Source organism: Nelusetta ayraudi, unplaced genomic scaffold (assembly GCF_046127955.1).
Source record: "Nelusetta ayraudi isolate G7.1 ecotype Tasmania unplaced genomic scaffold, CSIRO-AGI_Nayr_v1 ptg000004l, whole genome shotgun sequence".
Classification (NCBI taxonomy): Eukaryota; Metazoa; Chordata; class Actinopteri; order Tetraodontiformes; family Monacanthidae; genus Nelusetta; species Nelusetta ayraudi.
The window spans coordinates 10,199,251-10,343,429 of NW_027466054.1; the positions used below are offsets into that span (position 1 = coordinate 10,199,251).

The following is a 144,179-nucleotide window of genomic DNA, read 5'->3' on the forward strand; positions in this document are numbered from 1 at the left end:
CTTTTCCATAACTTAAGTTGAAGCGGTGTTCTTATTTTCTGTAGACAATGTTAATTTGTGGAATGCATCTAGTTAGGCATCACAATAAAAGTAGGTAATGTGTTAATTCCACAACAAGAGATATGACATAAAATTAGTTTTGGGGGAAAACGCCTGCATTTATCGTTGTCGGTTGTTATCGGCAGGGCCGGCCCAAGCCTCCATGGGGCCCTCAGCAAGATTTGATTTTGGGGCCCTCTATTTCAGCCAATATTGATTGTTGATCATTCACACACCTACAAAGAGTTCAATGCAGCTCTGGCAGTGGTGTTTACATCCTATTGACGGCCTGACATGTCTTTACACATGTATGTATTGCACGTTGTAATTATGCTGTTGCTGTATCTCCAAAGGTAAAATAATCAGAAACATAAGTAATACCGATGCAAACTTAATACGAATAATTTCAATTAATGCATCATGGATCACGTCCAGGGTGCCACATATGGTTTTCAATCTCAAAGGGTAGCACATCCAGCTACAACAGTGTCCTGGGGTTGATTTACACAACATTCCAAGTGATAAAGCACAAAGTGAGGTATATCATCTAGTCTTACTGAAAGTAACAAAAATAAACAGGTAGACAATGTTCTTACCGTAAATGTGTCATCTGGTTTATTATTTTTGGTTTCAAAAAAGTGCAACAGCAAGGTGCAACAATAAGTTGTAGTGCAAGAACAACAAATGACACTTATATAAAAATAATGAATTAAATTGTACAAAAACAGACAGAATAAAATAAAACAATAAATACCACGCAAATACTTAATGATATAAATAGACTTAGACTTAGACTTTCTTTATTGTCATCATGAAGAAAAACACAGCAGTGGTTCAATTCACAACGAAATGTCGTTGCTCAGTTCCAGAAATGAACAGTTACCTGAAACAAGGTAACACAAATGGTCTTAAAAAACAAATATAAAGTTGAATAATTATCTTAAAACCACCCACTCCTAAAACCTGTGCTTCCTGGCTTTTCTAGAGGCAAAGTCACTTATGACATCACTGTATGAAATCTGATGGCCAACTGCTCGTCCACTCAGTCTTTCTTGTGCCTTCCTCTTCCTTCCATTTTCTTTGCTCTGCTCCTGAGGGATATGTCCTTTTTTGTGACATTGTTTCGCCTAACCACCTGTGTTTGGATGCGCAGTGTGTACTGCATGTCGGGAGCCGGCGTTACACTTTTTCTTTTTTTTTTTTTTCTTGGCAGGAGGCACCAGTGCAGCGAAGCTTTAGCTACAGAGGCATTAAGAATCACTAGGTCTACATCAGCAGCTGCACTCTGTTGAAAGTCTGTTTTTGTACAATAATATATATTTGATCATATAGAAATCATCATTTATACATGGATTCTTTTTTTGATTGCTCTTGGGGGCCCCCTAGTGGCCTTGGGGCCCTAAGCCGTCGCTTACTTCGCTAATGCCTTGCGCGGGATCTGGTTATCGGCATCAGAAATTAAACATTTGGACAATATCGGCTTATCAGATATCGGCAAAAAGTCAACATCGGACATCCCTAATGTTTGGCCGTTTGGCTCGACTTCCAGCTACAACTGATAGCGCATCAGTTGTTGGACTTCCCATGTGTTTGGAAAGGGAGTTGGAGTCTTACTTCCTCCAACCTCTCAATTGGAGGGAGTAAGACCTAGCCGTGCGCGTTATCAACAACCTGTGAAAAGTGTCAGTGCCATTTGTGACGTCACATGCGGCATGCTTCAGCACACGCTTTCTGGGAAGTGGAAGGAGGATGGACTTTTGTCATTTCTAGGTGTCACTGATGGGACAGAGACACAGTAGCCACAGATATAAAGAATACAAGTGCACACGATGGGACCTTTAAATTAGCTGTGGAAATCTAGGACATGCATAAACAATGAGTTAAGTCTCTCTCTCTCTCTCTCTCTCTCTCTCTCTCTCTCTCCCTCTCTCTCTCTCTGTACTCCACCAGCGAGCAAGCAGGCACAGCCGTCCCTCACCAGCTACAAGTTACAGATCATTGTGTGACTTGCTTCTTCCAACGCCTTTGCAGCCTTCACTGCATCCCCTACTGATAGGCGGAGACTGATGCCACCTGTCAATCCTGCACAGACCGAGGGGTACGGGATGGAGGCACGCTGGGACCAGCTGTGAGGAGGCTGCCGGTTGAGGGCGTTTGCCTTTTTATCCCCACCGAACAACACCACAGTGCTGAGCGAACGTCGCCACTCCGCACCACAGAGTCTCCCTGGTAAGCTCGTGCGCCCGGATAGTAGCGCGTAACGGACCGCAGTGCGCACCGGAGAGTGTTGCGCACAGGATGGTCGTGCGGTCCGGTGACGCTACTGGTTGTTTTTGCTCGGCGTCCATGTGGAAACATGCCGGAACTTCTCCCTAACCTGAAGGCGGAGGCAGACACAGCGAGAGGAGCGTGAGAAGGTTCGCAGTCAAGAGGTACGTAGACCGGAACCTTCTGGCCGGACCGGTCGGTGGTGTTGGAGGTCTGATCTCCTGAAATGCGCGTAACGATATTAACGCTGTTCACCCCATTTACTAAATCAACTCACAGGTTTGATTTTATGGAGGAGAAAAGTACCTATATGGATACGTAAGTGATTTATTAATTAAAATTAGTAAATGAAGTACATGTGTTCGAAATAATTCAGATTATTCAAAATACCAATTCATTTTATTTTATTATTATTATTATTATTATTATTAATAATAATAATAATAATAATAATAATAATAATAATAATAATAATAGTAATAAACATAAATATGATTATTTAACTTTTTTCATTCATTCATTCATTTTCCATACCCGCTTAGTCCCGAGCTCAGGGTCACGGGGGTCTGCTGGAGCCTATCCCAGCTGTCTTAGGGCGAAGGCAGGGGACACCCTGGACAAGCCGCCAGTTCATCGCAGGGCCACATAGAAACAGACAACCATTCAAACTCACATGCACACCTACGGAGTGTTCAACTGACCTCACATGCATGTTTTTGGAGTGTGGGAGGAAGCCGGAGAACCCGGAGAGAACCCACGCAGACAGAGGGAGAACATGCAAACTCCACACAGAAAGGTCCCAGGCCCGGAATCGAACCCACAACCTTCTTGCTGTGAGGCGGCAGCGCTAACCACTGCGCCACCGTGTCGCCTAACTTTTTTCAAAAATTGACAATTGACATTTTGATAGTGAATTTATTCTGACAAACTCGCCCATCAAAGTCAGCGGGGGGGCTAACGCTTCGGTCGGAAGTCTTTTGAAACTTCAGCGTTGAATACGAAAAAAAAAAAAAGATATTTTAAAACATTTCGACTCGTCTGATTTCTGTTGGCTTCACCCTTATACAGCGCAAAGAGACTCGCTACCTCGACTGCAGCGCAAAGGAATGTCTCAGCCCGGTGGCTCAGTCTGCTAAAACTGCCTCAGCTTCTATGAAGAGATGCTAATGCCACTTCCACATTGTTGTCGATTAGTTAACGACTAGTTTTATGCTCAAAAGCTCCTGGAAAGTTCATGAAAAGTTGTCCATCGGGGTTGGCGGGACTGATCTTCTTCTCTTTTAATTGAAAATTGAAACCAATCTAGAGGTTTATAGCGCCACCCAGCGTATCGTTACATGCTTCTTATCTCGGGCATCAAGCCGTTATCTTTAATCGATGTGCCCTGATCCTGATGTGCAGGCCGGGTGTCCAGGTAACCAATCAGGTGTTAGAATGCGCCCACTGACTTTAATGGACGAGGTTGACTTTGACGCACTGTAACCATGAAAGCATTAATTGAATAGCGTTTTTTTTTTTGTTTGTTTTTTTTTCAACATAAAATTGTAATTTTTTTAATGGATTGAGAACACATTTATGGAGTTAATTACAATTTAAATCAATTAGACATTTAACTAATAATTTTATGGTGCATATTTATTTAATGTTGCCACTTTCAGCCCTCCAAAAATCTTCTTTCTATTAAGAAAAAAAAAAAAAAAAAAAAAAAGATAGAATAGAACATTCAATTGACCTCACATGCATGTTTTTGGACTGTGGGAGGAAGCCGGAGTACCTGGAGAGAACCCATGCAGACAGGGGGAGAACATGCAAACTCCACACAGAAAGGTCCCAGACTCGGGCCCCGGAATCGAACCCACGACAGTCTTGCTGTGAGGCAGCAGCGCTAACCACTGCGCCACCGTGTCACCCATATTCAAGTCGACAATCTTTAATATTAACATTTCCTTTGGTGCACAAATTGACCCAGTAGGTGCTATTGGAATCATGCCATTCAGAGTCTTGCCTGCTACCTAATAGTACACTATACAGAGACTTCCCTCAATAAAGTGTCTGCTGTTATTAGGGCAGCAAATTTATTTACCATAAGAACATTAACTGTTCTTTCTAGATGCCCATTTTTCCTCTGTGAGGGAAAGCATTTTTAACCATTGTTGTGTGACAACTTATTATTTATTATTCATGTCTGGTGATACTGTGTCTCCGCTTTAAAAAAAAAAAGTATTTATTGAATTTTCAAAAACCACCCTCAAAATTTGGCAGCCTGTTAAAACAGTCTAATCCCTCAGCTTTCCCACTGCCTGTCAAGGTGTGTTGCCCTGCATGAGCACTGTACCTGTTATTTCAGCCCCACCTCCACCCCAGCAACCACCGGTACCTGTTAGCTAATCAGGTGGTTCGCTATGTATGCTTTCTCTTCACATTCAACAATGTCAGAGCTAACCTGCTGTAGGGGGTGATAAGATCAGAGCTTGACAGCGTAAACATGTATATTGCATTTGCTGCTGCCATAAAAATCTGAATCGTGAGTTGTCTGAACTTTATTTTATATTTTATGTTTTTCCCCCTTTCTACGTTTTTCTTTATACCACCCCTGGCTGTATTGTCACTGGTGTACAGCCACGTTCACGGTGCCTTTTCAAATGAGTGGAGTTGTAAAAATGGCTAATGGTCGAACCCTGCTGCATTTATACACTATAGCCATGGGCTGAATTATTTCCCAAAAGTCAGCGGGGTGTGGCTTGATGTTATAATACGTAATTATCAAACTATGACAATCAATTCTAAAATGCACATGATCAGTATCGTTTGAATCTTGATTCACACACCACCACCTGTGTGTGTTACTGCAGACTTCCTTATGGTGACTGCCGGGCCATGGCTGCAGAAGACAAGGTCAACAGAACTCAAACTGAAGATTCCCAGTTTGATCAGAAACCTTTCAACTGCTGCATGGCTGATTACGGAAACTACCTGGGCATGGACAACAGCATGGAGCTGTTGGGCGTTCAGGTCATCCTCGTCCTGGCCTACAGCCTGATCATACTCTTCGGGGTGACGGGAAACTCCCTGGTGATTTATGTTGTTTACAAGTTCAAAAACCTGCGGACCGTCACCAACTTCTTCATCATCAACCTGGCGGTGGCGGACCTGCTCGTGAACGTGCTGTGTTTGCCTCTCACGCTGGTCCAGAACTTCTACATCGAGTGGAAGTTCGGTAAGGTGATGTGCTTCTTGGTTCCCTTCGCTCAGGGTATGGTGGTGCACGTGTCCACCATCACCATGATCGTCATTGCCCTGGACCGCCACAGGAGCATTGTGTACCACATGGAGTCCCAGATGTCCAAGGAAATGTGCGCCGGGGTCATCGTGGTCACCTGGGTGCTCAGCGCCGTGCTGGCTACCCCACTCGCTGTCTTCAGGGAGTACCAGCCATTCGACCTGGCGTACGATGAGCATGCCTGGGTGTGCTCGGAGGCGTGGGCGGAGGGCAACATGAGCGGAAGCATCTACAGCATATCTGCACTGCTAGTGCAGTATGTAGTACCCCTGGCCGTCATCTCTGTCGCCTACGCCCACATCTGGAACAAGCTGAAGAAGACGGGCTTGGGTCGCAGCGACCGTCAGCGGCGCAGGAGGAAGACCACCAAGATGCTGTTGACCATGGTGGCGGTCTTCGCCATCAGCTGGCTGCCTTTCTACGCCTTCCAGCTGGCCGCCGACATTGACATGGCGGTGCTGGCCCTGAAGGACTACAAGCTGCTCTTCACCGTGGTCCACATCGCAGCCATGTGCTCCACGTTCGTCAACCCCATCCTGTACGGCTGGATGAACAACAACTACAAGGCGGCTTTCCTGTCCGTGTGCAAGTGCTACCAGCCCATGAGTCTGCGGGCGGCTGGCCCCAAAGGCAGACAGATGTATCGGGATGAGGGCAGGGTTTGTACAGAGAGTAAATCGACCAACGTCTAAGTCTCACTGTCAGGTTATCAGTCATTTGCGGGAATGTTGTATTTTGTTTAAACTGTGTGGGTGTCTGAAAAGAAAGAGCTTCAGATTGAACTCTCTTACCATTCAACACTGCTTCAGATGTTTTGGTAGGACTGCCAAAATGAATGCTTTAATCCATCATCATAATTTCTAATTAAAATAAAGATTTTAATGCAATGTAGCCATTGGCCAAAAACTAAAAGTCTCCGGCAAATAGTGCTTTGCAGCCATTTGTTTTTTGTTTTGTTATATGAAAAAAAAAACAATGACAAAAAGACAGTGGAAAACTGGTTGTGTCCAGTTACTCCTTTGGTAAAAATCCAAAACATTAAATACAACCATTATGCTTTAAATCAATCTTGCTATGCCTTTAACCGAAAAAAAAAAAAAAAAATCTTCCTCCTCTTCACTTCAGCTGGTACTCTAGACTACAGCACGTTGCTGCTCTCTGGTTGACCCCCATAATGATTCAATTTTGAGTGTAACACGATGTTATTTCATGTCTACCGACCTACACCTTCTCCATCATCCAGTCATCTTCACAAAGACTTAGATGTCTCCCACTATGAAATAAAATAAATGTCAATAAAAAAAAAATCCATCATACAAATTCACAGACAGACAGGACAGACGAATAAGAGGACCGCATTATTGTGGATATTTGTTTGCTCACAAGAAAGGCTTGTAAAAATGATGCAGTTAAATTAGTTTAAATAAACATATCTTTATTTATTGCTTCTTATGTGAGTCTTTTTGCGTCTACCAATGTGACCTGATTAATCTAAATTAATCTACAAAATTAATTCCTGTTATTAATCACATCCATATTTTCCAATTTTTAAACACACTAGTTTTCAGCCAAACTATTGTAGGGATTCCTCAGTTAAGAGTGATTTTCAATATCCGACCACAATTTCTCTTGTCGTAATTGACTGTTGTGTAACAAGGGACGTGGGGATAATTCACACAAGGAATGGTTGACTTGGAATTAAAATTTCACCCATTTACCCATCATACTGATGCTGATTGGTTTTCATTTTTTAAACTATAAAATTTGTCAGCTCACAAAGACAAAACTTAGTGGAAGAAGTGGAAGCCTGTTGGTGGCTAGCACATCATGAGGAAAAAAAACAACTCATTGCCTTGGAGTCCATGGCCACGTTAGGCATACAATTGGACTCATTTCCCTCTATGGAACTTGTTTGGGTGAACACTGTACTTGTTGATTGTTTTAAATGTTTACTCTCCTTGTAAAGACTCTGAACAAAACCATCTGTTACGACAATCTTACAAGTTACTTTTATATAAATACTTGGTTTTGATTGTGTTTACACCCTCTCCGGGGGCTCGTCTTACACCATGTAAGACGACTTCTCTGATTTTATCGCTTTAAGTGACTTTGGCAAAGTGTTTATCTTTGTCTATTCCTCCTCTCATCACAAATGTGTCAAGCTATCAGATATGATTAATTGTACTGCTGCAGAAGAAATACTACATGGAAACAAGGTCACGTTAACTCACGCATCAGCTTATATTTGGAATAAAAAAACAGTGCTTGTTTCATTTGGACAACAGATGTACGGTCAAATTAATTTACAGATTGTTGCAAGAATTCTTTTTGAATGATGTCAATGTCCAACGGGTTTGGATTCTCTGATGCTCTATTGAGCAAAGCGTGATCATCACATTTCTGTTCTTCATGTACAGAACAAGTATCATCACGACAGGTAGAGTAAAAAGTTCCATCACAGCGCCCTCTGTGAGTGTTGCTCTCATACTTCTTGACTATATGATCACCCAAGTGCATCTCCTCTTCCTAACTGCCTTCGAGACCATCGGCCACCACCTGCTTCCATTAATAAACAATGAATAATAAAACAGATACTGCCTGATGCTATCAATAGTATAGGCTGCCAAAATGGTTCCCTAGCCTGTAATTTACATGAAAACAAAATGCAGAAGAAATAAGGGGCATCTCAAGAGTTTGCAATATTACATACTCATCAATGGGCACAAACTAATTCATTTTATATCCTTGATCAAGCTTTGGTTAAGCTTGGACAAGGGAAAGAAACCGACTGGGAAATTTATAAAACAAAACATACAATACACAATGAACTGAGTTCAGCCTGAGTTCACATGCAGAATAAAGAGGTTCAGACCTTTGAAAAAAAATGTGGAACACGCATTTATCTTTTTATATACAAAAGTCAATAAATTTGTGAAATTATAATGCAAGAAATTATAATGTAAGAAATAAATAATAAAAGAAGACACTGGATGTTCACAAACAGACACTTTATGTTTGTGAAGGCTTGTATAACTAGACAAATTCATTAAAAAGGCACGGCACCTGTGCGATTATTACACTCAATATCATGAGTCTTTGTATAAGAGTCTGAGTTTCATTATGTTGTCAGATACATGGCAGCCAGAGCTAAGCCTGTTTAGCTGCAGAAGTCAAAATGTCGGGAAGGAGTTGGACAGAACTCAGGCTGAACACCCATATGATTATAAATGAACAATAATTTCCTGTCTTTCCTCTGTTGGAAAAGGCGGGATAATGATGTATCACAAGGGCATCATGTTCCTTTCTCAACTATTACAAATGTACTATCACAACCAAACTGTGAATGGAAGATGAATAAAGACAGAATAAAGTCCATCATTTAAAAGGGTGTGTCTTGGCTTTGTATTTACTTAGATTTGATTTGAAAGGTCCGCTTTTGTTTAAGGTCCTATATTATATCCAATATTTTGTACTTTTCATCACTTTTCATAGTAGCCCTGCATGATGAAATGACACCAACGAGAGACAAATAAGAATGTTAAAGATCATTTTTAAAAGGAATTTAGTCCTATAATAAAAACGACATATTGAATGGTTACTCAATAAATTATTTTCTTGCATTTCAAACTTTAATTGGAAATTCCAAAAGAATTCTCAGGACTCCCAAAGAGAGGTGCGTCGGAGAAGAACAATCTTATAGATTGCCATTGGACAAACCAGTATCACTTCTTTCAGATTTTCACTGCATGTTTCCCTTTGGAGTCGAAGTGTCTGCTACTCAGGTGAACAATGAGCTCATTATCAGGTTCTTGCGTTTAATGCAAGCGACTAAATATTGATGGAACCCAGATAATCTTATTTACAAAGGAGGTCATTTTCACAAACAATGAGGAAAACCTGCATGTGTGTGGCTACCTGGCAAATGGTTGAGTGTTGAGACTTGTGTAGAAGGTGATTAGAAGAGAAATCCTCGATCTGTGGAACACTGAGGAGGAGCAGACCACATCCCATATTTCGCTGGAGTGTACATACATACATATTTTATAAATTGTTTCCAAAACTTGAAGTAATGACGTGTTTTGCTAATTTTTTCAATTACTTTTTTTTTTTTTTTTTATTGTAAAACAGCAAGTTTTGAAATTCATGGATGTCAATGATAATTGTATTTCAGAATTAATAATATAATTTCAGGAAAAGGGCTTCAACATACTGGTACATTAACCATTATGAGAAAACAAAAAAATAATTTTGGCAATTATCAATGCTGTTCATTTAGGACAGCTGTTGTACAAACCCCACACTGGGTGGTGGTCTCATAAATATGTTAGGCACTTGAGTTAAGTTCCACCCTGTTACTACATCCTCTTTGTTTGTCTCCTAATTACTCCGATTTCCTCTTGCAGTGATTATGTCGCCGTTCGGCTATTGAAGAACATTTCCTGTTTTCCAGGCCCTCGCTGATTTGCTTTGTTTGTGCGTGAGGCACCGATTGACCGGAGCATTAGCTCTACGTACTCTCTCCTTTTTTTAGTGGCCTGTTTGTAGCATATGTGGAGAACTAAATCAATGGCTGCCTCTCTCTGCTGCCTGCAGTATCGAGCAGCTGCCACAAACGTGCCCCCGAGAGAAGCGGCAACGTACTTGGCTGTCCGGTGCAGGAACAATAGCTTTGAGACGAATTGAATTTCTCTTTTTTTATCTTGGCTTTCTGATTTCATAAGAGACGGCACCTTCATTGTTCCCTCTGTCATTTCATATCTGGCCTCCATCTCGGTGTATTAATAGCAGGTTAATGGTATTGTCAAGGACTGACAATCGACCCCCCCCCCCCCGCCAAACTTATTGTACTTCTGTTCTGTGGTGAATTCAATAAGCGCAGCATTTTGTGAATCACAGTGTGAAATGCATATTTATTGGGGGTGGTGCACTTCAGGTCCTTCTCTTAGTTATAAACCGAGTACACAGCCAAAAAAAACATTTAGCTTCCTTGTATGTTGCCAACATTTGGCAACATACAAAATGCATACAAAATATCTTGCCTGTCTGTTTAGATGTTAAGGAAATGTGCATGAAATCAGTCACTTACATGACAGCAATTCTGTGTGGAGACAAACAGGCAGTGGCGGGCGGTGCATCTCACACCTAGGCCTTGAGTAGTGCTTCGTCTGAATCAAGCAAAAACCCTCAAAAAACGAATGTCAGAGCCATTTTCTGCCAACGTGTTTGGCCACGAGGTGGCACTCCTACGGACTTGGTTAGAGGTTATCTGACGGGAGGAGCGCATAGTTTCTGATCGCATTGCGACTCGCACGTTGCGTGTTGCCTTATCGAGTTATGCCGAACGACTTGTTTTGTGCACATTGGGCCACGGTGAGCTGCAAATAAACGACTTTTGCAATGCATGAAAGTCTCGTCACCTTTTTGTGGATACGAACAACGTGGATTCCATGAAGTGCGTCAAGCAGGTGCTCATCAAGCAATTCTCTTAGAGGCTTCAAGCAGTTGGCTTAGCCTCTACAAATAATTTATGGCTATAAAAACTATCTTAATATCCAGAAATACAGTATAAAGACCCATTGCATCGCAGATACATATCTCCTGTAGTCACAATAAATGTCTTTATTGAATAAACAAACCAGGGGTGAACAAGTCTAATTCTACTGCAGCTACAGCCGCGACACAAAAAAAACCCCATCAATAACAACCTCATAAACTTGCAATATTATTTTAGAAAATAGCTGCATTTTACTCACCAAACACTTGTCCAGTAAACTGCATATTGTTGCCGATTCGTATGAGACCAACGAGACGATAACGAAACAAACTATTGAACGGTTAAGTTATTAAACAATTGAACATGTTGGCGCACCTGCTGCACCAATGCGCCACGATAATTACATTTTAATTTGTTGATACTTCTGCAACTAAAACTTCATATTCTTCAGCTGTCGCGGGTTCACCGTGGTGGCCATAGATATGGTGTTGGCAACCGGATCCCCGAGTTGAGTTCAGTCTGCAAGGTTCTCAGGTTCTTATCCAATCACAGGACATTTGTGACGTTCACGTTCAGCGTAAGGCCTTCTAGAAGGCCTTTCTCCGCACCTGGCAACCCAAGCTAGCTGAAATATAATTGGATAAAAATTCTACCGTAATATTTGACAATGGGAGCAACGCACTCATGTGGATATGATACGACTTCAAAAGAACAGACAAATGTAGAATAACATTATTAACATATTTACGGGAAAATGTACTTTTTTCCAAGTATGGTTAGGCCCTCAGAGAAGGCCTTGCAGGTAAGGTAAGGTTGGGACGACCTGCTGGAGTTTATGGTCAGTTATGGGGGACAAAAGGGGTTTAAGTGCCCTTGAATGTGACATGGTTGGGCTGGTCTAAGCTTTTCTTTGTTTGTTTGTTTGTTTGTTTGTTTCTCCCCAGAAATTGCCGTTTAGGATGACAGAGAGGAAGCAGGAACTCACTAGTGGTGCACTTGGTATACATGGGACCATCATCGCCACAATACATCTGAGGAAAAGGGAGCTTGAATTAGACAATAACAAATTAGAGAAATGAAGCTTTGCCTGATGAGTCTTGATACAGATGCACGGTCAGAAAATCACAAAAACCTGGATCCATTCTGCCTTGTATTGACGGTTCGGCTTTTCTTTCTTTCTCCACTTTGGCAAAATGTCTGATTCCTCAAGTTCCGTGAGTAAAAATGGCATTCTAAAAAAAGACTGGCTTGAAATTCTCACTGCGATAATTTATCTGAATGACAGCAGATTCAGTTTTTCTTTTTCTCCGTTTTCCCAGTCCCTACACATACAGCCACACATTAAAAAAAAAAATCATCACAGAGGTAAAACCAATAATTAACCGCAATATAAACAGTATGTTTCCCAAAGATCTTTAGTCACGAGTAATGAGAAATGCAGCTGTGAGTTCCCGTTAAGCATTTCTGTGGCCAAATAAATTTGGCTCAGTCTTAAAATGATCTCATGGTCTGTGAGAATCTCTCTCTCTCTCTCTCTCTCTCTCTCTCTGAGTCAAAAAGGCACTCAGAGTTCTACATATAAATAGTTGCTGAGTAAATCATAGAAGCGGTCAGTATAATTGATTGTGTGCATAAAGTCATGCACAGCTCCTTAAGATCTGTCACAGCACAGGAATTACAGCGCAATATCATCTTTATTGGCTAATAATATCAAGGAAGTTGTACAGCCTCTGTTTGTGCATTATTTGCTGCAATAAGGGAATCGATTATTAATTATAGAGTTGCTTATATAAAAGATTTTTTACACAAAAGCATCTTTTATGCATTATTTTTTTTAATTTTACTTTTATTTAACCAGCTGTAATCTCATAGTTGTAGACATGGCCAGATGTAAAAATCTGAATTTTTTAAACTCATAATTCTAAAAAGTGTTAATGCATTTTTAATCTGCTCTGCTCACTAATTTGAGAATTTTTTAGAATTCTGTAATCTACTGTGCATGTTCATTACTGTAACAATGTTGAAAAGTTTAATGATAAAGTCTGAGGAGTTGGACCGAGATCCTGCCTGGAAGAAGAAAGAACAACTTCTGTTTGAGGTTAAGAGGCATGTTTGTTTGAATTTACTCCTTCTGTGAACGCGTTGTCTTTGTGTGAATCCCCTCTGTGTTACAGCAGCCCACTAGATGGCCTCACAAACCTTCTCCGCAAGCACTTTGGCCTTTTGAGATCTCTTTTAGATGAAACGGAACTCTGTTTAGAAGCGAAAATTGTTCGCATTCCGACACAACTCCATGAAGTCCTTCGTGGAGAGGGGAGCCGTACGTCAGTAGCCTCTTGTAAGTGGATGACAAAGGCTGCGCCAATGGGGACTATTGATCCAGGTGCGACAATAAGAAATTGAGAAATACAGCAATGAAGGTGGACTGAGGAAAGAGAGAGAGCAGCATGACTCATAACTAGTGCGTGTGCCACGGCAACTTTCTTTCCTTTTGTGGTAGAGACACAATGTTGTTGGGAAATAAAATGTGGTTTTGCACAGTAGGGGATTTTTTTTTAATTTTTAAAAAAGGAATGCGAGGCTTGACGCTGGATGTGAGGCAAGTTGCTTAAAAACTAGAAAGCTTTTCGAACAGTCATTACAAAGTAGACGGAGATTCATTTTGATTATTCGCAGCTCACTACTTGACTCCTGGAAGCCCTGCAGCTTCAAATGACCTGCTGTGACATAAAAACTCCAATGACAGTTAACATATCTGCTTCCACATCTCTGCTATTTCCTGTTTGTCCTTCCGCGTGTGTGTCATTCGTCTTGTCGGCGCCAAAGCGTTTTTATTGCACATTTTCGCAAAACAGACCTTTTTGGAATCGCCTCAAACACTACCACGTGCAGTGTATACATTTTCTTTTTTGCAATATATGGCAGGTTTTGCAGGGTTAGTTGTCGTTGACCTCCAGCAGCTTTCCTGTGGAGACCCAAACTTTTGGTAAACTTTGCCAAAACACATTTGAAAAGCGGAAAATAATCCCCGTCAAGAGGATGACTACAAACTTTATGTGTGATACGCAACTCAGCACTGACCTTGAGGTCTTCTTCCGCCGTATATTGTGCATGTCTGAATGTTTCTTATTGATGTGATTCTGTTTGACGTTTCAGCACTGTCTTATCCAGAGACTTGAGAGCTTTTAACCTTCGTTGAAGTCCATTTAATCGTCAGAGAGGCTTTTCAATGCAGGCCATTGTGTGATGCTTGTAAAGATTTTATCTTTGACTGAGTGCAGCACTGATGCATTTATTCATATACAATGTAGAGTGAAACAGACGGAACAAAGGTGGCAAACTTCAGTGTTTTTCGCAGCCGAACACCTTCACACACACTCACAAAAAGTCACGCCTATGACTATGACAGTGTGATGAAAAGGACTGTTTGAATAAAAACTGTTATTGGAGCTGAACACTCAAGGGTCTATTCGTGGATTGTGTTTGTGACTTTTGCAATCAATCAGCTTGTTACACAACAGCATGTCGTGCATAAAGAAACATAACTGAGCTCAAAAGTTTAGAGAAGGTCAAACTGAGGTCACCTCCAGAGGTCACTGTGTATTTTAGGTGCACTCTGAGGTTTCATTCTAAAGCCGAATATCTTCCATGCTTTTCTGAGTGCTGTGTCCCCTGCCAAGTGTTTTTTTCTCACGCAGCAGATCAACACACTGACTATTTGGAGGCGAGAGAGAGAGGCAACGGAATCAAACCACACACAGACACACAAACACACACAGGTGCAGATAAAGACAAAACAGAAGTATACAGGGTTTTTTTTGTTTTTTTTTTTGCACTGAAGTGTGTCTGCTGTGTGTTTGAAGGTCTTGGCGGCCTATGCAGAGTGGAAGGTCGTGATGAGGTCGTGTCCCTCCAGCGTTCTCATCCGAGCGCGAGCGTGCGCCTCGCAGTACAGCTGGCCCTCCACAAAGAAGTAACCCCTCTGCTTGAGGTTGATGTCGCAGTCGGAGCACACGAAGCAGCCGGGGTGGCAGTACTTGTCCCGCGCCTTCACCACCGTCCCGCTGCAGGACACACACACACACACACACACACACACACACACACACACACACACACACACACACACACACACACACAGGAAGTGTCACACTGCTCAGAGAGAAATCCTTGATCACACGTACTGCATCTTTAATGGAAATTGCATAAAAGCAAAAGCCTGACGGACTGGCTAAATATGTAATATATATCTTTTTGTACAATAAATTAAATAAAGTGTTCTGATTGTGAACACTGTTGTGTCATTTGACTGCATCCACACAGTGGCAAAATATGTAATATATATCTTTTTGTATTTGTTTGTGTGTGCTAAGTATCATCTGAGAATCAGGTGATACTTCCTGGCATCGGCATGTCAACTTAACAAAAAAGTCCAATCGCCAAAAAAACAAATGGACAAACAAAAACTTTTTTTCTTCTCCAAGTTAAGAAAATAAATCCACGAGTATTGACCAAGGAAAGAAATAAAAAAGTGAGGGTTGGATCCACAGAGAGGTTTTACACAAATAACTCTTTCATTGTAGCCACAGAACACATGTAAAGGTAGAACGCCTTAGCGGTGATTGTGCAAAAACCTCTGCGGATACGTCCTCGCAAAACAGCGCCATCAAGGGGACGTCAGCTGACTGCAGCGGTAAACATTGTCCATCAGACTATCGAGCGGCTGCACACACACATCTTCAGCCACTCAGCCTTCATCAGTGTTTGTGTACTACCACCGACACCACTATTACAGCTAATTGTAATACTGAATGTACTGTTCTGCACATAGCTGTGCAAATGCAGTCGGTCTCTTTAAGAATCAGGTTTATCACCGTCATAAAACACCTCAAACACATAGTTGGCAACAAGCTTCAGAATCTGGATGGAGGGTTGCTGTAACATCAGGACTGTATCATCGGCAAAGTAAGACAGCTGAAGCATTCAAATACATATCTGGCTTTTTCTCTCTTTTCAAATGTGCTGCAATAACTTGCAAACGCGATCAGAAACGTCCCAGAGATGGTTTGAGCATATGAGGAGCGTTCAGAAAAAAAAAAATAAATAAAATAAAAAACATCGATAACTAAACAGGAAGTGACTCGAAATAAAACATTGAAATGTATTTGCTGTACCATTTATAACCAAAAGCCTCTTTTACAACAGGACAATTTTGCACCATGACGCCACTAAATTTCAACTTCGTCAATATGTAAATTCAACGTTTTCAGCCCACAATGATTTTGCTGTATTTTTACTCACACAATCCCGTTGCCGCACTTGTCACAGACAGGAAGCTTCTGCAGGTTTCCTGTGGGCGGAGCTTGTTTGACAGTAGGAGCTTTTACCGTTCTGGTCACAATAGGACGAGTGCCTGTCAACACGGCAGAGAGACACCACTCAGCATGACGGCTCTGTAAGTGGCTGCCGAGGTCGCAGGAGGCGAGTTGCACTTTTCTCCTGCTGAGCAGCGAAATGACCCTCCAGGGCTTCGGTTATTACAGAAAAACAATATCATTCATGTGGTGCTGGACACTGGTGCTGCCAGCTACAGTTGCTCCCGACCTTTATTGTGTTTCCTCACACTATTTTACTTTGCTTATACTTACACTCACCCACATTTACACTGACATTAACCACAGAAACTAATATTCTGCTTCTGGGAAAAAACGACGGAAAATATGAAAACTTTATGTCACAGTCTGTAGTTTAGTAACCTGAAATGTATCATTGTTTTCTTTAAAATACAACTGTGACAAACCTAATATCCACAAACTAAATTAATAAAGTGTTCTGATTGTGAACACACTGTGTCATTTGACTGCATCCACACAGTTTACTGCACTAAACATTGCAGCTATACTGCCCCATGTTAATAATAATGAATAATAATAATAATACATTTTATTTATATTGCTGAGCACCTAAGGACACTTAACAGGAAAGAAATACAATAAGACAACAGTTAGTGATGTTCCAAAAGAAACTTTTTCTCATTTCAAAATATTTGTGCTGTATTTTTTTTTGTTCATGCTGTGGCTCTGACCTGAACTGTGCACTCTATTACTTTTCATTATCTCCAAAGTGTGATGTGACAAACGCTGTGCAGAACCATTTAACGTGGCAGCGCCTTAGTGACGGACACAAACTGGGAAAACAAATCAAAGTAAAACAACCGGCACAAAGGTTCCGCAAACCAAATGAGGGAAGCAGGCTAAATGTGAACCCGATGAGCAACACACACCCCCAAAAAGCAGCAGACCCACTGAGCCTCGTCCAGTCAAACTGTTTGCTTTTAAGTCCGATGAGGAGGATTTCTCTGTGCTCAGGCTTTGGCTTCCCTAATATTGGCATCAATGTCTCAGCGACGCAGCCCTCAGTTGCAGGTAAAGCTCTCTTGTTCAACGTGGGTTTTATTCTCCCGCATGAGTCGATTTCCAAAAGATTTCTTTTACTTTTTTCTTTGGACTAAAAGAAGAACAAATTAGCTATTATGTTGAATATCAAAGCAAAGTGCTGCACACGGTGTTTCTGATTCACGAGTTTGGAAAGTAAAGGTCAGCTGAGGCGACTTCATTAGAACTCTGTGACTGTTGCCAGTAATTTCTAAGGTAATTGTGCAGAGCAGTGCATAAATGAGCCTTACTCCGAGCTGACCTCTGACCTTCGGTCGCTGCAAACAGTCTGAGTTCAGGCCAAAGAGAAGAAACCTGAACCTCCTCCATGTGGAGTGAGCCAGAGGATTTTCTCTTTTATGGCTTGGCAATTGGCTCCATGCGCGGCGTCATATTTAAAAGGAAACGGCTGCAAGGTGTTTGCTGAAAGGCGTTGTGTCATTGTTGGCCGGCTACACCTCAGCATCTTGATCATTGCAACCTGGAGGAAGAAATTTATTCGGAGTTTGCTCACCGTCGCTGTCTATAAAATCCTGGAGAGCCTTGAAGGAGCCGGACTGTCGGGGAGCGTGCGTCTCCTCCTGGTCTCTCTGTAGCATCTGGTACACGTCAGAATCCTCGATGCTGCTCAACGTCCTGGGGCTGAGACACATGCACACACACACAAACACACGCATCACCATGACTGGGCCAGTGACAGTGATGAACGACCCTGCTGCGAACTGATGGAGTCCTTCCCATTTCCAGGGGCTCCATCATGTTGGCGGCAGCGGTGATGTATGGCCCTCTCACCGAGCTGCTGCGACTTTTTAATTGAATAGTTAGTCAGCAGACCAGGGGCGGAGGATCGGACAGATACGGACAACCTGACATGAAGAAGAATGGAAGTGGGCCCGGGAACGTGAGAGGCGCCCATGACGTGCGATGGGAAGTCGCAGGCTCAGCTGCACATCAGCGTTTTCTCCTCATGAGATACAAAATGTCATTCCACCATTATACAATCACTCCAGTCCGCTCGCACCGCCCGCTATCTGCCTACTGAATCCACTACACATTATCCTGCGGCTCGGCGGACATGACTTGGGTTTGATGTGATGTATAGGTCTGGTGGTTAAGCTGCGGAGAGATTCACTCCTGGAGAGATTCATATGTTCCCATATATTTATATTGAATTTCTGAATGAAAGCCACAAGCGCGTGCACACACACACACACGCGCTCACACACGCGCACACATACGCACGGTAGAGGAGTAGGGTGGTCGATAACACACTGGTCATACGTGACCAAGCTTCTGAGAGGTGATTTGTATATATGAGGATCAGGGGTTGCACTTATAAATGTCCTGAATAAACCATATAGGAAACTCTATTTCCAATATAGCCTAATGCTATAAGAGCACTGACTGGCACACCGGCTGGAACATGCTCTATACAGAAAGCGTTTGGAAAAGAGAGGCCGATTCAAGGATGGACCATCGATCGGTGGTTCACGAAGGCGGGCGAAGACATCGACCTTTGGTTTGGAAATACCCGTTGCAAAGCTGAGTGACATCTTGAGTTCCAGGTTCGCTTTAAATCCAGCAGATTCCATATTTGGCGTGGTGGGTGGTACTAAAGGTGAAACCATTTTTTAGTGGCCCCTGCTGGCAAAACAACAGAATGCAGGTTTTTGGCACTTCCCAGTTGGCCCCTTTTTTGCCACCGGAAGCTACAATCAACTCTCTCCATAAGGTCAATGGTTGAACCACATATCTAACCTCATAACAAGCTGTCATGCTGAACTACATTTAGCTGAGCTGGCAACGCTGAAGTTGTCAAGACTTTTGTGAGAGGAATTCGGAACAACTTCCTTAGACAATTAGGGCAGTACTGCAGCTTCTGCCTCTTGAGCAACAATTAGGCTAAAAGTCTCATTGTCTTCCACTAGGGCTTCAAAAAGTCACTTCCTGGTTTTGGGAGAATTAAAGGAACAACAAGGCAGACTGAAAATAATACTAATAATAATCACGAAGATAAAAATAATAATGATAATGAAAGTCAGAAATGTTTAAATTTAGCAGTATGTGGTTGCTCAAAGCAGCTAATCTCACTATGTTGATAACCCTTTCATTACGACAATGACAATAAAAGGTTGATTCAATTGAACCTCCTCCTTAGATGTTTGCTTTGCATGGTTTCACTTCAGAACTGGTCCATTGAGTTGTGACTAATGCACCAAATGTGCGATTCGGGCAGTTTCTGACACATTTGAATCGTTGAACACAGAGTGAAGTTTGAACCATCACCTATGGGACTTCTGGGGAACCAGGCCTCGGATCTGGCCCTCCATGGCGTCCTGGATGTTTCCGGAGGAATAAAGGCCTATGGGAGTGTTGTAGGACGCGCTAACCACCTGACGCTTGTCATCGATGTTTGCCGCCGCGATGAAAGGCTGCGCTCTGCGGTTGTGAGCCACGCCGATAGGTTTGTATTCCTGTGAGGAGCAGAGTTAGTGTGATAATTAGGGGCCGTCACACTGTTAAATGGAATTTATACATATATATATATATATATATAAATATATATATGTATATATATATGTACATATATATATATATATATACACATATATATATATATGTATAAATCCATTTACCATTCCATTTAATAGTATATGTATGTATATGTATACATATGTATATATATATATATATATATGTATATACATATATATATATATATATATATATATATATATATATATATATATATATATATATATATATATATATATATATATATATACATACATATATATATACATATATTTATATATATATATATATATATACATATACATATATTAAACGTGAAAATATCTCTTTGGTAGCAAACCTGCTGTTCCGCTTCCAGGTTGATTTTATACGGATGCGCTCGACCTCCGTCTGTAACGTGTGGCGACCACAGTCTGGATTCATTCCTGGAGATTAAACAAAACAACATTCCTAGTTAGATAATAGTTCATGGGACTGCTCATCGACTTCAAGCTAAACTCCGGCTACAATGACGGCCTGTACATACACAGCGTGTATCTCCTGGCCTGTGACTGAAATGCACACCAAGAAGTAAATTCCACCCTAAATATGATATTTTCTGCCGATCTATGGGGTTGTTTTGATACTGCTAGAATTTTGGAGTGAATAAATAAATAATCACTTGAAATTACTGTTTGCTGTACAGTTGCATAGATGTTTGATATAGATGTGTACGAATGTATGTAAATACATGTAATGTAACATGTATGTATATGTGTGCACACGTATAAATCACATTTATAAAGATATTCTATGTTGTATATACATATTAAGTCTATGTTGATACTGATGTTTTACGTATATGTATATATACAGTTTTTTTCTTCTTCATTATATATTCTATATTTTGTAAAGTGTATGTGAATAAACATATTGATATGGATTATGTTTTGTAGAGTACACATGTATAATGTTTTTTTGCATTTGCATAGATGTTAAAGCAGAATATATTTTGTACGACGCATAAGGAACAGTAACAACATTTGGCAAATGGCATTCAGTTTTTTTTTCTTTCAATACATGTACAACACACTGCAAGGACATGACAAGGACAGAGCATGTTAGATGTTTATGTGATGTGAAGATAAAGACTGTGCATCAACAGCAAAGACGTGTCCTCCAAATTTAAACTTAGGACTGAATCAGCAGCTGTCTGATGTATTGTATTTCATGACACTGTGCGCAGGCTTCCGGTGTGTGTGTGTGTGTGTGTGTGTGTGTGTGTGCTTTTGTTTTGTGAACTTGACCTGTCAATGGTGAGACAGAGCCTGCTGGTGCACTCTTTGATCCTGTTCTGGGCTTCGCAGTGAAGCAGCTCTTTGGCCGGGAATCCCTCGATGGCCAGGATGACGTCACCCACACACAGGTTGGCGCTGGACGCCTTGCTACCTGGAGTCACCTGGAAGAAGATGCTGAGTGAGTGTCACACCACGTGTTAACAGGTAATCACAAAATATTTGGATCTGAAGCTTCCTCACAGGGCAGTTTTGCAGAGAAAAATATTGTATATACACACACACACACACACACACACACACACACACACACACACACACACACACCAGCCACTTTATTAGGTATCTGGTACTAGCAAGGTGTACCGAATAAAGCGGCCATTGAGTGTCTATCAAAAGTAGAATTGTCATTTTAATACAGCAAAGAAAGGCAAAGAGGAACAAGTGAAATCTAATCCAAGTACATTGTTGAAAATGGAACACTGCTTTTTGTCCTTTCTGGACTTCTGTAGCAACATGGCCGTCCCCGGGAGAGGAAATGTCCATTTAGCTTCATGTAGTTGGTTTATTTTAGGCAAACAAAAAAAATGATGGCAATGTGAATGTGATTTTACACAGTAATAATTACAGCTGTGTGTATTCCCCACACTTTCCCAATCTCACTCACTTTAAATTCTACCTTTATGCGTTTTTGGGAGAAAATACACTATTGACTTGTTGCAAATGGACAAAAAAAAAAACCAACCCAAAAATATAATAGAAATGGTTCCTTGCACACATCACATTCGTGTGAACACCACTTCAGTGTTGTAGTGTTCAAGACTGATGTCGTCTCACAATTAGCAATTTTATGGTCCTGGTCTCACACCTTAATGTTCTCAAACAGATCTCAAAAACATGGAGGCTGATCCTACTATGCAGTGTTCATCAAATGCAACCAAAAAAAGATGTAATAATGAAAATTTCGATTGTTTTACATCTTCTTTTCTTTTTGTCTCAGCTACGGTGGTCTTGACTTCACCACTATACCAGTGGCATTGGCAGGCATGCCCCTATGTGTCCTGCAGCTCAAACAGTTGCCGAGTGCTCGCAGGTGGGTCCTTCTGATGAAAACTCTGGGTCTGCTCTCCATCACCACCACTTCATTCCTCATTGAATCACACAGCTGCAAAATGCAGAACCTCATTGAAAAATCTTCCTAACGTGTGTGATCCCAAATAACTAAAACCACAGAGTCACAGTGGAAGCCTGCACTGGTTGGTATATGGACACACAATGCAACTGTTAGACTGTGCCATGGAGAAAAAAAACCCAAACAAACACAGATTGTCCCTGTGTGACAGCATCCAGATGTTAGCCAGTAAACTCTAGAGATTTATAAGGTGCTATCAAACTTTGAGTCACAGAGAGAAAAAACCTCCGGAGGGAACTTCAAACCGGGCTCAGTGTATCCACGGGCCTTCTGTGACCTTCCGTCCAGCCGTATTGCATTACGAGTCAGGGGAAACTAAACCTACACTGGGATGTTACATTAAACAGGAATTAGCTCATCTGCCTATAAATAACTGTGGATGAAAGCCGCTCATGGTGCCAGACAGGGAGCGGTGATTCACACACTCTAGTGTGTGTGTGTGTGTGTGTGTGTGTGTGTGCATGCGTGCTGCTACTCTGACATTGCGTGAACCTTTGTGATTTTCTCTCCAAGAAGCTCTGAAGTTTTATTGAAACAGTCTGTCCATCCGCCTCCGTTTCCTTTCGACATCTTCTTTTTGCAGGCCCGGCCTCTCAAACAAACTGAACAGAATCCATCAGAATTTTGAAAACAACCCTCCATCCATCCATTTTCCATCAGAACATCTCCTGTAGGGCTACTCAGTTTGAAGGATTTTCCACCAAAGGTGAAATGGAGGTACACAATGTGCAAGGTAAATCTATTTCTGTATGTTTTTTTCAGGCGACCCCATTTGACCCCAGCCTTGCACGACAGCTGGGTTGCCAAGACTTCAAACCTGTCCTCGTCAGCTCTCCCATCCGGCCGAGCTCCGGAGGAAAAGTCTTGTCACTCACAGTGAATCAGTGATGGGCGGGGCCGGACGCTGGGAGCTAATTTCAGCCCGAAAACCGATACACGTTTAAGAGAAGCTGCTGTGTATTATTATCGCCGCTGCATCGCTCGCAAAGAATTTTATACAAGTATTATTACACCAAGTATCTGTCTCCTTATAACTTGTGGACAGATGCTTGGCACATTTCGTTCGGATGATGCCAGCGGCCTGGAAGCTGATTGGGGAGGAGGATCGAATTCCAAGGACTGTCCCTTTAAGGCTGCTGCCTGCGAGGGGAAGATGGGAGGAAAGAAAAAAAAAAGATAATCGCTCGTGCTTACTTTTCCTGGGAGCACCGGCGGGACATAAAGAGGAGGACGTTCCTGACCAAAAATGGCAGTGCAGCAGAGAGACGAGCGGAATCCATCCTGAGACTTCGCGACAACCTTTCCCTCCTACGCAGGTCTTACCAGACCCGACTCCCACCATTTCCTTCCCACATGTTTTGCAGTTAATCTGGTCACGTATCGTTTACCCTCCCTAATCCCTCCCTGCCGCTGGACAATCCCGGTCCTCTCTCATCGCTGCCCCCGTAAAGGCCTGTGAGTCACCGGCAGCGCAGCAGGTGTCGGGTTATTGGACGCAGACGCTCGTTTGGAGACCCAACTATGCTTTCAGACGCCACGTCTCGAAAGCGTATCTTAAATATAGAGACACGCCGTCCCACGAGAGCGAGCGGTAATTGGTTTTTCCGATCCCGTGTGATATAGTCATTTTTTATTTTTACCAACTTTTAGCAGCATGTGATGCAGTTTGCGTAAGCGCTTTGGCACCTACTGCGTTTGAAAATACAGGGTCGGAAAGAGGATAAGATGCAGATGTTGCTATCAAAAGCTGTGATTCATGTACAGCTTACGAATCCCGACTTTCTTTTCGGAAAGGACCTTCGATCGTGATTCTTTCCCTCATCTTTACTCGTTTAAAATCATCTTTGTCTGCTTGTTCTCAGTTAGTCTGGGAAAGCCTCCCGTCACAAGGTGAAAGAGTTTAAAAGAGGGACAGCGGCAGAATAATTACACTGAAAGTTCTTCAGAGGACAAGAGAATGGAGCTCTTTGGTGAGACACTTGCAAACTCAAATGCAGACGCAAGACCTGTTTGTCTGTTTGACACTTCAGCGCCGTCCACCTGTTGTGCGGCGCTCTCACACTCTTGTGTGGTCCCAGACCATCAAGACACGTTCGCACTGCTCAGAGATCTTCTTTCTAACAGCACATATCAGACAGACTGAAGAGACTGTAAGGACACCAACTGCTCTTCAAAAATCAAAAAGCACACTGAGGACACTGATGCCAGCTTGTGTGTTAACCCCACTATGCCTCTGCATCGCAAGTGTTTGAGTGTCTGTCTTCTACATGCTAATAGTATTTTCACCTCTCAGTGAGAACGTGCACTTGTAATATCATATGATATATAAGTAGAGTATTTATTACAGAAGTATGACCCACCTCTTGTATTGACTATCTAGATGAAGTTGAAGCTTCTACAGATTAAGTCCAAAGGTACCATACTCAATATTTAGCAACAATAGATCATCTAATCTTTGTATTTCATTTGCTTGTAAAAAAAACAAACAAACAAAAAAAAAACAATATCGAGCATGCAGGCTTAATTAAAGCATTGTTTGTTGAATTGATCAGTGCTTGGTGCCGTCCAGCTGGTTCTGCTTCTATTTTTCCCTCTTGTGTCTTTGCACCGCCAGCGCTGACAGGCCTGTTGACCTTCCGCATCATAAATTTCACATTAAACCGGCCACATAAATCCCAGTCATCTCACATCTGATTTATGAAATGATGGGGGAAATCACGAGTTCAACTGAGAAAAAAAAAGTAACCGTAAATGTCATCAAAAATTTATATCTGTCAATCAAAGGCAGCAGATATTGCTTCTGCATTACTTTCTGTACCCCAAGCAGTGTGTGTGTGTGTGTGTGTGTGTGTGTGTGTGTGTGTGTTTTCATTTGTTCTAATCTCACTGTGCTCAAAATTCTTTTGTCCGAAATCCTCCCCATGATGTAAGCTGCTATTTGTATCTAAGCCTGTTGCATTTGCTGCGGCACAGGTGCAAACTCCAGAGTGTTTCTGGAAACACAAACACTGACCCCTGTGGGCCGGACCACCAAGGAATCACATCACAGTCTCGTCCACGCTCAAGACCGTTCGGCCTGAGACGAGGGCGTGTGTCAGTTAGTTTCCTGTTTACTTTTTTGTGGAAGAGTTTTGTTTTTTTCTTACTCACCCTGGAGATGGTCAGCGGCTGGTTGAAGTCCTTCCCTCCGGTCATGCGAAACCCCCAGGGGGCCGGACCGTCCAGCACGACGTTGAGTGGCATGACCCTTTAAATGCCTACTCGCCCACCACCACAACAGCACACACGCGCATAGGCGCACTCTCACACACACACACACACACGGGTTGCCACAGGAGGGACGCCGCGCCGCGCTGCGGGGAGCAAAGTCAAAGAGCAGAGCGCAAAACAAAGTGATGGAGATTTTGAAGCGTGTGGGCGGGAGCTGGGGGAGAGAGAGGAGGAGGAGGGGGGAGGGGAGTGGGCAGACACCCGCCTGGGAGGGAAGCCATTGGTCAGATGGCGGAAACTGACTCCCACTTGACTGTTTACCAAAATTACAGTTTCTTGTGTCTCTTTCTACTCTGAAGTGGAAATCTGAGCTCCTCCACCTGTCGCCGCCGAACACCAAAGAGGGTTTTCTCCCCCAAACCTGTAGCAGCGAAGGGGACGTGAACAGCAGCAGCAGCAGCAGCAGCAGCAGCAGCAGCAGCTTCCCCTCACTGCTTCTCATCTCGAGCTGCTCTGGCTGGACTCCTCTTGTTTTGGTTGACGGCTCTTGCTCCTCCTGTCCTTATTTGGTCTGCAGGCGCAGCTCCGCTCGGAGGCCCTGGACGTCCCACAGGAACATTCCAGCCACTATTGATCTGGATGGGACCCAGGAGTCTCACCCCGCTGCTTATTAAGGCTCCGGCTCATCTCGACATGTCCCTCCTCTCTGTTTGTACCAGAAACAATCTTTGCAATTTTTCAATCTATTAAAAGGAGCCCAGCCTCTGAAGGCCTTCCCCGTTGTGGTCCTGCCATTCAGTGCGTCGTGTGACGCCAACCAGCTGAGCACATTTTCATCTTGTCACCACTGTCCTGTTATTGCACATAATCCACAGATATTAAATCCTGCAGACAGAGCAGCTTTATTTCAACCTGGGGCATCATCAAAATTGTGTGAGGGAAGCACTAACTGGATCATTTTACAATAACCTGTGCTTTGGGGATCCGAAGAATTATTGCTTTTTTTTTTAGTGCCTCCTGGTATTAAATAATCGACAGCTATAAAAAAGAATTCATCTACCAAAAAAATCCCATCCAGATGATAGTTTACAGCTTGCGAACAGTTAAAACTTTGAGCTTTTTGATCACCATGAAATATTAGTTTTTATCAAATCGATTGTAAACAAAATGACTGTGTTTCCAGCATGACTACAATCTATCAGACTACTGTGCCACTCTGGGGAAATTCACGATGCTAAAGTCAATTGAAACCCTCAAATTTAAAAACACGAATAGATCTTTAAAGCTCCCTGATGATGAAAAATTCACTTCCAGTTCCCAGATTTTCTACCATTACAATATGGATGGCAAGAAATCAAGCTAGGCATTCAGATACCACAGTCTAATACTTCACCCAGCAGCTGTGCACAAATAAGGACCTGCACCCTGAAATCCCTGTTGGCACTTACAACTTTCAGTCCTCCCCGGCGCAGGTTTTCTCAAAGTGAAGCAGATTTATGACGCGCCTGTACAGTTACCCTGACCCGGTAACTCCCTGACATTAAGTGGATGATGAAATATTTAGTGTAGGAGCTCAGAACTCCCTCGACTCTTTCGCTCACACCTGCAACGTGGAGTTTGAACGTTACACAGACAGGGTGTGACGGTACGGGCTAATCCCTGGAGGACGTACAGCTGTTAGCGACACAACAGCGCCAGTTGGTCTCGTGCACGTTTCCTTTTATCCTGAAAACAATGACTTTCCAAAGAGATGAATAACGAGAGTAGCAAATATTCTAAAGTAATTTTGTTGACATTCAGTATTTTTTATGTTTTTAATCTCGGGAAAATGTCTTTCAAGTTTTTTAGTTCGTTTAGTCAGTTTTCTTTTTTGTCTTTTCACTGACACCTACTGGCATTCCGTGGTACTGTGTGAACCAGACTTCAACGTTGTAAGGAAAAAAAATAAAATAAATCCAGTTTCCGGTTGGCAAACAAGGAAAGCAAAAAAGCTCTATTTTTTCATCTACTAGCTAGATTTTATTAGCAATACAGCCCCATAAAATCATACAACCGCTAAGTATGTTGTAGAAATACCAAAGTCCAAACTTGTGCATTAAAATTTCTACCAACATGAATAGCATAAGACTTACACTGTCGTTTACATGTATGAACAGTCAAGATTTTCAGCCCCGGCCTGTTCATAAGGTCGTATCAAAGCCAGACTACAGTTTGTGTGCACTTCAATTACTGATATAAATGCATAACTGAACTTTGTTGTTTTTTTTTTTTTTTGCATCACAGAGAAGGTTTACATGGACATGGCTATCAAAACAGCAGAGTTGGGTGTAAGGCAGCGATCACCAACTCCGCACTCTAACTAACGTCAACTGTATATATGTGACAGTCAGTGTGACAAGAGTGGAAACCAAGAAGCACTGATGGGAAAACAGGATGAAGGAAGGAGTGGAAACCAAACGTGATGGTGGGTGAGAAACAGCTGACTTTATAAAGCAAGTGGATGTTGGCTGTTTTACAACTCTTACAAAAATAAAGGTTACAAAAACACCGTAGACACACACACACACACACACACACACACGCAAGCTGACATACACACAGTATTTGCAGAATTGTACACCAACTGAGAGAGTGACTGACATATGATATGTGAATGAAGAAGCAAAAAAATATATATCTTAAGGTGCTTTTAAACATAGAAATAAACATTTGGTGCCCATTCTGTAAAATGCGTTCAATGAGGAAAACAAGCTAAAAAAAGAAAAGAAAAAAAAAAAAAGGCTAAACTGTTGCATGTGACCAGGTGGAAAATTCCAAAATCTCTTCGTAAATTATCATGAAAGAGTAGCGGAGCGTGCCAGCCGACACACGTCTGATAAAACTCTGTATCGCACACGCACACCATCGGATTTTAGTCATGCACGTCGGCCTTTCTTCCACAAGCCTGGTTGGCCTGCTTATTTGTTTGATTGGATTTATAAAGGTCACATTTAGTGTGCGTCAGCAGATAAAAGGCAGACCGACCCACAACACAGGCCATTTAAACTTTACTGCAGGACTTTTGACGTGCGTGTCCATGTACATGTTCTCCCACTCCACCGAGGTGAAAGTCGTCAGGTGGCATTTCATTAGTTTTAATTCAGCTAAGTTCATTTTCCAGAAGTAACCCAATCAATGGCGAACGCAGCATAACATTTAGGGGTTATGCTGCCACCTCCTGGTGTGAAGTGTGTTTGACGTCAACCTTCAGTGTGGTTTGGATGTGGATGAGTTTATTATTATAAAATGCAGCTGGTACGGACAGATTTGTTTTTCTTTTTAAACAAGGGACTAAAAATGCGTGTTGTTTTTTTTTTTTATTTATTTTTTTTAATAAATAGCCGTGTGTGTGACCTTAAATAATTTAACATAAAACATTAGAAGACTAGTCAACTGTCATGTTACTTATCCGGACGACTGCACTTAGAAATTAAAGGTACAACCCTCCACACGTGGGATTGCTTGAAAAGAAAGACATTTCCATCATCCTAGAGTCTTACTATTAACGGCCTGACCCACTCTAATAAATATCATACCTACAATGTCTCTGCACCCCCTCCTTTTCAAACATGATACGTACACCCCGATGTCACCTTCCCCTCTTCTCAGTGAAAAATAGTGAATCCGAGATAAAAACAAAAACATCAAATAGCGTCAAAGTTTAAAGTGCATCAATCTTAGTGTGAAGACGGTGAAGCGACGAGGTGACAAAAACATCTGTGATTTCTCGTACTTGAAACCTAATGTGTGTAGCTGACAAAAAAGGGGCAAGGGTAGGGGGTGCTTACTGTTCTCAACCAGCCAGTACCGTTAAGGTAACATGAAATACTAACGCATTGGTGAAACGCGTAATTCGAACTGCCTTAGACCAGGACTAGCAGCAACACTGCTGCCATTCTTTCCCCCGTAAGAGGTGGAGCGTCGTCACCACCGACTCTCTGAGCTGAAGATAAAATCAAGAGTGAGGTGAGAACGAAGACGGAAAACTGAAGTGTGGGTATCACGCTGCCTTCCAGCAGAGGGACCGCCGGCACCGTCCGTGGCGTTTTGTTTGCCAAATTCCATCCGCGTCCTTCCGTCTCAGTCCAGAGTCACCGACTGGAGTGTGAAGATCAGGTTCTCCGTGTTAGAAAAATACGGTTAAAAAGCTTAGAAACGAGATGTTTTATATCCCAAGGTTGGCTAGTTAGAGCTAATAGTTCCATCTGTGCGAGGCCACACAGAGAGAGAAATCTGTGCGACACTTCCTGGAGGTGAAGGCGGAGCCTGCAGGTGCTGAACGGGGGGCGGGGCTGAGCACGTCACCAAAAGAGGGGGCGGGGCCTTTGGGACTCGGGTCGTCATTATAGCTGCTTCACATAGTTCCCTGGGAAGGTTCCAAACAGCTTGCTCCTCCGGGACGTCCCTTCATGACAAAGAGGGGTAAAAAAACAAAACGTAACCCATAATGCATTTTGGCAACAGCTCGTCACCGCAGGTGGATCAGAGCCAGGACGAGAAAACTAATCCAGCAGATGAAGGGAAGAAGCTCATATAACATTTAAATTGTGGACAAATGGAGCTGAATGTCATTCTGTTATGAACCGTGTCAGCTGGCAGGATAGCTGAGGTTATACACATAGAGTATGCCTGCGCTCACAGTACCCTCTAGTGGTCTGAGTTGGAACATGTTTGCCAAATGACTGTCAGGATAGAAAATGCTTGTGAAGTGAATTTTGCACAACAGGGCCTTTTATATTTCCTGGGTTGATGTACAATGAATATTTGCCTCTCAAATGGTCAAGTGGACAAATGGACACTCTTTCCTAAAATACTGCTGAGGAAACTTTTGCTTTTTCAGAAATGTTGGGATCCGTCACATAATGGACAGCACTCGTTTCCTCATTGGCAAACTGCTTCTCTTACCGACAAACCAGCCGTCGTCGCACTTCTCCATCACATCCACAATGTCGCCCTCTTTCAGCTCCAGCTCGTCTTCGTTGCGTGGCAGATAGTTGTACACGGCCTGGTACCTGCCATTGAAAAACAAGAGTGGTTAAAATGAATTCTACTGTATTAAAAACCATCTGGAAAATGTTTATAAGAAGCAGAAGACACAAAGCAAATCAGAGTGATGTGAACAAAGACGACTTACGGGTCTCCTCCACCTTGGAGGGCGTCCTGCACTAGTCGCTGTGAGGAGGACAGACAGACAGACAGACAGACAGACAGACAATCAACATGTGAAACATACAAAAATGTTCCTCAAAGGTCCTATATTGCGCTTTGACTTTGTCAATATATTCTGACAATAATATCATGGCCCAGAAAGAAGAGAAGTTCTTCCTTTTTGCTTGCTCAATAGTGCGTGCTGAACACGCAGGTCTGGAAATCGGCCCCTTGTGATGTCACAAAGGACTGATGTCCTCTGAGACTATCTCGCACTTGTTGTTCCCTTCCAAACTTGTAGAACAGGAAGTAGCTGAGAGCTAAACCTGAAGGTTTTTGTAAAAGGCTGTAAACAGAGGGCTAACATGGCGAATGGATTAATTGTGGAAAAATTGGCATCTTGGATGGAAGATAAGAAGAGGTTGTTTTTTTATATTGTCAATTTCTGTATTTATCCAGGACATACAGAGGAAGCAAAAAGGTTCAGTCTCACGACGTGCCATTAGTTTAGAGAGAATAAGAAAAATTTAGTACACTAAAGAGAAAAAAATCTGTGAATGGACATAATACTTTCATTAGACAATACTGAGGCAAAGTCATCACAATAGAAATAGTCATATAGTTCATTATTAGCAGAGGTAGAACTGTTAAAACAAAAAGAAACTTCAGGAGGAACTGTAATGAATATAAATTCTAATATTCCATCGCTCCTTTATGGAACAGCAGACCTTAAAATAAAATAAAAAAATAAATAAATGAATAAAAAATTTAAAAACCCCAAACAGCATCCTTTGTCATGCACATTTGCTGATGATTTGTCATGTCCTTAAGAATTTCCTTGCAGCACAATCCAAGCAGGTTGTGATGAGGACATGCCCCCCTACCCTTCGACCCCTGAGCAGGGACAGGTAGGACCGCCGGGACAAGATGGGGCTGCGGGGGGGCTTCCCGCCAACAATGGGATCCTGGTTTCACGGGGCAGAGAGACAAGCGATGACCTTCAACAGCGGCTGCCGAGTCAGCAGCCTGCAATGTGTGCTGAACACACGCTTGTACGTGCCGAGGCCGCTGGCATGCTGGGAGGCGTCGCTCGTCACCATGCTGACGCCGACAAGATCCACTGACAAACAACAACACCGACCCAAGACGGCTCTCTGTCCACCTTTACAATGTTAGTGCAGCGAGCAGAGCGACACAGAGGCACAGCTCAGACAATCCTCAATACACACCCGCCACATTGCTGTTAATAGGTCGAAAAAAGCAATGCACATGTTAATTTCTTCAATTTTTTTGTCCTTTTAAATTCAAGATGCTCCATCTAGTTTCTGTAATGAGGCATGACAGAAGCCACTGTATCAACGCTGCAAAACAGCTCGCGTCCTCATATAAACCAACGAAGAAGAAGGTGGACGAGGTGTCCAGGTTGCGTGCGCACTGCGCAGGCCACTGTCGTAGTTCACTGGCAAGTTTGGGAGAGGGAGGGTGAGAGCTGCAATCTAAAATGTAACCACTCGATGTTGCCGTTTCTTCTCAAAATCTCTAAATGTTACACACTGTCTTTTTTCTCGCTATTGTGTCGAATTTTGCAGAGGCAAAAAGGCAAACGTTGGACTTCTGACCAATCAAAATGATGTTGGATGGTCAATGGTTTGACTTTTTCCCTGTGTGTAAGGACCTGTAACCTTAAATATGTGCCAAACAATGCACCTGTTCATTTCTTCCATATCGATTTCATTTCGAGGTCAAGATGCTCCATCTAGTTGCTGTAATGAGGGATGACAGATTAAACTACCAACAAGACAAAACCAAGGGGACTCCTGTTAATTCATTCCGTCACTCGATTAGTTGCCACTGCTGCTCCGTCTACCTGACACCACCAACCAACAAACCAACACTCTGGTCTCGGGCGCGGCTTTACCTTCACCTTGGGCGAGCGGTGTCCCGCGTGGGGCACAGTGTGGGGGGAGCGCGCAGCGGTGAGCGGGGGGGAGCCGGACGTGAAAGGGGGCCCGGAGCTCGGCCGGGAGTCGTGAGGGTCCGGGGGGCCGCAGGGTGCGACCGCCGGGGAAGGCGGAGGGAGGCAGGGGGAGGAGGCGAGTGGAGGCGGCGGGGAGGCCGGGGGCAGCGGCGACGTCATGAGGAGGGGGAGGGACGGCCGAGGGGAGACGGGGGGAGAGGCGGAGGGGGGGGCTGTGGCGCCGGGGGGATGGCCCTGCTGCCGCCACAGAGTGGGCGGGGGGGGAGGGGGAGGGGAGGGCGCGAGCGGGGGGCAGGGGGGAGGGCCGGGCGGGAGGGAGGGGCCTGGCGGCGGGGGCTGTGGCGGCGGGGGGGCGGAGACTCCAGCCTACGGAGGCAACGACACACACGCAGCAGTTAAGACGCGACGACGAGGAGAGAAGAGCAGAGCTGAAGACTTTAGATGAGCAGAACCTTCAGAGCCCTGAACAGGATGTTTATCAAAAAATAACAGAGTGTGTCTATGAACTCATTTAATATAGATATGAACCAGCAGAATGGTTTGTGCAAAACTTTTCCGACAAGTCAAATTGAATTGAAACTGAAAAATGAAAGAGCAAACTTTTCTTTCAAAAGATTGAAAAACAGAAAAAATAGACAATTGTCTTTACTCTTTTTGATTTGCTTTATGATATTTCAGTGTTTTTTTCCTGCTCGCTGCCTAATGAAACAAAGGAGTGTGCAGTCGCTCCTCGCAGGGCTCTGTAGGACTCTGACACCCTGTGGACTCTACCTGCTCTACCTGCAGCCTCTCACTGAAACCTCTACTCTGCTCCTCGGGCTCCTCTACACTGCCGTCCTCCTCCTCCTCCTCCTCCACAATGAACAGCTCCGTGTATCCTCCTCCTCCTCCTCCTCCTCCTCCACCTCCTCCTCCTTCTCGTCCTTCTCCTCCTCCTCCACCCCCCAGCGGCAGCGACCTGCTCTGAGGCTGCTCCGCTGCAGGTTCAACCCGACCCTTCCACTCCTCCCCCCAGGTAAACCACAGAGGCCCGGCGCTCGGTGGGCTGAGAGCCGCTGGTGGCTGGCGGGATTCTTCAGGTTCTGGTTGGGAGCTGCTCTGACGGGACTCGGCCTCCGTATCTGACGCTGACTGTAACAGAACGACTGATTTGCAGTTGGACGTGTTGCCAAGGATCGCAGCCAGCAGCTCGTCGTAAGGGTCTCTGACTCGCAGCTCGATCTCAGAGTTCTCCTCCTCCTCCTCCTCCTCCTCATCCTCCTCCACCTCCTCCAGGTCCTTCAGGCCACTCCACGGGGGAACTTTCAGCGGCTCTGGTTTCGTGCAGAACAAAAGCTGGGACTGAGGGACACGTGGCGACGCCTGGGCGGCTCTGCGCTGCGACGGCGGTCCGCAGGAGGAGCTGGGGAGGGGAGGGGGGCTCCGGCAGAGAGCGGCGTGCCAGTATGGCTCCTCCTCGCCGTCGACGCTCGGCGACGCCAGAGGCGACGGCGCCGCCGGCCCCCGGGCTTTGAGGAGAGGCGTGAGGTCGGAGGGCAGCGGCGGAGGGGTGGGAGGGGCGGGGGTGGGCGGCGGCGGTAGCGGCGACTCCACGGTCAGGGACAGCCACTCGTCGGTGACAGCTTGCAGGTCTGGCCTTCTCAGCGAGGGGTGGGGGGAGGGGAGGTCGCGAGGGGCGGAGGGCGGGGCCCGGTGGTGGGGGAGGGGCTCCGCGAGTGTGGGATGGAAAGAGAAAATGACAGAGTGGGATTTTATACAACTGGGTGATTCACACGTCACGAGTTGAGTCGGAGCGCAAACACATCGACATGGAGCACCGCGCGCGCGTCTGGGTGTGTGTGTGTGTGTGTGTGCGTTTGTGTGTGCGCACGTGCGTGTGATGGTTCTCCTACCCTGACCGGCGTGGAGACCGGGGTCCTGTTGCCGTGGTAACCACGTGGATCCATGTGGTGGGCGGAGCCCTTGGACGGGGAACGCTTGACCATGTCGACGTACGCGACGGGGAAGATGCCCTGCTTGGTCGTGTCGGGGATCTTCCCCTCGTACCAGTTCTGGTCCACCTGCCGCATCACGATCACTCTCTCACCCTGCACACACACACACACACACACACACACACACACACACACACACACACACACACACACACACACACACACACACACACAGGTTTGTACCCTTTGAACAAACTGTTATCCAACATGGACAATGTAGTTTTTTTTTTAATTTGATTGTTTTCAGTCACGCAACAGCATAGCTTCCCAATTTGGGATCAAAAAAAGTCTATCTATCTATCTATCTATCTATCTATCTATCTATCTATCTATCTATCTATCTATCGTCATAGAAATTTGCTGTGCAAAAAATATTTCATGAATTTGATTTAAATGAAGATCCAACATTTCAAGGCTCAACAGTGGGAACCTGATTATTGGTTATTTTTTCAAACATATCTAAATATAGGTAATTGCGTGTCTGCTTTTAAATAATAATAATAATAATAATAATAATAATAATAACAATAATAATAATAATGATAACACATTTCATTTGTGTAACGCTTTTCAGAAAACTGAAAGACACTTTAAAGTGAAATTAAAATAATAAATCAGTACATACAATACGATTTGTAATTCTAACAGAACAGGACAGGCAACGCAGGACAATTAAATGTATATAATGGTAATACATCAACACCTAGCACCTGGTTAGATTGCCAGCCTTAAAAAACAAAAAGGATCCATTGCATAATTTGTGTATTCGTTGTGGATTTCCCCTCCCTTATCACTTGGTGCTCTACCTTTCTGAGAGAAAGCTCAACGTTGGTGTCGGCGTTGAAGTTGTAGCGAGCGATGGCCTCTCCGATCTCTCTGACGTGCGCCGGAGGAGGAGGACGAATCGGCTGCTGCTTCTCCGTGCTCGGCATCCTCTGCGCACGTGGAGGTGTCAGAGATAGACAGAGAGGAGAAAAGTAAGAGAAGTTGAGTATTGTGACAGTGACTGTTATCCACATTCAGTCCCTTTGGGCAGGTTGTGGTTGATTGTTAAGTCCCTAAAATCATTTCACATCAAATTGAAAAATAGCAACAAATATTTTCTTTTTTTTGTTTGCTTCGCATTGTTAAATCTGCACACACCTCTACATATGACATGGGGAAAATCCCGATGCGGCCTCGGTGCTCTCCTTCGTACCAGTTGTTGTCCACCTGTCGGATGATGTTGACGGCATCGCCCTTCTTGAAGGACAGCTCCCTGCAACACATTCAGCTTGTCAAAGTGCCACACATACCGCGTGCAAACAGCCGGCGCAACGCACAAAAAGCTCAGCCAACAAACAAGAGCAGCTCGTAACAACAACAAAAATATAAATGCATAAGCCTGTTCATGCTTTTGCACAAGGCGCATAAGAAATGAATTAGTCAAAGCCGCCACGGTTGCGGTGTGAGTTCTGACGGCGGGAAAGCGACGCAAGCTGCGTGAAAAATGTGTTCAAGTGTCTTGAAATTGCAAATGACGACGCTGAGCACAACGGTTACACAGGAAAACATGTTACTGCATTCACGCTTCGAGAGCTTGGCGGTCGGCAGCGCGGCGCCTTCACTCTACTCACTTGGCTGTTTGTGCCTTAAAATCATAAATGGCCCTCGCAGGCTGTTTCTGATGGAGGAGAGAGAAGAGAATGAGTTGTGTCATCTGCTTATGGGAGACCTAAGAGATGAGAGACAGAAGGCCGGCAAACAGATCACCAGCCAAAAAGCTTTAGTTTTTATTTGCAAAAAAAACCAAAACATTTTTCTTTTCTTTTTTTCTATCAGCGCCAACACAAATGTTTGTTGGAACATTTTCAATGGGTCCAAAATTGAAATGCTTCTCGACAGAAGTGTTTCCTACGACTAGAGTGTGTAATTAGTGGCATGGAGTTCTATTGCTGTACCTCTCTGTCAGGAGTCGCTCTTCGACTCTGGGGTGTGTGGCGTCCGTCCATGGCAGAATAGCACCTGGACACATCCTGGTCTGTGTTCAGCAAAGAAAGAAAGGCAAGGTCACGGAAACTGAAATAACGACAGTCATGCCACATGCAATGACTCACGACACAGAGAATGCAACGTCATGAAGTACTGGGCGGTGCAGGGACGACGGCATTCCAACATGAAAATGAGGGAATTGAAAGGTCAGAGCCAAACGTGTGCGGGGTTTTATTTCCGTTTCATGGGGAAAATCAAGGTAAACAACGAAAACAACAAGGTATGACATGACATGAAACAGGGGAAATATAACTGAAAATATAAGAAAAACCATTTGTACATACAAGCAAATGGCTCAAGGGGAAAGGGGGTGAAATGATAGTGGGGCAATGAGGTGACCTTGGAAAAGCAAAAACAATCATTCAACTTTTCAAAAATAAACCAGGGTAACAACATGTTTCATCTAACCAGAGTTGTATAATGTAACTTCCCAAGTGTTCCTGGATGTAGTGTTGACAGAAACGTAAATTTTTAAAACAGTTTTTTTCCAAATTTCCTATACATACACATAACTGCACAATGAAAAACATACCTCATAATATCATTCTGATGCTGTGGTGTCTGCTTTAAATTAAAGATTGTTTTCCTTCAAAATCACCTGCAGGTCTAAAAACAACCCCACAGAACTACAGTCACAACTTAATATGAAACCTTTCTTTCAATGTAATGCTTTACTTGGGAGATCACATTAAACAGCTCTGACTGGATGTCCAACAGTGACGCTGAAAGAGAGATGATGGACGGATGAGTGGGCGGGGAGCAGCACAGGCCCAGGCAACAGACGTTCATGTGTGTACGCATGAGGATAAAACAAAGGACTGGAAAACAACAGAAGACAAAAGAAACCTGTATGTGACAGTGGGTGGTGGCTACATGACAAACTGTGCGTATCTCAGATGCGACGTGTGTATTTTTCTCCACCTGAATAATAAAGACCATTCCCATTGCCCGGCTCCTCTCCATAGTCATTATTGTTGGACGTCTCTAAGTGGCGTCCGTAACAGGCACTGAGCGGCGACTGTACGCGCGGCGAGGACGCCGACTCCCCCCTGTAGGGGGGGCACCTGGTGGGGCTGCCGTCCGGGTACTGGAAGCCCGGGTGGTGCCAGCAGCCCCTCCTCTCCCTCAGGGAGGAGCTCCGCTCGGGGACGTGCGGCAGCAGCTCGGCCAGGATCCTCCTCAGGATGCCCTCGTCGGGCGGCCGGCTCCCCCGGTGGCCGCGCTCCGCCTGGATGTGCTCGTAGATGTCCCTCAGCGCCGCGTCCAGCGCCTCGTACATGGCCTGCTTGGACTTGGGCCGCCCCCCCCGCTCCCGGCAGCTGCTGCTCCTCCGGGCCGTCGGCGGCGAGCCCTTTTTCCTGCGGAAAGGCACGGGGCTGACCAAGAAGGCCAGCTTGGACATTTCCTGCTGCGAGCGCGAGCTCTGGGTTTTGGCTTGGCCGCCGCCGCCGCCACCGGCGCGGCTCTGCTGCGAGTGCCTCTGGTGCTCCTGGCGCGCCCGCTCCCTCTCGTGGCGCAGCATGGTAGTGAAGCGGGTGTAGGAGGCCGGGCAGCGGCCCTTGCAGGTGCTGATGAGGTGGCGGTGTTGGTATCCCTGGCTCTGGCCCACGCTCTGGTGGCCGTGGTGGTGGTGGTGGTACTGGTGGCGCTGGTGGTGGTGGTGGTGGTGGTGGTTGGGGGGGAGGGCGGAGGGGCCGCACAGGCTCTCAGAGGAGGTGAGCGAGCAGTGGTCGAAGTCGCTCTCGCTGCAGAAGGACGAGCCCTCCACCTGGATGAAGTCGCTGAGGTCCGACGCCACCGCGTCCTGCTCCTCGCTGTCCGAGTAGTTGGCGTTGGCCAGGGGGGCCCGGCTGCGGTGGGGGGGGTCACCCGGGAAGCTCCGCCCGTGAGCGGGCTCTGGCCCGGCGCGGGGCTGGCCCTCCGGCGGGCTGCGAGGTCGACGCAGCGGGGCGACGGCGTTCCCGACGGCATTGCTTCCGCCTCCGACGTCCTCCTCCAGCAGCGACTCGATGGAGAAGCGGCGCTTGGGGAAGCTGGGCGTGGCCCCTCCCCCGCTGCTGGCCCTGGAGGACGAGCCGCCCGGTGTGGTGGCGCCCGAGGGGAGCTCGCCGTCGTCCAGGTTGGGCATGGACTTGGACTTGATGAGGCGCTCGTACTCGGAGACGCGGTTTGGCACCGTGTCCCGCGGGACGTCCCCGCCGGAGGACGGCCCCCAGGGGGGCGGCGGGCGGCGGCGGTGGTGGTGGTGGTGGTGGGGGGCGTGCGGCTGCCGCTCCAGCTCCAGGATGCGGGCGCGCACCGAGCGGATGACCTCGGAGGGGACGAGGTGTGCCCGGTCGATCTGGTGCATGGTGCGGTAGAGCTGCAGGAAGCCCGGCGAGTCGTGTGCCCGCCGCCGCGGCAGCGGAGGCAGCGAGTGGGCAGAGCCGCCGGTCGAGCCCCGGGGGGTCCCGTCGCAGAGCAGCGAGCCGGCGCTCTCAGAGCGGGGGGCGCCGCGGCCGCCGCCAGGGCGCCCGTCGCTAAGCAGGTCGTCGCAGCTGCGAGAGCGGAGCTTGCACGACGAGGGCGCCGCTCCCTCGGCCCCGACCCAGGCCTCCTCCAGGCAGAGGGGCTGCTGGGACGGGGAGGCGCCGTCCGAGGGGACGGGAGGCAGCGAGCGGCTCTCGTCAGGACCTGGGGAGGTCAGGCTGTTTAAATACATGTTGCATGCGTCCCCACCTTTCAGACGTCCGGAACGGAGAGCAGCGTGGCAAAAAAGAGAAGAGGGAGGAGAGCGCGTTAAGCAGGAAGGTTGGCAAAGAGAAGCGCGGATGGAAACATCAGAAGAGAAAAGACGGGACGGCGACGGGAAGAAGGTTCAGTTCACACACGAAACAAAAGCGACAGGTTTACTGGTGGTGGGCCAGCTAGCGTGACGGCGGGGAGAGAAGCATTGACTTGATTTGGTTCCTGGACCTGAAACAGGAAGTAGAGGAGGGGTTCGTACAGGTGATTGGTTACCTTTGGCTCTGGAAGGTGAGGATGGGGAGGAATGGGCGGCGGGTTTCTTCAGGCTGTTGCTGGCGGCTCGAGAGGCATTCACTGGTTTCAGGGAGTTTGTGGTGTGACTTTGCGGCGGAGCGTTCACCCGGGAGCTCGGCTCGGACTTCCGTCTCTTTCTGTAGTCGCTGGCGGCACTGCAGCGGTAAGAATTCAGTTCAGTATTTTCTGACAGCTAAGTTTGAACATATATTCATTGTCATCTGAAAAAGACTCTTTCAAACCAAGAGCAAATCGCAAATACATACTACTGTTTGTTGTCTGTTTGTGTCTATTCCAAGAAATGCGGCACGACAGATGGAATCGGGGTTTTAACATCATCATGAGCCAAGATGAGCCCATTGGAAGCATTTGAAAATCAAAGGTTCCTTCAATCTCTGCCTTTCACATTCAAGAGGACCAATCAGACGTGGTTACTGGCAGTTTATACTCTGAATCCTGGAAGTGTGGAAGCCTGGAGGTTGGTAATTGGTGTGACAGGCAGCATTCACTGCGTGTCCGGCTGTTAGTCGCCCACCTACAGGGCAGCTCGCAGCACAGCACAGCTTCTCTCTCATCTGATCACAGCTAAGTGGCAGCTTTCTGGTCTGTCACCCTGCCTTCACCACAACATAACAGGGACAGGCTCCATCGCCCCATCACCCTGCCTGGTGGTGGTGGTGGCACAAAACGGATGAATGGAATTTATGGTGAAAAAAAAAAAAAAAGTTTTGTATAAGAGGACAACAAGATGGATGAGAGATTTCTGCACTGAAATCCTGCTGTGCAAGGTTACATCTGATGGCTAAACATACAAAGACAATGAAAAGCAACAGAATAAGAGGAACAACACATTAGTGTATTCATATAATGTCATCTTGAATTTATTCTAGATTCCGATTCTGGCTTTTCTTAGTTGGAATTTCCGGAAAGACTGTGCGCTTCCGCTCCAAAACAAAGCCATTCCGAGTCACGGGCTTGAATTACACGGCCGACTCATCACATCCCATTTCTGCCCTTTCTGCTCGCTGAGGAGAATGCACGTGAATAAGCAGGCCACTGTTGAAAGGAGGAAGAATGGAGGGAGCAGGGGGAGGGGGGTTGGGGAAGAGGTGAAGGGCAGAATCAATGGGCTCGCTGGCTTAATTTATTCCTCCCCCAGCCGGCGGCAGGGAGGCGACAAAAGGAAATAAAGACTGACAACAACCGGTGCAAATGACCCTGAAGAAGGAGGAGAAGAAGAAGCAGAAGCAGCAGAAGAAGAAGAAGAAGAAGAAGAAGAAGAAGAAGAAGAAGAGGAAGAAAAGATGATCTTTGTGTTTGGGAACAAGGGAGAGATTCTGACTCTCAGCTGAATCACAACGCAGATGGAAGGCAGGAGAGAGGGAGGGACGGCGGGGTGATGCGGAGGACGAGGAGAGGAAGGAGGTTACCTTGAGGGCCTCTCCGGAGCCTTGTCAGCAGCAGCAGCAGCGGCGGCACCAGAGGGAGGGATGTGCAGGGACGTCTGAAACAGGGCAGACAACAGCAGAGAGACGTGAGCACCGCAGGAACAAAGAGCTGAGGCTGAGCCCCTCACGGCGCACAGCCTGCGTGCAGTTGTTGCTGTGCCACACTCAAACCGCTCCCCGGCCGCAAGGTGCCGCGCACGCTGGTTCCACATGGCGCACCTATAGCTGGAGAGAGGCCCCTCCCCCCTCCCACCACCACCCAACACCCTGTGTGTGCGGTGCAGATGAATATCTGCTTGCCCTCTCTCTCTCTCTCTCGCTCTCTCTCTCTGTCCCTCTCTGTCTCTCGGGGCTGCTTGAGGAGGAGAATGGTGGCAGAGTTGTTGACATGGCAAAGGATGGATGTGACTGGCTGGGTGCAATGGCGGGGGGCCGGGGGGGGCAAATGTTGCCCTGCAAAACCTGGCATGGATCTGCTGGAACAGGAGAACTGATCCAGGCTCCTCCAGAAGAGGCACACATTTTGAACAAGGGGGTCAAATTATAGGTCAGTGAAAGGATTCAAAAGGTTCAATCTACTGCTGAATCCATATTAAATACTTATATTTCATTTATGTTCTATCTTTACATACGTTATCTCACTAAAGGCAATGACTTGGATCTTGGACTCACTTCAATCTAATAATAAAACATCAGAAACAAAAACTGGTTAGAAACTGTGAGACCGACAGCAGTACTGAAAAACACCGGTGAATGCAATGTTTTTACCTCAATGCGCTGGCGAGCGGAGATGTCTGGATTATAATCCAGCCTTTTTTTAGGAGGCTTGAGCCCCAAGCAGCGGCAGTGAGCAGGAGGAGCAGGAGGAGGAGGAGCAACAGAAGGAGGAAGAGGAGCAGTAGGAGGACGGTGAAAATGAGGTGAAGGAGGAGAAGCAGGTGGTGGCGTCATGGGGGAGGGAGGAGAAATGTGGAGAGAGTGACACCCGTTAGATCATCCGAGTCAACGCAGATGGACCAGATCACAAACACTCATCACGGACCGACACACTCTGACTGAAAAACACACACGCAACACAGTCCTGACGTGACAATGTACAGCAAATTATTGCAATTCTGCTCAATTAATCTCAAAATATCAACAATTAAAATAAAACAGGAAGTATCTTCTACACTGATATTCACCCACCCCCACACACACACACGCAGAAATGTGCCCATGTGCCACACACATGCAGAGTGTGAAAGCAAGCTGTGAAGCAGGAAGCAGATTCGAGCACCAAAGTGTTGTTTGTGTATGTTGTGTGTTATTTTTTTTATTTTTTTTGAGATAGCAGCGACACTGCGGCCTCAAACGTGCGTTATTTACAGCCTGTTTACGAGCGGAGCTGCACAACGGTTCACTCAGCAGATCAAGACGTGTGTCACCGCAATAAAAAGTTAAACCGTCTCCTCCCAACCCCCCCGCCGTGTCGGTCAGTGTGCGAAACCGTCTAGACCTTTTCGAGTTTATTCAGTGACGTGAAATATTTAAAACATTGCAGGTTGAAATCTCAGCAGGAAGCCCAACACGACTCGGGACGGTCGTGACAGCTTGACCTGTGACATTTTCACCCGAACGTTTCGAATTTGAAGTCCAACAAATCATCGCCTGAGATCACCTTGCCGGCCCGGACGGAGAGGCATGTTTTCACGACAGCCTGTAAATCAGCCGGCCTGCGGTAACCTGAAGCCTCGAGCTGCAGCTCCAGGTTGAGGCGCCCGCCTCCGAGAGGGATCATATTACCAGCCACTTCCAGCAGAGGGCGCTACAGAATTTGGCTGGAGGAGCTGCGTTTCTCTTCAGGTACATTTTTTTTTTTTCTTAACAGATGTTGACTTACTGGTACTTTCAGTTGATATTGACATTTCAAATAAATTGCACGGTTTTTGCTCATTGGAGTTTATAACTGATGTCATTATCAAATATATATTGCTTCTCATTTTACAGCGCAGACCTTGATGGTGCCATTAACTTCTGTAAATCCATTATCATTCTGTTAATAATTCACAATTTCTTTTATTTGTTACTATGCTTTCATGAATCTGTAAATAATTCAATATCAATAAAAAAAATCCAACATTTATAGCCGACTATGTTTTGGCCTGATAGTTACTGTGCATCACAATTGCTGGTTCAACGAATTTTGACTCAACGAATGGAAGAGCTGGACTGATTTGTCAGGCTCAGGATGACAATTCATCCATCGTCAAGACGTAAGTTGGTATGGTTGCAGTTCTACCAGCAATAACTGAGGTTATATTCTGCTGCTCATTTTGAAACAAGCGGTAGTGATTGAGCCACTTAAAAGGAGGAGTTCATCCAAAGTTGAAATTTCACCCGCGTTCTACTCACCCCTATGAGATGCAAGTTCTGGCGACATTTGCAATCCGTGTAACTGTTTCTCAGAGAGACATACTTAAACCTAATAGCGTTACGATAACAGCCAATGGTGCTATTGTATCTAAATGCAACTTGTCTCCACGTAGTTTGTGCGAGTGTAACGTTGGGCGAACTCTCCATTTAAGACCATGGGTTTGTAACTGAACATGACAGTGCCTGCTAGCCACCCGACCAAAGGACTCGGCAACACAGACAAGACACGGCCTCGCGTCAGGGCGGGGAGAGGGTGGAGGTAAAGGGGATTCACAGCACCCAACAAATACCACATGCCCAAACAACTAGCCCCACCCAGTTTACTGGTGGGAGCAAACACAGAAGAATAAAAATACATCACGAAAGAAAAAGTCAAGGGTGGGGTGGAGAAAGTGGGTGTAAGCCTACGACAGGGTTGTGGTTGAAGAAGCAGCTACGGCCCTGACTTACCGGCCGCCCAAACTCCAGCTCGGAAAAGAACTTATACCAGGGCTCGTTCTCTAAATCTATGTCATCATAGTTCTGGGAAAGCGTGAAAGTGACAGGAAGAGAGAGAGAGAGAGAGAGAGAGAGAGAGAGAGAGAGAGAGAGGGAGTGTGGAAAGAAGTCACACACAAAGAGAGACACGGAGCTCATGTTAGGAATGGGGTGGCACGGGGAGATGGGCACAGGATGAACCAGGATGAAGATAAAGGCTGACTCATGGGGGCGATGAGGCAGTGATGCAAAATCTATTTACTTGGACAGATTCTGCTAAGAATACAGTCCTCGACTGCTTCGGGGGGGCGCCACAGTGACTCGCTAACACGTCAGTGCACCTGATTTGCCACATGGCACACAATAGTCCAAAACAGTGAGAAACACAAAGATTTTGTAGACACTGAAATAATAATAATAATAAAAAAATGACATCCAGTTTAATCAATGTGAGACCTAAATAAGTTATATACATGTATCTTATATTATATTATATTTATAAATGTGAGCTAATAGGGCTGTAAATCCTGGGATGGGTCAACAGTAAGACCTTTAAGCCGGCGTCATTAATATCAGCATGTTACTCTGGGATTATTTTAAACACCCAAAGTCATCATTCAGGAAGGTTTAGCTGATGACATATGGTCAAAAGAAGGGAGGGAAAGGGAGAGGCAGTTTTCTTATTCAAGGTCCAACTTCCCATCATGATTCACGATTCAGTAAATACTGTTTCATCCCCAATAAGATTGTCCTGGAATGCAAAAAAACAACAACAAAAGAAGTAAAGGATGGGCTCATTTTTTAATTACTGGGTTTCAATGGCAGGCTACAGATTGTTAGAAAGCATAGTTAAAGGGAATTTTGCATAATAACGGGACCCCTTAAGCAACCTGCAGTAAAGAACGGCTCCAAGTGTGAAGCAAATCACTTACACAATCAATTACTTGTATGGCAGTTAAAAACAAGACTGTGAATATAAACGAGCTGGTCTCTCTGCAGTGCAGCTGACACGCTGGTTTACTACTGTCTGCACTGTCTAACCCTCTTCCCACACGAAAACTAAGTTCACACTCCAAACCAAAAACTTGCCAAGAGACAAAATTCTTGTGGGTGTAGTGGGTTTCACCTGTGACCTGCATGGAAAAAAGGCTTTAAGACAAGTGAGTCACACTGTGGAGAAAAAAAAGAATGCAGACAGCAGAGAGACTTCCATCACAGGAGTGGTTGTAAAAGCATAGAAAAAACAAAAGAAACAAACAAAAAGACAGGTGAGCTGGAAAAGAAAGTTAGCTGCAAATCATCACAGCACAGGAAGTTGCAGAGAGTCGAGGAGAAAAAGCTTCCAAATAAACCCAGAAGAGGAGCGTCAGACTGCAGATTAGCCAGCGTGGGTTCACTTCTACCCACCGGCTCTTTCTGCTCTTATGCTTTATCAATACTGAGTCATGCTTTATTGCCCAAGGTGAACCTTCTCTCGCGCACTCAAGTTGCAATCACTGCATTAAACAACTAAAAAACAAAAAATAAAAAATAAAAAATATTCCGACCCACCCAAATTGCACACCTCTCACATATGACGCATTCTTCATTCCCATAGCCGTCTCTCTTAAAGACCATATGGGCTTTTTGTTCACTGTTGTTGTCCTTCTTCTACACAGTAATTACCGCTGCTGTCTGCTCTGCACAGTCACTTAGAGAGGGTGCGCTAGAAACCTTTGCTTTTTCACGCCCACGCTGCGCGGCAGAGAAAACTCAGAGCAACACAACACGAAACAGCGCTGAAACGTCTAGACAGGGTAAAAAAAATACATCTAAAAAAAACTTTTTTTTGGGATATATTACTGTTAAATATACTCACTGGTCTCTCGTGCTCCAAAATGGATGACTTGCCAGGCTCGTATTCAAAGATGCTCTTGGGCTCTGCACGGTACTTTCGCGTGTCCACTTTGGTGTTTGGAGGTCCCCACTGGTTCCTGGTGCAGCAAACACATAAACAACAGTCATCAACATTGTGTTTGTGTCAGTTCTTTTATATTCAGTTCCATTAGATGATGTCATTCAGCTTGGCAGGTAGGACACAGCTCATAGTTGTCATAGTTTTTACTGCTTCTTCTATTTTAATTATGACTAATATAATAGAAGTGCTTCTCCACTTACTCTAATTCAAACTATAACATGAGATTATCATGTGTGATAATGTTTTTACAGATCACGTGACCAAGTGATGCCCAACCAAAACTCAAGTGTAAAATAAATATGATACATAGGACACACTCTAATATCTTTACCTTCATTTTAGGAATCAAGTCCTTCTCTTATGCTAAGGATTTTTGAGCAAAGTAAGTAACCAGTGACAGATTTTATGTCCTGTGATGGTGATTTTTAAACCACCTATCATTTAAAGGAAGGAAATTGTTTATTCGATTGGTAAATTGAGCAATTTTAAAAATCAAATCAAAAAATCAAAATGCTAGGAAAAATGGGAAATGAAAAGGAAATGCTACATTTCCTTTGAATGACTTGTGTAATTTACAAGTCATTCAAAGGAGGCACTGTAGAAGTGAGGTTGCACCATAGGATGGCGCTACGTAGTTACCAGCACTAATTGGTAAACAAAACTAAAAAAAAAACAAAAGGAAAGTGTAAAGTTTGCTTTGTCAGAGTTAATGCATCCACTGTCTGAAGACAGAGGAAGTTGTTCCAAATTGTGCTTATGCCCTGTAAGTCCTAATATAGAAAAAATAGGGCAAGTTGGCACAGGTGAACATGGTATCTCAATATTGTTTGAGGTTGCAATCACACTGAGTTAACTTTAACTGAGGTAAAGCAGTGCGTACGCGTCAGCCAAGTCTTTGTCTCGCTCGCTGTCTCTGGCCCTCAGCTGCAGGATGGAAGGCATGGGGGGAGGAGGAGGAGGCACTGGGGATGGCGAGGGCTCCCGGAGCCCGCCGCCGTTGTTGGAGGGGCTTTTGGCGAGCGGCCTGTACGTGTGCGTCCGTGGCGCGGGGTGGGCCATGGTGGGGTTGGACGACAGGCTGTAGTCGTCTGTTAGGAAACAGGACAGAGGAGCTGAGGCGCGACCAAGGCGGAGGACAGGAGGAGGCAGACGGAGGAATCCTGTGTGTGCGAAACACGTCTCACCACTGTTGATGACGGCGTATGTTGCATTGTATGTGTCAGAATAGTCGTCATCTGGGGAGGAGAGGGAGGAATGACTAAGAGGACCAGGAGGCACACATGAAAACACAGTGAAGCCAAGATGATGCAAATTAGCTCAAGAACGGAACCAAACAGTGACTGCACATCAGAGCGCTAATCCGGACTGGATGGTTTTCATTTAGTTTTAGGAAATGGAAGATTACTTAGTATTTGACTTTTTTTGTTGCATTTATTTAAATCAATTCAAACACTGTTTCTAAAGCGGACAAGGTTGTGCTGCATTGTGGGCTGTCAAGATGTGCAGTTGGCTATAGCTTAGTGTTGGAGTCCCACCAGGGGCAGCGTTGAGCCAGGCTCCCTTTGAGATGCTGGAGAAAGTCTGCTGTGGTTGTTGTCGCTGCATCGTTAATGTGTAACTACAGTTTATGAAAAAATAAATAAAAATGTGACAACTCTTTATCTCAATTAATGTTAAATATGGCTGAGTTTCAATTTTGGGGGCCAAACTCTGGGATGGGCTCTATCATGAGTAGACGTTCCATCAATCTCTGTTGATGTTCGATAAAGCATTAAAATGTAAACGTAAATTGCTTTCAAAGTGAAGCAATTGATTGTAATTATTATTTTTCAACTGCTGTTTTTCTAGGTTATTCTATTATTTTCGTTTTCATTTTTTTTTTGTAAGTACATGACAATGGCAACAATGAGCCATCAGCGTCATCTTTTTGACTTTAACTTATTGACTGCGACTCAGTTTTCCTTCAAAAACCATCTGGACTTGGCACCATGTGTGATACTGTCCACCAAATCTGTAAACAGACTCAATATGAGGCAGAACCTGTGGAGATACCTGAGAAAACTACAAAATGACCAAGTAGACTTTGAATGAGTTAACTGGAACACTGCATTTTTCTTTTCTCATGGGAGTTCTCTTTGATCTGGCATAAAAAAATGTTTCATCCAGCCCAGTGCCATCACCAGGGCATGTGTATGAGTATGTGGCTAGGGAGGAAAAAAGCCTGAGCAGCTCTGAACAAACAAGCCTTGTGCCGCCTGTGTGATTCTGCAGAGCCCACAAAATGGGAGCAGATTTCCCAGGACAGCTCCGAGTCTATTAGAGGCTTCACTCAATTCTTCCTCCTCTCCACGATCTCATGCTCCCATCTAATGAGCTCTGGCTTTGAGTGGTTCTGGCACTTTAGATTTAACAGGAACTGACATGCAAACAAACACGCACACAGATACAAACATGCTCTGCGTGCGTGAACAGTTTTTCATCACAGTGGCTGATTAAAATAATGTCCACGGCCGATCGCTGTGGATCTTACCTGCTTTGTGGACCTTGTGGATCTGTTTGAACATGGTTTTGTACCAATCCTTTGGCCTGTCCACCGTCTGAGGAGGGAAAATATCATGTCAGTATCATTAAGCTACGATATTCTGCGTGTGTGCCTTAGGTGTAAAACACACCGCGGGGAGGTTTGTCTTGTCTTGTGTATTTTTCAGTCCTGTCATTTCCTGTTTTATTTTGAAGAAAGCAACTAACTCTCCTCATGTTTCAGAGCACTTGCCCTTCCTCATGTGTCACCTGTGCGTCTGCCCTGATTACAATTGTCTTCACCTGTCCCTCCTGTGCTTAAATAGTCTGCGTCGCCCTTGTCTTAGGCCAGTGTCCCGAGACAAGTCAGTTCCCCCGAGCCTGTTCTCAGCCCATGCCCACAGTCCCAGTGATTGCCGCACGCCTTTGTACATAGAGATGAGAGATTTTTGTTGTTGTTGTTGCTAACTTATATAGCCAAATGTAGATTCCTAGTTAGTACTTAGTTTATGTTCATAGCGGTTTCGTTTTCCTCTTCAAGAGTGATTTTGATTTCGTATTTAAAGTTTCATCGTTTTCCTAAATCCTCTGCATCTAGGCATGAGTTGTTTGTTTTCGGTACTTTTCTATTAGGTCTGGTTTTCCTCCTGCAAGAGCATTTTGGTTTGTATCCAATATATCAAATTTAAAAAACTTTTACAATTCTCCCGCTGAAAAATTGTGAAAAAGTGAAGCATTTAAACTACTAGAATAGTCAAAGCAGTCAAACCTACTCTAACTAGGGGCCTTTGACATGAGCCTTTTTACATTGAAATGTATTCTGTACTCTTGTACTTGGTCATGGCCAGCTCAGCCAAAACCTTTGTATATAACACCACATATCAGTCATTTAGACCAATATCTGATTTATTCTCTGGGGTTGTGTTGTGTGATTCCACTTCAAGAAAACACAGTCAGCAGGTTTCAGTTTCGCTGGGAGGAAACAGTTGCTCCAAATCCAGCGCCGCAGCTCCAGCTTGCTGCTTACAGAGCATGTGTGTGTCTGTATACATGGTATGGATTTGACGGCCACCTCAGAAAGGAGCGATCAAATGGCCGAGAGGCTTAATCCTCTCTTTATTCAGCAGCATTAAACGGCGGGTCTAGACTCAGAAAGGCATCCTGGCACCACAGTGAAGGAGTGTGTGTGACCGAGCACGCAGCGCTGGCACGGCCAATTGCCACTTCGCTCCATGGTTACCGAGTAAAGTGGCCACAAAAATGTTTGTCCGCTCGCATCAAGGAGCAATCTGTTTTCTTCACTCCAAATCTATTTTTTTTCCCTCCCACTTTTTTCTCCCTGCGGCTGGATTTTCTTGCGCCTCTGACTCTCTCAGGCCCACTCGTTTCGCAGTCGCTGCTCTTCCAGAGAGAGCTGAGCGAGAGTTATGCAAAAAAAAAAAAAAAAAAAAGCCTTAGCTGCGATAACACACAGAAGCAGACGTCGACGAGGTAGCAGCAAGGATCTCAGAGCATTAAAGCGGTGGAGACCCTTCCGGCCGCTCAGCATATTAAACTATAATACACGCAGAGACCAAAAGGAGATAATGAGAGACTGTGAAATACGAGAAAGGGCTTTAATATGGTGTGAAAAGCTGCTGACAGTTGGAAGTAATCCCCCCTCATGAGCCCTATCACGTATCAGCGCCGCGGACACAACCCATCCGGGCCGCAGGCAGGTTGCCCTTTTCGCTATTCACTCGTTTGTGTGTGCGTGAACTCACAGTGCGGATGGCGATGGGGATGCCGGACTCGTCCACGGGGCCGATGCCTTCATAATGTGGGGCTTTGATGATCGACACCTTTTTCTCCTCCTCAGAGAAGCGAGCGATGGGCACCGTGCTGCTGACGCTGGTGTGGCCCGACAGCACCGACTCCCTAGTTATTGACTCGCTGCCCTCTGGAAAGACACAGGGGGACAAAGGGCGAGTGGAGCAGACGACGTCAGCTGGAGCTGATGACACTCAAATAATACACACACTGCTCATGAGAAGTCAGGGGAATTTGACCTTAGAAATACATTTATGGGAAATGTTCATGGAACAGTAATATTAATGAAGTGGAAGCAGTATTTCTGAACACTTCGTCATGTGACCTTGTGGTTAGGTGACGTTTTTGGGCTCATGATGTCAACAGCGTGATGAAGGGAACTGTTTGAATACAAACTGGCCCGTCTTTAAACAGAACCAGAACATTTAGTGGTTGATCAATGGATTAGATTGTCATGTTTGTGATTTCTGCAGTTAATCGCCTTGTGAGACAGCAGCATGTTGTTCAATCAGTGCTGAAACATATTCGAACCATTCGACTCAAAAGACCTTGAGAAGGTCAAATCAAGTTCACCAGTTATAATTTTTTTTCATTTAAAGTGCATTGGGGAATTTCATCCAACCGTCTTTGTGACGAGTGCTTAAAGTTAAAACCACTTCAAATTTCTGCCAAAACAGGTCAGTCGATGATTATCAGTTGATTATTTATGCTTCTGACTTTCTAACAGAGCTGGGAGTGTTCAGATGGGAGGCCTACCTGAACTTCTGCTCCGTCTCGAGAGGCCAGCGTGGAGGGAGGCGGGGGGAGGCGGGTAGGACGGGGGAGAGAGGGGCCTCTGTGGATGACCGGCGCTCCCATTCATGGCGTGAGAGAGGACCTGGCCCTAGCAGTGGCCAAGCAGCCGGGAAACACAAGACATCAGTCACCACCACAGCCACTAAGACCTGCAAAATGAACAAATATCCACCTACAGTATGGTGTGTATCTGCTGTGCCTACGTCAGATAACAGGTGTTAATGTCAAAATGATTAGTGGAACAAAAAGAGGAACTGGTTTAGTGAATCCTGAACAGGTTGCTAGTTTTGGAGATTGGTGCAGATGTAAACAGATGTTGGTGCTGGAGCTGAGTTTGAGTTTGTGTGACAACAGACAGTTGGGGGAAGGGACACATGTCGGATCACTTCAGTTCAACCAGACAGAGGAAACGTAAACGTTAAAACGTGACGGTTAATACACACAATGCTTCAAAAATTCAAACATTGACAAGAATTAGTTGTTAAGGAGACAAGAGACGCAACACATTTGCAATGGGAGGCTCTTCTGCTGGACGCTCTCCCATTCAACACAGGAACATCTGATTTTATCTGGCCAGGACCAAAGAAAATTGTATATATTTTTAAAGGCCTGTTCTATCAGGTTGGAGAATCATGAGAGCAATCAAACCTCTGCTGCTGTCAGCAACAGCAGCACAGTGAGAGTTTGTGTTTTTGTCTTCACAGAAGTCTATTCAGCAGTGACTCCTGCAAATGGTTTATTAGAAGAGACGTAAACAATTCATTAAACCTCCTGGGACAACATGTTTTTAGAGTGAGATTTCACACATAGCTGAAATGATGAGCTGTGGGAATGGTGCCAACACAAACACACAATGCCCCACAATCAAACTTGTGTTCTGTAAACACAGAGGCCTCAGGTTGATCCTGCTGCTAACTCGCTGCTCCTCTCATACCTCCAACAACAAGATGGTGAATGACTGGTTTAATGCTCAGCGGACGAGCCAAACAAATCTTTTTAAAGACACAATAAGAGACTTCAGCTTCTTCTCATTCCAAGGCCAATAAAACGCTTCTTAAAAACATCTGTCATTTTCATAGTTTCACATGTGGCATTTTGAAACGACGCATCAATCAAATTCAGACACTCCTCTCTGCTGTGTGAGTGCAAACAGATGTCAGCAGGCGGCTTAAGAATCAATCTGCTGCAGCTTATCAGCGAAATGGTTTTGCTCTTATCATGATTTCTCTTTTCTTCCACCTTTTGAACCGGCCTTTTATCGCAGCGATTAATTGCTAAAATACATAGCGAAGAGAGAGACACACACTCACACAGGCACAAAAATCAGAGTTCTACTGGGTGAAACATAAGAAAGAGACGTCAGGTGGGCTGAGTTCTTGCATCTGACAGGTAGGCTGAGGGTGGGAGTTAGCCAGCGAGTAAAAAAAAACCCAGCGGTTACAACGTTCACAAGTTCAATTTGCTTCTCTAAAACCAGAAGGGGAGGGAGAGAGGGAGGAGGGTGTGTGAGAGACGGGGACCATTCCATTTTTGAAACGTGACGTGTGTGGCAGCAGCGTCTTGCCGGGATAATTACGTTAGTATAAGTGGCTGCCGCGGCTGCTGCGGTGGTTGTTAGCACTTCGTCAAGAGCGGTGGTGGACGTGTAGGCGGAGACGTGGCTGAGCGTGGGTGACGGCGTGGGCGAGGCGCCGGGCGAGTCCAGGCTGCAGATCTGCAGCTCGTCCAGCAGACCCGCCGTGGAGGACGAGTAGTGGCTGAGGGCCGACACCGTCACGGGCGAGGCCGACGGCGAAGCGCAGCCCGGCACCGGGCCCGGCCCGCCGAGGGCGCCAGCCGTGCCGCCCGCCCCACTGGGGACGTACGGGGTGGGGGACAGGGCCTTGGGCATGAGGCTCGACAGGTAGTCGAGCGACTCAGAGCTGTGGCTGCGATAGGGGGAGGAGTGCCGTGCTGCTGCTGCTGCAGGGTCGGGGAAGGGAGGCCCCTGGTGTTGGGAGGGAGAGGGTGGGGGAGAGGAAGGGGAGGGGGAGAGGAGGAGAGTGCTTAGTGACGTCGCTCGCTAGCCGCGGCCGGGGACGACGACGCCGTGAGCGCCTGGCGGACGGGAACCAGGTGAACCCGCACTGAGGCGTCGCCGTTGCTGCTGTCCGAGCTGTGAACTGAAGAGGTTCTGTTAGTTCAGACCAGAGTGAAAGGCAGCAAAAAAACATGGAAACAACACTGGTGGGTGAAAGAGAAAACCTTTTAGCTATCACACGTTATCACCCCAACTTGTTGGCTGGTGTGAGACCAAACTAAAGGGCATCAGCATTTGCCTTCTGTTTCATGGTAGGCCACATTGACTGTTTGTGTAGGTTTAAAATAATGCAGAAAGAGAAGCTTTGTTTGTAAATGTTCCTGAGGACCTTTCTGGCCCACTGGCCATACAGTGTGTTTGGTTTGTTGAGGCAAATGTGTTACCCTCCTTTTTCCCCCCCCCAACATTCAGGATGTGACCAAATCACACAGCAAACCAAAAATAAAAAAAAAGAGGTACGGCACATTCAAACGTGGTTTTTAAAATGGATGCCAATGCGCCCGTTTGCAGCGTCGCCGCTTATTCACCAGCAGCTCGGCAGGAGAAGGCCTGGGTGGGATCGGAGGAGGAGCCGTCGGTACCTCCAGGTGGGACTGGGCCGGGGCTCGGTTCGGCACCTTGACCTCCGCCGACAGGTTGGAAGGTTCTGGGTGTTTTAGGTTATCGGGGCCCAAGTGAACAGAAAGTGAGGTGTTCTTTGTGAGGGTGGGCGCATCAGTGGTGTGAGGTCTTGGTGGGGAAGGAGCAGCGGGCGGTGGAGGAGCGGCTACCTTTACGTTAGGGTCGAGGTAGGAGTTGCAGTGGAGTGGGGGGTCCGGGATGGTGACCGGGGTCAGTTTGACGGACGACACCTTACGCTCTGGGGACTGCGTGTTAGAAGTGACGTTACTCTGGGCAGCGGCTTTGCTAGCATGTTGCACGGAGTTTGCGCTCTTCTCAGAGTAGGAGGAGTAAGCGGCGGCGGCGCTGCTCACAGTGTAGGACTTTCTCACAAACGCCTGTGTTTCATTCTGAGTGAGCGTTAGCGTTCCTGCGCTAAAATCGTTAGCCAGGGTGGCGAGCGAGCTGTAGTCTGGTGGATTAGTGGCAGCGGGCAGGAAGTGGAAACTCTCTCGTCTGGGGGGTGGCAGGGGCACGTGGTCAAAGTCCTTATTGGCCAATTAGAAAGGAGCACAGCAGGGGAATTTAAGACAGCGACAGAAACAACATCGTCAGGGCAGATATTGGCACAAATCATCGACTTGTTTCCCGGTTTCTGATGTCAGGGTCGAGCTGGACTGGAAGTCTGACGCGAGAGACGTCCTACCTGCGTGGGTGACTTCTTGTCCTGCAGGTTGGGCCTGACGCTGCGGAAGCCCTTGGCAGCGAGAGAGGAGCCGCAGGCCTCGCCATTCTTGAGGCCATCTGTCACGCTGCTGGACCGCCAAGAGTCTGAAGATGAAGTTGAAGAAGACTTCATTGTGTTGCAATTACATTTTCTGGACTCCTACGGGGTGTTTCATAGCCCCTTCTAACGACAGATGGAAGGGAGACCTACCCAAGTCTGACGAGTGAGGTTCACTCCCTGGGGGAGAGAAAACACTGTCAGACACCAGGAACATGGTGATAAGCTCACCCCTGCACAAAAACTCAAGGGTAATGTGTGAGGCGACACCTGTAGAGTTGCTAATGAAACTAATGTGGAAATTGGGTATGAAGGTGACATTCGCTGGCAGTAAAAGAAAAACACTGAGGTTTTTTTTTTTTTTTTGCCTTACCCTTCTCAGAGAAACACAACCACAACAAATATTGCTCCTATATTTGAATTATGGATTTCTCCACAATATGTGACCTTCAAGAGACAAAGTAGCTGATCTAGTCATCATCAGCATTCCCCAGGCAAAATAATTCGGGAAGAAACAAGCAACAGAGGAAGGATTTACAGTTCAGAATTTGTTGTCACAGCCGCTACGGAAAAAGCGAAGCCAAGGGCTCGACTCAAACCTCACACAGAACCACTTCAAATGAATATTGTGGAAAAACAATTGCAGTGTTGGCTTATGCAGCAGGTTTTAATCTACAAAACCTAAAAAAAAAAAAAAAAAAAAAAACTTCAGGAATTTTACGTTATTATGTTTACCACTGTTTAGAATACAAAGTGCTAAAGATACATTTTAATAGAGCACTTGCTCTAAAAACATTTGGGGACTTGCTCCTTTTTAGCAACCAGCCTCATTTTACCAAATGGGCCTGGTCACGCAGGATCGGTTCATTCCGCCGCGCACGGAAACACTCAAAACTTCTGGTATTTTTAGGAAACCGCACTGCAGATATTGGGAGTGCGCAGACTCCCGGGTTTCATCGGCATGCCAAACACCGAGGGTTAGCGTGAGCATTCCTCAGGAAACAGACATCTGCATGTGATGATGTTCCAAGTGCCTGTGAAAAGGCTCCTTACGCTCTCTGACTGCCGCTCTAATCAGTCCTACCATGCTGCGATCCTTCTACCAGCGACACCAGCTGTTGTTTTTCACACTTTTATACGGTGCCCGGCCATTGTTGGAAGGAGCCCGGCGGGGATCCACAGCATGCACGGGTGCAGGCCTTGCCTGGATGCTGACAAGGTCCGTTGAAACAATCAACGCGAGCACAATGCTCGGCCCCAGGCCTTTCCTCTGCTGACAGAGGCTCGTGCCCATACGCACCGGGGCCTGAACAGATGGGAGCCATCGGATAGGAGTTGAAATGTACGCAATATAAAAGCTCTTTAGATGTTTAGGGATTAAAGAGCTTATATACACATTCCATGTTTATAAAAGGCAGCAGGGCCCGCGAGAGAGGACGCCCTCAGTCTGATTAGATATCGGAGTCAGTCGCAGAGGGCAGCCGCACGTCAAATCATGCCAATCGAATTTGTGCCGACAGAACAGACTGCATCACCATCAACAGCAATAAAGGAGCACGACAAGGTCTCGGCTGGACTGAGATACTCGCTACACTGGCTTCCTCTGAGTCAAAGGATCTACAAAGCACTGAACGATTTTGGAACAAAATATACGCTTGATCTATTAGTTCTTTACAAAGCACCCAGACCCCTTAGGGTCATCTGGAACTGGTTTGTTGTGTGTACCCAGCACAAGAGCCAAGCAAGGTGAGGCAGCATTGAGCTATTATGCTCCTCATCTGTGGAACAAACTTCCTGAAGATCTGCTCAAACTGTCGCTGCCTTTAAATCAGGGCTAAAACACTATTGTTCACTGTAGTGCACAAGTAGATTAAAATTCGACTTACTTGCTATACTATATTCTATTCCTAATCTCCATTTCATTTTATTGTATTGAATCTTATTACTACTTTGCTGGTTTTAATGTTTATGTAAAGCACTTAAGGAATTACCTTGTGTTGAATTGTGCTACACAAATAAACTTGACTTGACTTAGGTGTCTTACAGATTTGATAACATGACACTGATGGAGGAAGCAGGTATAAGGACCAAACACAACCAGCACTTACAGAAAACTAAAGAGGCACATTTTCATTCAAGCGTCCAAGCAGCACCTAAGCGTAACGAGACAGCCACACGGCGTTCAGACAGCAGCAGAACATTTCTCCTCGTATTCCTCTCAGATCCTGTTGACTGGAAACGTGTCAGTGAGTGTTAGTACCTGCGCCCAGATTTGGGGAGCTCTGGACTCTCTTCATGGGAGAGAGTACGAGAGACATGGCCACGCTTTTGCGAGCGATTCCTCCGCTATCTGAGAAACCACAGCCAGGGCAGGTTGTCAGCGGTGCAGAAGCAGCAGCAGCAGCAGCAGCATACATGCACATGCACATACACAAAAACAAAAGCACACAGCAATGCACTCAGCCAGGAAGGTAAAAACCAGCAAGCAAAAAAAACAAAACAAAAAAACATGCATATAAGCAGCCTGGTTTTTATTGCACCAGCTCAGGATTTCTTGCTGAGTGGAAACTGGGAAATGTTCTATAGATTCTTCAACATTAGCACAACTGTGATTCCAAACCTGTATTACAGAATAAAGGAGCAGTCATGGCTTGTCTGATTGGACGCTGTCGTAAACGGGTTTGAACGGGACGACTTTCTGTACTTTAGATTGGTGGGTTGGTGTTGTGTGTGCACTACTAGCGTACCTGTATTCATACTGAAGAGCACTTCTGACTGGCCGACTGCAAGACAACACGATTCCCTGCAAAACAAAAGAACGCAAGTGTTTTCATGCAAAGCAATTTCAAAGATCTCTGGAAAGCAAGACACCCATTAAACTGCAGCAGTAAGCCCACAAGAAAGGCTGACAAATTCTGAATGAAATCTGAAAAGTAAGCAATTATTTTGGAAGGCTGCCAGTTTCCCACCGTGTGATTGGCTTTTGCGCTGAAGTTGGTCCAGTGACTTAAATGGCGCAAAGTGAGTGTGATGAGAAATAGCGAGTAGATTGACAATATTTGGACAATGAAGCGAATAATCGCAATTTTCGGCTTCCTTCGCAATACATCATGGCTATCTCAAGAAAACTGGCGGGCAGAGGACAGAACATGACAGTGTAATCTGAATTCTAAACAGCGTGACTGAAAAGCAAATAGCCTCGAATTATGACGATGATTAACAAGGCCTGAAAAGATTACGAATTCCTGATTAAATCCTTTAACACTGGCTTATACCAATACTTGGTGATTTACATTTTGACACATTAAAAAAAAAAACGAACAATTGCAGAGGACGTTGTAGCTGGCGGGGCGCCAAGCACACTTGCATTCTTTTCATTCATTTTCTAGAAGCAGCGCTGCGGAAATCGAACAAAAGAAGTTGAACTTAAACCAACAGACAAACACAAACAGATTAATGTCACTTAGACAAAAGACAGCCGGCCCATTTTCTATACGAGGAGACTTTCCTGGAAGCGCCGCAGCACGGTGTGCGACTTGGTGTGACTGGCTGCAAAGATGAAAAGCAGCGACGTGGACTGTTGCGTCGCCGCGCAAACACATTCGTCCGTGTCATCGCGGGGCTCGGCGTGCCCGGCGGACGCTGAAAGTGACAGCCTGCCGCGGCTGCACGTCCGGTATGTAAACAGCTATCCCATAAACAAGGCCGGCCTGGTTCCGCACGCATGTCGGCGCCGTTATCAACATCTCAACATATAAATGAGAGACGACCGATACACAATGAAGGCACGGAAAAAGTCATAAAAATAGACGGCGGCACATGCCAGGGCAAAAATGATGACGCTATATTAAGCCTCCGATTTGTCTGTGGAAGGGCAGGGAAAATGTTCACAACACACAATCCTCATGTCATGTTTTTAAAATCTCTCAAAGAAAATAATGTATGTGTAAATAATGTCATGTGAATTAAAATGTCTCTCTATAAATTGAAGTCAAATGTTGAACTTTATTTAAAAGAAGCCTTTAAAGGCAACTTCTTCTGAAGCCGAAGACTGTGACGTGATTGGTTGCTTGAGGGTATATTTAATGCAATAAATGCTCAACTGAAATTCTGTGATTCTTGAGGTCTGAATTATTCACTGGTGGAATTCAGCACAGACGTAAGGGCATGAAGGCAGCCTGACTGGGGTTTTTTTATGGTAAAGAAGCTGAAGAAAAAACAATGAATTTATATGTGCATATTTATACAATAATGAACCTCCATGCACAGGAAATGTATTGCGAGCACGTATGGAGTCAGTTGTGAATGAGGGCACATGAAGCGGAAGATGGAATGACTTGAAGCAGGCGGTGAGCCGTGGGACACCGAGGAGACTCTTGAGTCAGGACCTCATGCAGCCCCCTGGTACAGTGCGCGCTCATAAATCTATCTGTGAGAAGACTTTCGCGGGCGCACACTCGCCGGGGTAAATCACGGGTCTGGCGTCGCAGACAGTCGGCGTCTAAACGATGGTCAGATTATAAACAGGATCGTGTTTCTTGGGGACAGATCGGTGGCGACGCTGCAGCTGTGGCCGCGGTGTAACGTTATGAGCGGGCGCAGGGAGAAACACCCTGGCAGCAGCCGCGACGCCTCCGGCCTCCCAACAACTCCGACTGCTCGCACCGACGGAACTTTCTCAAGCTTTTAAATACCGACTAGCAGGGGACAGATCGGCTGGCGGGTGAAATGCTGAAAGTTTATATTTAATATGTTTTTGAATACTTGGCAATGCCAGAAATGGAGGGCTCACAATAAATCTTCTAACCCTTTCAAACACGGATCACTGCTTTATTTATGCTAATAAACGGAGGTTACAGCACATTCAGACAACTTTTATCAGCACTGAATCCTACCTCATCGTTCGTGAATGTAAACCAAATGTGCCAAATACAAGTTTAAGACCTTTATTCTATACTTATTCTATACTTCACTATGACAAGCTTTTTATTAAGTCAGTTTGTCTTTCTAGCCTGGCTGTGGTATATCCAACCACTGTAATCAGGATGCTGGTGGGTCTCTGTGGATGCTAGTTTTTTTGTAATTACAGAGTAAAAGCTGCAGAAGTACAAGGATAAAGGTCAGAGCTAAAAGCCACCAGCACCACAAACTGATCAAGTCTGATTTGTCTTTAGTCCCGGTGTGGTCACCCCATCGCCATGGACTGTTAATGAATGAATGACGGTTAATTCCCAGGTAATGTGATCTCTATTTTTTTTCAAAGATCTAAAATCGCACCAATGTTTTTGTTATTTAACATAATTAGTTGAAAAAAGCCTCTAGGACACCACCTCCCACGTAACCCTACCTTTATCATGAGTGAATTGAGGGTTGAATCCTGAGACTGTGTGTCCTGAGAAAGCAACAACGTGTTAAAAAAAAAATTAAAAACTGCAAGCCTGCCTGAAAAACAGGCGCTCAAAAGAAAGGAAAGACAAACACAAACATGTCCTGAAAGAGCACGCGCCAGAATGCCATTAGTTACTGGCAGTCTGCCGTGGCGCAGACAAAACAAATGTCAGACTCGAATGTGACCGCTCTTTCACGAGGAAAAATAAACTGTTGTCTTTTCCTTCATGTCTTATCAAGGAAAAAAAAAAAATTTTTTGACCGCCAACGGGCCGCCTACACCACATAATTATGTATTATTATTTACGTTAGCAAGCCGCAAAGGAGTTCTGGCCCTAGCCCCAGCCCTTTGCTACTCTTCAGCTGTCAGTTAAAAAAGGCAGGAATCTCTCCCATAACATAAAGGAGCACAGAGATCAGTTTCATTACACTAACTGAAATGGCAGCAAAGGAATTACTGAAATGCATCATTATTCCCTATTTTAAGTGCACACACATTCTATGTTTTGCAATATGAAACTAAAATGCCAAAAGAGGAATTTTACTAGTGGTTGCACACAAGCGTAGCACTGAAATATGAAATGCGCTGTGAAATAAGGACATTTTGTCCGAGCCTCTTTTTCCCTCAAAACTTTTTCCAGAAATTGATGGCAGAGGCTTAACTTTGGAGGCAGGGCAGGAACTGAGAATAGGTTAGGTTAAGGTCAGGGAAAGGGATATAGTGGTTAAGATTACATCTTGAAGGTTAAAGTCCCACTAATCGTCACATACCCAAGTGTGTGAAACGTGTTCTCTCGTGCCCTGAGAGAGCAGCGAGCAGCAGCGAGCGGAGCCGTGCGCGGGAATCATTTGGTGATCCAAACTCCCACTGTCCAGCTCTCCACGCTGCGTGCCAAGCCAAGCTGGGAGGGTGACCTGTCCACGCACGGACACAACCCACCATCTCCTCTCCACTCTGCCACTAGGCCACTGAGCTGGTAATCTACCCTAATCTAGAATAGGAGATTTGGTTAAAAAAAAAGATAGAAAGAAATAGACAAAGTCATTGCAAAGTGCATGTGGCTGCACGATGACGGGAGAAGGCGAAAGGCCTCCGGAGATAAGCAGACTATGGTCTCGGAGGTCCAGACCCTTGAGTGGTCTCTCAGACAGAGGCACAGACGCAGGATGTCAGCAGATTAAGCTCCTTAACGCTTCTATTTAGAGGCCCAGTAGCGTCTGATGGTCAGAAAGCGCACCGCTAACAAAGTAAAACGTCAGTCTCGGTTTATCTCATGTCCCCGCTCCATCCGAGATCCAGTCATCCAGGGTGACATCATGAACTCAACTCCTCATTGGAGGACCCACTCTGTATGTGAATGTGAAAACTTTATAATAGTAAATGGCTTTTTAAAAGACAAAACCATCGGCCATTGGACAGACGTTTTTTTGTCTTATTTCGCTATTCTGAACGCTCGGAACTTCCCTGGAGATCTCAACGACTCCGCTGACCAGACGGCCCGTCCAAAAAAGGTCGAATTTGTCGGATGCGAATTCCTTCACTCCAAAAACTGCGCTGGTGAGACCGAGATGTTTTAGTTGTGCATATTTGTGGGGAAAAAGTGGGGAGCCCATGGGGTTGCGGAAAGAATGAACAGACGGACGTGGGAATCAAAATAAGAGTCCGGCCAGGAGGAAATACCTACTGCACAAGGAGGCCGTTTGATTAACTCAAAGCCGTCCTGCAGCTGCCCGTCCGCTCTCTTTTCCCCTCTTCGTCTGCCAGTTTTACTGTAAAGCTGATGACTTCCCAACCGCGTCGTCATTTTTCAGGAAAAAAAAAGAAGCTGTGAATTGAAAATTCAATATTTGGATCTAATCCATATCAAGGGGCATTTAAGCGCTTAAGTCCCTTTAAGTCCTTGCTGACGGGTACTTCTTAGCTGCAATGTTAAAAATCCTTGCGTGCACACATCAGAATGTTTATCCTGCTTAAACCAAGCCAGTTGCCAAAAAAAAAAAGAAAAAAAAATGTCCCGTCAAAGAATTTGTACTTTTTATCCACCTCCTTGTGAATCACGCAAGACGGATATCGTCTCGCTCGAAACTTCCCTTTCTCAAGCCGTCAGCGGCACAAAGCCGCCAGTTGACAGATGCAGGTCACTTTCAAAGAGGGAGCTGTTCCAACATTCTCCGGCAGGCCGGGCAGGTTCCACCGCAAGTTGAACAACAACCATCTCCCAACAAAGTCTCTCTTATCAAACTTGTTTGTTCGACCTCGCCACTCATTAGCAGACCCCCCACCGACCGCATGAATGGACGCGGGAGGTCAATACGCTGACCCCGCATGCCCACTCGCTGCCCATGCTGCTAACAACAGAGGCCCGTGTGTCTTTTCCGCAGATTGCATCACCGGCCCGCTAACGAGCGGGGGCCATTGGCCTGAGAGCGCTAATGCAATTACGCAACGCAAGCCCCCGAACGCTGCGGGTTCGGCGGGCGGGCGGGGAGAGGTGGGGGTGGGGGGAGGGGCGGCGGAGCAGGATGGATGGATTGGATGTGACAATTCCTGGGTCTGTTATCGTACCATTGCCGCACTGGGCCGAAGCTGCATTCGCTGCACGCTGGGAGAGGTGAAATATCGAAGAGCGCGTCTGAGCGCTGAGCGCCGCCTAATACTGGTGAAAAGACGGCAGGATGAGGGATAGCATTAAAAGCAATAAGTGCAGAGAGGGAAACTTATTGATATTAGTATGCAGCGTTACATAAGCCGTCTGGCTAATGCCGTCTGGGGACGCAGCCTCATCAGTAAACAGCGCCGCTAAAGCTGCTCTGTCTCTGCTCGTTAAGAGCTGCGATAAGAAGACGGGCCTCCGCTCTCCTGGATCCGGCCGAGACGATGGCTGCACCTGACGGGCTGCACTACGCAAGGTCAGCTCAAAGAGGAAACTCAAGCTTTTTTCACCCCCCCCGACGTTGGCTTTAAATGCAGACCACTTTGTCCGGTTGACAGCGGACGTGTCGAGAGGCCCCAACAGAGAAGACGCATTTAGACGAATCCAGAGATGAGTTGATCCAGACGCATAAAGCACGTGGATGGATGGCGAAGCAGCGGGTCAAAGTCTGGCGACGGAGCACGGTGGCGTATTTGCAACGCTGGGAGAAAAAGAGGAGGCTGGGGAAAAAAACCCTGTGCGCAAACTTGTAAGAAGACAGATTCAATTTAAGAAATTACAAAAAGACACAGTCACTTATTGCAGTCGGTCAAGACCTTCGTTTTCAACTGAAATTGAATTTCTCAAATCTGTTCAAGAGAAAAAAATAACAACAAGACAGAAATATTTCAAAAACAGCCAAGTGACGCAAGTCCGGGTCTCCACTAACGCAGAATGTATATCAGTTGTGGCTAAGATTACATTCCCCAAACATAGTCTGGATTCCCCAGGTAGCGGTGTTAAGTGTCGAGCGTGGAGATAAGAGCAACTTGATTAGCAGGGGTGCTATATTTACGGCCATTAGACAGGACCCTTCACCCTCTAAGGTTGTCCAGATCATCGGTATAATCTTTACGTGCTCTATGCTCTTCATGTAAGGCGTGCTGGGATGTTTTACTCCTAACTAACTTGTTAAGTTTGACAGGCCCAAAAATAATCGCTCTCAAAACCAGATAAACAACTTGAACTGTAGGAGCGACTCAAGTGTGCTTCATTCTATGAGAAAGACACAAATCTCGGGAACACACGGATTTAGACTCGGCTCGACTTAAAGAGTGTTTAATTAATAATCAGTTAATTAATCAGTCTTGTTAGCATAGCCTCCTTTTGTCAGTGACAAATTATTGTTTTTATTACCGGTTTTGTTTATTCAACAGTGACCAACAGTCACTCTCAATTTCAAATGTTATCGACAAATATTTCCATATTAACTCTGACGGACGTATGATTGATCTTTCAGTAGTCGCCCGGGAGTTGCTTTAAAACAAATGTCCACTAACGGAAGAGAACAAGGAAGCGTCAGGAATTTTAGTTTTTAAGCTGCAAACGCAAACTATGTGTTAGCAATGACGGAAAAAAGCAACAAAGAGCCACTTTTTGAAACCTAGCAGAGCGGCGCTGCGGTCCAGCACCAGGAACCACACCTCACTGTGTACCCAAGGGGTCACGGTGACATTCCACAACACCTCCGAGACCGTCCTAATGGATGGATTGTTGCGAGGCTTTTGTTCAGCTGGAAACAGGACACCACACAAAACGTGTGTAACCAGATATGTGGGCAAATAGCAGAGACACAAGGACGGAAAACGCGATTCTGGGGCAAAACTGTGAATAAGCTGAGGCTGGTTTTGGAAACACTTTTTTTCCAATGTGTAACAATAATAATAATAGATTGGATTTATATAAGACTTTTCAAGGACCCAAAGCGCTTTACATTGAACAGTGTACAACTGTTTTAAAGAATGAAGCGATACACAGAAACCATCTAACAGGTGGATTTGTCCAAAACAATCTTACCAATCAAAAACGGTCTTACAGACAACCTGACAACCAGGTCCTGCCGTTTTTCCTTAAAACCTTCGGTTGACATTAAATACACTAAACTGTAATCAAACTTAATTCCTTGAGCTATTTCTGAGGTGGCTGCGGTCGCCGCTGCAAGTTTTATTTGACACCATTTCCCCTGTCCACTGTCACAAAAGACAAAAATTCAACTCTCACTCTGTCATTGTGGCTTTGGCAGGACAAATAAATACAATCCCCTTAGAGTCTTCTAGCGCCGTAAAATCTATTCACAATTTTATTAGAATTCCCTTTAGGCACCAACTAAGGCACATCCCGGCCACTCACAGCCTTGTGTGATCTGTTTGTGCATTTAAATGCACCCTAGAATTGAGACATTTTGGTCTCTCATTGGTTTGACGGAAAAGACAAGTGCACGACACAACGCTCTGTCGTTAAAATGTGCACGACAAAAACATCAGCTCGGAAAAAGGCACAAATTATCTCTTGCACTTAACCCGAAAGCCTGAGCTCTCCAACCTGCGCTGTGCAGGAGCAGAAACCATCAAGAAGTGCCGCCCTTACCGTCATAAAAAGCAAAGGAACGGCGGCGAGGTGGGGAGAGTCAGGTGCAGGTGAGCCGTGAGTCACTTCTCCTTCCGCTCTCTTCTTTTGTTCTTTCCTTTTCTTTTCTTTCCCCTGCCGAGGTCGAGCCTCTCCTCCAGTCCCGGGGTTCTATTCCCAGCGCTTAGGCCCCTTTAATGCCTGGGACACACAGAAACAAAAGAACAAGGAGAAAGTTAGGGAGCCAAAGAGGGGGCGTGACGGAGGAAGCGAGAGTTCCCTGTTTGGGTGAAGCAGTGATCAGATACGGCTATTTTCAGATCAGGCATGCTCGTCTATGAGACTGGAAAGTTACCCCCCCCCTCACCACCACCACCACCACCACCACCGACCACCACCGCCCCCCTGAACCCCCCGTGTACATGGGAGGGGGCAAAGTGACAGGGCTGACTATCTCTATTTTACCACGGGCACACGTTTGCATGCGCGCATACCACACGGCACACACAAGGTAACGCACGCAAAGACAAACTATTTCTAAACACACTTTCACACAAACAGCGCCAGCTGGTGCGCAGCTCTTGGTAAAGGGCAATGTTGTAATGTTACAATACCGTAGTTTATCTTTAATTAGGAGAAAACAATGACACCATGACAACGAATAGGGAAAAAAACATGAAAATAGGGATCAATTGCAATAAAGAATTGCAATAAAATATGCTGCTTCAGCTCATTCACTCATATGGAATTCGCTTAGGGTGCGAAACGTTCATCGATCTACAATGGACCATCTTAAGTGCACCCAAGTACGCTGCATTTTTTTTTTTTGCATAGTCAGTACAAACACACTTTGTGCATTCATGCACTTAAAAATATTAACCTTCTAGTGCAAATATGTTTGACCTGAGACATATTTACTCATATCAAGTGATTTTAATTAGCTGGATTTAATAGGTGCTGTTCAGAAAATGGAATCTTTGCCTGTTTTATTGTTTTATCTTGTATATATATATGTGTGTATCTTTTTCTCAAATTAGGGGAATTGATATGAGCCAAGAATTACAAATTACTCAAAAATAGTAAATAAATAGTAGTTTAATCAATAAAGTTTATCCAGTTTGGTTTGCCAATACCCAAAAATGCTGAAATCCAATTGTTTTGAAATGTGGCATTGGAAAACAGGATCATGTATATCTATAATTCAATAACAGGGCCTGATGAAAAGCCAGAGAGGGCCATGCCACAGTCTCCAGATACTTGTCTTTCCTCTGGGGCTTTCATGTCACACGGGAGCCAGTGTCGTCAGCGAGGGGCTATGTAAAGTGGCCCTCTCCACAAAGAAACTGACAGCAGTGTCAAATCGTTCTCACATGAGACTTTCCTTCACTCCCCGCCGCTGACACTTTTGATTGCCTGTGAAGAAGGGCCGCTCGGGGATGTGCAAGCGTACACGCGGCCGCACCCGAGTCTTTATCACAAATAATCCGTGTGCCGCCGCTGTCAGGCCAGTGTGTAAATACACGGACTAATTATGTGTCCACTCACCTGCGTCATTAATAATGTTGCTCTTCTGTAATCCATACAGGAATGTGTATTTTGGGAGATGACCACACACGCGCATGGGCTGCATATACGCAGGAGAGAGGTCACGCAGAAGCACCTCTAGACCCCAGACTCCCTGCTATTCCCAGAATGATGATGTAACTACTGCTATTAGCTTCTCATATTTAGAGCCCCAGACACCTAAAACCGAGCAGGCGGCTACTGTGCAATATGTTTTTCTGGACAACTTCCACCTCCTCACTTCACACCCGTACTTGACAATAAACAAAAACAAGCAGATAAATCTGCGAATAACAGATTTGCTGGCAGCGACACTTGGGAAGAATTCAGCCGTTACTATAAAAAAAAAGAAGAGACAAACTTTACTCCAGCTAGATTAGCGGTGAATGAGAGTATGATATGGATCACAAGTTTAACAGCGTAGAACACGTCATCTTCATTCATTGGACCAATCATTGCTAGACAAATAACTTTAGTACAACAAAGTACTGAGTCTTCATCTGAGATATGTAACATCATTCCGACTGCTTAAAAGACCCTGACTTTGTTCACCCACCTGCCCGAGTACCCATTTACAGGAAATACATAACCCTATGATCTTACAGATATGTATGTATTACCCTGCATGTCTGTGATGTTGTGGACAGATTTGAAATTATGCAGGTCACTTGCCATCTATAGCAACTGGAAACTTGAGAAGTTTAAAAAAAAACAAAAAAATCAGTTGCATACAGATGTCAGGGATTCCACTGCGAAGTGAGTGCAGCCCCATCTCTGATAAATAAAGAATGCCGTAAGAGATCTTTGCGAGACTACTGTGTTTGTTGCAGGGCATCGCAGGGTGTTGTGAGAGTGCCAAGTGGAATCGACTGTCGCACAAGCACCTTCAGTGCTCTGGAGGGAAAAACTCTGTTGCAAGGCAGGGCAAATTAGAGATGCAACACAACCCACCATCAGATGGGTAGACTTCAGGGTTGACCTGCAATACTGGCACCGGTATAGCAACAACTCTAGCAACTACTGGTATTATCTCAGTCTGCAGCCTCCCCCAGGGTGTACTTCTGTATCTGAAATGGACCAATCAGTGTAAGTGCATGGAAATAAACAGGCTCGGTTCACAGCAAACCTGGTGCCAACGTTCGAATCAAAAACGGCGAGACTTCTACATCAGCACAAGGCGCGTCTGGTGACTGCGGGCATCAAATCTTTCAAGCTTTTATGTTTGGTAAGTGAGTAAGTATGACAGCATTGGGCCAACAAGCGTTTCCGATCACAGGGCGTCGATTAAGGACGATGAGAAGTCTCCTAGCTTAAACGTGACCTCAAAATACATCGTTCCAAATTTTGCACGTCAATCTAACACATTCAGAAGCAGCGTGACACAACAGCAGCTACGGAATGATCTCATTAAAGGCGTCGGGGTAAACTATTTTTATGGATGCTTACACGCCGTCACAGTTAAACGCGCTGACACTTTGACCTACGAGCCACTGAGGAGTACCGCTGGCGGTGGCATCGAAGTGGTCTCGCCCATCCAGTTTCAACACCTAATTCATTATCAGCTTCTGCGGGACCTGGCCGTTCCCAGTGAAGTGGCGGGATATAATAAGCAGACGAGCTGAGCACTGACACATCAGTGAGTGTCGCTGACTGGAAAACGCTTAAAACTGGGAAGCAGATCATAAAGGGAAAAATGTAGTATTCCCCGGAGACAGCGCGTATCTGGCAACTGTAGTACTGCTCTGCTACAACAACACACAAGGCTGTCGAGCGACACAAGCTAGCAACTTGACGTTTGTATTGCGGCACCGGTCAACCAAAACCGAGCTGCAAAGTTAAAATGTGGCAAATGAGGTAATTCTTTCAAAACGTGTGATAGAATCTAACCACATATTTTAGATGAAGAGTGCTGGATGTAAATTATCCACGAGGCCACTGAGTAAGAGCATTCCAAGTTTTAACTGCTTGGCGCCGCAGCGTATACAGCCATGGTGGTGGACTCAACCAGGGATTTCCCAACTAATATAAGGCTTTAGTTGAGTGGTCAGCTGTTTTAAGCACAACCCACCTCAAATGGATATCAATCAACGTCAACAGCTCACGTCTTTTTCATGACATTACAGGCCAACCATTTTAGTGTGTAATTAACAGATATGGCAAAAAAAAGCCTTTCTTAATCTGAAAAAAGAGGAATGAGTTGTTTAAAAAAAAGATCAGTTTTGCAGAAATAGAGCGGTGACTACATAAGAATTGGGAGTGTTTGTCGATGCTGCACAAAGCTCATGCAGCAGGGAACAAGTGAATTAGCTTTTTATGCCTGACTGAAAAAAAACACCCCATTTGCCTTAAGTAGCTCAAAATAAAAGACAACTCTTGTTAAGTCACAGAAAAAGCTTTAAAATAAAGCTGCCAAGACTCATTAGGTGGAAAATCACAAATTAATAGAAATTCAAATGCATGACAACCACTTTTTGTGTCGATACTTCACTAAATATTTTGGGATGTATTTGGATTGGATATCTAGAAGAAATGGTACATCAAGCATGTTCATCTGGTCATGATGCGCAAGTCAGTACGACGCTGTGTTTGTTGTGTTCATACATCGCTTCACCATGTGTTCTTATTACAATTTTAGCAGCAGTGACAGGCAAGACATGGCGAAGCATCTTATTCTGCACTCTGCTAAATAAAAGATGTGAACCGGGCCGGAGCTTTATTTTCTAACATGGTGTCAGGAGTTACTTTTACGGTGATGCGTTTCACATCAACTGGTATTAATAGCAAATTCCTTTAATTTCAAGCCAGAGGTCGAGATCAACATGTCAACGTGTTTGAGGAAGCCTTAGTTAAAAACATAACATATAGGTTGCCTCCGGGTGTAAGAGTTTGGAAGAAAATGTATGTAACACATGACTCAAGATATGACATCAGTTTGTGTGAAGGAGGGCAGCCTGGGGACAAGGATTTAAACAAATACAAGTGTTTATGTGTGCTAGTGTGTGTTTGTGTGTGTGAGCAAGATTTAGAGAGTGACAGAGCGTAATCGTTACACCGTTACATTCTGCACTGGGACAAAATGTATCACATTCTCCTATTCCTCATTGGGCAGCTTCAATCCCTCTCTATTTTCACACTCTTGAACTTACAGACGCACGTCCGCGCACAGCGAGCCTCTCGGTTACTCTAAACTGGCAGGTGCCACAGAGTCAACATTAACAGACAAATACTTTGAGGCTCATCAATCAAGTGGTACTGCTCTGATCATCCATGAAGTGTGTATATTCATGTCCGATTGAGAGGTTGTTTATTGGCCCGGTGAGCGCCGGGTCCCCCCACAAGCCGAGCTGGCGGCCAACTGTTGCTCGTCATATTGCACCCCGCCGTGGCTCTTCTTAAGTCCAAGACACTAGTACGCAATCGTAGAGATGCATAAAATACTACAACAATGGCACCACTGCAGTTTGCAATGGGGCCAGTTAGGGCACACTGGGAGCGGTATAGTTCCCGGAGTGATAGTGTTACACTCGCTGCATCCAGGTGAACACCTCCCTCCCCCACTCTCCTTTCACCCATCATGCAAATGGGTCCTACAGATAAAATCCATGGCTGCCGGCCTTTTCATTTTTTTACTTCCTCGTTACATCATCCTACTCCACATGTTAGCAGGAAGGGGCAGCGCATTGTCTCCTTTACTTTCTGTAGGGCTAACAATATAAATGGCTGGCAATTTAAACATAAATGCCTCTTGAAATATATCATCGTATGTATGACTACAGCAGCAGTGCAGCGGGAATTCAGTAAAATGCTTAAATCCTTGACTAGGAAAAGACACTATTATAGATGGAAATGTCCGATAATTGCTTTGCATTTAAATGTTTTATTTGAATCTGTATCTGTGTATTGCAGTCAAATCAAATAAAGTGTTTTATTTGTTAACCAACACTTTCACCCCTCTGCTTTGTAAAAGTGGAGAAGATAATCCTGATTTACAATAGCTGTGCACAGTTTTCCATTCGCAGCACGCAAAATACGGCACAGCAGAGTAGAGGTGAAAGCTAACAATAGAGATTATCCCAAGCGTTTGAGATTTAGGTTAATAAACACGACCAGCTAAATTTCCGTGTATTACTCTCAAGCCTCCTCTAGTTGTGACCTTTCCTGACGACTGTTACAAAGGAACGGGAATGTTTTTCTTCTTTTACCGCAGGAATATTCAATACGCATTCTGACCGCATCTCCCGTCAGCGCCGTGGAAACAGAGATCCAGCGGAATGCACTTCAAGCGGCGACCTTACCGCATCCGGATGGGGTGATTCATTTGGCCCGGTCGCGCCAGGGTCGTTGTTGCTGCTGCTGCTGTTATTGAACGTGACGGGTTTAAACTAGTCCATTTACCTCGGCAAGAAGACACGGCACTTTGGCTCTTGTTTCGCACCGCCGCCACACTCGGGCTGAGGTCGGCAGTGAAAGACCCACACGAGTCTGGCGCTGCCTTACCTTAAAAATGCCCGGCTGCTCCCTCGACTAATTCCGCGACATGTCGTCAGACACTCGGCTCCTTCCATGTGACAAGTCCTTTCCTCTTTCCTCCAGAACAGGCGCCGGCGTGCACACGGTCAAAGCGCTGAAACCCCGGGAGCGGAGTGCGGCAGTCGAAGGCGTGATGAAAGCGTACACCTGTTTGTTTGGGTTTTTTTTTTTCTTTTCTTCCCCCCCTCTCCCCCGCCGCACATGGATGTCGTCCCTCTCCTCCGGGCGGGCGGTCAAATTGAAGGCACCTCCCTCTTACCTCGCCCTCCCTCTTACCTCGCCCTCCTCCCTCTCCCGGGTCAGTGGGGCTCGCCTCGCTCGGGTAGGAGCAGTGCGGTGAAGTCCGGCCCGTCAGTCCTCCTCTTTCTCCCACTTCCCTAAAGACACGAGCCTTCTAACTGATAGTTCCTACATGTCCCTCTTTTTGTACTTCAAGCGGCGGCGGGCCGGAGCCGCTTCTCCTATCGTCACACCTCTCGGCCAGCCTCGTTCCGTCCAGAAATGGACCAGACCTGCCTCCCGTTTCCGTCTAATACTATTAGTGTTATTGAATGATGCCGCGGCTGCGTGCGTGCGCAAAATGGCCTCTGTTATTCCCATTCAGCAACAGTATGGGACGCGAGCTGCTTCTCATTGGGTCTGAGCGTCGCCATGGCAACGCCCGCCGTTCAATCACTGTGCTGGCAGGGGGCACAGCTAGCCTGCCTGCCTGCCTGACTGCCTGCCTGACTGACTGACTGCCTGCCTGCCTGCCTGACTGCCTGACTGCCTGACTGACTGACTGCCTGCCTGCCTGCCTGACTGCCTGCCTGCCTGACTGACTGACTGCATGACCGCCTGGATCTAACGCGGCTAACAGGACAGTGTCACGTTATCGTCCCGTCAGCTTCTCAAAGCAGCCTCAGCTAGGACTAGTTGGTGGTTTGTGATTATATTTCTGTGTAATGTGTTTTTGTTTCTGTTGTTGTTGTTGTAAATGGAAAGTCTTGCTGGTCCTATTGTGTGCTCTTCAAGTGCATAGTCAATTTAACATTGATCTCGTATTCCCTATCCCAGACATGGGCAAACTACGATCCTTGGGACATATGCGGCCCGTTCACTATTTAATCTGGCCCGCCAAACATAAATAATATTAATAGTAAGTAAGTCATTAAATCAATAAAGTGCTAAATACCGTGGGGCTTCAGAGACATATTTTGTTGTAACTTTGCTTTGTTCATTTTTGTTGGAGCTATTTGTTATTTTTAATTTATTTATTTATTCTATAACTCTGGAACACTGGGTGTTCTATACTTTATATATGGGTCTGCTAAGCATATGGGGCAATAAATCACTAAAAACTTAAAATTTTCACCTGGACAATGGCCTCTGTCACTGCGTAAACTCACTCCTTTCGGTGCCTTAGTGGCCAGTTCATTTGATTTGATTAATTCGATTTTTTTGTTAAGTTTGGATACCAAGGACAAGATCAATAAAAAGGACACATGGTCACTACAATTCTCAATTGACATTAAAACACATGTTTTGTACATATCCCATGATATATTTGTTTCTCCTATGAGGTGGGTCACCAAAACAATCCATCCATCTGCTCCTGCTCTGGCCCCTCTATCACATTTTAGAAACCATTGTGGCCCCACCTGTCAAAAAGTTGTCCCACCCCTACTCTGTCCTGTCAATAGTTTGAGGCTTTTACGCATTATCCTGAGAAGTGTAAAACAAACAAAAAAAAAATCAAGTTGTATTATTTATTTATTTCTAAAAAAAAAAAGAAAAGAAAAAAAGAAGGTACTATTCTGTATCTGCTGCCATAAGAAACGCCCAGTACATCAGGCTACTTCCACTTATGTAGGGGAGGAAATATCTAGACACAAATAGTAATATCTCCCCAATACGTATTCCGTCGTTCCGGTGTCAAGGTGAGGATTTCAAAGTAAAATACATAATAATTAATTTAATCTGACTCCATTTGATAATAATAACTCTACTTTTATACATTGATTGAGAGAAAGACTTGATTAACAATTAAGAATATAGACTCAATAATAATAAACTTCTCGTGATCTGACATTAATCTTCAGTTCAGGGATGGCTTCTATAAATTAACAAAACTATTCAGTTTGTTCATTAAACATGGAAGAATAGCCTGATGTCTTGGTTGGAGTATTCAGAGGTTATTGAACATGATACCCAATCTTATCTGTCCAACTCAGAGGTTAAGGGTTTGAATAATGTCCAGTGAAACTTACCATATAACTAAGGGCTTTGGGATTCTGAGTAATCCCTATCTTAGTTCAGTGATGGCAGATATAGACAAAGCATTCAGTGACCTTCTTAACATAGAAGAACAGCCCAGACATCTAGGTTGAGATGTTCAGAGGTTTATATCTTCCAACTCAATAGTTAGAAAAACATGACACTCAATCTTTTCTATTCAACTCAGAGGTAAAGAGTACAAGCATTACTCAAATGAATTTACCATATAACTGAAGACTAAATCAATATCTGATGTCAGATTGCTCTCCACATAGAAACAAAAGTCTCAACAAGTTAATATTGAAGGGGAATGGATAACATACCAGTTTATTGCGATGTCCAGAGTAAAAATGCAGCAAAAATGTAACAGACCGGTTGTGTAAAAATGATGGTAGAAAAAATCAAGAAGTCAAAGAAAAAGAAGAAGAAGAAGAGAGAGAGAGAGAGAGAGAGAGAGAGAGAGAGAGAGAGAGAGAGAGAGAGAGAGAGAGAGAGAGAGAGAGAGAGAGAGAGAGAGAGAGAGAGTCGGTCCCAGAAAAGGAGAGAAAAGAAAGACGCCCTCAGATTCTTGTTCCTTCCCTTAAATATCCTCCCAGAACAGAGACACTGCTAAAATGCATATTTAAAAGATTCAGATCAGATCAACTCTTCCTACTCGGGAACCTTTTGGGTCATCAGGGGTAATTTTCCACAGCAACAATAGATCACCAAGACCTTCACACCTCTCACACTGACACTCACAACATTTCAAAGGAAAGTTCTAAACAAAAGGCAGAGACAGTCCCTGAATGCAAATCCAACAAACACAAGGAGATACCTTTTGGCCCTCGGGGGTTCCTTTCCCGCGACATGTAAATCATGTAAGTTAATTACAATAGGTGAGATTGATACAGTTGTAACCCCTGTCTTTGAAGAACTTCCATTGTTAGAGAAAACACTTCAGGATGTGGATTTGACTGTCTTACAGTTTCCCCCTTTTGGCCCCTGAGAGCCATCTGGAAAAAACAAACATCAAAAGTAAAAATGAACACAGAATGAAACGATAGGGGTCAAGTTGAGAATTGACAGTCCTTCCCCACATCCATAGTAGTATCATCTCAGTCTTTGTAAATCTGGTAGTTGCAGGGAGCTGAGTACCAGGGCAAAGTGTGTGACTCAAGTGTTTGCATATTGAGCCAAGCGTGGATGGACTGGACAAGGTTTTCACTGTCCTCTTAGCTAACTGGCCTGCACCTGGGCTTCAGTGAGATGATAACCTGTGTTAAGAATCATCTCTTTAGCACAGTCCATGGTGTCTGTTGGAGCTTGGGTGCTTTCCACGTAGAAGGTGTCCTCCCACCAGGGAGAGATGTCCAGGTTCAATGGTATTCTGCCCAAGATGTAGATTTGAGTTCATTTCACGGGCGACGCACCACTGTGTGTGTGACACCTGGATGGTGTCTGCGTATCCATGTGAACGGCTTTAAAGTGTTACAAGTACAGATGATACAACTGGGAATTTCATGACAACATGTGCGAGAAGTGAACCAGGTCTCAGTGTCTCTTACTGTCATATACCCCATGATGTGGTCCCATTTTATTACCTGATTTATATGGTGATGGAATTTGGAAAAACCTGTTCTGGGTGAATAAGTGGGAAAGTGACAAAGAACCCAATACAACCAATACATTAATTATTGGTAGACATTAATAAAGTACAATAAAAGTACAATGAAAATAAAAAGTAATTCTGAATAATTAACATCTTTCATTCTTTTTGGACATGAACCATCGATGTAAATTCAGAGCATTAATCAAATCATTTAAGGCATGTGTGAGAGTCTTATGTAAACAGAATCTTTTGTCTAGTAGTTGTAAGTAAATCTTTTGCGAATGTTCTGCAAGCTATGTCACGTTCAATAAATCCGGTCGAATTGAAAAGGAAAAGGCTAACAGTTAAATGAACATGTCTCAGATTTAATTCAAGTTTTGTGCTGGTCTTCTGCGGAGCAAGTTTGGTTAAATAGTAAATCTGTATGAACTATGTGTCTAAAAATTATGTGGAGCTGTATGCATGCAGCTAAATGTAATTTTTGCTCTAGATCCTTCGTGTTATAACACTTTTTAGGATCAAGTCCATGGTTCGGCTTTTAAAACATTAATTAAATAGAGCCAAATTTTGGAGTGAGGTGTGTCTTGGTGTTGACACTAAGTTGTAAGGTCGTGGAAATTTGTATATTATCTGTTATATTGAGAGTGGGGAGATGGGTGGTTCCCTCACTACAGCAAATTTTGTTGTTACAAAATTTTGTTCCGGTTCTAATCCGGGGGACCATTTGACTGACTGTTTTGAAAGAAGTGTAATGTGAGGTGTGTATGGCCCCATAGAATATTTCCATACCCATCTCCCACAGTTAAAACTATGGGTAAGTAGGTCTCGTTGACCCAGCTGGATACAGGTTGTTCTGGATGCTTTCTTGGCATCTGGAGTTCCTGGAATGGAAAAAGAAAACCTGCGAAATGGCTGCTCTTGACTGATTCGATTTGAAGCTGTGCTCCAAACAGAGAGATGATTTGGTTTGCTAAAGCCTGTGCCAATGTTCTTGCAGTGTTGTTGCAAGTGAATTTGTCAATTATGACGTGGCAAGAGCGGTACCCCCCTTTGGCACTGGGAAGTGGACCAACGAAATCTATCTGCAGTGCTCCCCACGGGTCTTTGGGTGGATTAGGCCTGCACAGTCTAGTGCAGCCAGGTTTTCCTGGGTTAAAGTTAGCACACACAAGGCAAGAAACACACCAACCGTCAACATCTCCAGCCATTGCTGGCCACCAGAATTGTTGTTTTAAGTCAATAGGTGTAGTCTGGATGGCTCTTGTAGCTGATGTATCAGACATTTCCAATGTCAAATCTGTGCGACGTATTGCTGCCTGCTTGGCTGACTGGTCAACAATGTTTGTTAGTTCATGTACATCTAGGTTTTTCTGCACATTTGCTCGGGTTTTGATCACAGACATGGAGTTTTGACACGCTTGGAATTCTTGATCAGAGGTGGTGATGGACATAATGCTTGCATGGTTTCTGAGCGATTGTTTCTTGTTCGTTTTCTCTGGAGCGATCTCAATTTGTTTTTCCAAACAGTGAATAATAAAGCCATGCTTTTCCATTATGTCCATGCCCAAAACAGTACCCTCGCTGTTTCCTGGTAAATACCAGAACGGCTCAGTTAGCACTATTGCACCCAAATCAAGTCGGACTGGTTTAGTAAGGGTCGCTGTCATTAGTGTGTCATCTATCCCTTTGATTTGAATGGTCTCGTCTGTCAGAGGTAACGGGATATTCGTGCAGGAGCAAGCAGCACCGGTGTCAATTAATATGTCGACTAATCGGCCTCCAAGATTAGATTTTACTATTATACGGTTGCTGCTGGAAACAATGCTCCCAATGGAGGCCACGCATCCCTATTTTTGGTCATTCATTCGTTCTAGATCATCGAGGATGTCTGTTTGAGAACTAATCGCCGTTGTCTGTCTGGTTTGAGAAGTTCTTGAATGGTTTTGCATAGATTTATGAGTTGTTTTCCTGAATTCACCATTCAGTTTGAAACAACGTTCAAGTTTATGGCCAGATCGATGACAATAGTCACAGATAATGACATTATTGTCTCTCTCGGCTACCCATTGAGTTGCCGCTACAGGGCATGGCTTTAGAAATTTTGATCGCTGCTCTATTTTTGTGGCCCATTCAACGAGTGCGTTGAATGTATTCTGAGGTGGGTCTCCACCCAGAGCCAACGCATTCTGAACAAGTGGTCCAGCATTATTGCGTAGCATCTGTAAGAGAATTTCGTGGTTACGATTGCATTCTTCTATCCCACTGTATTCTCTAAAAATCACCCACATACGCTCTGCAAAAGTCTCAAATGTTTCTCTACTTGATTGTTTAAGATCAAGGATTCTATGCCACTCGGCCTTTGGTGGTCCTCTCATCTGAAGCAAAACTTCTTTTATTCTATTATAAATGTCGTCGTTAGTTTCACCGGGCTGTCTTTCAAGGATTGTTCCAGTTCTCAATTCTTGAGGAATTTTAGAGTGTAACTCTTCTGGAACTGTAAGCAAAACTATCTGCCACACATCGCGGGGCTCTAGATTGTAAACTAATGCTTGGAGCATTAGTTTGTCCCAGTAACTCTGGAACGGGCCGCGGCGGGGCATGATGCCGATAACCTCACGATGTTTTGAAGTTTCTTCACAAGACAATGCTCTGGTAATGGTGGTTACACCATTGTTCGCATCTGTAACTGTTTTGACGACTGAAACATTGACGGATTTTCTTGGAATTGTGTCTGTTTTGAGACAAGTTTTCATTCGGTTTCGATTGTTTTGCTTCGAGTGAGAGGTGCGCCGGCTGAGGGACGGATAGAGCGGGCTTTCTGCTGTTGCGAAAACTGCGGAGGTTGTCAGAATTTCATTGTCGGTGTCGACCTGAGTTACAGGGCACCCGGTGATGAGGGTAATATCCTCATCTTCACTGTCGTCTTGATCATAATTCTCAACACATTTGGAACTAATAACAGCCTGCTTTATAGCTGCAACTGGAAAGCCAGCATCGCCACAGTAGTCTTCCAGTTGGGAAGTGTAGCGTTTGTCTAAGTTCAGCTTTTGTTTAAGCTGTTTAGTTTCAGTCTCCATTGTTTCAATTTGTCTCGCCAAATTTATTTTTTCATAATCAAATGCATCAATTTGTGCGCGTAATTTTTTCGTTTCTTCGGAGCGTAATGTTTCAAAATCTCGGATGTTCTCTAAAGTGCGGCGACCTTCTGTTATGGTTTTTGAGTCGTTGCGCCGGAGTAAATAAACAATTGCGATAGGGAGATCGTGAAATTTGCCTTTAGATTTTAGTGCAACTCCCTTTGTGGAATACCAGTGAAGAATTTCACTGTTATCCCATTCTAAATCGACGCCGAGATCGCGCAGACGAATTAACGTTTTGTATAAACGTAAACCAGCCATGTCCATGATCTGCTCATCTATGCCTACACACTCCTGTCCTAGTGAGTTGCGAAATGAAACTTTTCCCCCCATCGGATTTCTACGATCTCCGATCTCACAATGGATATGTCGATCCGTTCTATATTATGTGTCTATATATGATGTGTGTTCAAACTTTCCCTCAGTCTTTATAACTGCCGTAAATTTGTACTTACCACAGAAACTGTAGGTAGACACACAGGAATTCAAACCTCATTACTTAAACGTACCGGAATTGACTTCTCTCGCCTTCCTGCTTAATGCGATCGCGAGATCACGTCGGGGTCACCAAACTGTAGGGGAGGAAATATCTAGACACAAATAGTAATATCTCCCCAATACGTATTCCGTCGTTCCGGTGTCAAGGTGAGGATTTCAAAGTAAAATACATAATAATTAATTTAATCTGACTCCATTTGATAATAATAACTCTACTTTTATACATTGATTGAGAGAAAGACTTGATTAACAATTAAGAATATAGACTCAATAATAATAAACTTCTCGTGATCTGACATTAATCTTCAGTTCAGGGATGGCTTCTATAAATTAACAAAACTATTCAGTTTGTTCATTAAACATGGAAGAATAGCCTGATGTCTTGGTTGGAGTATTCAGAGGTTATTGAACATGATACCCAATCTTATCTGTCCAACTCAGAGGTTAAGGGTTTGAATAATGTCCAGTGAAACTTACCATATAACTAAGGGCTTTGGGATTCTGAGTAATCCCTATCTTAGTTCAGTGATGGCAGATATAGACAAAGCATTCAGTGACCTTCTTAACATAGAAGAACAGCCCAGACATCTAGGTTGAGATGTTCAGAGGTTTATATCTTCCAACTCAATAGTTAGAAAAACATGACACTCAATCTTTTCTATTCAACTCAGAGGTAAAGAGTACAAGCATTACTCAAATGAATTTACCATATAACTGAAGACTAAATCAATATCTGATGTCAGATTGCTCTCCACATAGAAACAAAAGTCTCAACAAGTTAATATTGAAGGGGAATGGATAACATACCAGTTTATTGCGATGTCCAGAGTAAAAATGCAGCAAAAATGTAACAGACCGGTTGTGTAAAAATGATGGTAGAAAAAATCAAGAAGTCAAAGAAAAAGAAGAAGAAGAAGAGAGAGAGAGAGAGAGAGAGAGAGAGAGAGAGAGAGAGAGAGAGAGAGAGAGAGAGAGAGAGAGAGAGAGAGAGAGAGAGAGAGAGAGAGAGAGAGTCGGTCCCAGAAAAGGAGAGAAAAGAAAGACGCCCTCAGATTCTTGTTCCTTCCCTTAAATATCCTCCCAGAACAGAGACACTGCTAAAATGCATATTTAAAAGATTCAGATCAGATCAACTCTTCCTACTCGGGAACCTTTTGGGTCATCAGGGGTAATTTTCCACAGCAACAATAGATCACCAAGACCTTCACACCTCTCACACTGACACTCACAACATTTCAAAGGAAAGTTCTAAACAAAAGGCAGAGACAGTCCCTGAATGCAAATCCAACAAACACAAGGAGATACCTTTTGGCCCTCGGGGGTTCCTTTCCCGCGACATGTAAATCATGTAAGTTAATTACAATAGGTGAGATTGATACAGTTGTAACCCCTGTCTTTGAAGAACTTCCATTGTTAGAGAAAACACTTCAGGATGTGGATTTGACTGTCTTACACTTACATCATGAAGATACTATCTATTGCTTGACAGATCATAGAGCAGCACAGTACATCCTGTTTTGTATTTGTTGACATACCGTTTATCACACAAGACACTTCCTATTTGTAGTTTTGTGAAGACTTTGGAATGAAAGAGGATATTCTGCCAATCATTAAGTATCACCGTCATTCACCCCAGGGGGTATGTCATAGTTAGCCTGGCTGGTGCTCATTCGTCACTAGTTAACTGAGAGATCACATTAATTTGTTGGTCAAATACTTACTTACTTAATAGTCAGTATTGCCCTTGTGTTTGAGACACTAAAATTTTTTTTTTTTAATCTTAAATCCTGAATTTTATCCCTTTCTGGGATTACTGTCTGCTTACTGTCACCCTGGCTTGTATTAGGCCAGATATCGAATAAAGGCTCAAAAGGGGTTGCTTTTGTGATGGTGCAAACCGCATTTGTTGTGCAGCCATGTTTTTCAAGGAAAGGAATTAGACCATGTCTTGATTTTTGATGACTTAACTGGGAAAATCCCCCCCTGCTGAGTTTGTCTGTGTAGTCCTCTCTCTCACGTCCTTTCTCTCTCTCACTCACACATACGCGCGCGTGCACACAGACACACACGCAAGCTGTTAAATTATTTACAGACTGGATGGTATTCCTTTATGGACCATGCTGGTATCCTGTGACTGTGGCAAGGAACACAAGTGGTGTTTTCACCATTCACAACAAACACATTGCTGGTTTTGTTTCTAACACTAGTGTGTTTTCTATTTTTATAGAAATAAAAATAGCTTTTTAAAAGTGTCTTATGTCCTGCTAGATTGAACTGTTTATACATTGAAGAGATGCAGAGAGCATGATAGCAAAGTGCTATGTGTCTATAAATTCTTAAAACCTTAAGAGGGCTTGCAGAGATTGGAACTTATAGAGATGGTTTTGTAACCTTACGTTAGCATTTCACCACATTGTGTACATTGATATGGCAATTGGCAAATCACTGAGATGGCATAGACATAATGTAAACACTGTCTCTTTTTTTTTTAATAGTAACAGAAGTAGTTTTTTGTTTAAAATGAAGAACCAGTATAACCAAAACTCTTAGTTAAATTATGTATTTTTCATATAACACACATTTGGAGTTAAATATTCTGCAGTACTGTTTAGTGATACATTCCATACCTCAAAGAATTTTCTCCAAAAAATGTCTTCAAGCGATCTTCCGTTTTCTAAAAAGTAAATGCAATAAAGTGATGGGGCTTCAGACAAGATTAATTGCCATCTAACTAATATGTCAACTTGCATGAGCAATGAATAACTTAGCAGCAGTTTTAAAGCCAGACCGTTATTTTGATGTCAACACATATGGTATACTGGGAGCCCATCCTTCTGTCAACATTAAAGGTGTCCAAATTTAGAGCGTCTGTCCTATTGATAGGTGACCTTTTAGAGGTGTCAACGAGACCACTTGACTGAGTGTGTGTGCATGCATGCATGTGTGCATGCATGTGTCCAGCCTTTTATCGCAACCGCTTGTCTGCAGTGTGGGCAGCCTTTATGGTTTGCCATTGTGGTCGAGTAGGTGCCCTTTTTAAAGGTGGTATTTTATCCACACACATGACTATACCAACTCCTCCTGATGTGTCCTGGGAAAATGATGACGACACATTATGTCTGGTATGCAATGGCCCATCAGTGGTGAAGATGCAGACAAACTAATGGCAGAGCTCAGAACATCATGGCTCTTTTAGAGCGACACTGACGTTTCAGACAAAATATTCATTCATGATCGCTACATACATCAACAGTTGGCTATATAGACAAGAAGCAACACACATTCATTGCAGCCATTTGTGTAACACCTTCAGACTAATAATATCATTTTTAATGCAGCTTACAACACTGCACAGCTGTTTGAATAATCAAGTCAGTTGCTTAAACTTCATCCATCATCCATCCATCCATCCATTTTCAATACCAGCTTCTTCCCAAGCTCAGGGTCACGAGGGTCTGCTGGAACCTATCAAAACTTTCATTGGGCAACGGCAAAGTGACACCCTGGACAAGTTGCCAGTTCATCGCACAGCCACATAGAGACAAACAACCTTCAACCATCACATACAGACCTTTGGACAATTTAGAGTTTCCAATTCACCTCACCTGCGTGTTTTTGGACTGTGAGAGGAAGCCAGAGTACCCGGAGAGAACCCCAGCAGACACAGGAAGAACATGCAAACTCCACACAAAAAGGCCCAGAATCAGCCCCATCCCTCATCCATTTTTTTAAAAATATATATACATATATATATATATATATATATATATATATATATATATATATATATCATCATATATCATATGTATATATATGTATATATATATATATATATATATATATATATATATATATATATATATATATATATATATATATATATATATATATATACATATATGTTTATAGTCCTGCTGTGTCCATAGTCTTACCAAAGAAGTGAACTTAACAACCAGACCTAAACGGCTATTGCTAAAGCTTTGCTGCTAATTTGGATAAGTAGATAACCGGGACAAATAGCTATCCTGAACTGTGTCACTGTAATCACAGTAATCCTTACCTTTCCCCTCCAAGAGCCAAGAATGGGCTTTTAGCAGATGAAGTAGTGAATCCACAACTGTAGCATGCAAGTGGTGAAGAACTGATGAAAAAGTTGCCTTGGATAGAATATTTTTGCAGCAGAACACAATCAAATACAATCACATTACAATAAACATGTATCAATATCCAACCCAAGCACATTTGTTTATCAGTACTTTCAAAAACAGCATTTCCCCATTTAGAATTACACCCTGCTTCTCATCTTTGACCGAGTGAAATCATCAACCATATGTCTTCTTGGAGTACAAACCCTTCCTTCTATTTCTTCCCAGTGGACACCAAGAGTACTGCATTTGAATATAACGTTTTGCAAATTGACAAAGACACTAGAGCATGCACATGAAGAATGTTATGAGTTATTGTGAATATTTGTGTATCTGTAAAATGTGCACATTCCAAGCTGAAAAATTCTGTTCAGCTTTGCACAAAGCAAAAAAAAAAAAAAAAAAACTTCTTTGGCTAAAATAAAATGTCACATTGTAAAGTCATGCTTCAACCCACTGAAGTCTGCATTGTAGATTTAACGGGAAAAATAACTCTTTTATCTGAGCTGTGGCACTGCCTCACATCTTTCCAAAGGGATCCACATTTGGAACAGCTGATACTGAGGTTCACTCATCTGGCCAGTGTTAAAGTAGCACAGTGGTGCTGAATGAGTGGATGGCATATGAGTGCATGAGGATATTATCTGCCAATGACATCATGCCACCCACTTACATTCCAAACTTCCTTTTGATGTCTAAGTGCTGATCAGGTGAGCTGCCTAATAACATTTTTATATTTGTCAGTGTGGCAGGGTCAGAGAGTTGACTCCCCTTGTTCATGTCAAGATTATAGGTGCATTGTAACATTTAGATGGAAATATAAATTAAAAATGTTTGGCTGTTTATCAGTCTACGGACTGTGTTGAAGAAGCTGACAGCAGAATAAGGAAAACAATGGTTGAGTTGAGAAGTTGTAGGCTTATATACAGTCATTACACAGTTGGAGGCTTAGCCGAGCAGATACGCAAGAGATTATCTTGGACGCAGTGACATCATCACTTGTTGTGTCTCGACAGGATTACCTCATGAGAATCTTCACTGCGTGTCATCGCATGAATAAACTATGAAAATGAAAATTGACAGAAGAGCTGGGACATGTAATATCATTTAGAAAGAAAAATGTAAAAGAAAATAAGGCAAGGGCAAGGAAGAAATAGTTTGATGATGATGTGCAAAATCCAGTTTACACCGTTACTTTGCATATAAAAGCTCACATTGCTTTCACTTTGAAACAGTGTTTCTACTTAATATTTTGTATCATAATTTTTTCAACTTATAACCTATTTATTAGTATTTTTCTATGATACTATTAATAATGTTACATATTTCCAAATGCATTATCTGACTTAGCTTGTTTCATAGTCTAAAAAAGTCCTGTGTCGGCTTAAACTGTTATCAGTCATAATATGTGATACATCTGAGTAATATGTAAGGAGTCAAAACTTTTGTTCTTGAAAACAACCTGCTCAACACGCAGCTGCGTCCAGCAAAACAGCAGCTGTAATTTGTTGCTCAGGACCAGAAGGTGTGTCTAGTGAGCATAAAGGGAGGTGAGACAAAACAGTGCAAAAGTAAAAGAAAACTATAATTACAGCCTCGCAGACTAACTCCTGTGTGCGTTGCATAAGCTTCAGTTTAACCTCTGTATTTAGCCATGCGTGTATAATTTATAGAGACAAAAATATGGTGATGAGTGAAAGAAAGAATTGCATGGTCACACAAAGCTCAGCATGAAGTCAAAATAAAATCTTGAGTCTGAGCTAATCCAAATGCAACTTCCGTGATTTTTCTTGAAGTAAAGTCTTCAAATACAAATAGTGGAATTTTCTTTGAGTAATTTTGTGAGAAATTTAAAGAGCCTGACATGCAGGAAGGAACGTTATGATTTGATAAAGATACACATTGGGGAAGGAGTCCATATAAAATGTTTGGAAAGAAGAAAAAAAGGAAAAGAAAGTGTTCATGACCTATTTGGTCTTTTACATACAAAGTGGCCAAATCAGATTTCTTCACTGCTAGTTGGGCCAGTTGGAGGCGGTTGGTTGTTAACTGTGCAAAGCCTCCTACATTTGCCACGCTTCACTGCCCAGTGGCAAGCTGCAGTGCACTGAAGTGTTGAACTAAACGCTGCAGTGCACTTCAGTGAAATCTGGACTGTAGTTCATTGTTCTTATTTAGTTCAGAAACTTCCCCCCCTCCTCTGATAGTTGCCATCTCCATCATTAATCATACATTTAGAGTGGTTTTATGTTTTCAGAATAATTTATTGTGATGTTTCCTAATTCTTCTCAAATGATCCTAATTGGTCCCAGATTGGAGCCCTTAAACTGAAATTGCTCTTTCAGACTACACTTCTAAGTAACCCAAGGTTAGTTTGTTAAATTCTAAAGATTCTGTCTGCAGGCATGAGCAACAGATTTCCATGTACCACATGGATAACTGGATAAATACTACATGACTTCAAGTTTAGGTCTTCTCTGAAACACTGATCTGTTTAAATTCCATTCCATGTGCAAGGTTAGATATTGCAGAGCTTTTTGCTGTGAACACCAATAATTTTGGCAAATTCTCTTTGTTTCATTTTACGTTAAAAAAGAGCGTCGCAAGTATTGATATTTTAAGGTCTCACCTTTGAGATGCCAGCATTCCAAACAATCCTTTACAATCACACAATGTGTTCAAAGATCTAATCTAAAAAACTCTTGGAGCTCACAAACTAATGTACCTCTATGCCTCTCCTTATCAGGGCATGCAGGCAGAGTTGTGGTGGTTATGCAACACAGCTCTCCAAGTTTCCCACTTGTGTCGTCCAAATACAATGACTGATAGTCTGTCTCTTCTGATATCACTCTGCATCTCATCCATCCCGGCACGTTGGTAAAGCTGGAGAGGAGCAAAGTCAGTCAGTGTTAAAGTCTGATGAAATGCTTGACTTAGATGTCGTTTCTGTGAAAAGAAGGGAGGGAGGCACAGAATCTAAAATGACGACGACGCTCAGTGAAATACTGTCAATCTCCAAAAGAGTATGATTTCAAATGTTATCTGACAAAAGTTTGTCTGCAAATGTTGGGTGGCTAGAAATTTGATTGAAAACAACTGTGTCCCCCCCCCCCATGTTCACATTGAATGTCGTGATGTCCCATATCAGCAGTAAATAAAACAGCAGCTTGCTTGGCAGAGCGGCCAACTCTCTCTGTCATCCACTCGCTAATGAGCCTGCCGGTGAAAAGAATTTATAAAAATAAAGGGAATTCTGTACTTGATTTATTGGCAAAGCTGTAAATCCTCCTCATAGATTTTCAGCTTTTTCTCAGCCCGGTAATTAAGTAATGGCTCGATTAATCGCATAAAAGCTGCATTGCCAAGGGGAGAGCTTGGACATTCATTAGGAGGAGATTAATATAACTGGAGCACAAAAACAGTAGTGGTCCGCAGCTGCAGCCATGATGATGCAAAAATAATAGCATTAGTGTTAGAACTTGAAGGAATGACAATGTGCTTCTGTGGGACGAGGCTCAATCTTAAACGGCTGCGATATTAAGTTGAAAATAAACAGATGGGGAAAGATTGGATCTGTTTACCTTTGCATTGCTCGACTTGCAGCTTGACCTTGAAGCTATGTGGTGCAAACATTTTTAGCAGCGGCGCTGAGCAGGAAACGGGAACACTGCTAACGTACAGGAGCAAATTGTCCGGCTGTCATTTGGAGCGCAGCAATATGCGTCCAGGCCGAGAACGTTTTGGGATGAGGAATGTGACCCTTGGATCCCCCGCTTCCTTCTTTGGTAGCAGAGCTGCTTCTGCAACATCAAAAGAGACCTAAATCGCTAAATCAGTTTTGACCACATGACCTGCAGAAATATTTGTGTATTTAGCTCAGGGGGGGATGAACTTGTTACAGAGAACGGAACACTGAAGAACGCTTATTTCTGTGTTTCGTCTGAAACGGCGTGACACCGATCGAAGATGATCAAAACAAGGAAATGTGTTGTTTTGGCCTCATCTCCCTCTTTTGCTGAGTTCTTTCTATGATTGAAAGTGCTCTTAGGTTGGCACCAACCAACACAAGAGCAGCATCCTGCCTCTCTGGAATGAGGAGTATGAGAGGCCAATCAATTTGGCTAAATGAAGTTTGCAAGAACAAATCTTCTCATGACGTCTCACTCATTTCCTGCGCTCATCAAGAGGGGTGGAGGAAATGGTTGTTTCATCAGCTAACGCTCACTGACAGGCTTTGGTGCTGCTGCCACAATGTTGCTGTTCCATTAAGATAAAGATCCCTATCAACCTGACATTTGAAATGTGTAATCCTCCTTGAAAAGGTCATCCATCTTGCAGCTTTTTAGAACAAGGCAAAGGCTGTTAAGTGTCATCTCTTGTCTAAATGTCACTGCAAAGCTGTAGAGGGAGAAATCCATTAGCCATCTACTTGAAGTGATCGCACAGCGGTTGAATGACTCAAATCTGCTGCCTCCAAGTGGTGGATAAATCGGTGAATGCAGATTTAAAGCCTTGCCACTTAACTCGTCTGTACACCTCAGTCACTTTTCTTTCGGCATTGGGACTTGTTGTATTTAAAACTTTTTTTTTTTTTAATGCGGTTGGGCATATTAATGACTTAAACCTGTCCAAAATGCATCCAGCTCACACCTCCCAATGAGACCAACCAAACAAGTCAGTTGTACCTCCTCCTGCTTTTCTAAGCAGCACTGCAGAGTTTACAGCAGGCCAGTTGTAGATCCATGCTGATGATTCCAGTTCAGTATTGATTGCCTGTCACCCTTGAGGGTTTTACAGTGAAGAGACCTGAGTCAGCTCTAAGGTAGCAATAGCCAACCATGAGAAACAGACACATCAACATCATCTGAAACACCAACAACACACAAAAAACAAACAAACAAACAAAAAAAAACAAACGCTGTGGTAGCATCTAGTAACAGTACCAGCTGATACACTTGAAATACATTAAACACTGTTTGCAATGATGGTCTTGATACAAAAAATAGCAGAAATGCTAATTGTCTGCATCAAACATATGTGCAGTGGGAGACATGGTGGATCCACCATCCCTCTAGTTTTTATGCATATGCCCTTCCTAGAGGATACTCAACCTTCAAGAAATGCATAATTCAAACTAACTCGCACATGTGTCACAGGGTAACACCAGTAGCGGCAGAGCTGTGAAAACCTCATTGGTCAGGAAACTGGGGAGGGGGAGACACTGAGTGGTACTGCGGTGTAATTTGTCTGCAGAGGGCAGAGTGAACATGCTATACTGCTGCTGCTGCTGTTGCTGCTGCTGCCTGTATCACTCCTTGTATGTACATCTTCATCCAACCCCTTTTTCACCTAATAAAGGTGGACGAGCGGATTTGGACCTCCCTGTTGAGGTGTTAACGCAAAGTGAAGCTGGCGAGATTTCAATGTCATGCATCTTTGATAGAGACTTGATCTTGCATTTCGCCTCCCTTTGGCATGCAGAGTAGATTTCCCAGCAAACTATGACGATGGCCCACTACATTATGACTGTGCATGAATGTAGACATTAACTGTTTCCAGATAGAATACTTAATGACTATGCAGTACTGTCTGGTGAAATCCTGTTGACATGGTTAGTGCTGTCTCCCCTGTTGCACAATCTGTAGATTGATAGCTTTTTTTCTTTTCAACAGTGTTTTCTGGTACATTTCAATTGGCAAACAGACAGTAAAAAACTGCGTGATGACACTTTATGACACATAAAACCAAGCACACACCAATAATTTCAATGCCTGATATAAAAGCGAAAAGTGAAAAGTAAAAATACTGTATGCACAGACATTATCTAAGGAGCTGCGCCCCCAGTTACCATTAGTCCTTCTGCTTGAGTACATTTACCACACGTATGCCTGACGTGCACCTGTCACGCTCAGGCTACAAATGCTCAAAGATGCACAGCAAGCTGAAGCATGACAAGTTTTCTTCATTGTTTTAATCCCTCACTCCAGTGCCAATTTGTCTATTCCCCTGGGTGAATTTGATGCAAACCCCATTAGTGCCGGCTTTCATGTCTGTGTCTACTACGTCTCTGTTTCCCTCCTGAGAATGCGCTCCTTTTTCTTTTTTTATAATTATTATTATTATCTGGTATTAATTCAGGCCCTGCGATGAACTGGCGACTTGTCCAGGGTGTCACCCTGCCTTCCCCTAAGACAGCTGGGATAGGCTCCAGCAGACCCCGGTGACCCTGAATAGGAATAAGCGGGTATAGAAGATGAATGAATGAATGAATGGTATTAATTCAGGTTGAAGGTAGCACTCCCTTACTGAGGATTCAGTTTGAAAGATATTTAGGATATAAATTAGTTTACGCACAGAAAAGATCAATGCATGTTGATGGCTTGACCATCAATAAATAGTGGGTTCTTGCAATGCCATTGGCACAAAGTGAAGCAAACTGCCTCGGCTTAGCAGCGGCTAAACTCATCAGGTGCCTGCAGTTTATCCCAGGAAAGTCCTGTTGCATTAATCTGGGAGAAGGGCAGAAAGGAAAAGACAGGGGGCGGCCAGGTTAATACTGTGTGTAAACACACACACACACACACACACACACACACACACACACACACACACACACACACACACACACACACACACACATATGAATGAATGAATGAATGAATGAATGAATGAATGAAGTTATTTCTGTTAATTCTGAACTCTGGCGTTCAATGCAGTTTAGTGTCTTAATGTTGTACTGCCATCTAGCGTCCATTTCAAGTAACTTTTCTTTTTGAACCTCTCTTTAGTTTCACTTCCCGGTAAATGTGGAAAGGGAAAAAAAAGAAAAAAGAAACACCCAGTTTTGTTTGACAGAATCCGACAGAGGCCATGAAAAAAAAAAAAAAAAAGAAAGAAAACCGAAAAAGTGAGCTGCTACTGCTGCTGTGAGAAGCATCATCGTCTGGACTGTCGTAATGTCGCTGGCTGACTCACTTTAAACCTCCAACACGCAACGCCAAGGTAGACCATTTTGTTTTATTTTGTTTTGTTTTGTCCCCCCCAGCTCACTTAATAACCACTGCATTTACGCCGTTGGAGTTTTAAAGTTCAGCAATGCGGTTCTATATCGCACATATCGTACTCGCACATATTGTTCTAAGTTTTTAGTAGAATTCGGTCCTAAATACGATGTCATTATGAATGAGAGAAGTCAGTACCAGGTTGTCGACCCGGACACATCAAACCAGTTCTACAAGTTCAGTCTTGTATAAAAAGGAAGGCGTAATCTAGATCTTCTACTGTATATATGATTAACACTATGCTACTGTTTATAACATGGCATGCAGATTATGATACGCGGATATTAGAATGAAGACAAGTAGTTCATGGCATGTCGTCTGCTGTTCGTAGTCACTTCTGTAGACCCTGTAAGGTCGTTTACTTAAACAAACAAGAAACAAACTAACAAACACACACATGCCTTACACTCAACATGACCTTGCCATGCTGTTGAGTGTTTTGATAAAATTATAAATTGTTGGGCATTCATCATGTATCTGTGTCTGTGCAGTTTACTTCAAGACGAACTACACAAAAAGTAATCCTGACCTGTAATTCTTTGTGCGTATTCGTTTCACACACACACACACACACACACACACACACACACACACACACACACACACACACACACACACACACACACACACATCATCATCATCATCATTATATGAACAGTATGAACAGTAGTACGTCTTCTTGGGCTCACTCAAGTAAATATGAGTATGAAAGATTTAAATAGGCACACATAGATACACACAATCACATCATTTTGAATTTTATTTCTGCATCCTTATTGGCCCCACACCTGCTCAACAAACAGTTAAACCTCCTGCGGAACACTCCGGGAAGTGAAACTGGAGTTGTAAAATGCTTGTTTCCTTTTTTCCTTGCGTTGTGTCTGTGTTTAAAAAAGAAAGAAAAAGAAAACATGTTTACCCAGACCTGTGTCTGCATTTGCACAGAAGCAGCAGTGCAACTAAGAACCTCATGTTTGGACTTTGCTATTGCTTCTAGGATAAACTGTTTTACAATCCAGTATGTAGGCGGTAACTTGCTGCTTATATCTATGTAAACAGCTTGTCTGCTTCCTTTCAATGAGTTAATATGGGCATGTGGTCCAACTGACTCATTTAATTAAATAAATGATTAACAATTCTGAGTTTTAACAATTTAAAGTATATATTGCCATGAATACACTTCTTTTCCCATAAGATGCTGCAGAGATAAAATACGTCTGAGTTGATTAATGTTTAACATATATATTTAAAATTCATCCCTCTTTTTTTTTTAAAGGTTGTTGAAACCATGCATACCCCTCATTCGTTCCGCACCGCTGCATTGATCCTCACTTGCTACATTCTGATGGGACCTGGTTGTTCCGTGTCCTGCCAGAAAAAGACCTCGTGCTCTGTGCAGGATGGCAGAGCAGACTGCAGCCACCTCAGTCTCAGTGCAGTTCCCCAGGACCTCCCCAGGAACCTCAACAGCCTGGACGTGTCCCACAACACACTGCGGGGGATTCCGCCTGAGTCGCTTACACGCTACCCTGGCCTTGTTCACCTCGATGTCAGCCACAACTCCATAACCAAGCTGCACGGCGGTCTGTGTGAGACTCTGAACCTGCTGCAGACACTGGACATGGGGCACAACCAAGTGCTTACTCTTCAGATGGAGGACCTGATCCACTGCACTAATCTGACACACCTGATTTTGGCCAGTAACAGGCTGAGGCTACAGGGAGAACCATTCTCTGCACTCGAGGTACAGAGGACACTCTGATAGCTCAGATGAAATGAGTTAATAAAAAAAAAAAAAGATTTGATAAAGACATGAAATTACTTGGATATAAACAAATTCATATTTAAAAACATGTTTATATTTAGTGAAGCAACCAAAATGGTAAAACTTGCGTTGTCAGGTGAATGTAATTTTGGGATGATTGAACAATTTGCTCTCATTTGTCATTCACAGAGCCTTAAATTTCTGGATGTGTCTAAAAACAGTCTGCAGTCAGCCAAACTCGGCTCCCAGTCGCAGTTGCCTAACCTGGTCAACCTCAGCCTGGCATTCAACCCGATCAAGTCTCTTAAGAAAGATGACTTTACTTTACTTTCCAACTCAACCTCTCTACAAGTCCTCAACCTCACATCTGTGTCACTAAAAACAGTAAGGAACTTTTCTCCACTGGAAACAGGAAGCAAAATGCCAAATTAATTGTGGGCAGCGGTCTAACTTTCAGTTGTCCATTTTATTTCTTGTTTCGGTCTAACCGTGAGCTGTTTGTTGCAGTTGGATCGTGGATGCTTCCAGCCAATTTCAAGCCTACGCACTCTGATCCTGGATCAGAGCAACATGAGTACTCTTGTAATTGCTAAAGTCTGCTCTGAACTGTCAGGAACAGCAATTAGTGCCCTTTCCCTCCGATACATGAAGCTGGTTACACTCACAAGCACCACATTTTCAGGACTCCAGAAAACGAACTTGACCTCTCTGGATTTGTCCCATAATGCCATGGGTAAAATCGAGAAAGGCTCCTTTCAGTGGCTGCGCAGACTGGAGACTTTAAGTTTGAGGGACAACAACATAAAACATGTGACCCAGGACACGTTCCAGGGGCTTAAAAGTTTGAAGTGGCTCCAGCTGACCAGGGCTCTCGTGAAAAGTCGTTCTTCATCCACGCCAATAATCGATGATTTTTCCTTCCAGCCATTAAGCGCCCTGGAGAGTTTGATCTTACAGGGAACATCAGTGCGGAATATTACAGAGCACACATTTCAAGGTTTGACTAACCTCAAGGAGCTTGATTTGAGCTGGAGTAGCTATACCTCACTTAACTTCATCACCAATAAGACCTTCGCCTCACTGGCTGGCTCACCTCTAAGGATGCTGAATTTGACAAAAGCAGCCATTCGGCAGATAAATGCCGGAAGCTTCTCTGTTTTCATAAATTTAACTATTCTGTATCTAGATTCCAACTTCATCAGGCAAACGCTCTATGGTAAAGAGTTTGAAGGCTTGGGCCAACTTCAGGAGATTCATATGTCTTTTAACAATCAGCAAATCAATCTGAGCTCCACGTCGTTTGTTCATGTGCCCGATCTCAGGGTTCTCACTTTAGCCAAAGGTCTCATTGCCACAGCCGTGGACCGGGAACCCTCTCCTTTCAGCCCTTTAACCAAGCTCACCGTCCTGGATCTCAGCCACAATAACATTGCCAACATCAAGGAAAGCATGTTGACAGGCCTCGTGAACCTGAAAGTGCTAAAGCTCCAACACAATAACTTGGCCCGTGTGTGGAAAAGTGCAAACCTCGGTGGTCCCGTGCTGTTTCTCAAAGACACGCTGAAGCTGACAACCTTGCTGCTAGACAGCAACGGGCTGGATGAGATCCCAGCAGACGCCCTAAGAGGCCTGAAGGACCTCCAGGTCATGAGTCTGGCTAGCAATCTTCTCAACCCTCTCAAAGAATCTGTTTTCAACGATCTCCAGTCACTGAAAGTTGTAATTTTACCAAAGAATTTGATCACCACTGTGAGGCCCGAGGTGTTCAAAGTCCCTCTGAGCAACCTCAGCCTGCTCATCATGGGCAAAAATCCCTTCGACTGCACCTGTGAGAGCATGTTGTGGTTCGCGTCGTGGCTGAATACCACAAATACAACCTACGTTCCAGGTCTTAGGGAGCAGTACACATGTAACACCCCTTTGACTTACTTTAACCGCTCCGTCCTGGACTTCGACGCCCAATCTTGCAAAGACATGACTCCGTTCCAGGCTCTCTACATCATCAGCAGCACTGCCGTCATCACGCTGATCGTTACCGCGCTCACCGTGCGCTTCCACGGTTGGCGGATTAAGTTTTATTGCAACATTGTAATCAATCGCACGCTAGGATTCAGTGACGCCTCCGCGGAGGAGGGTAGGGAGTATGAGTACGACGCCTACGTCATCCATGCGGTGGAAGACACCACCTGGGTGGAAAAGAGGATGGTCCCGCTGGAGAATGGCAGGTGCAGGTTCTGTTTCGAGGATCGAGACTCGGTGCCCGGCATGTCGCAACTGGGATCCATCGTCAATAATATGAGGAGCTCTCGGAAGATCCTGTTTGTCGTCACAGAGAGTCTTCTCAGAGATCCCTGGTGCAGACGGTAAATTAAACATGCAGACACATGAATGATAATACACCATTTGTAATATGCAAAAAATACTTTTTCTTTTCTTACATGGAGAATGCTTTTGCCTACAGCACACCAGCATTTCTGTTTGTGGATGTTAATTGCTTGGTGAAGAATGTAAATCCACATAACGACAGGATGCTACAATTACATTTAGGGTGTTGTTTATAGTATGGAACACACCATTACAACTACCAGGAGATATGCTCTAAATTTGGGTGGGATAAATACTATGATCTGGGTGTGATGCTCTTCCCCCCCTTTTGTTCTCACTTCTCTTTCACTGTTCTCAGGTTGTACAATCATGTGTTACACATCCTCTTTAGACTGACGCCTAATGGTCTGCTTGTCCTACCCAGATTTACTGCCCATCAGGCGCTTCACCAGGTCATTGAAGCCAGCAGGGACTCTGTGGTTCTGGTCTTCTTGCAGGACGTCCATGACTACAAGCTCTCCCGTTCGCTCTTCCTCCGCAGAGGAATGCTGCGTCCCTGCTGTGTCCTGCACTGGCCTGTCTACAAAGAGCGGGTTCAGGCCTTTCACCAAAAACTCCTGATAGCTCTTGGCATGACCAATCGACTGCAGGAGTAACTTGATGTCATTGTGATTGATGGGTACATTTTACAGTAGTAATAATTATCATAATATTAATAAAGAAAGTCTATTTAATGACATTTACTTGGTTATTTTTCTTTTCTTTAGGCTGTTGTGCTTATTTATTGTAAGACCACAAAAAATAGAAAGAACACCTGTTTCTTTTCAAAGCTACAATTGAACAATTTGTCCTCTGATTGAGAGCCTGATGCCGACATCTAGTGGCCATTGTAGTTTATAACTGTTTTGTCCTCCAATTAAAGCTGCTCCATTGCGGAGACAAAAAGGAAGGTATAAAACATGCCTATTTTAAAAAATAGAAAAAGAGGCAATGATGCATCATATGTCGTTTTTCGTGAAGATATTCAGCATAATAATTCAATAGATAGACCATGTTCCTCATAGTGTGAGCTAAAATCATCAGTAGTCATAAAAAAACCCACAACCACAGAAGCTCAAAGGTAAATGTGGTGTGACTCAGCAATTATTGTGACTCTTCGTGAGCCCACAATAAATCACATGACAATGACTTACTCAATTGTCGAAACACCAGAAAAAAAGAAGTGACTTTTTTTTCCGGACTAGGTTCAAATTTTTGTCAATTATTGCCATTGAATATATGCCAGAAAACTCTTGTAGTTCTTGTACTCAGTTCAGAGCAGGAGGGAACAATGCACATGCAGCATGTGGGTGAATGCTGATGACTGCACTAAAATAAACAGCATTTGAAGACTATCCTGAAGATTACCGCATTGTACCAGGACCTTTTTCCAGCACAATGGAAATGCTAACGTTACTGTCATAAAAAGTTAATGCCAAATGTCATCATGTGGCTAAAATATTACTACCAAAACAAAACTAAATTTCCACCACAACTGCTCAGAAAAGGTACATTGTAATAACTAGTAGTAACAAGTAATAGTGTCTGTGATAAAAAAATATCCGGCTGGAGCTGATATATCAGGGAGAATCAGGCTGAATGTCATATTCAAACTAACAAACAACAAAAGTAGGGCAAAGGCCTCAGTCAGGGCTGCTCGCAAGTCACATGGTAAATAATTAACCTCTTTATCATATAAATTGTTCTGTGTGAGTCACTGCATTTGTGTTGACCTTGACCTACGTAACTGGGCAGTAGAGGAGGGTCAACAGCAGAGGAGGTGCGTCGCAGGAAGGCACGACAGACACCTGCTGCAGCCGCTGCGGACTTGTTGTTTGTACACACAGAAGCGAACATGGCGGTGCTGGGGAGTTACACCGTCCCCTTTCTTGTTGTGAGCGTCTCCATCGCCGCTCTCACCTACATCACCTACAAGCTGCTCAGCGGTTACCTGCACAATTGGTTTGAGATGAAGCCCATACCTGAGCCGGAAGGAACGTATCCCTTCATTGGAAATGCGCTGATATTCAAGAACAACGCCGGAGGTAAGAGGACAACCAACGCGCCGCTTTGATTTGTTTGCAGATTGCGCAGACAAGGGACGCTGGGTGAAAGACTTTTATCTCTCCAGCACGGCTAATCATGCTCCGACCCAATGCTTGCAATCTCTGCTGCAGATTTCTTTCGCCAAATTGAAGATTTTACCCGTGACTTCAGGGATGCCCCACTCTTCAAGGTCTGGATTGGAATGGTCCCCTTTGTGATTCTCTTCCATGCAGAGACGGTCGAGGTATAATGGCTGACATGTCTTGATTCACAACACCATGTGCTTCCTCCTTCACATGTCATCTGCAAACGTACAGCTGATTCAGATGACACACACTCACCAGCCACTTCATTAGATAGCTGAACCTTACAAGTGCAGGGCACTTAATGAAGCGGACAGTACTTAAAGGTTGTTTGATTTGAGTTTCTGTTGCCTTTTGGATGGTCTCCAACCAGCCATGAACTATCTGTCCTCTGACCCCTGACATCAACAAGGCCTTTTCCTACACACAACTGCCACCACTCACTGGATATGTTCTTTTTTCCCCCTGACAGTTGTCTGTAAAATGTAGAGCTTGTTGCGATGTTGTGAAAATCCCAGTAGCTCAGTGGCTTGTGAAATAAAATCCTTTCAGTCTCTTTTCTCCCCCCATTGTGAAGCCCGCTTTCAACTTCAGCAAGTTGTCTTCACACATGGCTAAATGCATTGAGTTGCTGCCATGTTATGGCCAATTAGACAATTGAGTGCTACCTAATAAAGTGGTTGTTTCGCTAACGTTGCAGCCTTTGCACCTGCACTGTGCCTGTGTTGTTATTAAGTGTTCAACTTGATAAGAAACTTTGTTCTTTCAGACAATTGTGTCGAATCCTGTTCACATGAGGAAAAGCCTGGCGTATAACTTCCTCCACCCATGGCTTGGAACTGGCCTTCTTACAAGGTATGTGTGAGCAGCTGTCTAGTGCATGTAAAAAAATGTTAAATAAAAATATGAACATGCATGTTTTTCCCAAGATCCCCCCCCCCCACATCAAATATACTATGTAAACATAACTGTGGTGAGAGAAATGCAAACAGCAGTTTTGTGTGTTGCAGCTACATTTTTCGGGAGCTCAGGAGTTCACGTCATCCCAGTTCTTACTTTGACCTGATTCTGCTTTACATGTGTCATTAAAGACATGTAGTAAGCAGAACTGATGATGTTCTATTATTAGTGTCAGTGGTTAAACAGTATTCTGCCAGCTGGAGATTTTTAATTGATAAATTATAGGACTTCAGTGTACATTTAGTGCCCCCCAACCCCCATCCTACTATTTTGTATTGGCGGTGCATTTTGTTTGTTTCTATTTGTTATGGTCAGGTATCCAAGCCACATGAAAATGTCAAAAACCTAAAATATCCTGTACCATTGTAGATCAGTGTATATATTTTTCAGTTTCCTCATCAACCTTGTCCTTGAAGTTCAGTTTGTTGAAACTCGGAAACCTGAGCAAAAGATGCACAGCTTTATCACAAAGTACATCTTGGGTATGGCTTATCTGTAGAAAGTCTGTTAAGAAGTCTTTTATCTGGGCCAAAGGCCCTCACAAACCTATGTGCAAAAGACTCATTTGCATTATATTAAATAATGCACCAGATTAAAACAAACAAACAACTCAAAAATGCGACATGGGCAGCACCCCTTGCAGTTGACCATTATTTCAATTTTCTACAGCAGTAGAAACTGAGACAGTCTGCTGATTACAATCTTGTCTACTCAGGACAATTCCAGGTGTGTTTTAGTTCCAAAAGCTCAAAATCTCACCACTTTTCTTTCAATCAGCACTGGCTCAAAGTGGCGTAAACGGAGAAAGATGTTGACTCCCACCTTCCACTTCTCTATCCTGGCTGACTTCCTGGAAGTGATGAATGAGCAGGCCAGCATCCTGGTGGAGAAGCTGGAGAAGCAGGCAGGGAAGGGTCCGTTCAACTGTTTCAGCCACATCACTCTCTGTGCCCTCGACATCATTTGCGGTAGGTGAAATAAATGCATATGTGTGCCTGTTTGTGCAAGCAAGTGCAAGTGTGTCTGTATGTGTTTTAAAAAAGTCTATTTTTATGAGAATAGGATTCTATCATACAAATCTTTGTTCGTGCAGAAACTGCAATGGGAAAGAAGATTTATGCCCAAAGTAATTCAGATTCCGAGTATGTCAAGTCTGTCAACAAGTGAGTTAATAGGAGCTCTGTCTCCGTCACAAAAACTCAGACAATGATAAGTCCAAACCTTATCAATAATTGCTTTTTTTTTCTCCTGTTGAAAGAATGAGCGACATTATCAGCCGTAGACAGAGAAATCCTTGGTTTTGGTCTGACCTTGTTTACTACCTGTTTGGTGACGGCCAGTTGCACAATAAGACCCTCAGTGTCCTGCATTCCTTCACATACAAAGTGAGTAATTGAGACTTTTCTTTTGTGCTCATCTTCAGCCAGCAATAATACAAATCCCAAATTCCCCTTAGGTGATACAGGAAAGAGCAGAAATCGTTTCCACCGCTGACTCAGACAGCGACTCTGACCAGGGCGTTAAGAAAAGACGTGCATTTCTGGACATGCTATTGCAGGCGGTGGATGAGGATGGCAATAAGATGAGCCACCAGGACATTCAGGAGGAAGTCGACACCTTTATGTTTGAGGTTGGTGACCAGAAACTGGAGAAATTCCCACTGATTTCATTCACATTTTATAATGACTCTGAGGCCATGATGAACAACCCACAGATAATTATTCATAACTGCAGGTTGTCTCAGCTTCACAATTGGTTCAATTTTCATCTTGGGCTGGTTTGTTGTTACCAAATTTCAAGAATGGAGGTTGTGCTTGGCTGGTCAAAGTATTAACCTTGCACAGGAGCCGGACTGCTCGGTTTTCAACTCTGAAATCTTGCTCATCCATCTTGCTGACCTCCAAAGGAGATTGTTTTCAATCTGCCTGAACATTTTGTTGGATTCCAAAACCAATCAGCTCCTTCTACAGATAAAAAGGCAGAAGTCACAAAGTGCAGCTCTGTAAGAAATAAGAAGCTTCTCTGAAAACAGAGGCTGCTGCGAAAGAGATTAGCTTGGATACTGCAGCATTTTACGCATTTTCTTCAAGTTGAATGGCTTTTCACATCAAAAATGAATAAATGACTGCACGACTGCACAAAACAACAAAATGTGTTATTTTACTTTCTCTCTGGCAGGACTTTACAACACAGTGTGCAGCAGCTAGCTATGAAGGGGTGGTGTAGAGCAGCAATCAGTCTGATTGGTTTGAATGTGATAGTTTGCAAATCCACCTTGCTGGTTTTGCTTCCTTTATCCAAATGTTTTCATTGGGCTCTTTATCAGATGGATGCTTCAGATGACTCTAAAAAACATTTTGTGAAATGTTTGGTGTCTTAGCAGTCAGCAGTCAACCACAGTATTTCATGGAGACCAGACAGAGTGGTGTTTATATGGTAAGTTTAACATTAATACAAAAAAACAAACAAAAATGAACCAGGTTCATATCAGTGGTCACTGGTATTTAAAATCTGCAGGTGTGAGATAACACCTCACACGCAATGTCTCAGTATCCATAACTGTTATTACCCTTAAGGCTGTTAGAAAAAAAAAAAAAAAAGGAGAACAAGGGTAAAATATAAAACCGTGAAGGCAGCTTCAAAAATAATGTTTTGTTTACCCTGTATTTAACTGCCCTCATTACACAGGGACATGATACAACGGCAGCTTCCATGAACTGGATCCTCTATCTGCTGGGCTCCCACCCCGAGGCACAAAACAAAGTTCATCAGGAGCTCCAGGAAGTGTTCGGTAACACCAACACACCCACGCCTTCTCACTTGTATGACATCATTTGTTTCCCTGCCGGAGGCCTCTCTGATTCATCCTTTGCACAAACCCATTTGTGTTTTCCAATGTTATGGGGTACTAATGCATGTAGAGAACAGCACTCTGCACTTGCTGGCATGATAGTCTGTCCCCCTCCCATCAGCAATAGCTGGCTTATCTTTTGGTATGAGGTAACTTGTGTCAAATACTTTAACCTTTACCTGTTATGCTATCAAAGATTGATCTCTTATCATTTACAGCTATAACTGACAATTATTCATCAGTGTGAAAGGTTATAGGGGAGTATAGAGCAAATGTCATTGGTAAAAGTAAGCAGGAGGAAACATTGACCTGACTCTTTGCTGTATTGAAATGCTAAGGTGCATCTGACCGACCTGTTAACACGGAGGACCTGGGGAAGCTCAAATATCTGGGTTGTGTGATCAAAGAGGGCCTGCGACTGTTCCCCTCGGTGCCCTTCTTCGCCCGCTGCCTCGGAGAAGATTGCTACATCAGTGAGTTCCGCATGAATGATGACACTTGAATGAAACATTCATTTGTTGTTCGAGTGTAAATCCCCCGAGGTTGGTTTTTTTCTAAATACAGGCAGATAGGGGATTATTATCGTTTGAAAAATAGCTTCCTGTCGTATCATGACATTTATTCTATAGTGTCTTCAGAGCCAACACCTCCCAATTTCCATAGGGCTGCTGTAAATATAAAGCTGGCTGCCACCACCATGCTTAGCTATTCTGTTATTCCTTGCAACTCAACTGGGAAGTTGTCTTCTATGACACGTTGAATGCCTGTAGTTGGTGCAGAGGGAACTTTTAGAATTTCATAACATTAAAGAGTAATTCAATTTTTTATTTATTTATTTATTTATTTATTATTTGGTATTCCAAAATAAACCAAGCCAAAATTCAGTTAAATCAAATAAATATGGATATTCCTCGAAATTTACATTTGCACCCTCTGTACACACCACAAAAATGTCTCATAAATATATATAGTCCTTCCACAATAGATTGCGATAAGCAAGATGATAAAGGCAGAAGAAGAATGTCCTGAGCATGTGCAGTTAGTTGGTGATTGTGACTCCAAGAAAGTCCAAGAAAAAGTCAACTAGGAGACACGTTATCCAAAATACACAGACATCCTGGAGGAGAACAGTATCACCACAGAGAAGAGGCTAATAAAGTTGGGTAACTTTTTAATCATTCAAAGAAGTCGGTAAACAAGTCAATTCTATCGACCAAGCGCATGAGCAAACAAGGTACATGTCCGCCGTTGTTGCTGTGTGTCCATTCGCTTTCGCAAATAGCACAGAGGCATCATTGTATCCTCACTCACTCCATTTTACCTTGTCCTTGGGGAGTGTCTAGGTCAAAGTCCCAGAATTCTGCAAATTTAAACATGCAGAAAGTTGAGACAAATGACCCTGATATGTGCAAATGTCTGAGACAGTTTGTGTCAAACTGACATCTGAATGAATGTCAGCACTCAGATTTTACCAGCCAACTCTGCCCTCAAGTTTGAGTTAGCTTGCTGATTTATGTCCCAGCTTTGCAACCAAATTATCTTTCAATTCAGATGGTTTAAAGGTAACCAAGGGCACCAATGCCACCGTGGTGACGTACGCACTTCACCGTGATTCCCGTTACTTCCCCGATCCGGAGGAGTTCAGGCCTGATCGTTTCCTGCCAGAAAACTCGGTGGGAAGGCCTCCTTACGCGTACATCCCCTTCTCAGCTGGACTCCGCAACTGCATCGGTAAACACTCCTAATCCTGACGATTTGCCTTTGACACACAATAAAAGGGAGAGTGTTCATGCCTGCTGTGATCCACAGGTCAGCGCTTTGCTGTGATGGAAGAAAAGGTGGTCTTGGCTTCGGTCCTACGCAACTTTACCATCCAATCCTGTCAGACGCGTGAGGAGCTGCGGCCTGTAGGGGAGCTAATCTTAAAACCTGAGAAGGGTATCTGGATAGAATTAGAGAAAAAGACAACTTAGGTTCTGAGATCAGACATTACACATCTTGCTATTTGGATTTAAACTGTTTAAACTAATGAATTCTACTGCAAAATCACAACTTGAAAAAAGTTTGCATGGCTGTGGCTTAAAATCTTACTTTACCATTACTGATCGCAGGGAAATAACTTCAAAATGCTGTGCTCAGAATCTGCATCGTTCAAACTGTTAGGTTTTTTTTTTTTTTACCCATGAAGAGTAAATTTAAACAAACAAGCAGACATTTGTTATGAAATCATAATCATAATGATGTGATTGAACAATGTCGCTACATGTTTTTAAAACAAAAGACTTACACATGTACACATTATTAATTTTAAATAATAAAAAACACATTTCTTTTTTTTTTTTTTTATAAAATACCATAGTCTTTTTGATGATTCATTTTTAAAGACACACATTCCCCAAACCAAAACAAACTATGTTCCTGAATTGGCAGCAGTTCCTGCGTTCTGTCTATTCATTTACAATATAAACTCCAATAGCAACAACTATGCGGCCTTCAAGGGTATGCTGGTGGAGCCAACACTTGGCTTTAAAATGAAAAAATGAATTGAAGGATTTGACAGTATATCCATGATAAATAACATGAGACCCAATGCACATTTTGTCATCGCAGTCGGCTGTAAAATCTCCAGTTATTAAGATTATTATTGAACACACACTATAACCGAAGGTAAGCCCTTCAAACTGGTTGAACACTGTACACTAAACACTGGACACTGACATTAATAATTAAACCCAACGCTACATCGCTTTGACTTTGTGACCCCTTGCTATGCCATAAGTTACTCACGGGTCTGTGTTTTCATATTGTCTGTTACCCTCAATCGGTATCAGCATGCAGTCATGTCTTCCATTCGTAATTAAAATTGCACAGCTCCTTGGGAGGCTTGGGAAGTCCAGAAAGTTTCACAATCAATCCAGTAGTTTTGATCTGAGCGCGTGCTGACTGCCGCTGACACGTCTGAACTCTCATCAACCCTCAGGCTGGAACTCTCAACGATGCTTTCAGCCTTCTGATTATTATGAGCCAAAACTCCCTGAATCTCATTGAGGCCAGAAGGAGCCCTTGTAACAAAGCAGTAATCATAGCATGACACAGTTACAAATGACCCCATCCATAATGTCAGGAGATGATTTAGCTGGCATGCCTGCAAGGGTCATTGCCCAACACCAAAGTGACATGACTGATGATGAATTGGATGCTCCTCTCCGTGGCTATAAATTGAATTATTGAGCACAATCAATGGCTGATAGAGGTGAGGCGCCTGGGTTCCAAATGAAGCAGGAAGAGTTCATTTTGTATCAGAAGGCTTTTTCATAAGTGGCCCCCACACAGAAGCCTCCCCTGGTGGAGATGAAGTTCCGAGACACTCTGCATTCGCTTGAATAGAAAATGAAAGCAATCTTTTTCTGAAAACGGTTTGTATGCAAATGCTGTTTAAACTGTAGGAATCACATATAATATATTTGTTTTTAAATCCAGCCCATAGTAATGTACCTTATTGTACAGTACAAGTAATTACAAGTTGTGGAGATAGGTTTGCCTTTTCCTCAGAGAGATAAATGTTAATTTTGTTCAGAAATTCAGCTGGAAAAGACTGTTTTGAAGTGAAGGTTCACAGAATTTGACTGTGTATAAAATGCAATCTTTGTGTTTCTAACTATGCTTCGTGTATTCAGAGTATCAGTTGAACAAATCTCAGGTTTGCTAAGGTGTGTATAAAATTTTACAATTCAAATGCAGAATGTGGTCATTCTCAGTCAGAGTCAGTCTTTCCAAAGAGGTCATGAGATAAGACTCTGAGGTTATTGAACGATTAACAGGCCAGAAAAGTAAACATGAAAGGGAAAACATGATGGGCGCACAGTGAAAGACTCACACAGTTTTCTCATGTAACTTACAGCAGCATATTTCCCACAAGCCTTAAACACAGTCCTGAATCATGCCTGAGTAATGGCGGACCCTATACAGTTATTTTCGTGCACCCATGGTATGTGTTTGTTATGGAACTGGGCTGAGATATGTTAGAACTGCTGCCATCCCACAATGTCTCAAGCTCTTAAAAAAAATAAAGATCTATTTCAAGATAATTGACAAATCATGTTTGGTTCTGACACCTGCACTTTTGGCCTCTGAGTGTTATGGGTTCAATTCCTACCCTGGTCTTTCAGTGGGTTCTGAAAAATGAATGACCCAATATGAGGCCTTTTGTTTGACATTCTAATCAGTAAAATAATTTTTTTGTACACATCTTTTATTGTACCAAGCAAATGTTATGCAAAACCCTCTGCGTTCTGCCCCTTTAAGACAATGCAGACATGCATGAATCTCAAAAATACAAAACAGCAACATGAAAGGCTTCAATCATACTTTAATGTCAGCAAGTATCACCTCTCTCTTGCTCTCTCTCTCTCCCTCTCTCTCTCTCACACGCTCCGGGGCACCGTGATGAAATGAGATGTAACCACTTTGAGAGGGAGGGAGAGAGAGAGAGAGAGAGAGAGAGAGAGAGAGAGAGAGAGAGAGAGAGAGAGAGAGAGATGATATATTTGATGATATATCCCATCTTTCCATCCAAAATTGAAATTTGGTGGGATGGATTATAAAATATTGAGATGTAATGGAGAAAGAAATAAAGCATATGCTCAGAGGACACAATGAGGTCCTGGTGTGCAGAAGAGCAGGTCACAGTGGGTGAAAAAAAAAAAGAAAAAAAAATTGCCATCATTAGAGCGTCGTTTCCAAAAAAGGTGCAGTTCAAAGCGATGCCCATGGAGGGGCAGCAGTGCATGGGTTTTTGTCTAGTGTGCGTGTCAGAAGGATCGGCCCTAACAGTGTGTGTGTGTGTGTGTGTGTGTGTGTGTGCGTGCGCTTGTGTGTGTTTTCTCATACCCTGCAGCCTCCTGCTGATGTGAGTGACAGCTGCGTTAAGTGTGCGCACACTTCAGAGCCCGTGAGACATTTTCAGCTTTCTGACATTTAAATAGCACGTGATTAATTTGCAGTGTCCCCTCAAAATGGTTCATTAGCACATGTCCAACACCGTCTCTTTTGTTCAGAGTTGACTGCATGAACCCAGTAACAACAAATGATTTTGACCCACGTCACCAGACGGGATAAGTGTACACGCAGCACAAAGCAAAGTGACGCAGTCAAAACCCGTGTTTGTAGATTTGCAAAATCATCTTATCTCCCTCAAAACTAAGTTGAATTTCCCACAAGTGGGGAAGCAAAGCGTGCAGCTATGCAAGTTCAATAATGTGGACAAAAATGAGCTTTTGAGGCCTGATTTGTGCTGAGGAAAACCTCTACACACTGATGTAATTAAAGGGATCAGCTGGGAAATCAAATGGCTGGTGGTTTTTCTACATTTGGGTTCCTGCTGAAAGCTCAAGAAGGGCAAAAACAAATAACACCGCTGATTATTGCAGTGAAGCAGGATCGCTGCTTGTTGTACTACTGTCAGATTTCCCACACAAACCCCAAAAGGTTCGAAAAGAGCTACTGATGACTTAAATTTCTTTCCTCAATGTCCAACAGAGGGCGCTCCTCGAATTAATTTTCTGTGGTTGTATTTAAATCTAATGGGACTAGGATAAACTAAAACATGGACACACACAGAAAAATTTAACTTGCCAAATTGATGAAAGTATAACCTACTTTCAACTATTGATAATAATAATAATAATAATAATAATAATAATAATAATAATAATAATAATAATAATAATAATAATAATAATGATGATGATGATGATGATGATAATGATGATGATGATGATGATGATGATGATAATAATAATAATAATAATAATAATAATAATAATAATAATAATAATAATAATAATGATGATGATGATAATGATGATGATGATGATGATGATGATGATGATAATAATAATAATAATAATAATAATAATAATAATAATAATATAAAGCTCTTTCACCTTGTATGTGCCTGCTCATAAATGCTTCAACTACCAACTTCAAAGAATCACAAAACACAAAAGTGCCCTTGAGATTATTGATCCTGATCACTGAAACAGAAGTCAGACCTCTATAACTGAACCTCTGGGATCGATCCGGCGAGTGAAGCTGCAGCGGAAGAAGGTGTAGCCTGGTTGTGTGTAGTATTTATGACGACATCCTGGCCATGTCTTGTAGACCTCAGCGGTCTGCAGAGCACCCAGACCTGTGTTGAGCTGGATGGGATGTGACAGGATCCCTGGATGTGACTGAGCACCGAGCTGGAGCTTGACCATACACACACACACACACACACACACACACACACACACACACACACACACACACACACACACACACACACACTGCTATCTCCATCAGCTGCCTCGCCTCTTGCACGCACATGCAAGCATACATGCACCAGAGGACAGCAGCAGCAGACATGGCAGCGGGACTGTCTGCTAATCCACCCAATCGCGTCCAGTCAGCCTCGATTCAGCCTGTTTTCACATCAAATCAACAGCCCTATTACCGAGTGATCTCAAATCGGGATCGTCCAATCCTTGTGGGAGGGGCCTGGCTGAAGACAAGAGCCAAAACAAACCTGTGAACAGGAAGCAACTGAATTGATTTGATACAGAGAAAATTATAAAAAGAAAAACCTGAAGAGAAGGCCAAATTCAAGCAAGTGAAATTGACACGCGTCACCATGCGGCGCAAAGAGCTGCGAGCTTCGGTCGCAGGCAAAAAGGAGGGATTTCTCCCTTGAAATAATCCCATCTGCCTGCCATCTTCGCCCCCCGTTGCCTTAGAAACATGCAAGCCGGTTAGCCACCAACTTTGAGGTGGACGGCTGTGCATTGCCCGAGGCGGCGGGGCCACGCATTCTTCACTCCCTTTGAAGTACACCAATACTTAATCTCACAGCTAAATTGTTTGAAATGTGGGTCATGGCTCCAATTTAACTACAGTGGTGTTCGCCCCCCCCCACCCCTCCTTAAAAAAAAAAAAAAGAAACAGGGCCGCGGCTCTGTGCATCAGCGCTCGGTCCGTCTCTGGCGTCGACTCAAAATAATCTTTTCTTTATTCATTCCTCGTCACTCTGAAGAGTTTTCCCCCCACTTGCGTTGGTGGTAAGTTTCAATTATGAGGAGCCGCAGGTAAACAAAGGTGTTGGATGGAGGCCACGGCAATTTGTTGGAGCTGCTGATGAGGCGTCTGGAGGAGGATAAGGTACTTTAAAAGAAGGCGAGAGCAACGGAATATTAAGCAGCTCTGTACTTTGTTCTCCCCCCGTCCTCAAAAGATGCTTTCCTTTCGTTTTTATTTCCTTTTTGCTTTTAAATGCACAACAGTTTGATTCCTTTTTTTTTTTTTTTTATGCCCATGGCTTTGCGGGCTGTGCAGTGTATCCGCTTTGTGTAAATGAGGGTCAGACTTAGGTTAAAAAAGAAAGAAGAAGAAAGTTCAGGATCTACGGTACTCACTCCTACTTCCCTCATCTCAGCCACTGAGCAGTTCCAAGTGTCAGCAAACGCACATCTGCAGTTCTTTGAGAGAATAAAATTAAAGCAGCCGTGCTACGACACCACCAGGGAAACTCAAACTTTTGCTGCTTTAAAGAAACTGTTTCCTTTGTCTTTCATGGGTATGACCCCGAGCGCGAGGATTAAAAAAAAAAAAAAAAAAAAAGACAGACAGGTCTAATGGAAAATTCTGCAGTGTCTTCCAAACACTAGAAGGCACAGCCACGGCAGACGCTCCGGAAGGTGACAGCATTTCAGCTTAATCTTTACCCATGCATAATTGTATGTTGATAGTTTTAAATGCTGCCTCCAGAACACCCAGACTGTTCTACAGAAGGAACAAAGTTTTAGAATTGTTCAGAGAGGATCGATGAGAGCTGCCACTTAAAACACAAGTTTGACAAACTAAATCAATGAGATGTGACAGCTGTACACACACGTTTGACATTTCGTCTTGACACAGTATTGAGTTGACCAAACAGGTCTGTGCAAACCAGAATATAACGGCAGCTACTGAGTACTGAAAGATGTCATCTCATCTACAAATTTTGCATTATCATTAAATTATTATTAAAAAAAAAAGCTTTAGATCTCCAGAAAAAAGTCTTATCTATTTTTTGAAGGGAGCAAATCGAAGTTGGCCACATGGGGGAGAATAAAAACCTGGTTCAGGGTCGTTTCATTAACCTCTATGACATCATAAAGGGTTGACCTTTTAAAGGCGATGGCAAGCAGAACATGGTTAGACCTTTTTCAGTTCTTTACAACATTTGTGAATTCTGTAGAACATGAGACCTTCAAAACCCATATTGGTGAAGAAACACAGTAAGACAAGTGTCTCAGTTGGGCCTCTGAAGTGAAGCATCGAGAGCAGAGAATTCCAGTTGAATATGTAAGAGATGGGTTTTTATAAAAACTTCCTCCCAGTCGGTGTTGGCGCCATCCAACGTGCTGCACTGTGAATTTCCTGTGATTTGCACCGTTGAGAATGTGGAGGCTGTATCACATGATTCATTTCGGTGCCATCCGGTGACCCCTGATGATGCAAGCGTCACTTTTCTATCCTTAAATCTTTTAGATTTGCGTTTTTTGAGTTCCACACTTTTTGTGGGAGCAGGCTCATTGGCAAGCGGTGTTTGCAGTTTAAAAACTGGCTTCCATCAGAAATTGACTGTACCAAACTCTTGTGTTTTGGAGATGATCAGATAACGCCTCTGTCTAAGAAGGAAGGGAGGATATTTAAGTCTTGCAAAATATGGTCTTTTTGACAAACATTGGACTTATAAAACATAACAGAACACTCTGGGCTCGGCCTTAAACCGACTTGTAAAACCTTAAATTCCACTTTATCCACTTGAAGTGATACTGGGCTGATGAGCGAACTTAGGATGAGAGGATCACAGGAGCTCCACAAGCTCAGACGGGAACTGCCTCCAGAGTGCAAGTCGTGCCTTATTTACGGCACATTTTGGGGAATTTGGGAATGACTGTCAGAATGACACTCTGTCCCTGCTGGCCAGCTGTTGAACTTTGGTCGTCTGCCTGATACCTCCTCGCTGTAATTGCTTGCCATCTCCATCTTGCATTGCCTCTAACAAACTCTGTGTGAGACGAGTGAACTGTGATGGAGATGACATCTCTTTGAGGGAACCAAACCTTATGGCTCGGTTCATTTTTCAGAGCGGCAAAACAACAGCTCATCATCGTTTTTTCTTTGTACAGTGGCAGTGAAGCAAATCTGCCAAAGCATTAGCTGTAGTTCCACTCACCTAAGAGTGAGAGATGTTGAGAGAGAGTGCAAAGGTTCTACTGCCACACCAGACCTAATGCTAGTTTACTCTACTTTGTCCATAGAGGTAGTACTAAGGTCTACTGAACTTACCTTCTGTACATGTGCTGTGTGTATTCAGCTCTTTCTGCCAGGTGGAGTTTACAATCAGTCCCCCTGATTGTTTTAGCCACTCCAGACTTTAACCAATCAGACAAACAATGCAGATGATGCATCAGCCAATCAAAGAAAGAATGGGGAGGGTCTAATCACAAAATACCAGCCAGGCAGCCACCAAGCAGAACGGGAGATTCGGCATTTAGGAACGTTGAATCTAACCTGTTGATGACTCGCTTCAAAAGAATCAGAACGTTGGCAAATGCCGCATGACTACTAGTGAAACTTCAAACTTCTGACAGTAAAGGCCAGACGTGTTGATGTCAGTGAGGGAAGTGTTGACTAGCTGGCCCGCTCTGTCCCACCAGCAGGGGTTCCACGGCTTCATGAATTAAAAAAACAAAACAATGTTTTCTTAAAAACATTACTCAAAGATACATAAACCACAGCATTGCTTTTAAAATGCCACCCCAGTGTTGCTGTGAAAGCTCAGTCCACTCATCAGTCAAACCCGTCACGCCGTCCCGCTTGAATACAGAGGAGGAGGAACAAGTTGGGCCATCTGATAGGTGACCTCTGTGCCCGTTCCTCCTACTTTAGCAGGAGACAGAGACAGACAGAGGCTTTTTTACATGCCTCTCAAAGTCTGCACCTTATCAGGCCCTTCATGACTGGCTTCCTCGCAGGTCCCCCAGGGTTCCAGCGGGCACAGAGGAGGGAGGAGGGAGACAGAGATGAACTGCATGCAGAACGGGTGAAGGGGCTGCATCCAAAATTGGGCTGAACTCCAGAGCTGTGCACGATTACCATTTTCAGGGTGGAGAAGTGTGTTGGAAGAAGCAAAGAGGAATACTCATTAGTAGCCGCCTGACACACACGGAAAGGGGCCAAGGTGAAAAACCCCGGCAAGGTTAAGGCAGGATTGAATTCAACCCGCGGCACCGTGTGGACCCATACATGATGAAGAGTGCATGAAGGTGCATTCATGCATCGCCGGGGATAAAAAGTTGAAACTCTTGTCCAAAAAGTTTGAATAATAGCTCCAAAAATGGATGATAAAACTTCAGCTGTCTGGACTTTTTTTTATTCCCCTGGGCGCTGACGCTGTTTTTTCTTCTGAGCCATTTGTTATTTTTTAATCACCAAGCTTGAATTAGGATTTCTCCCCGTGTCAGACGACTTCATCCCCCTTCAGCTCTCCGGCTGTCTGTCGGGAATGTTTAAACTCGCCATATCCATTCGGTGCCTCTTGCCTCCATCTGAAATTTAACAGCGAGAGGCGCAGGTTGACGTGTGACAGGTCAAAAAAAAAGAGGGGGTGCGGTAGGGGGAGGGTGGGGAGACTGACTAAACAACATAAATCGCTGTGGTATATTTACCCTGGCAGCCACGCTTGGCCAAATATTCATTGTGCCCGTTGGGAAAGCAAATGCAGAAGGAAGCAGACTGGTTTGTGTGTGTGTGTGTGTGTGTGTGTGTGTGTGTGTGTGTGTGTGTGTGTGTGTGTGTGTCTGTTCTATGCTCAGCCCATCTTCACCTTGCATGGGCAAAAATGCGTGCAACCACGTTGAATATTTTGACTGGCAGGCTTGGGAGTGATGAAAAATTCCTCCCATTTTTTTTTTTTTTTTTGACCTGAAATCAGACACACTGACTAAATAATTGCACGACCTTGCATTCTGAAGCCTGGCTCCATAACCTCTCCAATAAAAGGCAACACAAGGCAGGTATCGGTCCTCACGTGTCAGTGATGGATCAGTGACAGTGGAAGGGGTTGTCAGACTCAATGCCCACAGTAGCTGTTGTGTGTGGTTGTCTTAACATAAAGTGCCGATTTCAAGTCCAACTTGATCATAACCTACGTATATTTCTGCATCAGTGCAAAAGCATATGTAATATTTGTCACTTGAAATAAAAAAAATAGACAGGTATCAATTGTACAATACGTTTAATTAGTGATTCCATTAAAACAGCAACAGCTGACACACGATTCAGAAGAAAGAACATTCCATCCCCAGTCTCATTGTGCGATGATGTCATTTCCTGCTTTTAACAGCTGATTTCCAAACATTTCTGCAGCATGAACGGACAGGGAATGAACAAGGGGCGTGGCTGGCCTTCGACATCCCAACAGACATGTGATTCAGTGTCTCGCCGGGGACCGAAGCTCCCGCTGGTGCCCACAATTAGCCAGGTGCCATCTATACATGGGAAAATTGTGATGCCATTCAAATGTTAATGCACCTTCGGGCTTTTAACGTTTGCCTGTTAAAACATGTATTGCTTCACGCGCCGTCCTTGTAAACAAGGCCATTACTGTCAACGGGCTGCCTTTGGTTGTAAAGCCTCATTCATCGGTGTTTATGGCGCCTTCACAACCTCGACTTCCAACTAATCAACAAGCCTCGCCCGTGCATCCACGGATTTCACTGCACACAATAGCCGAGGATGTTGTCAACCAGCGGGCCCCTTAACGATTTTCCTGTCTCAAACTAACTTTGTGGACATTTTTATGTTCTGGGATCAAGAAGGCTGAATATTGGACTTGAGGGAAAGGTACACACACCTTGTGAAAACGTTATGGGTTGTCAGTCAAGAAATTCTGGTTGCCACAATCAGGCTCTGAGCTGACCAATGCTGACGTTTCAATAGAGAAGAAAATGCCAATAAGGACCATAACAACCAGGTAAAAAGCAGTGGCTTACAAAGACGTAATCAACTTTTAGCATGAAGGTTAATTTTCACACAAAAAATTACACGGGCTGCCTATGTGATGCGTTTCCGCTGCATCCAGCAATTCACCACAAAACGGATCAAAGGACAACATGTCAGACAGGAAGGGACAATAAGCATCTGGTTAATTTTTCAAATAAAACAAAAAAGTCTGTTTCAACGGCTATGCCAAGAGTGATACACGCCACTTTGAGAAGAGATCGCAAGACACCCAAAACACATTAAATTATTTATTTACGTGTTAATTTGGTGTATGGGATAAAACTTCCTCACACATCAAACAGATCAGCAGCTCAGATCCTTGTTCCACTACTCTAGTTGGGAGAAGTACATCCTGTAAGGTTTCTGGTTCTGTAAATATGAACTGCACCACGTCATATTCTATAATTACTGTGGGAGCTTGTCAGATGACAGCAGTCAGCTAAAAAAAGCATCTACAGTCACTGTGAGGTCAGCTTCTTTTGCTTTTTTAATTTTCTTTAATGTAACATACACTGTGGTCTCTGTAGGATGGTACTGCCATCCCATATGCATGGTACCCATGCATGTATTTTTTTCTCATGGAGTACAAAGACACAAGTCAGTGAGAAAAGGTCCTTCTCGCCTACAGACGCAGGTCGCACTTGTAATTTATAACGCGTCCGTGTTTCTCCAGCCGTGTCTGGACTAACCAACCACCACCAGAAGCCACTGGAGAAAGAAAAGCGAGGCCGTACCCAGAGACTGGCTCTTAACCTTTTCCCTCGGCCCGGAGTTGTCCTCGGTTTGATGTGTCCATTCAACACGGAGAGCTGGAGGATGAAGAAATCCAACCAATCGGAATGTCATTCATGTCTGAAGAGGGGGGGTGGGGGGCTGGGGGGGTGAGGGCAGAGGAGAAAGCATGAAAAAGGCCAACAGCCAGTGTGTGCGTGTGTGTGTGTGCGTGTGTGTGTGTGGCGCTCGTTTGATCAGACGTGATGAGGGTGTCACCAATGACGTCTCTTAAGTTAAAAATGCATGACATCAGATCTAAGAATGTTGTCACGCCTGACACACGCTGTTACGCCTCCTCTGTGTGGCCTCACGCTGAACCCTTCCCATATCTGCGGTATTAATAACATTATATTCTGCCTCATTTTGAACGGATTTATGCTTGTTAAGCCACACTTAGCTAATTCAGCCCCGGCTAATTGTTTTTGGCTTAATATAGCCGCCTTTCAGCGTAGTTTTCACGGCACGCTGGAACACCCCAGCCTTAAACTTCATTTTACCCCGACCCATTCAACATTCCAGCCTGTCTTTCCCCCCATTGACGTCATTCATGTGTTGACGCCCCTGATCTGCTAATATCCTCCTGCTGCCTAAATCAAAAAGGCATCCTTTGTAATTATTCCGCATCAGTAATTTTCAGGCTAGTTTGTCTTTAAATTGAACCCTCCCGTCACCCCAATTAATGCTTTGATTTGATTTTTGTCATATTGACCGCTGCCTTTAAACATCCACATTAACCTCCTATTCATCAAAGATGTAATGAACTCATCCAGGATTCTTCTAATAAGACAAAACTGTTGTGGACTTGGACGTCATGTTCTTTTCTTTGTTCCTTTATCTTTGCACGTGGCAAAGTAACTCCACATCTCGTCATCTAAATCCCAGCTCTAATCTACGCAGAAACTATGGGGCCATCTGCGTGTGTGTCCGTAAATTATCTCTCTGCAATCATGAACAGAATCGACTTCACCACAGCCCCAATCAGTTTGAAATGCACACAATAATGCATGGCACACGGGCACAGCAACTGATTATGCCTTTCCAGATATTACTGCGTCCAGGGCACCAGATTAGGCGACAGACGGCTTTCACACTTAATAACTGAGATTATCCCGCCAGCCCTTCTGACGTCACGGCTCGCAGAAATACCCTCAAAACATCCGAGAACGCACACAGACTGACCTCCAGACAGAGAAACAGCCTGCTGAAGCACAGTGTGTGTGTGTGTTTGAATCAATGTTTAAAGGGACAGTTCAATATTTTGGCAAATTCTGTACTCCCTCCCTCAAAACTCATGGAAAACGCAATCCAACAACCCAGAAACGCATTAGTGGGCAAGTTGTGACGTGCACATTTACCATGCTATGAAATAATGATGCACTATTATGAGTCGGAACAACATTTCAGACATACCTGGTGGGCTGAGGGATTTCAAAAGCGTATATTTAGTGCAGCCCGTCTCGTCATGACAGTAATGCATTTGTCTTGGTTTGTAAAAATAAAAAAAAGGGTCATATTTGTTGATCAGACATCGGAGTCCAACAAACATTATTTTTATTATTTTTTTAACTTATATACTGTACGCTATATTACAAGTACTAATGCAAGTTCTTCAGTCTTCTATTTCATCACCTCCTCAGGTGGCCACCATAGTCGTCCTACACCAACAGCAATTCTGCATTTGTTGCATCTTTGTTGTTCTTATGTTTTTGTTATGTTGTGCTGATCAGCCTCAAAAACCCAAATCACAGCATCGCCAGTAGAAATTAAAATGTTTATATTCATTTTGTGCTGCAATTATCACAGGTTTACATACGAGTTGTTTATAGGTTTGGAATTAATTGTCGGTGCTGCCTTCAATGAGTAAAGAGTTGTGGCTCCGGAATTGTGCTACTCTTGCATTGCTGTGGGACCACGAGACGCAGTATGTAAAGAGATTAGGCTCGCCGATTGATTACACAGTTACTGGTCAAATTGAAGTTTACTCATGTGTACCAGATACTCTGAGCTGTTTGTGCTCCATCTGCAGTTTAGGGCCCTTATCGTATAAACCCACATTGATCACTTCAGGGTTGAATGAGTGAGCATCATATCTGATTTTACCACGTGGGAACTCAAGCCTAAAGTTATGATGGAGCAAACAGCCTGAACTTAAGATGATTGCGCTCCCCCAAAGGGCTGCAGGGGCTTCACAGAAATCCATATGTGATATGCATCTCCATGGTCAGCCAGTCAGAACGAGTGCCAAGGTCGGCCTCTCCTACTCCTATATATAATGTATTTTACTGAATGGGCAGGATTAAAAACAAACTTAACAGATGTTCCCGCTTCATGTTGATGTGGTCAAATAGGACAACAGACGTTTAGGAAAACCACTGGGTTGCTTTTATTCAGCTCTTACACTATAGTGTCGAAAATCCCAGAGGACAGTTTTGGGCTACTCCAAAAAGTGAATTAGTCAGCTGTCCGCTTTGAACTGTCTGCTTTGCTGAAGCTTTGGAGTGGAGCTAAAATTAAGTCTACTCCTGATTGGTCATCCAGCTCCTCAAGACTCACTCAGCAAATGAAATAAAGGTTTATAAACGTTCTGACATCCACTGGCAGAAATGCTTCTGCGTTTCTATTGTACCTTTGAGGTACAATAGAGGGTCTACTCAACTTCAACAACCTTGAATTCTGAAATCAGTACGAACGATGTGTTTATGATCACTGAGTGAAAACTGTGCGTTACACCATTTACCAAACACATGCTCTCTTTTTTGTGCCATTAAAAAGTCCAATAACGGTGTGTCTCAACATTAATCTGTTGTTGAATTGTTGTCATGTGTAAACCGCCATGTATTGTGCCGTGATTAGCCGGTGCATCAGATGACAACAACTGACTTTTCCGACTCATTGGGAATGGATCACTCTGATCACCCTGTTTCATAGGAATGTGGCATCATTCTGAATTTTAAATGACAAAAGTAATGCAATCCAACTTGGGTGTCGAATCAGAATTCCATGCACAGCCGTCTTCTCTTTCGGTGTTTAAGTTTTTCGACAAACAGCTTAAATCCATTCATTCATTCATTCATTTTCCATACCCGCTTAGTCCCGAGCTCAGGGTCACGGGGGTCTGCTGGAGCCTATCCCAGCTGTCTTAGGGCGACAGCTTAAATCCATGTGCACCAATTTGAAAAACTGATTTGAGCACCAGGAGACAAAGCCGACGACATCTGCACAGTTCAGCGTCTCACAGACTGGAAGTGTGAAGGTACAAATGATATTTGTGACACGTCCCATAAATTCTAAAAGCACATGGCCGATAAAGACTGGAGGCGAAAATCTTTTCATCACTTCTTGCTGAGTCTGTGAAGTGAATGTAAAAAAAATTCAGATGACTAAACGTGTAGTCTTCACCCAAGTCCAGGCTTTAAACAGTAATATCAACCGGTCCTGAGGCAAGGTAAATCAATGATCAGAACCTGCTGTCAAACCTGAAATGACATCCTTGCAGTGGAATGTGATTCGTGATGATCTTGGACATCACTGGAATAAGAGAACAATGAAGAAAGGAATTCAAGCTCGAAGAAGAAGAAAGGAAGGAAGGAAGGAAGGAAGGAAGGAAGTAGGAGAGGTAAGGAATGCAGCACCTAGCGTGGAAGCTGCATGGGTCCACTGCATGAGTCCACAATGTTCATGTCTCAGATAGGATAACTGGTAAAATTACTAAACTACTACTACTACTTAGACTGTTGTAGAGGTCATCATAGAGCAGACTTGTTGTTTGGGAGAAGCTGAGCAATGGCAGTGGCTGGAGGCTACATATCCAGATGCCAGGCTACCTTCTCTGTAGAGTCAAATGCAGCTAAGAGCTTTATGAGCATGCGGCTGGACGAGGTAGGGACAACAGTGTTCGTCCCAGCTGCACGACCCGGAGCGCTCAGGTCAGGAATTCAGGCATAGAAACAAAAGTATCCAATTTTATTTTTTCAAAACAAAATAAAATAAGCAACTCTTTCCAGCGTATCACTTTTAAGTGAACCACAGTTAACTACGTTTACATACCACATTTTACTCAAAAGATAAATACATCAAAACATTTCCAATCAACTACCATTTAAGCATTTAATTAGAAATGTTTGCACTGGTAAAAGCACCATGACCTACAAAAGAAAGACAAAGCTGCAGCTCATTCCCTGTGTCACTGGTTATCGGCTCTGTTTGTGTGAACAACATGGTGTCATATCACGTGATCTTGTGGGAATTCTTGAACTACCCAGGGACCTTGTTGGTTTTGCGACCCCAGCTGTATGAATTTGTTCCACACGCAGGTGGTGGGTGTTAGCAGACGGCGTCGCAATGAGTGCACACACATGTAACTGTTCTGGAACACACACATGTATCCAGGTTAGGCATGCGTATGTGTGTATGAGTATGTTTTGCATGCATGCGGAGGAAACGCGACAGAATACAGGAAACAGGCCAAAATTCTATTACCCTAAAAAATGTGTAAAATCTAAACATTCCTATTAAAATCTGGAAACACCTGAATCTCGTAAACTGTTAGGCTTAACCTAATCTTAACCCTGAACACAATTCAAAACCAGTTTTTCCCAGGCATGTTGAAATAAATGTTTTCCAAAAGTGGAGCAACATTTCTTTTCTGAGCATTTACACTTCACAGGATCTTCTGTGTCTCACACTACCACCAGTTGCCTTCATCCTGGAATCACATTGGCCAACATCAATGATATTACAAGGTACTCTGGGAGGACATAAAGTGATGTCTGACAGGCAGACATTTTACAAGAATTACGTGATCTCACGAGACGAGGCTGCGCAAGAATTACAGCCTTGAGGTCAAACAGCCCTCGGTGGAAATGCTGCCAAGCTGCAACTCTACTGTATCAGTCCTGTCAAAATGCTGTGATGGAAACCCAGCTAATGATAAAAGTGCTCGGTACGCCACCGCTAAAGCTGTTTTCCAAGGTTTCAATCATCAGCATCTTGAATATATTTGATCTGCTCATCTTCCAAAATCATTAGACTCACCTGATTGTCAGACGCTTCTGTGGTAGGTAGAAACTGAATTGCATATTGGAACTTGCTTATTGAGCCCGGACCTGGGACCTTTCTGTGTGGAGTTTGCATGTTCTCCCTGTGTCTGCGTGGGTTCTCTCCGGGCTCTCTGGCTTCCTCCCACACTCCAAAAACATGCATGTGAGGTCAATTGAACATTCTAAGTTGTCCGTAGGTGTGCATGTGAGTGTGAATGGTTGTTTGTTTCTATGTGGCCCTGCGATGAACTGGCGACTTGTCCAGGGTGTCACCCTGCCTTCGCCCTAAGACAGCTGTGATAGGCTCCAGCAGACCCCTGTGACCCTGAATAGGAATAAGCGGGTATAGAAGATGAATGAATGAAATACTTTACCGTTTCCACCAAAAAACGTTCCCGTGTGGACGGGACCTTAGTTTTGCTCTGTGTGAGAGGCAGCTGTCTTATTTGGGCATGGTCTTCTGGTTTTAAATCTTTCCCTTGAGGTTTCGTGCAATAGAATGAATCACTGGCAACTGACTGTGATACCATACCAATACCGTTCTTTGTACTTTATTATTGAGTTTAGAGCTTTTATCTCTATTGACTTTCGCTCACCTCCGCCTACTCCTGGGAAACTAGTATGGCATCACGTGGTGCGTTGATGGCAGGAGAAATAAATAAAAAATAAATAATAAACTGATAGACACCACTGTTCACCACTGTTGATGATGTTCAAGTTGCTGATCAAAAGAAAAACTCATCTATCGAGTGGAATACTTCTTCCTTGTCAACATCTGGATTAGAAAACCAGAGCCTCCACTGCTACCAGGGTCAGTTGGGGAAATTGTCACAAGGCAACGTGGGCGGGCACAACCCCTGGGTGTTGAAAACAGAAATCTGTTCATTCTAAATAATAAACAAAAATTCAACTATAGGTTTCGAGGAGAAGAAAATGGATGTGGGGACACAGACAATTGAGACAAAATGGAGAAATCACACAATAAGAAGCAACCATGATGAATTATATGACAACCAAGCAGGAATGAGTATGAAGAAACAACAATTTATAGGAGGAGGCAGGGGAACACAAGTGAGAACAATCAAGGGCAGGACTGACAACAAGACACAGGTGAAAATCATGAGGCAACAAAAAAAGAGGGGAAACAGAAACGGGAAGTAAAGAAAATACAAGGGGAGGCAATACTTTCAAAATAAAACACCAAACACTTAACCAGACCCTGACAGAAAGGATCAAATTTCAATCATGGTTGAATTATTCATCTAAAACAGAGAGCCGATTGGATATCAGTGCAACTTTGTTTATTTATTATTATTATTTTTTTAGTATTCAAGCTTTAAACTGGGAACTTATGGTTTGTTGCTCACGGATGGCAGTGCAGCACTTGGGTCAAAGTGATGAATGTTGCGCCAGAACCGTTTCTTTGTTTGCGAACCGTTGCGCTCCAAGTCCAGTTTAGCAGCCAGCAGGGACGGCGTCGGAACCATGAGCACGACACCCGGAGATCGTGGACTTCCGTCCCTCCCACGAGGGAGGTGATAAGCGATCCATCACGCTTCCGCTGTTCCATTTTCAAATTCCTCAGATGCAGCAAACACCTGTCTCGGAGCCGCAGGCTGCCCAGCAGTTTAACCTCATAAAACTGCTGCTGCCGGTGGCAACAGAGACTTTAAATTTTGCATCAGCATCAGCCGCGCTGGCTCGGCTCGGCTCAGCGTTTCCCTCTCGTAATTTCACGAGAGATTATTGGCTTACTCTCTCGTACCTTGGCGTTTCGTGCTCTATCTTAATCACGTTTTCTTTGAATCTTTCACTCCAAACACGGGCGGACTGTTTTCCGACATCGTCTGCAGGCGACTTTAGGGCCGTGGTTCCATTGCGTCGAAGTCGCAGCGGACACCTCGCATCGCTCCCTGCAGCCGTCCCTCCCGGTTTGAATAGTTCACTCCATCTGCCAGCCCTGAGACGAAGTGGAGAAATAAAGAGCAGCTGGCGCTGGCTGAGGCTGGATGTGGATCAACTGTCTGGAGTCTGTACTTCTCCTGGCTGACGGTCCCGCTTCGCCTCTCCCGACAAACTTAAGCGCACCATCTGGAAACTTAAACAATGCTGCTGTTCGACTTCTACCTGCTCCCCCGAGCCATCAAACAGCCTCCCTCCCTCACATTCTGCTATTTTTTCAATTTTATTTACTTGCTTCGAAATGTACAACACACTGCCATGGCATCGCTGATTAGTTGATGCCGTGATTTGCATTTATATTTCCTGCGTATGGCCAGTTAATGAACATTTTGAATTCAGCACGCTATATAATCAGTTGTCTGTGCCAATCAATTGTTTTCCATCTTGCCAAAGATAATTAAACTGTTGAATGTGAGGCTGGATAATCACTGTCTGGTGATGGAGTGTCTTGTGTATTGTGTGGGCTGATCTGTTTCCCAGAGGCGCTGTGCCAAAAGCTTGATTTGCAACTCGTGCTTGCAAATACGGACGCGTGTTCACGTGCGGTGGTGATGTCTCTTTGGCGACATGATGACGGATAACCGGCACTGCAGCCTGCTGCCATTTGCTGTTAGAGTTTGGCAAAAGCTGGAAGAGAATGAGACGAAGGCAGATGGAGAAAGAAACGCCGCCTGTTGGCACATTAGCATAAACGGGCCGTGATTTGCCGACAACAAACATGGCGAGCAGTGAACAAGTTAAGCTAACTTTTTTTTCTTGTAATTTTTTCTTTTTTTTGTTCTTGCTCCTCAGAGGACAGTTCAACTTCACCGTGCCGGCATCACTCACTGTGACACAAGGTGGGCGAGCAGGCCATGTTTAATCTGAGGACTTCTATGCAGTCTGCATAGTGAGTAGATAGGGCCGCTCAAGTTCTTACACTCTTTAATTTGCCTCCCTGTCACTCATTCCTCTTTAAAACTTCACTCTTTTTTTGATCCCGTCTTGCACTCGTATCTGTATCTTTGCATAAACTGTGCTGCGTGAATAAAGTTCTGAGTGGCACAGCGTGAAGCGACGTCTGCTGCTGCTGCTGCTGGATCTACAAGACTGAAAGTTCATATATTAGTCTAAAAAACGCAATTCATACCGAAGGATCCAATATCTGCTTGCACCATCCACACAGGCCGTGAAGGTTACTAACTGATCACATCCTCAAACTTGCAAATCTATTGTCATTCAAAAAACAACCACAAAAAAAACAACCACAAAAATAAAGGTTCACAACAAAAGGTTGAAAATGTCACTACTACAGAACATCGGGTTTGTTCTCCTGATAACAAAAAGAATCTCACAAACAGCTTAATGTTCCTGAGGACTGGTGTCAAGGAGACGTTTAAACGCGAGTGCTGCCTTTTAATATATTATGATATGTATTATATTCTTCCCTTTTGAAAGTGATGCTGACTTTTCTGAGCTCTGATGGGACTTGAATTTGGAGCAGAGGTGTAAAAGTTAGAGTGACGACAGCGGGGAGAAGATTATATGTTTGGCTTGAACTAGCAGGCCGTCCGGCCTCGGGTCTAATGATCCCAATGGAAGCCAGTTGGAAGCGAGCCGATAAAAACCTGCATCGATTGCCGTTGTTTGGCGTGGGAGTCGGTGTCCCTTTCCCCCGCCCTCAAAAGCCAATTGTTAGCGAGTTTAAACAGGTTCATTGGCTGGCAGAAAAGGGGTACGAGTGAAACAGGTCGCTGTGTGTTTCAGCACAAAGCATCTGAAAAATGGAGCGAGCCGAAGAAACAACTCTCTAGCAAACTGGAGACGAGTTGTGGTTGTACAAAATGAGGAAAAGCGATGCTGCACGGTGGCAGTGAAACGACGGTTGAAATCAGGTGAAATCTGCTCCTGGAACGTTGCCGCGGTGAAGCCTTTGATATGCGTTTGTGTGAAATATTTTGTTGCGCTAATTAGAGCGCACTGAATGTCAGTTCCAGTGCAGAAAGGGTGAAGAATTCCACGAGGACGTCCCTCTCCCCTGCATCGCCAGGTGCTGGGGATGGAGGAACGTGTTGGCGAAACAGGGATTCTCGCCGCAATTATGAAAGCTAATAACGGTAAATCCCCAGGCGGCGAGGGCAACACTGAAGAATTCAGCACAGCTTGACACCGGTGGCTGACCCATCTATTCAGTGACAAAATGGGAAAATCAGTCGATGCCAGCAGCCCCGTGAACCACCGCAATCTCACCGTCCACTTACACGTGGGTAATTAAGGGATGGTTTAAGTCTTCCGAACAAGGATCGCAATGTCATCCCACTGATGTGTTTAGACAGGGGGATACGAAGAATAGCGTCTCAAGTAATCACTGAAGCAAACCCCCCCCGTCCCAAAGATGGGAGGATGTGCAACACGGCTATTGCACACACTGCTCAGGTAACCCGCTGAAGTGACTGATTTACGACTGTGTACATTGAAATTTGCACAGCGCAGTATAGAATTTTTGCATGAAAAACACATCAAAAAGAAACAGAAGAACAAAAGCCGCAAAATAAAGCCCTATCAGACAACACTGCGACTGGGCTGAAAGAGAGAAACAGCATTCTTTATGATAAGGACTTGATTTTTACCGCAGGGAATTCTACTTGCGGGAAGGGGGGTGGGGTGGGGTGGGGGGGGGGGTAGTGCTCCGGAGATTGTCCCTCTAACAAATAAAACAGAGATAGCAGCAATCAGTGAAGAAATTGGTACGGGAACTATTCCTGCATCCTTAAACATGAGCTGGAAAGTTATCTGTATGCACACATATGTCCATGAAACTATGCATGCATTTCCATGGATAATGCATTTCTGTACCTATCAGTTCAGTGGGAAGCCATTCTGGGGGCCCTGAGAATGAATTTCTTATAGATCATCTGGGGATTTGCATAAATATTTCAACCATGCTCTATGTATATATTTATTTAAAAGAGGTGTATTTTAAAAGAGGTAGCGTGTCCTTTGAAAATCATTTGGTGTAATTTTAGCCCCCCCGCAGACCTTTGCTTGCGAATTGTCCGGACCCGTGGCCGCAGCAATCCAAACAGGCACTAGCTTTGTTGGCAAAAGCAAGTAAGCTTGGAACAGTATGTGTTGCTCGCGCTGTGCACAGTATCTTGACGGATGATTATAAAAAAATCATTATTATGACCCAAACTTAATATGGTGAAGAGGTGGTAAGTGTAGCTGAGAGGAAGTGGACATGGCGGGTTGATTGGGTTTTTGCTGGCACAGATTCAGCTGGTCTCTGCTCATCTCCGATTTTTCACTTTCACTGTGCGCAAAACGGCCAACAGGTAAATCAGATTTCCTGGGGATGTGCACTTCCGTCTTTCACATGCTATATCATTTCTCTGGCTGGGATACTACCGTAGGATTTCCAATTTTGCCCGAGTGGTGCGGGGAAAACCTTCAAGCAAGATATTTGTAAGGTAAAGTTTCATTTTAAAAAGCATCACCTGTATTCCTCTGCCAATGATGTGCCAAGCTCATACTGTCAAACCGTCTGGGGAGGGAAGAGAAATGTGATGAGAAATCTTCCACTTTTGGAAATCCATTTTTGATGAAACCATTTATTCAGACCATGCTGCTGTTGCGGCCCAATAATTACCTCTCTGTCTTCTCCCTGCTTGACGATGCCTTGAAAACACAACGTTAACACTTTCTATTGTCACATGCTGAAATACTACATTTTGTGACAAAAAAGATTAAATGCTGATGTTTTTAGCTGGAAAAATATGTTATTTTCCTAGCAAGTACTGCTGTTGAACTAGATAATGTCCCTTCAAATGGCTCCCCTCATTTCTCTCCATATCCAAAGCTGTTTACTGTACACATGCCATGATGGTTTTCGTTTCCAAGAAATCTGGGGCTCTCTCGCGGTGGGGCCCACACAGTGTTCACATTAGAACCTCGTCATGCTTGAGCCGGCTGACTGTCCACTTCTCACACTCACTCACACATGTGGCCCACATGAAAAATAATTCACTTTACTTCTTTGCTCTCAGTTAAGTAAGTTAAGTAACAAAGTATGTAGGATGGCTGGCTGCTTTTCTTCTAATCTGAAATTCTGTTTCCCAAAGTGAAGTAATTTACCGGATACATATGCAGAGGTCCGTTGTGACTTGGTAACCCATTGAAGTGTCGCTCATGACCATCATAACAAGACGCATAGAGCAAAAAGAAAAGAAAAGAAAAAGCAACTGCTTCGCCAACACTGCAGCTTTGTTCCTGTCAATAAGAACCGATGTTCTTAAGACGTTGGAGCAGAGAAGATAATATATGTATTAATTCTGTTTTGACACAGTCGACAACAAACCTGTCACTTAAACGCACCTCCTACTTTTTATTCAGCTGTCTGACATATGAGATCCTGATTGAAATCACTTTCTATTCTTCCACAAGAATGTAAGTGACTACCAAGTACCACCAAGGATGTGAATGTTTCCATATAAGAAGAGCGTGTGTGTGTGTGTGTGTGCTCTGTGAAGACACTGTGGTACAAAAGGCCGAGATAGACATCAAGCAATAGGAAAACACACAATGGCCTGGTTTGCTTGCCACTTTCACGTTGCCACCTATATAAGCCTATATAAATAAGCTGCTGTTGCAAACAGTGGGCCGGCACTTTGGTTCGGCCCCAAACAGTGGCAACGTGAAAGCAATCGTAAATGAACCGTATATCACATCAACGTTGACACCAAAATCAGCAACTGTTGCGTGAGCTTAACAAAACAAAAAAAACAAACAGGATTTTGAATGACTTTTAGGGCAATACATCACAACTAATTCAAACTGTCTCTGCTTTAGCACCATGGCAATTACCAAAGCACGTGTGTGACGTCCCCTGAAAATTAATGCTCAGCCCTTCCATGATAAAAATCCTTTGACCTTTGCTGTCATTTTAATAGAGGTAATCATTGAATCTATAATGTCGTAATGAAACGCGCAGCAGCTTTAAACTGAGTGCGCACATCTGTGTTGATGACACTAATGAGGACGGTGGCAGATGTGTGGTACCACATGGGAAAGTCTCTCCTCTGCATATTTTCTGTCCGCCGTGTCAGCGTCTGTCTCTGGGTTCGCTTTCCCCTGAACCCGATACCTGATCTCATCCTTCCTTCACCGGCTCTGGCACTGCACCCTAGAGTTTTGCCGACTGCCTTGACCTGTTGACTGCCGTAATTGCAAGTCATAGTCGAGTTGTCCTGAGTCGCGGGTGGCCGGGCCACCTCGCCCCTCGCACTCTTGACTAATCTGGACATTTACGTTTGACTGGAGGAAAGGCCGCGAGCTGTGATCAATAGGTCACTTGAAGCTGGAAGAGAGGTTTCCCCCCCGGCTCTTCCGACTGCTGTCTCCGACCATCCTCAAACTGACAAATACCCTTTGCAGCTTGGGAGACATTTCCCCTTTCCTGCCGGTGTCTCTGCTTCGATGTGCCGTCTCCCCCTGTGTCTGTCCCAGTTTCTTCTCCTCTCTGCCACCCTCCTCTGTCTTTCTTCCATTTACATTTGTTTCCCTGGCTTTTTTAGAAGTGTCACACCAAAAACGAAGAGAGGATGGGCAGTCCTTTTTTTGTTCAATGGGAAAATCTCTCTCAAGGTAAACAAGAGCTATGATATGGAAAACAATTGATCAAGGGTTTCAATCATAAAAAATATGGGCCGCTTAACCTAGGCCACTGTTGGATGCACAGCTCTCGGATTTCTTCCGAACAAAAATTAGCTTTGGTTTCTTTGCTTCTTTTGCCACCGTTTATGAGCAAAACGGATCAAAGTCGGAGTGACCTGAAAATAGAGGCAGAGCGAACGTTAGAAACAAGAGCAACCGGATCAAACGCCAACAAAAAAAAAAAAGGTTTGTCAAATTAATAGAATGCAACATCCAGAAAAGGTGTTTTTATTTTAATTACTTCCTGACAACGTGTGGGAAGATGTATCACAGCTTGTGCTTGGCGTGTTGGACCAGTGCGTTTGGCACCAAGCAGGGAACAGTGGGAGCATCACAGGCATCCGTCCCAGGAGCACAGAGGGCTGACGGCATAGAGAGGCATCATGCTGTGGGAAAGTAGGCAGCAGGTATCCCGATTTGCTTCTTTGTACGGCCTGAGAACCCATTATAGGTAAAAATTCTTGCAGCATAAAGTGAACTTGGTGAACCTGATCCTACCCCACACTGCAGAATGATACTACGTCGGTGTTCTGGAAGCAAACAGGACGCGGGAGGGATGTTGGTTCCGTTCGGATGTATTGGAGGATTACCCATTCCATTGCACCAACAGATACACTGATTTTGGCTGTTAGTTTTTGATGTTAGTTTGATTCCACTCACTCATTTTATGATATATGGTTTTCATACCGAGTAGCTTCTTTTTCCACCAACTGATCGCCAACAGTACACATCGGGTGTTCAGTTAAGCCACCGGCACAGCTGAGCTAGCTTCTCCACTCTGAACATTTGAGGTAATCAATATCAATTCCTCTCAGCAGCCATTCAATGCTAAGATACATCCAAGACATGCCTCGCCTTGGTAGCCCTTTCATTCCAAAGGTGAAGGTTGATCATGGATGAACATGCAAACCGGCTCCCCCAACGTGCTAGTGTCTCTCTCGTGGAAACGCTCTGCACAGCAGTTTCTTCTTTGCGGCATTGACACTTTAGTACGACAGCACCCAGCAACGTTTTGTTTACTTTTCTCATTATTTCCGCACAAAGCTTTGCTGCACGTAAGCAGTGCGCAGTTTCACCCAAAGTCATGTCGAGGAAATGAGATTGGATTGATCCAGGTGTAGCTGCTGGTAAAACCCAGGGACATTGGAAATGGGGAAATTGGAGGGACTGTGGAGGAGAGAGACAATTTTCGAGAGGGTGATAGAGAATGCTGCGAGTGAAGGAGCTGCAAAGAGCCTGGACATGTCTACACTGTCGTACTAAGCCTTTTGGCATTCAACCAGCTCTGAGGATGTTCCCTGCCAGGGTTTTTCAGATGAACAAAAGCAGACTAATGACTTTACAAAATCCTAATTTCAGTTTTTGTTGGGAAGAAACCTAATTCTTCAATTTCGAAAAGCAACAGACTATCATAGACTTCATATTTATCAAAGAAGAAAAGTCTGAGATGCACGGAAAGAAGAGACCCCTTCATAAATTTCAAAAGGTGATTGGATAAATGTTTTTTATTTATTTGCATGCAATCAACAATCAGCACATTCATTTTATCTCTTGCACTTTGCAGGAGCCATCTCAGTGTGGTCAGAACCTGGACAAGTGACCACTTTATTGCAGGGTCTTTAGCCAATCAGATCTCTTACTTTCAGCAAAGCCAGTGTGATGTATTGAGTTTCTTGAATTCATCGCTATTGTTACTGAACTCCTCCACTAGCGGTCAATTCTAGGCTGTTCCTACACAAACTGAATGAAAGCTTTTCTAATTGAATCAATAATAATTCACAGTGAAAATAGCTTTTTCTACCTCTGAAATATAATATAATGCAAACAAACAAAGAAAGTTAGTTTCAAAATCATTATTTCATTTCAATCTTCTCATTGACTCGATTCATTGATTCAGCGCAGCTTGCTGGTCTGGAGCAGGATATTATTGTTATTGGACATATTGGCTTATTCATGCTGTCAAGGAATTTGGAAAAAAAAATTCTGTACAAGAATGATATTGTTGCTTTAAAACACTGCACATTGCTTTCTAACGAGTTGATGTGGGAGTTTAAATCCTGAACTTCATAAACTTCAAAACTGATTTTCTTTGTCAATCTGGTTTGAATATCTCAATGTACTGACTGAATTTTCTGAGAAGTTGAAAGCCTGTAGTTTATACCGATTTCCTCCCTTGTTGTTGGTACCACCCTCACTCCAACTACCAAGCCTTTGCACAAATTAGTCATTGATCTGCTAGACAGACACACACAGCCATTTGGAACTAATTTTTCTCATTGCACTCGGCGAGAACCTGTGCACCTCCAGCCTGGGGAGGCTTAGGAAACGACCTGCTCCTAAATCCCGGGGTTGCACATCCATTGTTTCATAAGAGATCATTCTTTGAACTGCACTGATGTCATTTCCCTCAGGAGACCTGATTGGAGCGTGAAAACATCCAGAGAAGAAGTGGTTCCCACGCCTCGGCCTTTCAATCACTAATCCTCATCAAAGAGTCCCGGATAGCGTGTATGTGTGCGTGTGTGTGTGTGTGTGTGTGTGTGTGTGTGTGTGTGCGCACCTCCGAGTGCGTCCACGTGCGCGAACTAGTCTATGCATGCGTGTGTAAGAGGAGGATGGTCCACAAAGCGCCTTGATTATGTTTACTCAATCAAGTGATGAGGGGCTTAACCAGTGATGGCACTCCATCTCATTTCAGCCCTCACACTCACTCACACTGGCTCTTCCTGCAACGATCCACGCAGTCTAATGTCCACATGCTTGTGAGCAAAAAAAAATAAAAAATCCTCAGGGTGATCAGTGACATTGTTTTGGCAGAGGGTGGAAAAGGGTAAGGAGGTCATTGTGACATAGTGACATGTATCCAGCCGAGTCCACACAAGCTCGGTTGGGTTTGTGTTGAGGTCCGTGCAGTTGGTCACCACCGCACCCTTTTTGCTCACGCAATATGGATGTAGTCTGGCGGGGGGGATTTGACCTGATCCGTGTTGGTCCAGCAAATAAATGAATGAAGGTACAGCAACGGGAGGGAAAATTGCTGCATTTTTATCCACTTTAGAGAAGAGCTCCGGCGAAGGCGGAACAAAACATGACGCCTTTTTCTGCCGCTGGGTTTATATTTTCCTGAGCACTCGCTGAAGAGGAGGCCCATCACAGTCAGCGCTGGAGGGTTGGTGCTGCGGAAGTGTGGAAGTGGCTGAGGCCTTGACATTAAGGCCTATTTGAAAAATCACTTTGCGCCTGCTTTGATTCAATCTCTTTTCCTTTTTACATGCATGATTTTTTTTGCCACAATTTCAGCCATTGTGTTGATAGATATTGCGGGGCATATTGATTTTTGTCCAAAGGGATGTCGGTAATAGGGAAAGATGGCTGAGGAGGGATCTCTCCATTATTCTCTTTTTGTATTTATGGCTAAACAGCTGTAGTAATGCTGCAAACACTCGCTGCGCAGGAACCCTCTGACACACGCTGCCATAATGTTTTCACTGCTTGAACATTACATGCAATTTGAAGTCCCTTTGTAACCACTGAAAACCCAACACGCCAAACACAAAAACAAAACACTTGACGAAAGCAGCGGCAGGGCATGGCGGGGAGAGAGAGCTTCCATTATATTTCTTGTCAAAGGCAAATGTTTGTTTAAAAAAAGAATAGAGCAAATCATGAAAGGTTTGATTAAAACATGTCAATTACATGAAACACTGAAACATTAAATCTGGACTCCAACTTCATTCTGTTTTTGCGTCTGAAGTACGTCAGTGATCCTTCCCTTGCTTTGCTTGCTCCACTTTTTAGAACGCATGTTCAAGAGCATATGAAAAACCAGCCCTTTGTAATGTCATAAAGAACAGTGATGACTCATCCAGGTTAGGTTGCTTGTTCTTTCCTTTGTGTCGCATCACAGCTGCCTTGTTAATACCTCTTTCCAAACATGTGAAGGTCCAACGGTCCAAGGTTCAGTTTTAGCAAGAAGCTAAAACCTTGCAGGGGTCTGTCAACAGTGGGCTCAATATGTTGTTTCCTGGTAATCCATAGTTTTCTTGAGCGTGTTTGATTAGAAAAATAAATAAATAAAGATTTGAAAACATATATGATATGAGGCCTACTGACACTACACCTCATGTCACATCATCCATCAATGCTTTTGCCTGTCTTGAGTTTAATGACCCCAGCATTCGGCTAAACACTGTTGGTAAAACATTGTGTTCCTCAGCTGGATGAAGTTTGCTATTTCTCTCACTTTGGGGTCACTTTGCGCAAGGACACCATTAAGTCAATAATCACAACCTTCACCAATATTCTGCCTGCTGCACTTCATTTGTGGCAAAGTTTCTATTCTTTTGAGTGTTCCTACCCTTATTTAATAGTAATAAAAACCTGAAAAAAAAAACCAAACAGCCGGTTATCTCCTCACACTTAAACCTGTTGCCCATTCCCTGCAGATCTAGCTGCCCGTCTCCGGTCTCATATCTTATCGGCTCTGCTTCTCTGCCATGAACCCACCGCTGCCTCCCAGCTATAGCTGTCAAATTCCCAGCCCCGCTTCCCATCACCAGCAAAAACTTCCTTGGGTCCTTTTTTTTTGTGTCCTTATCTTTGAAAATAAATGCTTTGCTCATCCTATTCTCAGTCTCCTCACCATAAGTGCATGCCCTTCAGATAACCCCGATCTGCTCTCCTGCTCCAGTGTGTTGTGCTTCTCATTTGGCCATCCACACACTTTGCCATTAATGTCCATCTGAGGACAAAACCAACAGTCAGGAGAGAGAAACACAGTGATGTTATTTGTCTTGGCTTTAAAAAACTAATCCTATGAATTAAATAAAAAAAAAAAAATTTAATATTATGATCATACTTTCTAAATGGCAAGTTGCAAACAGTCGATACCAAAAGCTCCACACAACATCATCGAACTAGTGGATACTCTCATGCTGAGTGTGTGATGTGTTTATTGTTATACACCAAACTCTTTGGGTAGCTGCTACTATTACACCTTTTCTACATACTTTTCCATCTCTGTGGACTTTTGGCACGAGTTGATGTGATCTAGAGCTGGTGGTAAATCACATCCTCTGTTGGCTTCGATTCATTTTGCACAAGACACATTTTCTCTTACTACATCTCCCCCTAATTTTAGGCTTACCATGCACTGCCCTCACTTCTATTAATCACTGTTATGCAGGCTAGAAACCCTGCTGTCTCGAGGACAGTTTGCCCATTCTGCCATTCAACCTTCTGATTTGTTCAATTTCTGTTGCACTCCAAAAGTTGATGGCTTTTTCAAAGAAATATTCACAGATTCCACTTTATCCCACATATTAGCTAAATTCTGTGAACTAACTGGTCACATTTCTACAAGGGTAATCATCTTATCCATCTTGTATGCGCACATGTGGTAAGAGGCCCAGGAAAAGATAAGAGTGCAAAGATAATCTTGATCTTTGAAGCTAATATCTTATTGGAACTAACTTTACATCTTTACTTCTTGCAGAACAGGGGTTTATTCATCACAAAAGCTAGCTCTGACCGATCCATTTAGTCCGGTCACACTTGTACAGCTTTCAGTTCAAGGGGTCTTTATTGTCTGAACCTAGCCAATGACGCACTTGATCACCGAAACCCAATCAGGAAAAAGTGCCTGGGTTTGTATACACAGGAGAAGACAACAAGACCATTGATGAATTGCGGTGTTAATGCAACCCACATATGTAGAATAAGACGGCGGCTGATGAGAAAGGCGTAATTCACTCAGTAGCGTGTTCCAGTTTCTTGATCTGCATGTCAGGCGAAAGACTGTGGACCCAAGAGACGTTTGCACCGATTTCCCATTGTAGGTTCCATTCTAATTTGGCCATGAGGACTGCTATTTTCTGCTGCTTCTTTTTTTTTTTTAAAAGGCCCGACTAATAAAATGTAACAGAACTTTGGCTGAAACATCAAGGAGAGAGAGAGTGTCTTTGTGCCTGCTAAGTACTCTGCAGAGAGGAAAATGTGTCTGGCTAAATGATTGACGGAGAAAGTAATGCCTGAAGGACCCCAAATTAACATATTTAAACAGAGGGGGTAGGAGCTTGCAGGAAGTTTTAGTGTCTCTGATTACATTAATACAACTTTTCTTGACCGTGTGTGTGTGTGTGTGTGTGTGTGTGTGTCTCATATTACTCTGAATCTGATTGGGGCCTGGTGTCTCTTTTTTCCCGCCAGGAGCTTGAAAGGCTCGCTTCAAGCTAATGAGGGTCACTGATTAAACAAATGACAGAGGTCAAAAAGCGTCACGTGTGCTTGCACAGCAGCCAAGAGATTCTGGGTCAGGCAGCTGCAGATTAATTCATAATGCGGCGTAACGCGATGACACCGCTGAGCCAAGACCTGGGGACTCGGGGGTCGTGAGAAGCCACTGGGTCGCAGTGTCCTCGCACTAGACCTAAAAATACGGCCAAGTTAGTCGCGATGAGAGTTTGCTCGCTCTAAAAGCAGGTAGCTAAACTTCCTGTTAATCCCTCTGTGCCGGTGGAAAGGAGGCTGAATTCCCACGCGCAGCGTTCCGCCCCGGCCAAGGTCACACAGCTGAGGGGCTCATTTTCATCGCCTCACGCCCCTCCCATTGTCAATCAAAGCCCATGTGAGCTGGAGCGGCGCCATGGAGAGTGGTGAAATGGCACGGGACGAGACCGAGCCCTTCCTCGCTTAATGGCTAGATTAATAATAAATCCCTTGTCTAATTACGAAATGGTCAAAAGTAATGAGATTTCTGCCAGCCGTTTTCTAATGAGCATATTACCAATTCCGCTTATTCTGTGTCTCCCTGCGCCACAAACGATAACATCTGCATATGTCACGCTCCTTCGGGCGTACACAACGCATGAATATGAACGTTTTTTTTTGTCTGATGTTGTTGTTGACGCTGCTGCCGCGCACACGTCGTTCCTCCTGTTAACAGGTGTTTGGAAAAAGGAGATAATGAGTCTGTTCCAGTCGGCGTCTCAGGCTGTGAATGCATTTGGTTTTTCTAAAACTTTATTGGGCCACCTTGAGGTCTGGAGCCAATTAAATTTGCATACTCTGTTTAATTTCGCCGTGGTGGCTGCATCAGTAGGGTTGAGATGAAATAATCTCGTGGAAAGGAGTTCTGTCGGGTCATGGCTAGATTTTGTCACTTATCGTGTCACTCTGATGTGGAAAAACGCTGCTCTTCAGTTTGATTGTGGTAAAAGAACAGCTTGATCCTGGAGCAAACGGCTGTGAAAGTTTTCTGTGGGGAGCAACTTTGAAATGCATTTAGCATGCACTTCAGTCACACCCAGTTATGTCCCAAATACAATCTAACAATAGATGCAATCAAATTTAAAATCGATTTAGCTTCCTCTTCTAATGCATCCTTGTCGTCCAACAAGTTCCTTGTAATAATCCTGATATTAATAGAGCTTCATTTGATATTTCTGCCCACTGATCTGCCAGGCTCAAGGTCATTAAACACTTCCATGCCAGTTACACTTAGCATCCAGTTTAAGACCAAAACTCAGTAAAACTAAGTAAGTGGTCAATTTGTTCTCACTTGGCTGCAGGAAATCTTAAAAAACTTGAAGAAAAAGGCTCAAGTTCTAAATTGCTGTGCTAAATTATTATTCTCCGTTCTGTGAAAATCTGGAGGGGTGAAGAGAGCCAAAACAGCCTCTTCAGGCGAAATGAGTGAAATGCTAGTTTTGTAAGGCCTGTGCAACTCAAAATAGGAGTTTTTTTTTCTTTTAGCAAACAAAACACGTTTATCGTTGAAAGTAGACCGCCAAAATTGATTTATTAAATCTGGAAATGACAAACAAAAAACAAATGAAAAAACAAAACTCCAACAAACCAGGACCAGGACCCCTCACAGACTCTGCTGTGCCCCCTTATCCCCAAAACGTGGCGGCAATAATGACAGCTTGCTTATCAGCATGTACTGTGGGCCACCTCACACAGCCTCCTCCTATTCACAGCCACAAAAGGAAGGGCTGGAAATACATTGTCATGCAAAAGATTTGCAAGCAGGGTACAAAACGGTTGTGACGGGACTGCACTTTTTACGTGGGAGGAACTGAGGAGGGGAATTCATCCATTTGAAGCCCTGCAAGCGGGTTAATGGCAGAGTCTGTGTTTTCAGAACGAAGCATTAGTGTGCACACACATGTTACAGACAGAAAATAGGCCGCGACCTCATGTTTTCACACATGGACTTCATCAAGTACCATCTGAATTTAGAGCCGCACCAGATAACAAAGCAGTGACCTCATGAAACATGGTATGCACACGCTGCACATGACACACGGTATCAGAGACACAGTGACCACCTGTCACGCGGCGGTCAAACACACATCCGCAGGTCAAACACACAGTCCGACCTGGAGTTCTGAAATGCGCCATCACGCATTATAAAGCGGGCAGATGAGATAAACGAGGGCAAATCTGGTCGGGTTCTGTCTGTGAACACTTCACCCACGGCTGGCCAGCGCCTGCCTCAGTGGCTGCGTCCCAATTATTTTGGTCAGGGATCACCTCTGCCCTTTGACCTTTGGCCTGTTGTAAATGCAGCGTTGCAAATTTTTACACGTACAGTCAAGGAATGAATGGCTGTTTGGTTCGAAGGGTTGAAGAATAAAAATGAGCATGTTTTGTTTCCCCCCCCCACCCAAATATACAACTACAAACTGAACAAATGTATATTACTTGAGAGCTAACACAACACTGGGTACGTCAGGCAGCTCCCTCCAGTACAGCAAAATGTAATGGATCCCTGACCAGAATCAGGGGTCAGATCTCAGGTGTGATTGGCTGGCTTTTCCCAGGACCTGCAGTTTATTCAATTAAATCTTTCCCAGTGCCACATCCAACAAAAATCCCATCTCACTCTGCTCGAGTGATTCACAACCAGGCACTCTGGTTGATCCCCCACCCCCTCACCCCGCCTTTCCACCCCGTCTCGTTTGGCAGACTTGTGTTTCTCTAAATTTTCTTAATGGAAAGCAAAGAGAAGGAGCGACGGAAGCGAGAGATGCAATTTGGGGTAATTTAGATGGACCCAGCCCCTTGCGCAAACAGATGAACAGACCATTCCAGATTCATCTAAGATTGTCTAATTTGTAGGAGAGGAAGTTCTGATAACTGGATAGCAGAGTTTTTCATTCGATATGACTTTTATTTTAGAACTGTTATAATATCAGTGAGCGACACAGAGAATGATACTTAAGAGAGTTTATTAGATTGGTGCAGACCTGGAAATAAAGGGCTGCTGCTGGTGACAAATATTAGATCTGTGTGTGTGTGTGTGTGTGTGTGTGTCTTCCACATAATGGACGACAAACAGTAGCAATCATGATAAAGCAAAATCTCAACTATTGAAGTCTGTAAGTGAATGTATGTTACTGTGGAGTAATGAGCTACATACCAATACCACATGAATGCTATGTCCATCCCATTATTTTAGACCATCCCTATCATTTAAACTCATATATATGTATAGATTAGAAAAAAAAACTACATATCATGAATACTGTGTTGACAAAAAATGTCGAATGCAGTGCTGCAGTGCAACCATGGTCGCTTCCCCTTAAATACTGATTGGTTTTATTATCAGTCTTAGATTAAACAACATCCTCAACAGAGCCACCCTAACTTACACATGCTCATCTTTGTAGCTAAGACATTTGAGAGTAAACATTTTCCTCAGTCGTGATTTAAACCCACAATGACAGAGCGGCAACCAAAAAACAAACAAACAAACAACAAACAAAAGGAAAAAAATGAACAAACGTGACAGGATGCAAAATGTCACACACATCAAGGCGGATGATCTGTTGGCTCGTGACAGACACACATTCGGGCCCAACACAACAGTTGGACCTTTTGCTCAGCCTTCCAGCGCCCCTGCCTGCGCCTTTCCACCCGGCTGCGTCATGATACTTCCTGCGCTGGCACCGTGTGCTGGCAGCGGCCGTGAATCGCGTGCCCGCTGAATCATCCGAAGCGGACGGAACTCCTCAGGATGCTGGGCTGATTAAAAGGGAGCATATGGTCGAATTTAAGATACATTCTGTTGTTGGAAACACTTGACCGTCACTTTGATTCCTACTTTGCTAAAGTCTCCCCACCAGCGTTGTGTAAATGGCTCTGTCTGCCTGTTGACGCACAAAAAAGGCTCCCAAGACTCTGCGCTGGGGCTGTGCTCTTGCCAGCTAGAGGCGTCTAGAAGCTGCTGAGATGGATATTGGATGATGTGTTTATGCAGTAATTGTTTCTGGCAGCCCAAAGGACTATGGGGCTGTGTTGCCATTCGGATACAACTCAGTGGGATGAACAACATGTCCACACAATGTGTCCACAGTGTTGGGAAGATTACTTTGCAAATGTAATCGGCTACACTTAAGTTACCTCAGTGAAAGTGATTTTGGTGACGTTTCAAACTTTTGAATAAATGTTCTCAACTGTTTGGACCAGACAGTGTTTAGCTTTCAGCAGCAGTCAAAACACGAAGAGAGACAGTTCAACTGGCATGCAAATGGTAGGGGGGTGCTGCAATTCTGAACTTGACTGGAGAACCAATCACAAGGATCAGAATAGTATCAAACTTTCGTCTGTGGATGGAAAACAGAAAAGGACGGTGCTCGTGCCAATCAAGTGCACGAGAAAATCATGCACGGCAACAAAAATAAAATTAAACATAAAGCCCAGCCCATAACAATTGTAATCCCACAAGTAACTAATGTAATTACATATTTTTCCAGTAACGTAACTGATCACAATTATCTTTATTTTGTAGTTAAATTACATAACAAGGTTACACGCAACTCGTTACTTCCCACAGTGTTCCAACTGGTTTTGTGTTGCCTGTGAAGAGGCCACCGTTAATGGTTCCAATTCCATTTCGCAGTCCTCAGAGTGACGGGGAATAAATTTCTCACATTAATGGGACGAAATCTGCATTTTTCTTTTCCTTCCCGCCTACTGACAGATTACTTAGTCCGTCTGCAAGTCATTCAGTTGCCGTACGAGTTCAACAATTAATGGCTAACAACAAAAAAAAAAGAACGTGTCCGTTTCTATCTTTTGGCCGCAGTGCCCGCCTCATTTCATTCCACAGCTATCGGCTCTAAACCTTGAAATGCGGCGCGTGCGCCGACACTTTCCTCTGCAGAAAATCACCCCTCACGCTGCCAATCATCCCCCGGATCTTGTTTAATTCCCGCTCTGTCGAGCTGTGCTCACTGTCACAGCCGCCTGCCGCCTCATTATTAGGAGTCGGGAATGAATGTCATCTTGTTTCCCCCATGCTTTTTAGCATTACACACAGCCAAAACGCAATGAGGAGGCAAAAACTGTTTCATGGCCGCGTTCACCGAGAGAAAAGGCAAATTAATTCCAATGTCACAAATTTCAAATGAGAGCGTCACTTTGCTCAGTCACTTTGATGTTTTATACCTTTTGTGCATCGCTGTGCATTTATAAACAGCGCTGCAAATGGTGGAGGGCACCCGAGGATTGATTCAGTTCCTGAGGATCACTACTCCTACTGGCCACCGGGGGAACTCTCGGCAGCCTGGCAAGCATAAAAAACTGCTGCAACAGCAGAAAAAAGCTGGACAGCGAAAAGAGGAAAATTTAGTTAATCTATGACTAACCCCATATCTCCACATAGCATTTTTTTTTTTAAATCAAGTTTGGGGTTTCACTGGTTTTATGGAACACGTTCATTGGCTACATGTAGAAAGAACAGAAGAAACATAACGTTTCTGCATAAGAGTGTCTGAAAAAATGAGGGATATTCTGGCGGGACTTTTCATTCAGGGATATTTTCATTAAAATATTGATCTTCATTTGAATCTTAGAGCGGCTGTACATTTTGATCGCATCGCATACCCAGTACAGAGACATGTGTTATTTATTTTCCTTTGATTTTGTTTTAAACAATCAGCTTTCAGTCTGCTAAACTCATAAACGTTGACATGAATGAATGGCCGAAATATGAATAGTATCCCTTTAAAATGTGCCCCCCCCCCCCCCCCCCACAAACCTCTCTTTCACCACGATGGCCTGACCTCTTCCATGGCACAGATCTACCTGCGCGTGCGTACACATCTGCACAGAGTCCAGCCGGCACACACATCACGCCCGGATGATCAGCAGTGGACAGAAATGGACAAAGTGAGGGGAGGAGGGGAGCAAGGGAGGACAACTAGAGCAAAGACGAAGTGCAGTCCACACAGAAAAAGGAGAGTGCAGCCGAGGGCTTTTAAATGACAGATATCGTCGCTGACCAAGTGGCATGAACGCATTACTGACTTATCAGTACCTTTGTAAACTGATTCCTCAGCGGTTTTCAAGTCCCAAGTGTAAAATAAACCCTGCTGAAATGTTGGGGAACGATGTGCTTCCCTTGGTCCTCGGCTGCACGATGATAAGCATCAGCTCTGTCTGAGCTCTGGGAGCATAAAGGCTCCTCTGTGCATTATGCCAGGTGTGCATACCTCTGCTAGGCAAGATAGAAACAACTTAAATCATGCCCAGAGGGATTTCCACTTGTGCGGCAACAACCACACAGATATGAAGGTTCTATCTTTTTTTTTTATTTGACTTTTATTGGTGTTATTACCTTCTTTAATTCTATACATATTCTAAAGACTCTGTCGTGACTAATTGTGCAGTACCTCCTGTTGCCATTAGGAGCACCGCAGTCAATAGATTTTGTGGAGAGATGTAGTTGGTCAAGCAATTCAACCTGAGCGTCAAATGACCAGCAAGGGACCTCAACACTTCAGTAATGAACTGCGGCCGTCTGGGGTCGAGGAAAAACATTCTCTGAGCGATTAAACGTGGTCAATGAGTGCGGCAGCGACTGTAACCATCACTGCTCAGCAGCTTCACAGAAGACCACAGGGTCAATACAGAGTGTACTAATCCACCTGAATGTGATTGATAAGGCTTGTTTTTTTTTTTTTTTCTTTTCGATATTCTTATTTTCCACTCCACTGACAAACAAACATTAGAAAACAAAACTGAGTACATCATTTAGCGCCCCCTCCCCCCCCAAAAAAAATAAAAAATAAAAAAAATAAAAAAAAAGTTCATAGACATACCTTGGACTTCACTGTACTTATTAGACTTTGCACCAATCAGCAATCCACAGTAAAGTTCCCTGCACTTTGCTGTAGGTTGGCAGTTTTTTTCTTTTTCTTTTTTTTTCCAAATGTTTGCTGGTGCAGGTGTTGTAAACTTGACAGACACACACCTGTGCAGCGCTGACAAGATGCTCTTGATGTGCACAAGCAGTTATTGATTAAAAATGTTGTTCCTTCTTCTCAGGCCCCCGGGGTTGTTTCCCGCTCCGGAGGGCTCCACTCACTAGTTTTTGCTGCTTCCTTGAAAAATCTCCACAAATGACATCCGGCCATGTACCTGCATGAAGTCTGCAGCTTAATCAGCCTCTCAGACTTCAATCCTTCCAGACCCTCCAAGATAAAAGTCTGGGAAACACCTGTCAAAGCCGATGCCAAAAGCTTCCGGAAAAAAACACAGCTGCCCTCGATGGTTTAAGCTTAATCTTTCCCTATAGCCTATGTTGACACAATTTTTCTTAACTATTATTATTATTTATTTATTTTTACCCTGTTTTATGGTCCGACATCAGAGCTTAGATCTAGAGAGCCAATAGATATTTGGCTATCTAGCTGGCTCACTTGCTCTGCTTAAGGGTGATTTTGTTTTAATGGATAGTGCATATTTAAAACACACAACAAAACAACAGCAACATGCAATTTATTAGCTGAGACCACCTGCTGAAGTTTAAAGCCAGCATCACAATGAGAAAGAAAGTGGTGACTTGGTGAACATGGTTGTTGGTGCCAGACGGGCTGCAGGTCTGAATGTTTCACTAACTGCTGATCAACTGTGATTTTCACCACATCCCAACCATCTCCATGTTAAACATGGAATTGGTCCCAAAAAGAGCAAATATCCAGTGAGCGGCAGTTGTGTGGAGACAAACGTGACCACAACGTGTCTTGTTGGTATCAGGGGTCACAGATCAGAATGTATTGAATGGGCAGAAAGGCAACAGGAATGCAAACAACCACTGGTTACAACCAGCCAATCATCTCTGAGCACCACCTCTCTTCCCATACCTAGACTACATTCTTTGGTTGCAGGGTTCAACTAACAAGTGTCTGGTTAGTGTTAAGGTTAGATTTATTAATTTATTTCACAAAACGTCTCAAACACTGTCGAATCAGTGAAGATATTTAGCTCACTTTGTATTATAGACATTTCTACGTATCGTTGGCCAGACGCCGAACACCCACAGTGCACAGGCGGATTATATTTCACAAATGGTTCAGGAGCTATTTTTGGTCATTTTTATATCCTTTAAAACGCATTACCATTGTTCCAACATAAATTCGGGCTGACCACCGCTTTCAGCAGCTGATGAAATTGAAAGTGACACCTTTCCATCAGTCTCTCAAGCCTTGGAGGCTTAACAGGATGTACCCTGAGTGAAATATGTCGAGGATAGGCTTTTTCAACCGTGTTTGGAGGTACTTTCACAGACAGGTCGTTTTTCATGTCGCGTGACACAATAACCTATGTGGTTGTGCTGCCTGGGTCAAGATGGATATGTTTCAACTTCCTCATGTCACTGCATTGTGCCAAAGAATAATTATCATGACCATGTTTTCAGTACACTCTTGAGACATTGTTCAATGTCCAATAAATAAAGAAAATGGATTCCACCGGCAGTACAGCTGTGGCGGGGCTGTCAACTTTTCAATTCAGCAATACATTTTGGGGTTTAAGTTACAATCTTGACGTTCAGAGTTGAGGACATGACTGTGGCCTAGCAAACCACTTAGATGTAGAGCTAGACCTAAGGCGGACTTCAGTCTGTTGCAAAATGTGTTCTATCGGTTCCGTGTTTAAAACTCTGCAATAAATAACAAGATACGGACGGCACGAGGGCACACTTGAGCTGAATGCCTTTTAAAATAAACACACACAGGGGAGACCTGAACTATCTAACTACCTGACGCGAAGCCTCACTAACAGCTGTCATAGCAATTACACTTGGCTCTAAAAGCATCCACAGGAGTGGCAGTTCCTAAATAATGGATGCAGCAACAAACAAATAAAAAGCAGGAGATCCAACCTCCGACCTTGGCCTTTATCAACAACAACACAGTCATATATGATGGTTCACATTTTTCATCAATCACAGACACAATTCTGATCCTACCAGTTCTGGCCAGTTGTGCCATGATACCATGCAACAAAGGTTTATGTACTGCTCAGGACACGTTTTGTGAGGTCATTCAGTTTTGTTTCCATCGTCATCCATCTCTTGTCTCATTCCAGTTTCACTTTGGTGTCACACCTGTCTCTGACTGTGTCACCTCCTTCAGTCTACTTAGCCGTGCTGTTCCCACTTTGTGCCACTTTGGGGGCGTTCTCATAGCCTTGCCTCGCCTCGCCTCGCCTCGGTATGGTTGTAGAGCGTCCTTACTGGCTGCTACACGGTTGTAGGGGGCGCCGTTTTGGTACCTCAAGCGCTCAGGGTCCAAGCGAGACGAGGCGAGTTGAGTGGTGACGTCGCGACGAGCAGGGCACTGGATTGGCTCAGTGTTTTCGTCGATTTTCCCTTTCGGAGCGGACACCGACGCCAACTCTTTCGACACAGAACTTCCGTGTTCCCGAGAGTGTTCAACCATATTCGCAAAAACGATGAGCGGCAAACAGCGAAGCGTCGAGAGGAAGCCTCGAACACCGCGGCATAAAGTGGTCCTTGGCTCGCTAGGGCAGCTATTTCAAGTAAGGAGGCGTGTTTACTGTCTGTTTGTTTTTAAATAAATGCTATTTCCCGTTGTATCGGTCTCGTGTTTACTTTTGGTGAAGATATAATGGTTGAACTACACCTTTACTCTCCCAGAAAACGAAACCAGAAATTATAAATGTTGCCTGCATAAATGATCAACTGTGATTTCAGTGAGGGAAACTGTTCTTTCTTTAACAGAAAAGCGACCACAGACCGAGCAGCAGGTATGAAACAACTTCTACTTTGTCCATCGCTGCGCTGTCGTGTATCGCACAGAAATAATGCCGTCGAAAACATTGTCCCGCTTTATCGCGTCGACTCCGCTCACGGTCTCGTGAACCGGGGGCCAATGTGGACACAATCACCGTGGCAAGGCGAGGCGAGGCTATGAGAACACGCCCTTTGTCTTATGCTGTATTCACATTGAACGCGTTTTTGCCGCTGTCTGCCGCACGGTATGACGCAGACTGGCGCAGAGCGCTATGACGACACTTCGGCGCGTCCAATAGGAGAGAAGCCGGTTCGCAACCAGTTCTGGGGGGAGAGATAGGGAGGAGGAGGGGGGGGGGGGGCTGCCCAGATGCAGAACACGGCTCCAGTGTTTTAAATATGTGTTAAAACTTCTCGACATCAAACTGTGCCTGACAATATATAAACATAAAGTTGTTGTTTTTTAATATACATATATATATATAGGGTCGGGACATTATCGCGTTGATTTGCATTTTATTTTATACTCTAAACACAGAATGTACTTTGCACGAGTTTCTGGCAAAATTGATAGCGACGGACTGAGTAGCAAACGGGAGGATGTTGTGTGCAAATGGTGGCACAACGAGTTTTCGTTCCACCACAGTTATTCAAGCCTCCGGTGCCACCTGAATGCAAAACACGTAGCACCTAGTAGGAGCACCGGAGCAAATGAGAACGTCAGGGCGCCGAAACCAAGCAGAGTCGCCAACCCGATACATATTTTTTAAGCTAGTCTTGAGTCCCAGAGCTCGGTGTCATATCAAATGTTACACTCGGGACACACTCCTGCACTATTGCTAACTGGCACCCTGCTCTGCGTCTGGCCACGTTTCTCAGAACCGGCTGCTCTGCAATTGGACGCGTCAAGATGTCATCACAGAGCGCTGCGCCCGAATTACATTATTTTTTTTTTTAAATCGGGCGCAAGGCGTGGCAGCGGCAGCCGGCCACCTTGCGCGCCGCTCAGGTCGTTGCGCGGTGGTGCGCTCTTGCGCTATGGTAGCACATACACAATGAATGGGTGGGCTCCCACCACCGCATTCATGCCGCGTTCAATGTGAATTCAGCATCAGTGTCCCCACCAGAGTTTCATCGTTTGTTCTCCTCCTGATACCGTCACTGATGTCTTTTGACCTTTGCTTTCCTCCTGGACCGGCCCATTTTCATCCCTCCTTATTGTATGTGCCTTCTCTGTAGTCCTATCTACTATGTAGAGAAACTGACGGCTATTATAAGGCTGCGTCTGTGCTCCTGGAATGAGTCTTATCAGAAACAGAATAAAGATGGAACAAGGCAGTCCCCAACAGGCAGGTCCAACATGAGGTCAATTTTTGTTCCCCATTGCTTGGAACACTCATCGATTTCTGGCTTTTCTCTCTCAAGATGAAAATATCTGGGTTGTCACTGAGTGAAAATATGTCATATACACTATTGAGAGGCAAGCTCACAGGAAGCTTAGTGTCATCAGCATAGCTATTGAGGGAGACATTGTGTCTCCAGAGGCTTATTGGTATGATGTCTGAAAAACAAACAGTCCTAAAAAGCTTTGCTGTTCACTATGCTTTTATACCTTGTCACCTGTAAATGTATTACCTTTACTTTGAAAACAATCTAATGGTATCTTAAATAACATTATTGTTTTTGCTTCGCTTTAAACGTGTTATTACTTTCAATATTATTTTCTATACCATTAATATTACATACATTGCTGAATCTTGTATATGTCTGAGCAGTTGAGGGGAAATAATTGTTCCTTTAAAATAAATAAATAAATGAATAAATAAAAAACAACTAGAGACACTTATATTACAACATGGAAATTAATGAAAAGAAATGTGTCCTGAGGGTGGAAAACTGAAACGAGTGCAGCATGCAGCGTGCATCTTGTTAATGATGATGAATGGCGTCTATTTTGCAGTGCCCTTTCCACTCTGTATATTCCTTATTTGCCGTATTAAATATCATTACCTCAAGGTGCCAAATCCCCCCCTGAACATTTGATTCCTCTTTGCAGAACTTGGCTGAGCTCTCCTCCACGACCTATTACTGCCAGTGTGCATCACGGCACGGAGGACATTGCATTAAAGGAAACTAGTGAGTTTGATTGGTCCCGGGAACATAACGCTGCCTCAAATGACAGTTCCTTCATTTATTCTCGTTGCCTGATTACTCCTGACAAATGTCCTTTCAATAAACCGGCACCAGTAGGATTAAATACATGAATGCATTGTGAGAGAAGCGGACAGAGAGCTGCACTGAAGGAAATCACTGCATCATCCAATATCCAACTCAACAATGTGCGTGACAGTCTTTTGAGCAAAAGTCTCCTCCTTCAAGCTCAGCAAGATTCTTTTTAATCTTTTTTGAAGTTGATATCATTTTACACTTCTTTTCTCAAAAAACATTTTAACATTTGATGAATAAATATAGACGGCAG

At 44.0% G+C, this 144,179-nt stretch overlaps 4 protein-coding genes across 6 annotated transcripts; 2 read left to right on the plus strand and 2 right to left on the minus strand.

Moving 5' to 3' along the window:
• The first annotated feature begins 2,038 nt into the window (after positions 1-2,038).
• Positions 2,039-6,516, plus strand: npy2r (neuropeptide Y receptor Y2). The gene is made up of 2 exons (XM_076034007.1): positions 2,039-2,471; positions 5,160-6,516. Exon 2 carries the CDS (start codon positions 5,185-5,187, stop codon positions 6,277-6,279), a length of 1,095 nt encoding a protein of 364 aa, XP_075890122.1. The 5' UTR covers positions 2,039-2,471; positions 5,160-5,184; the 3' UTR covers positions 6,280-6,516.
• A 7,756-nt stretch (positions 6,517-14,272) lies between these two features.
• On the minus strand, positions 14,273-25,915 carry LOC142893444 (PDZ and LIM domain protein 3-like). The gene is made up of 7 exons (XM_076034020.1): positions 25,667-25,915; positions 21,337-21,488; positions 20,391-20,475; positions 19,802-19,989; positions 18,030-18,157; positions 16,383-16,494; positions 14,273-15,145 (listed from the first exon to the last, which is right to left on the minus strand). Exons 1-7 carry the CDS (start codon positions 25,757-25,759, stop codon positions 14,956-14,958), a joined length of 948 nt encoding a protein of 315 aa, XP_075890135.1. The 5' UTR covers positions 25,760-25,915; the 3' UTR covers positions 14,273-14,955.
• A 2,275-nt stretch (positions 25,916-28,190) lies between these two features.
• sorbs2a (sorbin and SH3 domain containing 2a) lies at positions 28,191-71,927 on the minus strand. Of its 3 annotated transcripts, XM_076034048.1 has the most exons (27): positions 71,310-71,920; positions 65,271-65,450; positions 57,570-57,625; positions 57,083-57,172; positions 54,976-55,002; positions 54,745-54,869; positions 53,966-54,586; positions 52,935-53,345; positions 51,320-51,446; positions 50,518-50,693; positions 48,765-48,831; positions 47,419-47,469; positions 47,115-47,322; positions 46,136-46,250; positions 44,251-44,322; positions 42,154-42,210; positions 41,368-41,441; positions 39,917-40,092; positions 37,838-39,634; positions 36,826-36,905; positions 36,502-36,599; positions 36,029-36,143; positions 35,692-35,820; positions 34,784-34,978; positions 30,900-30,937; positions 30,671-30,777; positions 28,191-30,170 (listed from the first exon to the last, which is right to left on the minus strand). In XM_076034048.1, exons 3-27 carry the CDS (start codon positions 57,577-57,579, stop codon positions 30,109-30,111), a joined length of 5,028 nt encoding a protein of 1,675 aa, XP_075890163.1. In that variant the 5' UTR covers positions 57,580-57,625; positions 65,271-65,450; positions 71,310-71,920; the 3' UTR covers positions 28,191-30,108. The 3 variants fall into 3 exon arrangements, with proteins under 3 accessions (XP_075890163.1, XP_075890154.1, XP_075890148.1); XM_076034033.1 differs by lacking the exons at positions 28,191-30,170; positions 30,671-30,777; positions 30,900-30,937; ... (4 more) ...; positions 36,826-36,905; positions 57,083-57,172 and having other exon boundaries at positions 36,938-39,634; positions 71,310-71,927; XM_076034039.1 differs by lacking the exons at positions 28,191-30,170; positions 30,671-30,777; positions 30,900-30,937; ... (5 more) ...; positions 54,976-55,002; positions 57,083-57,172 and having other exon boundaries at positions 36,937-39,634; positions 71,310-71,927.
• Positions 71,928-89,796: 17,869 nt separating this feature from the next.
• Positions 89,797-102,411, plus strand: LOC142897789 (toll-like receptor 3). The gene is made up of 16 exons (XM_076040371.1): positions 89,797-89,971; positions 91,307-91,774; positions 91,985-92,179; positions 92,303-94,158; positions 94,545-94,773; positions 95,907-96,204; positions 96,337-96,449; positions 97,058-97,143; positions 98,026-98,216; positions 98,342-98,411; positions 98,507-98,633; positions 98,705-98,878; positions 99,937-100,039; positions 100,438-100,572; positions 101,651-101,830; positions 101,909-102,411. Exons 2-16 carry the CDS (start codon positions 91,319-91,321, stop codon positions 102,070-102,072), a joined length of 4,377 nt encoding a protein of 1,458 aa, XP_075896486.1. The 5' UTR covers positions 89,797-89,971; positions 91,307-91,318; the 3' UTR covers positions 102,073-102,411.
• Positions 102,412-144,179: the final 41,768 nt, after the last annotated feature.

Bases quoted from the DNA above. Each gene is read 5' to 3' on its own strand.
- npy2r (XM_076034007.1), top strand. From the start codon at position 5,185: ATGGCTGCAGAAGACAAGGTCAACAGAACTCAAACTGAAGATTCCCAG.
- LOC142893444 (XM_076034020.1), bottom strand. From the start codon at position 25,759: ATGCCACTCAACGTCGTGCTGGACGGTCCGGCCCCCTGGGGGTTTCGC. The intron at 19,990-20,390 runs GTTTGCTACCAA...TGCTCCTCACAG, and splicing joins ACCTGGAAGCGGAACAGCAG to GAATACAAACCTATCGGCGT. The intron at 18,158-19,801 runs GTGATGGTTCAA...CATGTGTCTCAG, and splicing joins GTTCCCCAGAAGTCCCATAG to CCCCAGGACGTTGAGCAGCA.
- sorbs2a (XM_076034048.1), bottom strand. The intron at 51,447-52,934 runs GTAATTATCCCG...GGCCACTGCTAG, and splicing joins CGGCAGCCACTTATACTAAC to GGCCAGGTCCTCTCTCACGC. The intron at 42,211-44,250 runs GTAAGTCAGGGC...TTGGGGCTCAAG, and splicing joins AGCTGGAGTTTGGGCGGCCG to CCTCCTAAAAAAAGGCTGGA.
- LOC142897789 (XM_076040371.1), top strand. From the start codon at position 91,319: ATGCATACCCCTCATTCGTTCCGCACCGCTGCATTGATCCTCACTTGC. The intron at 98,634-98,704 runs GTGAGTAATTGA...AATTCCCCTTAG, and splicing joins TGCATTCCTTCACATACAAA to GTGATACAGGAAAGAGCAGA. The intron at 100,040-100,437 runs GTAACACCAACA...TGAAATGCTAAG, and splicing joins GGAGCTCCAGGAAGTGTTCG to GTGCATCTGACCGACCTGTT.